We start from the raw sequence: 130,655 nt of genomic DNA, 5'->3' as shown, positions 1-130,655 counted from the left end.
AGACGCCTTCCATCCTGAGCCTGTTCCGGTTCCCGACATAGTGGATGCTGCCAGTTCCGTTCCTGTTCCCGGTATAGTGGATGCTGCCTGTCCTGTTACCAGGTCTGTTCCTGTAGCTGCGCCTCCAGACCCGCTGCCACCACTGATGGCTGCTGCTGCGCCTCCGGACCCGCATCCAGATCCGCCTCTGCCTCTGATGGCTGCTGCCCTGCCTCTAGACCCCGCCGACCCTGCCGCCACTGATCGTCGCAGCCACGCCCTTGGACCCACCAGTTCCTGTTCCTGTAGTGGAAGAAACCACTCCACAAGTCCCTGTGCCTCATGCCAGGCCATTCCCCATGCCTTGTGCCAGGACAGTCTCAGTGGTTGCTCCTCGAAGCCCTCCTGCTGCCTCCGCTCCTGGGTTCCTGCCCGTCCCACCCTGGCCTGTGTCTCCTGTTCCCTGTGGGCATCCTGTGTCTCCATTGTTGCCTGCTCCTACTGCCCCATTGTTTTTGCTCCTGTTGTGTTGTCTGTCCCTGTGCCTGTTTCTGTGCCCGTTCTGGTTTCTGTGTCTCCCTTTTGTTTCTGGCCCTGTATCCATCCGTGTGTCTGTTCCGGTGCCTGTGTCTGTTTTTGTTCCGGTTTTTGTTGCTGTTCTTTTGTCCCTATTTTGCGTTTTTCTTTTCTTCGTCCTTTGTGCCTCTGGTCATACCTCGTCGTTTGTCATCTTTTATTGTTTCTCCTCTGCCTCCCTCCTGGCACCTTTTTCGTCCTCAGTCAGTTTTTGTTGTAGGATCTATTTCTGCTCCCGCTTCCACGTCCGCTGCTGCTGTTGCTTCTTTGCCTGTCACTCCTGTTCCTTTGGTTCCTGTGTCTGCTCCTGTTCAGTCTTCTCCTGTTGCCCTGGTTTCTGTGTCTGTTCCGATACCTGCTCCTCGTCATGTCCTGTGTTCAGTTCCTGCTTCTGGCCTGTCTGCTCCTGTGTCTCGTCTGGATCCTGTCCCTGTGCCGCGTCTTGCCCGTTCTGTTGCTGTTGGTGTCTTGTCCTACTCTTGTTTTGGTTTTGGTGATTCTTGTTTTTGCGCACCCCAGTGTTGCGTGCTTTGGCGGCAGGTACTATCACGATCAGACCCTTCCATCTTCCGTGTTCCGTGTTCTCCCTGTCTTTTGTTTAGTTTCATTCCATAGTTTCGTTTTGTCCTCACCTTGTTTGATTGCTTACACCGGTCCCTTGTTTCTAGTATGAAGTTCATGTATTTTAACCATCTGGATCTCAGTATTTTGGCTGTTCATTTGAATTTAATGCGTTTAGTTCATTGATGGTTGTATGTATATTTGAATCATTTTGTTTGTTTGTTCTCCTAGCCTTAGCCCTGAGTTTTCCCTAGTCTTTTGTTATAGCCTCATTCCCCTGTTTGCTTTTGTGTACTCTTGTTTTTGTTTACTCATGTATCCCCGTGCTCTCTGTGTTGGCTCTATGACCCTGGACTATGACAATGACTCTGACAATGACTCTGATTTTAGATTTGCCCTGAATAAATTTCGCTCTTCTCCACACATGCCTCCGCCTCCTTACCGCTCGATGTTACAACTGGACACGGCAGGGGAGACTGAGTGAACAGACAGGAAGTTATAATCTACTAACTTGGAGGAAAACTGGATAAAAATCCATATACATAAATACAAAATAAATACAGTATAAAATAAGAGCAGTGCACAAAACTATATTATAATTTATATTAGTATACATTAAACTACATTACATACTACAATATATATATATATATATATATATATATATATATATATATATATATATATATATATATATAGAATAGAAAATATGATATTACTAATGTATTAACTATTAATGCACAAAAAGAGAGAAAATGAGACAAAACGTCAGAGGGGGGCAAAACAAGCCCCATCCCAGAGGTCTGAGTGACCTGAGCAGGAGAGGAGCTGGTGTGAAATGGTGAGAGATTGCAGCAGGCAAGCAGGTGGGTCAGCACCCCCACTGGCCCTTGCCCTCTATTGTCCCTATGCCATCATTTCAGCTGCAGAGCATGTGCTGTGTCACGGAACACTAATGACATCTATAATACCTGATTAATCCCTTGAGTAGCACAATGAAAAAAAAAAAAGCAACAACATTGCAATGTAAAAGAGCCAATCTATTTAAAGGTGTTTTACCCTGCTTGATACTATGCACCCTGAGATTGCAACCTCACGAGAGCCAATCACAACATGATCCATGATCACAACACACTATACAGCCACTACACTCATGTCTCTGTTCTCCCTCCCTGGAATACTGTTCACTAATTACAGATCATTAATGACAAAGATGTGATTACAATCTGCCCTTACCTACTTAAACACAGGTTTCTCCCTACAGCACTTCACATTATCCTGACTTCAGACAGATGCCCAATCTGTAGTCTTCCTACTCCAAGCCTCTTTTATAATTCATTTGATCCGAGTTTGATTTTGTTTCTTTAATGTCCTCATGTTTCTTTTATGTCTGAATAAAGTGCAGTGTATAATTTCTCACAAGACATCACACAGCTGATAATTATTAAGCACAAAGCCTACTTGCACATTACATCCATAAATAATAAAGTGTGTCTGAGTGCGAATTTGAGTTGTTGAATTATGTGAGTCTATGAAAAGAGTCTTTACCTATTAGAGAACACATAAAGCAAAGATATACAGAAGCAGAAATACATTTACGAAAATGTAAGAAATGGCTGAAATGGCTATATAGAAATTAAATTAAACTGGAATAAGTGTGGATCAATCCCTGCTATGATGCATTTTATTTATTTTTAAATTGTCTTTTTGTCTGTTGGTATTTGCCAAATGTTTTTCCATGACTGGCAGCTTTAAAGGATTTTAATTACAGCATAAATTTGTTCAAATTAATGACTGTTAAAGTCCTTTAAATCTTTGCCTATTAAGATTTCAAAGAATTTACAAGAACTTCTTACTATGTGCAATCCTAACTATAAATTAGTTTTACTAGCATATCCAAGCAATAAACAAAGATAAAAGCAAAGTCATACATGTCACCATTTGACACTTGACAACTGACCTGTGGAAACTTGTCATTAATCATTTTCCTCCATCAGTACTTGTGGTAGTCTGTATACAAACACTTTATTCTCATGCTTGAGAGAGGCGCTGAGGCCAAAAATGTTCACTTCTTCTCATGTTTGACATTCCACAGTGAAGCAAGGTTTCAAAAGGACAGATATGTTTGGCAAGAAAGGGAAAGTATAAAAACTTTTATACCCTGAAGGTTTTCTATGGTCAGTTGGCACCATAACATGTATTACAGATACACTTTAAGTTCAAACGTGGCTGAAACTGGCCGCAGAAGTTAAGACTACATTTCTGGTGTTTATGAGTAGGTATGCTCAGTATTAGAAAAACTCCATTGACAGCAGATGGTTAGAATAGTTCTACACTCTACATACTGAATGCATCTTTATGCCCCCATAGCTAGTGATTTGCACACAACAGGCCACAAGCCTCCTGTGTTCCTCTCAGCAGTCTGAGTGCATGCTCATGCCCTACACAGCTAGAACACCCAAGACACATTCCCCTGGAATAGTCTTCATTCCCCAGGCAGGAGAGTGTACTGGAACAGCCTTCATTACAGGCTTTCTTAGCTTCCAATTTCATGCCGTTTACCAGCTTCTCACTCCCTGGACTCCTCTGGAACATGGGAAAAATGTTCCTGACAAGACTGATTTGGTAAACCATAGCAATATCTTGTTCACCTCATGAAAGCCTTGCCTAAGATGAAAGTTTAGGAGTAGAAAAGAAAAAAAAAATGTGGCTGGTTACAAATAAAATGTTTTAATCCATGAGCATGTGTTAAAAAAAATGGAGTTTCCAGTGTTGCTAATTGTAATATCTAAAGCAAAGCCAGAAGGCTTCAATGACATGGTACAGATTAATTTAAAGCATAATGAAAATTGATGCCACGATACGGCCCCTCCTCCCAAACGTCTTCTCGTGCGTGTGTGTGTGTGTGTGTGTGTGTGTGTGTGTGTGTGTGTGTGTGTGTGTGTGTGTGTGTGTGTGTGTGTGTGTGTGTGTGTGTGTGTGTTCATTCGTCAGTATGGTCACGCCCTCGCTGTTCCTTGTTGTATGCGTTAGTCTGCGTGTATAAAAGTCTACCGTTTACGTGTTACTGTTGTCGATGTTTCACCTCGTTAGCTTGCGTGCTAAGTATTCCATGTTATATGTTTAAATAAACGTATGTTTCAGTTTTCGTTACAATTGAGTGAAGGAAATAAATCAGACTCGTTTTTTGCACGGGAACATAAATATCAGTAATATGATTATGGAAGAATGTCCATAAAGAGTTTGTATGGTAGGATTCCTCAGAGTCTCCAACATTAGCAATCTCAGCACTGGCCAGGTTATACAGATAGAGTCAATGGATAACTGTTCTCCTCCAGGTGTGATGAACTGTTAAACCATTATGACGAATACATGAACTGAATACTGATTCAAGTTCTTTAGCTACTTTGCAAAACTTGGGCATGAACCAAGAATGAAAAATATAAGATTTGCTCTGTCACTCTCTTCTTAACTGACCTACAACAAATACAACAGCAGTATTATTTGCAAAAGCATGGGAACATGAATGAGATATAATGGAATGGGCATGCTTCCAGCCAGCTACAGAGGCTAAATTTATGGTGGATGACCCTGCTGACCTTGTTGCCCTGGCATAAAGCAGACTCGATTGGGTGACTGTCATGTCCACAAATCGGAGCATTCCCCGTTTCCCGGGCAAGCTAGTCACGTCTGGGTTTGTAGCCCGGTCCTGTGTTATTCCTGCCTGTCTAAGTCTTTATGCTCATCGTTATATTTATCATTGTTGTTCCCCGGTGGTCTTCCCTAAGTGTACGCCCTCTTTTCCCGGTTCCCTTACTCACCTTGTTAGCCTGTTCTGTCTGTCCTTTGTTCTGCTTTTGTTTGCACATTTCTGTTATTAAATCTATTATTAATTATATTCTTAGTCACGTTCGATATGGCATAATTAATTAGTTCCATTTCACATACCATCCAGCGCGTTGGCACTTCGCAATTGTATTCCGACATCACCCCTCCCTCGTTACATGTATTACTCCCCTGAATCGCCAGGTTACAGCAGTGGACCTCCAGCACAGCAGCAACACTACTGCCTGCGTGTCTTCCGAGCTTTCTGTGGTTTACTGACACTTGTCTACCACAGTTTCTTTTTTCACTGAACCAAGTAAGGATATGGTCTGTCTAGAGGACAGAGAAGGTTAAACTGTTTTGTTTGAATTGAGCTTGAATAATGATACTTTTGAAGGAGATTAGTTCAGGTTCAAGCATTCTGTTACTTACACAGAGCTGCACCCCTTGTTTACAAAGGGGGAGTTTATAGTTACATAGTGGGACCTGTACATCAAAATTGCTTTGTGGTTAGATAGCCAAGTCAATTAGCCATAGTTTTCAACTCAATTTCAATTTTAATATATAGTGTATAGGTATGGCAGCTATAAAGTTTTAAAATTTCCTACTCTTTTTTCCCCCCTCCTTATTCACAAACACCCATGCTGTAGTTGACAGGGGAAAGAGAGTATGCCACCCCTCTCTCCCTGAGAGTATAGCTAGATTTCCTGTCCTTTTCTGTTGCCCAACCTACATAACCTTGACAATTAACCTACATAATTGGAAAAGACATTCTAACTGATATCTTTAAAAGTAAAATTACTGCAATACTATGAGTCCAGGTTTGTTTAAAACTAATGACCTAATAATAGAATTGACATAGTAACATTGCTAACAGACAATAGAACATAGGCAAGTGGCATCCTGTATTCAACTCTTTCATGTGTGTTAGTTAACATACCTTTTACTCATTTTATTTATCACAACTGTTTATTTTGCATTATACAGATAAATAAACAGGTCAGGCACAGGCTCTGTTATTGCTTCCTTTTTCTAGTTTACCATAGCATGATCTAATGATATGCTCTGTAGTTAAGGTACTTAAATAGTAATTAGAATGTTGCCAGTTCAAGTCCCACCACTGCCAGATTGCCACTGTTGGGCCCCTGAGCAAGACCCTTAACCCTCAATTGCTCAAGTTGTATTCAGTCATAATTGTAAGTCTCTTTGGATAAATGTGTCAATTAAATGCTGTAAATGTATATGTTCTACAATCTATACCCTTCTTTGAATGAATACCTACATTCAAGGGGGCTCTCTCTTGATAGATAGATAGATAGATAGATAGATAGATAGATAGATAGATAGATAGATAGATAGATAGATAGATAGATAGATAGATAGATAGATAGATAGATAGATAGATAGATAGATAGATAGATAATCAAAAGTGTAGTGAAATACAGTTTCCTGTTAAACAGGATATTTCAAACAGAGGTCTTTTATCAGCTGAGCAAGCAAAGTGCTTCTGAATTAGTAGTATGAGGAGTCAGTTTATATATGAAGTAGATATTTAAATCATTCCATGGGGTTCCAAAGTTCCAAGAGTGTAGATGATTTCTTTTTCTTTGAGTTTCCTAATTTCATTGCTGCTATAGCAAGAGCTGGCAATTTAAACAGATATGTCTTTAATACAATGTTCATTAGTATTAAAATAAATGCCTTGCCACTGCAAATGACAAATACTTAATTCTGATGCTCCAAAGGCAAGCCTTCTTTTGGTGTGAAAGACCAATATAAAGCTGATTACATCTCTTACAAGTAGTACAGTAGATAACTCCTGCAGTAATGCATGAGGAGGAATGGGTGATGACAATTGGTCTTTTTGTGCTAGTTGTTTTATTGGCTGTCACGAATTCCAGGAACCACACTCATCCCCACACTGCCACACCTATTTCTTCCCACCATCTCTGATCTGGTTGACTGAAGAAGTTGACTGCTAGCCATGAGAGAAATATAATAGGGGTTAGTCAAGAACACAAACTCACTGAGAGCTACTTCGTGGTATGCCAGCTCTGCTCTTCTTTCTTGACTTCATTATAAGCTTAAACCACATGAATATAACATGTCATCGCCTGCTGCCACATGGTGCATCATCAAGGATAAATACACAGGACAGGAATGCAGTAACAAGCAGTCACAACTGTGTATTATCTAGAAATTCCTGCGTGGCATCCTAACTGACATAAATACAATTGTTTACTGTTTATGGATTTTAAGCCTACTTGTTCTCCTCTACCAAATCCTAAACAGTGTGGTTTTTTAGAATTATATTGTACCATCTAGCTAGTTTATGTTGAGAAGTTTGCCTCTAGCAAAACAGATCTAAGACATTGCTCAAACTGATAATTTGAGTGATTTATGAAAACACACTATACATGGCAGGGCTTTACAAAATAACATCTTTAAAAAGCTTAATATTCTGTTTGCATTTTTTTATTTGTACAGAAGAGGACATGAACTTTTGCAGTATATTTCAAATCATGCCTTCCTTTTATGATGGCAAATGTCTCCAAACAGCTGTACCTTACTCTGTTTCACATTCAAGCAGGTCCACAAGCTGGCTTCATGAGTTGAACAGTCGTGTATGAGTTGACATGGACTCCAAAAATGTATTCAACTTAAAATGGACAAATTGGAAAGCTAAAGAAATTTACATCAGGGACTGGAATTAATAGGATACTAGAAAACAAAAAGTGAAATTGAAACACAAACTGGAATTTTGTGGAATAACATTTGTTAAATGTTAAATGTATATTTCAGGCCTGTGGCTACATGCAAAGCATAACATGTCACCAGAGAAACACCAAAAAAATCACTGCAAGGACACAATAACAAATCATGCCTATAACAAATCATCATCATGTATAAGGAAAGCCTCATAATATACACAACAGGTGCAAGACAATAATATCCAATGTACTATCTCTAAGCCTTCACAAGTATTCTTATTTTCAAATGTTTTGACCCAGCTGGGTTTTATCAAATTGGTCATTAAAAGCAGTGAGCACACTTTCTGTATTTTTCCTTAAAAGATCAGCTTATTGGACCTCATTGTTGCTTAACAGAATGGAACATTTAATTCCTTTTCACTGCATTGTCTAAGCCCTTTCACTGCTTACTGCTCTGCAGAACTTCAACAATAACCAGCAATGAGTTTATCCATTCCCTAACCCCACCCTAAAAAGCCACTACAACCAATGAGGAACTGCCACATGTGATGCTGAACCAATTGCATGTCGCAACTGTTAAAGATCAATAAAAGCAATATAACCATTTTGCTATTCATAAGCTAATAGCTTACAAAAGGGGAGAGGGAAAGGCATTTCGCAAACCACACTGCCATTTAGACTAGTCAAAAGTCTGGACAATGGCAGCAGGTCTTGACATAAGGATGAGAAGCCATGTGAAGCTGTTGTGTCCTTTTACGACTTCAAATGCAGAGACAGAATTCAGGAGGCAGGGGGCTGACCACATGGGACCTGATGAATGGTCTTCATTTAAGCTTTATTGCCTTTTAGTCCATACAAAGGACATTAGGAGGAAAAGCTGGGGCTGTCAATAAGTTAACTATTGGCTCATGGTTCAGATAGATCTTTCTGGCATTGCACTTGGTTATAAAAAAATGGACTCTGACATTTGTAAAGCTGCTTTGTGATAACATCTGTGGTAAAAAGCACTATATAAATAAATTAAGACTTGCCTTTGAGTGAGAAATTTGATCTTATCCAGTGAAAAGGAAATGTGACAGAAATGAATGAAAAGGTGGAATTAAAGGTTAGAATTGCAAAAACAGTTCAAACTCAGATAATGCCACTGTGAGTTCTCATAATACTGTGTCTCTGCCAGAGCAGACCTAGTCTACATATACCATTATCTCCATCCAGTGGGCTCAATAAAGCCGTCTGCCTGCCACTCTCCCCTCTCCCCTTCTCCCCTTCTCTCCTCAGCACTCAAATCCACGTTGCCCCTTGGACGCCCTACGAGTGGCGGGATTCCCTCACTGATCAAATGTGAGCACTGCAATGCTGTGTTTCAGCACCTCTATCAGTGTATGTCTCTGTTGTGACCTGCTCACTCTCATCTGCATGTGAGCATGTACATGGCTGGCATGGTTACTGTCCCACATCTGCACTGTGTGTGTGCATTCCAAATAATGAAGAGATGGATCTTTATCTCAGCTAGTTTGTTGAAGACGATGCACTTAGTGTGGATGCAGAAAGAGGTTTTTAAGCAAGGAGTGATGATGATCCCTGTAAAAGTTTTCCATTCATTAAGGCTTGGGTGATTAATGTGGCATTAGACATCAAAACTACAAAATGTAGCTGTTTCTTTTAAATTGTATTGTTTTGTCTCTGCTGATGAAAGACAGTTCAGTGGCAACTGTGTGATTCAATCAAAATGAGCTTTAGAGGAATCTGGATTTTAGGAACCCTAGCGTTTGTGCAAGTTTCTGTAATGGAAACAGCACAGGAAGAAACCATGCAATTTAAATTTCAGAAGGCCATTCACAATCACAAGTTATTATCATGTAACTGCAAGGAAAAATGCAGGCTACATCGTTAAGCCTTGCCCTGCTGGTTTTAGCATCTCATAAAATAAATTACTTTGTCTGACACATTGTCTCCAAATATTCTAAAGGTCTCTTTGAGGTTTGAAGAAACAGTTATGTGTGATAAGCATCCACATTTCAACAATAACCTCAAACAAATGGTAGAATGAAATGCCTGTTTTTCCTTTTTTTGGTAGGAGGTGGGGTGGTTTGGAATTTCCTGGCGTGTGTGGATATCACAAAAGCAACAACATCCTCTATTACTTGCAAAAAGCTGAAGGGATCCTGTTCCATATTTGTAGGAGATAAAATTCTTGGCTTTGAACCACTTGGCGACAAAGGCCAACACTACACAGAAAGAAACTAAAATTCACTCACAAAGAAATGCCATTGAAGCCACTTCAATACAAGGAAGGATGGCCAATATACTGTTGCATGGTTGTATCTGATTTTAATTGTTGGAATTTAGTAATAATAATAAAAACTATAAGCAATTATAATTAAGAACCACTCATGTCAACCAACATTAAACAGAAAAGTCTTTCCTATATATATAGTTTAATCTAGACCGCAATCTTTTTAGCCATAGCCATTTTGATGATTCACTTTAACAGGGATGTAAGTATGGACAGCATAGAAATCTTTAAGCATAAACTGTATATACTCACCATACTGACAGCTGGGTCCATTGAACCCATTTGGGCAGTCACAAAACTGCGATGACCCCTCTCTGCACCGGCCACCATTGAAACAGGCAGCGTACCTGCAAACCGCTAAAAGAAAGAGTAAATAGATGCCATGAATGAGAAAACCACCTGGCAGCTGTCATGATGTAAGTATGCGCTGTACCAAATGGTTGATTAAGCCTCTTTTTCTTAGAGCGTTATCACTGCCTTGTCTGTACCTGATACAGCTGGTCTTGTGATAGAAAACATGAGAGCTTGGTGCCAGTCTACCACAGCTTCACTCAACTCTTTGAACCATTTAGGAATGCCTCTCAGGCACTGCGCCAAGTGTCAGATCCATGAAAATCCATAACTATGGGACACTTCAGAGTTTACTTGGAGTAGGGCGTACAGGCTTCGTCAAGTTCAAAAATATAATCTACCAAAATTCATTACAGGAGAATATTTGATACTTCACAGCTTTTGTTTTTTTTTTTTATATTCTAAACGAATCAATGCAATAGCTGAACATTTGCTTCATTATTTTCACCGTGTTACTGGTAAAAAAAAAACAAAAAACCTAGCTGTTCAGCCTCTACAGGAGGAAGAATCACCCAAGTGCACAGGCAAAAAGGCTCCTGGAAGTGAAGAGAATAGAGACAGTGCATTAACCTGCAGGACAGGCTGATTTCTATATGCAAAGCATTCTGTCTTTTTCTTTATGACATAAGGTGACATAAGGAGTTGACCATTCTTTAATTTAACCAAAATCACTATGTGTAAATTATTCTAATCCATACACTGCATATTCAGTGGATAAAACTCCACTTAAGGCAGAAAACTGACAGGATTACCTAATAGGTTCACCTACTCCAATATTCTTTATTGTCTTGATTTGTGCTTATGCCAAGCAATAAGCACAGAAAAGAGCCGATTAAGGCAATTGTAAAAAGTTACCTTACAAAGACAACTGAATAGAGGTTTGAGCAAACATTCATTACTTTGGTAAAAGTGTTGAGGCCTTCCAGGCTGATAAAGCCACTAGTACCATCTTACATTTGCAGCATTTTGCAGATGACATATCCAACACATTTATCAGTATGATAGTGCTCCATTGACATGTGCTCCCTTGGGAATGATACCCATGACTTTGGTGCTCCTCGACAGCGAGGGGAGTGCAGTGACATCACGGTGGAGTCGGACAAGGGGTTCCAAAAGAATGGAAATATTGGCTAAGAGGGAGGATGTCTACCTTATGCATCTTTAGATTGTTGATGGTACTTAGTCAAGTAGTCAAACAGTCATTTAGCCAATGGGTGCACTTAGAGATAGAGCAGGTATTGTTTAAGCCTACATGGACTTTTGCTGGCCAAAAGGGCCATTTATGCACATTTTCAAAATATGTTTTCTTAGGTACTCCAATGAGAATGGCAATCCTTTAAAAGTTGTCATCCTGGACAGTATTTTTTCCTCATTTGACTTTTCACAAGTAATCCTGTTAATCCTGTGTAAAGATACTGTCACGTATGGACACCCTCCTCACGTCCCTGATGTCACAGTTTCCTAGTCTTCCTGCACTATCTGGTTCCATGCCTTAGTTTTGTTTTCTCTGCCCCTGTCTGTTCCTCTACTCCATCCCTTGTTTTAGTTTTTGCTGTTCTCATGTTCACCTGTATCTGTTTAGTGTCTGATTGTCTTGTTTATTTAAGCCCTGTGGTTTTGTCTCCTGGTTGTTGGTTATTGTGGTAAGTTATGTCCTTCTGCCAGGTTTGTGGTATACTTGTGGTACTGTTGTCATCATTACTTTGGTTTACTCCTGTTGTGTGTTACCTTACTCTCAGTGTTACCCCTTTGCCTCTGTTTGTTTTACCGTTCGTGTTTCCTAATAAACCGCCTCCTGCATTTGCATTCTACCTCTGCCTGTTCCTGGTGGGATCATGACAGCTACATTTGGCTTCCACTCTAATATCTAATAAAGCTTAGAACATGAGAGAGTTCAACTTGAGAAAATGCAAAATTTTACAAAGAGGTAATGAGAGAATCCAACACTCCCCCTTCTCCTAAAATGTCCTAATAATGTTTGCAACTTCCAAATAATGACAGTAATTACACTAATAATTTTATCCTGGCATTTTCAACAGTAAAGTGTTACGATTACACCAACACTTTTCCCAGCTGCTCCTTAACTCCATAGTGACACATCTATCATTGCATAAAAGCAGCAACCTGGAGATAACCTTTCAGTCTATGGACATGATCTGAACAGCCTCACATTTCACACCTTTTGTTGCTACTCCAAATTCTAACATCCCCTTCTAGAGCTTGTTCTTTTTTTTTTCTTCTTTTTTTTTTTCATGGAAGTTGCGTTCAGTGGGAATATCCTGGTGGAATGGGTCACTTTGAATGACACTCTTCGCCAATAGACAGTCTTTAGGTGAACCACTAGCAAGGGATTGCAGTGAAAGTCTGCTTTTACTTCCTGCATCATCCCTGTTTGGTGGCTTAGAGAAAAAAGTAATGAGCTCTAGTACTGTTAAGTACTGTTGAAGGATTTCTGCCTGGTCCACTAGATGCAAGGTTAAACTCCCCCAAAGAGATGAGCCAGGACCTGAAAAATTCTTACACCCAGGCCACAGAGGGAATGATACACCTCAGAAAATGCTATTATTGTCTAACTCTTCCTGTTTCATGAAGACAAACTCAGATGGCAGGTCTTGGTGTATTATTAGAATCTATAGCATTTCACTGCACATCTTGAACAAACCTGTACCTAATATCTAAAGAAAATGCTCCAAAGTGCATCTCACTCTACCAATTTAAAGCCTATTTCCCTCAGTTCTTCAGGATATCCTGGTCAGCTTGCAACAGAGGTTCTCATCCCTAGTCCTGGGGCTCACCACCTTGCATGGTTTCAAGCTTTACCTGCCTGCAAGATGTGATCTGGCAAATTAGCTAATTACCAAGCTAATTATCGTTAGCAATTATCATGGCTCATGGAACACTGTAGATGTTAAACTGTGCAGGGCAGTGGGCTGCCTGGACTGGAGCTGAGTAACCATGCAGAGCATGGATGCTACACAGAAAATGAAAATTAGGTACTGAAATGCACAGGCCATGCCAGGACTGGTGTGTGTCTGTATGAGTATATGTTTGCGTGAAAACAATGTTTAATTTCTTAAGTGTATTGGGTTTATTTATCTGTATCATGTTAATTGACTTCATAGACAAGAATGTCTTTTTATAGCATACATTCTCAACCCAGGTGACCACTCACACTAGTGTAAACTTGCTTGATGATAAACCACACCACAGACTTACATGGAACTGGAAATACTACTCTACATAATTGTTGAGGATCACTAGCAAAGGCAGAGCTTTATACACACAAAGAGCAAACCTGTGCAGCACTGAAAGGGGATTAGTCTGAAACGAGGCATTTTACAAGTTCCTGAATCCATGGTGGTTTTGTAAAGTTTTGACCATGCATGCATGGTCTTTGCATGGTTCAGCAACTGACTCCATAATATGACTCCATGATTCAAACATAAACCACCAAAGAAAAAAGTAGTAATTTATCTGTAATCCCTTCTTAAAATGAGTTTTCATGTTACATCATGAGTACTTGTAGATCATTTCAGGGAGATCAGTAAAACAGGCCATGTAAAACAAAATCACATCTGCCTTAACAATAAGACAGTTTACGTTTCAAATCCTCTGTGGCAGCTATATATAATATCACATAAGATAAGGACATAACACGTAATCATCATAAAACAATTTTTTTTCCCTTCTCAATTACACAATGTAGTAATCTTGTACGGTGAATTATTTACAAATTATATAAGAACAGCATTAACATAAGCCATAGCTTGATGAGAACACTGAACAGTATGGTACTTACAATACAGACATCCAGCCTCTCCACTGAGCTGTGACCATCTAACGCAACACTTGTGCACTGTCTGTTAATCCCACCGATACCGCTGTCTGTATATGGTATAGTAAACTGTCCTGTAACAAGAGATAGCGATATTTTATTATGGTCTACTAATCACATTAAACTCACATTTGTTAACTTAAAGCAGCCTCTTTAACCACTTACACACCACATGACTTACTCTGAAACATATGTCACTCAGCCATTAGTATATTGATTTAAGGCCTGTGACAATGAGGTCTAAGCATAAAGGGGACTTCACACCTACCTTGGGTCATATTTGTGAATACCCAAAAACAAACGGTGTATAATTACCCAAGCATTTTTTCCCCTTCCACCCTTTTAATGTTTTTCAATTGCACAAGACCCAGGCCTTCATCAAAACCAGGCTGACTAGCCCTCTAGATTGGAGTACTTGGAAGCTGTTGCAAGACCCTGGCTACATTAATCCATATTCATAGCTAATTAGTCCATACTCATAGCCCTGGCTACATTAGCCCATACTAATAGTACACTGTAAACTCAAGGATTACGCTTTATGGCTATGCCTAGATTAACTGGGGATGCAGCTTTCTGCAAGCGTGTGATTAGACCTTGCATCTTGGGGCTATAAAGGCTTAAAGACACTTAATATACACAAAAATATACAGAAGACTACTTTAGTGTTTTTAATTGCTGCAGGATAAAGTGTGCATGTTTGAGTGGATTATTTTAAACAATTTTGTTCAACAAACATTATAATCTCTGTAAAGCCTGCATCCACAAGTAATGTTAAGGACTGGATCTTAAATAAATGAATTCGGTTAGACAGAAAGCCATTCCGTCATTCCAGTCAAAACAAAAAGTCCATGGCAAGGAAAGTGAGTTAGTAGCTCAGTGGTTAAGGTACTTGCCTTATAATCAGAAAGTTGCTGGTTCAATTCTCACTGTTGCTCAAGTTGTATTCAGTTGTAATTATAAGTTGCTTTGGATAAATGGACAGATGTTTTTAAGACAAAAAGAAGAATCTCATTTTTCTCTTAATGGTGGTGATGAATGAGTTGCCTTTCCTTCTCTCATAGCCCATGCACCCGGTGTGTCCATGACAACCTTGCTTCCACATTTTGTCCATACAGGTGAAGGCCTGGACACAGGGCTGCATTTGGGCTACCAGTTTGACCTCCTGCTCTGTGCACACATTGGGCCTACATGGAGAGTACATGAACAGACAGCATATCAGAGAGGTTGTCTAATGAGTCACAAGTAGTAAAGACACACTTGTGCTGACCTTTCAGTCAAACAACTTCTGTCTGAGAAAGCTAATATAAGAGAATAACAAGTTCTGCAAGATTCTACCTTTTACAGGGGTTGATGGAATAGCAAAGTATTTGATTGACTGTAGGTTTTTTTTTTTTATTATATGTCGTTTTATGACTCAGTGATAGTACAATGAATGTAAGTTTTAAAAGCATTCTAAAGGAGTTTTAAAAAACCCTTAGTGCACGGACATCCTACAAATCACAATCACAATATCCTGAATCTAGTTCAGTAATGATATTTCAAGTTCACATTATTCATCTTATCATGCAAATGTCCAGGTTTATGTCTCACGTATACATAACAAAGTTCAGTTATGTTATGAAAGGCGCACCTGGGATTGTGACGAGGCCACCCGCAAGGCATATTATGGTACTTTATGTCTTCAGACATCCATTATGAATTCTTTTATTCTCTCTCTCTCTAAGCATTACGTACAAACTATTATGTATGGAAACTTTAAAATTATTTGTTAATGTAACATTAAGTGTGGTTACAACGTGTGTAGTAGGTTACAACATGTAGTCTTACTTTGTGGATAAATTACGGACTGCTCGTCAAGGTAAAACCAAATATCAGTTAGTCTCAATTTGCTTCTTCTGTGTGCAACGGGCTGGCATACTGTTAATAGAAAAGTTGCCACAAGTATGCTTGTTCTGGATATACTCTGTCTGGGGTCACAAAATATTTGGGAGTATTTGGGAGCAACATTGACTGCTTCTAACATAAGAGAACAATTGTATGGAAAAGATCGGGTTAGTGCTCATCTAGATCCTCTCTGACTTCAAACCTTAACGTGCAGTGCATTTTAAAGCTAGTTGAGGTTCAGCACAATTCCACAGTTAGAAAGCAATCAGCAAGCACACCTACAAAAACAGCTCCTGATATTTCAGGCCACATGAGGAAGGACTGGCAGACACCCTCTGTGCCAATGCAAAAGGTTTTTGACCGTGTTTTAAATGATGATGGGGAAAAATTGACTTATGCAATTTTTTTTGGTATTAAGATGATCTTTAAAAGTCTTCAGGTTACATAAAACACTTCCAGTATTTATAGAAAAGTAACCATTAATACCCTTTTCACAAAAATCACCAAAAGTTTGAAGGTTTTTTAAAGGTAAACTTTAGAAAATTACAGTTCTATGAGATTTCCAAGAGTTTTCAGCAGTTTCACTGGTTTCATTGGCAGGCAGAACAAAAATCCACTTACTAAGATCAATATTTATGAGTGTTGAATTTATTGAGCCAACAGTAACACAGGCCCAAAGCACTCAGTAAGACACCTACCTCACATACATGAATCTGGGTGGTTCATGCAGTTTTTAATTGACATTACCCCCTATGGATAAATACAAACAGGAAAGAAGATACAATTGCAAAAGAATAAAAAATAATTTATTCTTGTTTGATTTTCAGTCCGACTTGGAATGTTAGCTTCTACTTAACCATTCTAGAAGTAGGTAAATAGAAGCCTAAGGGCACAAAAATCACAAATTCATAATAATTACTTAATGTACATGCTAAATTGACCCTGTCTGAAAGCATAATGCTTATAGCTTTGAACAGCAGTGCACCATTATACACTGTTGTCTCTGACCACACTTTCAGACTGCTGCAGAAGGGGATCAATATTTCCATGTAGAACTGTTCAAACGCTGGCGCTTAGGCAAATTTAAATCTGGATTTTATTAAACCATGTTTGACTAGCATTTTTTAAAAATCTTTAGGCTATTGCCCTGCTGGTTGACTCCCCTACGGTTGAAATATTTTACCAAACAGAAAGGTTTATACTTAGCAGAACTCTATTTTCTTCAGATTGCCAGGAGGCTTGGTCACCAACACCACAAGACATAGTGATATAATGCTTAAGCACCGGTATGATGTTCTGACCGTTCCGTGCAGGAACCACGGGAGATTATTTTGGCATTCTTTGGCAAATTTGAGGTAAGCGTTCACATTTTTCAGCAGTAATATTATTGTTACCACTTTGCTAGTCTGCTAACAATTTCAGTATAAAGTAGAACAGTAGAATGTTCCCCGAGAAGAACCAAAAGCTGGACTATCATGACCTCCGTGGACCTGTGAATATCCAGGATAGGTCCACTAATTTAAGCAGCTAAGGCAGATGTGTTATTATTTGCTGAACACTAAAGCTGGATCCACACTGGACACCTCTGTTCCAAATGTTGAGCACTGGTTATATCCGAATTTATGTCCGTATCAAATCTAAAATTTTAATTAATCTAAATTAGTAGGAATGAGCCCTTTAAAACGCAGTTCAGCGGTGCTTTTGGTACGCTTTACACTGCCATCTATTAAGCGAGCTTTGGACTGCATTATTAAAACGATATTATGTAAACAACGGACTCATGAACTTCGAACTGTCAAAGACCCACATCCAAACTCAAACTGCTGGACCTTTGTGTACTGGAAACCACTGTTCCAAATGTTAATTACTTTTTATAATAAATGACTGGTGACGTCAGATTCCAAACCTCTAAAGGAGATCACTGTTTTATTCTGCGATTTTCCATAGAATTTAGATCCATCGAATCATTTCACACGGTTCCTCGGTTAATGCTGCGCTGACGTCCTTTGCGCAGTTTTATGACTCAGCAGAAACGCGACTGACTATGTTCTGTTTCATGAGAGGAGGCCTGTACTCAGTTCATCAGATACTTATCGCCGGACTAAGACTTTCACATTCGGGGAAACTTCACAGTATGTCGAATCAGACTGCACATTCCAAACTACCGTCTACACTGTTGGGATCAGTGTCGTTTGGGGGGCGAGCAGACGCGGAAATTTGCGCAAAAATGGTAAAAGCGTTCTTGGAGTGCGGCCACAATGATTTGGACACTGCATTCTTGTACACAGATGGACAAGCAGAGACAATAATCGGTGCAATGCAACTTCCCAAGACAGGTAGATATGGGGTCTCTACAAAACACTAATGATGATCCTATGTAGAAAGCTGCTCTTTATAGTTCTTGTTATCCAACATACAGTAGCCTTAGCATTGTGAACCACATGAGTCTACGTTGAGTCTACATACATACAAATATGCCCAGACATGTGCTAACAGCCCAGTAGTCATTGTTTAATTGTCATAAGTATTATGGGTGTGAGTGATTAAATGAGAAACTAAATTTAATTTTGTGATTCTTCAGTAAGCATCGCCACCAAAGCCAACCCTTGGGAAGGCAAGACACTGAAACCTGAGAGTGTCCGCTCCCAGCTGGAGACCTCACTGAAGAGACTTCGCACCCAGAGTGTGGATATCTTTTACCTGCATGCACCGGACCACGAGACCCCCATCTGGGACACACTACGGGCCTGTAATGAGCTCCACAAAGAGGTAGAGGCACAAAGACAGCTGGCATCCCCTCCCTTCCCCTTTTTTTGGGACAGGCAAAATTAGGAGCCTGCGAAATAACCCTGTTTAAAACAATTGTTTACTTTTAGTATGGGCTACCTTTCCATTTGTGTCTAGCTACACGCTGTGTGTTGGTGTACACCTTGGACATTATGTTGGCCTATAAGTGTTAATGAGTAACATCTCACTCGTTAAATCCTTTCCAACCTTCAATGGATATTTTGTTGTCAGGGAAAATTCAAGGAGTTGGGCCTATCAAACTATGCCTCCTGGGAAGTAGCTGAAGCTGTCTGCATCTGCAAACACAATAATTGGGTGCTTCCCACAGTTTACCAGGTCTGTGATGAAAGCATCACTGAGAATTCTATTATTAAAAGCCTGTATGTTTTGCCTACACATTTTTATATAGACCCTAATTCATAGTTCTGTTCTTAAAGGGCATGTACAATGCTACCACAAGACAAGTAGAGACTGAGCTGCTGCCATGCTTGCGATACTTTGGTATTCGTTTCTATGCATACAATCCCCTCGCAGGTAAAGTGCCATTCAGCACTGATTTTTGATGTGGACTTTCATGTGGCGGTTACTAAAGTGAATTGGGACCTGTCATCTATGCAGGAGGTTTGCTCACTGGGAAGTACCACTATGAAGACAAAGATGTAACCCAACCTGCAGGACGTTTCTTTGGAACTAACTGGGCTGCTGCCTACAGAGATAGGTGATGAAACCGTTTTCCTTCTAGTCAAGCATCTTACCTGCTATAAAATGTGGAATTTGACCCACAGCCTCCATTTATCACTATTCTCATTATTTTAGGTACTGGAAGGTGAGCCATTTCCAAGCCATAGATGGCATTCGTAAGGCTCTGGAGGCAGCATATAGTTCAGAGAAGCCGACTTTAACATCGGCCGCCATGCGCTGGATGTACCATCATTCTCAACTCAAGGTAGGTGCTCCTCAGTTCTGAAAGACAACATTCATCAAGGATCTCAGCTATGCTGACCTGGTATGAGCTGCCCCCACCACTTCCAACTATATTCATGTGGCTATAATGCATAACCACCTAGATTGGGTGGGGTTATTGAAACTGTGAAACACTGCTTTACACACTTTAAATTTTTTTTTTAATAAATAAATATATATATATATATAAATACAATTTATAGATATATCTATATCTATATATCTATATATATCTATATCTATATATCTATATATCTATATATATCTATATATAAAATTTATATATATATATATCTATATATCTATATCTCTATATCTATATATCTCTATATCTATATATATCTATATCTATATATCTATATCTATATATCTCTATCTCTATCTATCTATCTCTATATCTATCTCTATCTATCTATCTATATCTATCTATCTCTATCTATATCTATCTATCTCTATCTATATCTATCTATCTATATATATATATATCTATCTATATCTATCTATCTATATCTAAATGTTCTGAGAGAGGATTTTCTAATTACAGATAAAACTGAGATTCTTAATCATATTGTTACTTGAATGTTGAGCATGGTTTCACGAGGCATTGTGCATCTTGAGCATTTCCATACTTCAAAGATCATGCCAACATCTGCAGGGTGAGCTTGGTGATGGTGTCATTATTGGGATGTCCACCATGGAGCAGCTTCAGGAGAACCTGGCAGCAGCCAAAGAGGCACCTCTAAAGCAGGAAATTGTGGACGCCTTTAAGCATGGCTGGGATCTGGTAGCCCACGAGTGCCCCAATTACTTCCGCTAGATCTTAGTTGCGTTTTCTGTAGACTAGCAGCCATTATAATCTAATCAAAAAATTAATGTTTATCTATAGTAATTGTATTTTTCCCCAGAGATTTTGTACAGTTATATAATTTTGTAACATGTCAATTTATATATCTTAAAGGGCTTTTTAGTCCATCGTGGTTATTCTTTGAATGAGAACTTTTTCAGGTGTCAATTCTTTCTTTTTATGTTTATATGCACACATTTATAGAATATAAGTAAATTGGCAGAAGCAAGTCACCATACCCACCTTCAGTCAACTATGCTAGGAAACCTTAAATTAAGCACTTAAGTTTTGTAAATCTATACCAACGGTAAATGGTACACTGCATATTAATTATACAATATTTGCTAGGAAGGAAATTCAGTAAACAAGACAGAACCTATCTACATATGTGAAGTAAACAAACATCCCATAGTGGTTTAAAATACACATTTTAAAATAGTACGTTTGAAGGAACAGTGGCAAATGCAGGCTGTACAAAAGCGATGTACAAGTCCTAAACAAATTTAGTAAAGTCTGGAGAACATGCATTTCTGAAGATAAAAATGCAGAAATTTAACCTTGATTTCAAAATGTACACATTTGGAAAATAAAATGTCCAAGAAAAGTCAACTGCCTCTTCATCTTCTGCTTTATTGACTCCCTTCATCCTCATACTCCTCCTCATGACTGCCTTCATTTTTTCCTCTGAAAGGCCTCTTCATCCCCCTCCAGCAACATCTTAAAGTCCCCAGACTCAGCATTCCACATACACTTTATGGACACTTTGAATTCTGACATCTCAATCCCAAACAATTTCTGAAATGAATGAATACAAGTCCATTAAAATATCTTCTATTTGCTTAGAGCTTGTGCTAAATGCATTCTTAACACATTTATTTTTCTAAAGTGTAACAGCATAAAACTGAGGTGATTCAGGCACCTTACCAGAATGCGGGCCTGTTCAGGAGTCAGCACATCTCCCTCTTTGCACACTTCATAGTCCTGTAAAAGTGTAACTACTCCTGCAAATTTTACAAAATAACAAAAACCCCTGACATAATTAACTTAGTCTGGTTTGGAAAAGCTCCTACATAAATGCTGCATTGAGATCAGTTTTATGGATTGCCCTATACAATGTTAAAGATTTGGGTAGTTGATTTTAAAACAGCTTAAAAGCTAAATTACCTTTTTTAAGGGCTGTGGGTAGTCCTAACTGTCTGAGCTGGGGCTCCATAGAGTGTGTAAACTGTTCCAAAGGCCCTTCATCTAGGGTCACTGCCATCTCTGCAACATTACCAGCCCGTGCATAATCAGTCTCCTTGACACAGTCAAAATACCTGAAGGACACAATTCAACAATGTATTTGTTCTGGAGGACTCTGTAGTATCAAGAATCACTGTGAGGCAGCTACTAATGGTCAGCCTGCACAAATCTATCCTAAATGGCACTAAACAATTGTAGGGCTGTACAATATATTGTTTGTTCATATCATTGCAATATTACCTTTTGTGATATTTTTTTAAGTAGTTATTACAAATGGCTGGCATATGCAAATCATCTTTCAACAATTTCCAACAAATTTCCAACCAATCTTAGATGTTCCACGTGAGCATTCTGTGGGCATTTGGTTGAACTGAGATTTTCACATAATTTGTCAAAATGCAGACCCATTTTTCCACTCTGTCAAATAGTGTTCATGTGTGTTTTTAGTATATTGCATAACATTTCACAATATACTTTTTTTAATTAAAAAAAAAAAATCTCCACAGTGCAAGTCATGGCTAAGCATAGCAAGCACATAGAAGCCCTGACATGGACTCATCCACAACCTCAACTGCACATTGTGTGGCTCCATGTAGTTGTAAATCAAGTAAACACTGACTAGCTATTCAATAGTATTGGTCACTGGTCACAAAACAAAATTTTCAGCCCAATCCAGTGCAAAAACACAATGAGATAGTTTGAGGATTGGCAGTCAGATGATGTTCTGCAATACACACATTTCTAAGACCTATCCTCAACATTTTAGAATAATGGAATTAGCATTAATACTTGGAGAGAGATGGGACAAACTGGGTGAAGATACTAGCTACTGAGTGTGACACTTTTTACTGTTGCTTTTTGCTTCATTGCTTTTTATACATTCCGTTAGGTTAAAGTATGTTGGCTGACATCTATGTGAACACCTGCGTATTGATGACCCTCCATGTCTGCAGATGCAAACATAAACAAGTATAAACTTAAAACACTCCATAGACAACATTTATAAACAAACACACACAATAGCTGGTATCCCACAAAGCAGGATATCTATTTAGCTAGATATGTTACACTCAAAGTTGTGGATTGTCCAATAGGAATAGCCCTCAACACTTGACTTTGGGTTTAAGTTATCCTGCTACACTGAGGAATACTTCTTCATGGAATGCCCCCTTGGTAATCACAACACACCAAGGTAGGCATCTGTAGCACCACACTGAAGGAACAAAAACATTCAATAAGCAATGTGCAATAAAAATACACCATACTTTTAAATTATACTCTTGCACTTACTCTATTACCTCCTCCTTGGTTTTGTTTGTGAATAAGACACCCACTTCTCCCTTCAGAAACTCGCTGACCTACAAGGTAGGCAAAATTAAATTACCTGGGATCCTCCTTGCCAAGTCAAACTGTAATTTGGTAATTCGCAAATCATCAAAAACAAGAATTAGTAGTTGAATACCTTGTGCAAATTATCCTTGTACTCATCTGTTGGTCCTTTACCAAGTGCAATCATCATCACTTTGTTTTTGCCAAAAAAGAAACTTAAAAAAAACAACCCGAACTTTATTAGAAACTTCAGCAGCACTCAAGGCTTCAGTCAAGCAATAAAGGCAATAGTGCATAAACAGATTAAACGTGTGCGTGGTATCTCACCGACTGTGTTTCCAAGCTGCACGAACATCTTTGAGTTTGTTGTTCCTCGTGTTCTCCACAGAGAAGACGAACAAGTATCTGTACGTGTCTACACATTTTCTTAACTGTGGGGAGAGAATATAATTCAACACTTCCACTATTTGTGTAACAAAATATTAAAAACTGAAATAAGATAATAACCTCCTCAATCAAGTTTTGTTTTGCTTCCAACCCTTTCTTGGCTGTTTTTGTCAAGGAGACTGTCGACGGAGAAAGAAACTGTTAATAAAAAGGCTAGTATGTGATAATATGACGAACAACGACCGTGAGGCACAAGCAACATAACATGCAAACTATATACTTAATGTTAGGTAAGCATCTACAGCACGCTAACAAGTTGAAATGTGCTGTAATTTAAAACCAGTCGGTTCTAGTTGGACTGCAGCTGACACTGGACAGTCATAAACAAAACAAAAAGACAACAACCAAACATCCAACTTGCTAGCCAACATTCAGATGTCTGTGGATAGCTAGGATTAGCTAGGGTAGATTTATTTAGCAACTTTATATTACTAAATTGCAAAGTAGGCGTTATCCTACACATTACGCACATTTTCAAGACACTAACCAATGTGGGACTACATGACAGATTGTCAACAGAATGTATCAACATAAAAAGCTATGTTTAAAAAAACAAATAAAGCTTTCAACCTTTCTTATCCCGCTTGGATTTCGGCATGGTTCACACGTTGTTAGCACTTCTACTTCTGTTAATGTAGTGGTGAGTTACAAAAAAAAAATTGTGTACTGCCGCCTAGCTGTTAGCAGCATGAAGGATCGTCACACTATCAGCGGTGTCCTGAAAGTGCAACCCATTTTAACAAACCAAAAACGCACCAACAAATCAGTAAACGCATCGGCAAAACCGTACAAACACCACAGTAAATGACAAAAAATAATACAACAGCAAAAGTAAAAACACAACAAAATAAAAAACACCTCAATAAATGTCAAAATGCTACAGCAAAATCTGAAACATGACGACAAATATAAAAAAAAAATCAGAAACTCCAACATCAACTCAAAACGGAAAGGGTATGTCTTTATTGAACATCAGATGCTTGCTGTCTGGCTACAGCATATATCACTCTGAGAGACAATGGAAAGCAGAAACCAAGATACCAGCTGACTCTAGGATGGATCTGCGAATCCATCTTAGGATGTGTTCCATTCAAATGCCATTATATTCAATGGCAATAAATAGATTCCACAGGTTCCACTCAGTCTGTTGCCAGGCATTTGTGATATCCTGAATTGCCAGAACAAATAACAAACCATATTGATCAAAGTGATAGTAAATAATTAATAAGTCAGAATAAATAAATAATAACTTCCCACTTGGCAAAACTTCAAAGATTTTTTAAATAATCTGCTCCCACGTGTAAATCCACCCATGCCTGGATATGTTCCAGTACAACTTCTAAATACTAGCTTCACTAGCTTCATAGTCATTGTATAAGGAATCAAAGTATAAGAGGATTTACAGACATTGCAGAGACTGCACTGGCATCATGGTGTTAGAGAAATTAAGAAAGCTTTTTCTTTGTTTGTTATTTCAAACAAATTCAAGCTCAGTTATAATGATTCTTTTGAAAGAATATTGATTTTATATTTGTTGGTATATTTTGATGTGTTTAAAACATTAATGTAAAGTGAGTTAGTGTACTGTCCAACTGAAACACTCCATGAGGCCATCTCTCTAGGGGGAGGAGCAGGGTAGTCTGAGACTTTCAGTTGCTCAGTGGAACCATACAGCATCACACCTGCCAGTCCAGATTTAATCTTTCTTGGAGCCATTTTCATGCCCAGGAGAGTTCCTGGGTGCATTGGGATTCCTCACAGCTCACAGCATCAAGCCTGGTGTCACTGGAGACGATGGGCAGCACTCTTCAGTGGCACACTGTCCTTGAAACAGGCCATCAACATTACTGTGTAGGTGTCCAGTGTGGTGTTGAAGGGTGAAGTAGTATTGCTGTATCACTGTGATCCACCTCAGAACCTGGTTCACAGGCTCTTTGTACTGCATGAGGCAGGTTAGTGAAGCATGATTAATATTGCTGAATGAAAAGCAGATAAAAGTAAGAGTGGAAATGGTACAGTCCAGGCACTGCAGTCAACAGCTCTCTGCTTGTTCATTCTGTAGTTTCATTCTGGCTTGCTCAACCCCATCCTGCATAAGAATGGTACCGATGCCCTTGTCACTGACATCCATATCCTCAATGAACTTGCCATTCAGTCTTCTCATCCCACTGCAGCACTGCTGTGAGTCCATGTAGCATTGTGACTATATCAGCGAACCCATCTATGAAACACCCATAGTATGAATTAAAACCCATGAAGCTCCACAGTTCAGAACTGTTCTGTATTGTTGAGCAGTGTCGCACTGTGTCCACCTTTTGTGGGTTAGTTTTCACTTAGACTCTGCTCACAATATGGCCCAGAAAACACATGTGTTGCTGGAGGTGTTTGCTAACACCATAAGCAACCTCAGTGACAGAGGGTATATGCAGAGGATGTGAAAATTATGGATGCATTGAAACTCAACATCTACACTAAGACCAAAACAACTAGTAGCTATGTGTTCCGACACCCACTAAAGGTGAATGTTGTCAGTGAGGTACAATACAAAGGCTATGGCAAGAGGGAGTCAGGAGGACAGGTAAGAGGAGAGATATCATCATCATCATCATCATCATCTGTCAATTTGCCCAGATCAGATAATACTATAGCATGCTAGCTAGCTCAGTATTAGCCAGTTTTACCCTCATCTGAAAAGAGGAATAAAAATATTTTCTACTGTTTTGCTAGGAAAAATATAAACAAAGTGGAACCGTGACTTGGAAACATTCCTTGTAGCTTAAGCAGCACCTTTTCCCCTGTGATAGTCATTGAAAATGGTTTGTTAAAGTTATTTGCACTTCAAAGCCACCATACACATTTTATTTATCTGGCAAAAGTAACTGCAGTAGTGCTACATAATATTCCAGAAATATATATTTTTATTTTTTTACTTCTTTTGTGTGTGTGTTTGTGTGTGTGTGTGTGTGTGTGTGTGTGTGTGTGTGTGTGTGTGTGTGTGTGTGTGCGTGCGCATGCTTTTTACTGAAATTATTTAGTCTGCTTCATACCCTTCATGTGAACCGGTACAAATTGTTTTAGGTTTGAACAAAACAGATTAATAACACATACAATATCAAAGAAATACTTGTGTGTATATATATATATATATATATATATATATATATATATATATATATATATATATATATATATATATATATATATATAAACCAGAAATGATAAAGTCTTGGACTTTACAGTACAAGATAATGTATTCATTTATCTAGCTATTTCATGTTACAAGGTAATGTAATATATGTTATTTGCAATGAAATATGAAATATATTAAATCTGTATTATTCTCACAAGAAGATATGAATTTGATAGACTCTACAAAGCTCTTCTGTTAGGTACTCTGGACAAGAGTGTCTGCCAAATGCTCTAAATGTAAATATTTATTTTGAATAAAGAATCAGTGTATGTGGGTCTTTTAATGGAAACCTCCTCCAAAACAAGACTGTTTAATGCTTTAGACGTTATAAGAAAGTTTAGCAAATTAACTATTGTCAATAATCTATTGTCAGATAACCATATCTAGTGTCGCAGTCCATCTCATTGTTTGATCTATTTGCTGTCATTAACGTTATCGAGATAATCCACATGTCCTGAGTTGTTTTAATTGTTGTAATCACCTTTCTGCAATAAATAAATAAATAAATAATAAGGTTAGACACATGCCCCTTAATGTTTTTGTATTCTGTTAGATATCAAACGGAACACATTGAAAACATTGTGATCGCTCTTTATTTATGGGTTTATCTGTTACGAGTCAAAAATGTTATACTACGCTTCGAAGAGTAATAGAGTAGCCGAATGTTTCAACCATTCATTTTTCCTTGCTTTTATCTAACCACATCTGGAAATAGTTCATTTTAGTGATGTAGCCTAAACTACCAAATTCTGAGTGTTTATTACCAGTTTACACTCCGTGATTTACATGTAGGATAAGAAGGAGGCGCCTTTATCGCATCAGGCTAAAGCAACAACGATTGTGGCTTCAGTTTTGTGTGTGAGTATGCGCGAGAGTGCGTCTCCTGCTCGCGTGTCTGGGATGGGGGCGGAGTAGTTGATGCGGTAGCTCAGTTTAGCACCATGTAATATGATCCAGCGGTGCCGTTAGTATTGGATATAAACCAGTCCTTTGGCCACGCGGTTAAACCTGGTAGTGGCACTTCGTAAAGTCGGTTTAAACTAAGCTTAAAGTAAGCTCGATTTTGTTCTGAAGTCTATAGCATCCGCAAAAGCTAAGGTAAATGTATAACGTCTCATATTCTTGCGTAGCATTTGACAATGAGTCGCTGGCTGTACGCTGCATCGTAGCTCCTAAATAAGAAAATGAGCTGATACCAAGCTGCCTCTGGACGTTGCTACACTGTCGTATGACCAATGTTTGTGCATATTTCTACGAAGAAGATCATTTTTATTCCGAAAGAATAAAATAATATTGACAGTGATGGTGACATCACTTAAAATCGCGTTCACAGATCTAGACACTACGGAAATATTGCCTTTAGTGAGGGTTTGGTTTGCGTGAATCTGGTGCTTAGAGTAAGCCGCAGTCTCCAATTTGATATAATTGGGATAAAAGGATGAACACCTTGCTTTTTGGAGAAGCTTTGTCAGCCAGTATGATTACAACACTACCCGGCAGTGGTGCACCAACGGCCGGTTCTGCCCTGCGGAATGACTTGGGGTCAAATATTCATGTCCTGAAGACACTGAATCTGCGGTTTCGTTGCTTCCTCGCCAAAGTCCATGAACTGGAGCGCCGAAACAAACTATTAGAAAGCCAGCTACAGCAAGCTTTGGAACGATCACGGTATCAAGGTTTCTTCAGTCGTGAAGTTGCCGTCCAAACGGACTCACAGGAATCCAGACTCCCGGGCACAATCTGGAGTTTTACACACGTGCGGAGGCATGGGGGACACTTTGAAACTCTCCAAGGACCAGGAGTGTCCTGGACGCATCCGGACGGTGTTGGGGTACAGATCGATACCATCACCCCAGAAATTAGAGCGCTTTACAACGTTTTGGCCAAAGTCAAACGGGAGAGAGACGAGTACAAGAGAAAGTGAGTACTGCTACGGAATTTGTTTTAAAAATCTGTCACTAAAAATACATAAATATTATGTCAGCCTTTAACTTACGTCCCAGTGTTTCATCTGTTATGGAGTTTTTGGGCTTGCCTACATTTTAACAAATTTAATCCATCGTAGGCCTCTGGTTTAGTACTGCATTGAGCCTAAAGCCTCTACTCAACATTTCTGAGAGCACACTGATTCATTGCAGCGGAATACCTTGGCAGCGGAACAAGCACAAAAGAGACTAGATTTCTTAAACATTGACAAGAGTATAATGAAAATAAATTGGTAAATGGGAGTATTTCTTGAGTGAGGTCTCAAACAAATTAGGCACATGAAGGTTTTCAGGGCATCTTAAAAACAAGCATGTTTAATTAATGGTTTCCCGCAGCATGTCATGATACTGAGGCAGTGTATAGTCTGATAGAAAACAACAGAGTTGTTAGCTCTGTTTTATGTTTTCCGTGCACAGACTCTGTCTATATTTCATGGATGTTAGTAAAAATCAGTGACCAATGTGCGTTTAGGGAATTTTGCATTTCTTAAATGCATGGCAGTGTTTTCATTCCCATATTTGAATCCAGAAGTAAAAAGCATCTTTTGATGCAACCCTACAGAAATATTTTTATATTTTGTTAAACTTTCACTGGATTTATATATAGCCTCAATAACAACTGTAATATTTCTCCACACCAGCTCATAAGACCTCCCCACATCCACACTGCAGAGTGTGATTAATGCCACTGTTTCAAATCATCAACTAATTATGAGGCTCTTCATGAACAGGATCCAATGTACCCAAGAGAGCTGGGAAAACCTTCAGTGTACAGGGACCACCAGGAGGGGGAGTCTGGAAGTGTGTGTGTGTGTGTGTGTGTGTGTGTGTGTGTATATTATTAGTGTGAATACATCTTCAGGAGTGGCTTATGCAGAATTTGTTTTTTACTTCTAATGAGCTACAGTTCTGCCATGCATGTGTGTGAGTTTGATCAGTGGTAAAGATAGATGCTTGAAGATGTTTGGCAGGAATATAGGTCTCCAAATACAATCTTGAATTCTCAATCACTTTCTCTGTAGTTTCTGTCAACTGAAAAAGAAGATTTATTCAAATTATTTAGAGCTTCACTGTTTCTTGCCATATATGTACTTGCCATATATGTACATGTATTGTACCTTATATGTACTTATAAGTTAATGTCCACTGATGACGATTAATGTTATTTCATGGAATTAACTGTGATATTGGGGGTCATGGCAAAAATCAATCACTAGTGGAGAATCAGTTTGACAGTCATATGACTGATCAAAGAACCAGCTGATGTTCTCATTAATGCTTATTCACCCTGAACTATTTTGATACTATGGGCATTCAGTGGGCATGCATATAAATGCCAGTTTCTGTGTGAACAGAGCCATTTAAGGCCTTCTCCGAGAATGGTAGTAAATTGCTGCAGCATGAGAAACATAATGCATGAATAAAACATCTCCTTGCAGGGTGACAGTCCACAGCCTAATGATTTGCTTTCTTCAACTACTGTAACTATTGTGTGCTTGAAGTATTCCAGGGACCTTTGTAGGGCATGGATGTGCTCTGATCTGAGACCCATGGCAATGTCTGATGACGTTTTTCTGTTCTGGAGTTTATCTGTTGCTGTCCTCATGTGCCCTTATATAGTAGCATTAAGAATGGAATATCATGTGAATGTTGGGGAATGTGACTGGTGCATGCCTGTATGACCAGAGTGTGAAAATATTTCAGAAGGAGAAACAGGGAAAGTGTGTGTGTGTGTGTGTGTGTGTGTGTGTGTGTGTGCGCATTTATGCATACACATGTATTTAGCTCTTTTTGGGGATCAAACATTGCTACAATAACAGGAAACCATGAAACATTACAATATACATTTTAATATGACTGCTCTTATTTGAAAAACTACTTACTAAGGATAAAATTAAAGTTAAGTTTAGGTCTAGAAATGGCTTTATTTAGATACCATAATGTATAATTCAATGTAAACAGCCCCTAAACATACCAATACAAGGGTGGGGGGGGGAATGTTATGAGCTGCCTTTTTGGAGCTGCTACTGCCACCTCCTTGTCTTGGTATGTGCTGACTCACCAGCGAATGCACCCTTACTAACCAAAAAAGAGCACATGGTCTGAGGAAGGAGACAGAGTGAAACAGGTCTGTGTCCTTTCTTGTCCCCACTCTTTTTTTTTTTTTTTTTTTTTTTTTGTCCATGCATGCATCAAATACTGGTTAGTGCTTTCCCAGTGAGTAACTGGATTGACCATTCAGTCATTGATGGCTGCCTTGACTTGGCTTGTATGCATGCCAATATATACTTTTCCCAAGATTGATGGAATATTTATCTGTAGATAAATTCCAGTCATGGCTCTGCTGCTATCTAATGCTTCCCTGTATCCAAGCTAGCGGGTGACCTATTTATAGCACTGTGTTTGTAGTTGCTTTTGGAAAGGCTTGAGATTTATCTTGGGGGGGGGGGTGTTGGGGATGTGGACACTTTTGTCTCCAAAGCAACACAAAACATTGAGTAAAGTGAATGAGTGTTCCAGATAAATGTCTGTCACGTTATTCTAGTGAATCACATTACTGCACTGGTGAGATGAAAACAGGTATGCCTTAGAATAGTCAAATAAGTTGGTAGAAGCTATCTGTTTTGTTTTTTTCTGCAGTAATTAAGTGATGGTGACTCAAATTAGGAGGGAGGAAGGACAAAATGTTGTATGTACCTAATTTTAGCATGTTTAATAGTTATGTTGTAGCTGGAAAATGACTGCCTCAGTTTATTTTTATTAAAAGTCCTAAGTCCATAATTGTGAGAGGTGCTTGTATAACTTTAGTTTAAAATACTTTTTTAAAACTTTTAAAAAACATTAGCTGCATTAATAGAAGGAATTCCAAAATATCTTTGAATACCAGCTGTTCTAATGATGCTTAAATAAAGATTACACTATTCAACTGTGTATTAATTGTATATATCTTAATTAAATGAACATGCTTTATGAATAGGCAACTTTTGATAGAAAGCCAGACATGGAGTCATTCTTTCAAATACTTTCTCCCAAATTTGAGCAAACTAAAAATTATCTCCATTTTTCTTTTCCTTTCCATTAATTTTTTTCTTCTTTTTCAGTGAATCTTCCTCCATCACCTCTCTCCTTGCTGGGTGGTGGTCAGGTTTCTGCCTGGAGCTCACTTTTTTACCTGGCTATTGGCATGTATTTTGCTCCAGTGACTGATTAAAAAAATTAAGGGGTAGAAGGGAAATGGCAATTAATTTATGAAATTGTGCATGTGCACGGAGACACACACACACACAAATTCTTACATACCTTAAAAGACAATCCTAAATCACCTTAACACACCAGATATGATGATTAATTCTGTTTTGGGTTATTCTGTTATAATACAAACATCTTATTTCTTCTGACAAAAATAAAAGCAAAAGGTGAGCTTAGTCATTTTAATGCTTACTTTTCCAGACATGTCTTTTTGAGATTTATGTTTCATGTGTTTCTGCTTAAGTGAGAAGTACTGTTACATTTTGGGTCATCTCAATATATAATTGATAGAATTTAAGATGATTTGGGCCTGTGATGGTTGGCAAACCTAATCGTCACCTAGTTAAACCCCCTTAATATATCTTGGCACAAAATGAGTATAGAAATAAAGAGCATAATAGTAAATGCATTCAAAGTAGCAATATTAATTCAGAATTAATTCTTTGATTTTGTTTGTCTTTTTTTTTTGCTCCTGCGGTTTCAAATTTTCCAGTGTAACAGTCGTGTTGTACTTTGACATTTGGAAAGGCGGTTTTATCGTGCCAATGGTAGATAATTAAATTTTATTAGTGCATAGACTCAAGTGAAGTGATATATTACCACCTGATTACAAGAAAGGCAAGTCGGTAACAGTCAGAACCAACCTATGTGCACTGAAAAAAACAATGCCAGAATCCAGGCAGTATAATTGCTCTGACTCTAGCATGTTCTTTTACTCTAGAAACCTCGCACCAAACTCTGCCATGTCTTAATAGATAATTTCAGAAGCAACGTCACCAGGAACGGAAGTGGAGTCCAGTTTCTTTAACAGCTATAACGTTTAATAAAATATAATGTCAATTTATTGTAAGTATGTGTCGAAAGATTATTTCACATTTAGATTCCTTCGAAATGAGTATTGTAATAATTACGGGATCTACTCTAAGTCCGTATTCGAATCAGCTTAAGTTGCAGGATCATACGAGTTATGAGCATACCTTTCCAAAGGGAGCAGTTCTCTCAGAGACTCGCCAAATATTTCTAGACTGGGATGATAATTTGTCCAAATGATCACCAGTTCAGTGCCTAGGTGTCTTTACTTACTTGATCGAGAAGCCTAGCATATACTCTAAAGAGAAACTGTGTGTCTACAAATCATCCGATATGTACAACCATGGGATCATGTACAAAATGTCGAATACGACTTCCAGAATTGTGTGTCTTGAAGTAACATGTTCTACACAGGCAATGACACAAGACCACAATGTATTAAGGCTGGGTGATCATAGTTTATTCTTGTATTGACTGATTTCTGTGTTCCTTACCCGAGCTGGGGTACATTCCGAGTACATATTCACATATACTGTCAGTGGCTTGAGTCATGTGTGGCTCTAAAGGCACACTGGTACACATAGCAAATAAACAGAGCTAAAAAGCCAAATATCAATGAGTAATACTGCTCGTTATTTTGCATCCATAAACGCTACCTTATAGACAGTATAGCTAACAAGTCTCATAATAGCAGTTAGATGCTAATATGCTAACGCCAACTAGCAAAATTCTTAACTTCGAACTAACTGAACATCGACTGTGGTCATAGTATGTTGAAAAATAAAATCAAGAATTACGTATTAGCTAAACGTACCCTTGGGTACACACACAAAATCAAAAGGAAGAAAAGACACCAGAGGTAGCAAGGGGTTCAGACTGTGGCCGGTTAAGATCCTGCTACCTAACTACATAACCTAACCAGGTCAAAATGTTTATAAATATATATATTAATCATCACTAAAGGGCATGGACACAGGATAAATAACACTTCTGTTGCAGTCGTTGATGTTAATGACTGCGGGGGTGATGCTTTTATTTTGTAATGCAGATTAGATCATTTGGATGATGTCGTAAAATGATCGCTCTTAGAAAAATATTATTCATCTTCCTTCTGTTACCTTAAAAAAAGCACTTCCGTTGCCAACATAGTCATGCTGTCCTCTTTTTGTTTGCAAACTTTGAAACTGTCAGTGGCTTAGTCACTACAGCTATGAAAAGGTCAGGTGGAGTTACAGGCCCAGACATAGGGTATTATAAATCATTTTGCAATTTACTGATTGGGTCCATCATCTGTTCTGTTGCATTCAAGCCTGATCCAGAGGCTGCTATTGCTGCTCTACTGAATTAAATCAAATTCAAATCAAATGTATTTATATATTGCTTTTTACAGCAGATATTGTCACAAAGCAGCTTTGCAAATGTCCAAGTCCAAGCCCCCAGTGAGCAAGGCAAGGGTGACCGTGGCAAGGAAAAACTCCATAGAGCATGAAGAAGAAACCTTGAGAGGAACCAAGACTCAAAGGAGGGCCCATTGTCCTCTGGCGAACAACGCTCACCACAATAGAAACAATTTTTAAGAGAAACCTAATAATAAAATGGAAAAAAAGCAATATAATGTCTAGTCCAGTTTTTAGAAGTCCTAGTCTTTTTTCGATGGTGTGCGCGTGTCCAAAACCCATCCCGCAAGAGAATGTCCACCAAGGCTAAGGGAGAAGTAGTTGGCTAGGGTGGAGGTGTGTTGGGCTACTGCAGGGGACATCAGGGGGTGATGGGAGTGACCAAGGCAGCTGAGACGTGTTGAGGCTCAGTAACATCATGACATCAGGGGTAGGTCTACCTTGGCAGAGAGAGAGAATAGATTATTAGGCATGTCCAGGTACGAGGGTGTATAAATTGGGGAACTATAATGTGCAAAGATGTACTCGGGCAGATCTAGCTATGGCAACACAGCTAAAAGGATAGAGCCAAAAGGAAACATGGGCATCAGTGCACCCTGGAACAACAGCATGCTACTGCTCTCAGTCAACAAACTTGAGTGACAAAAAGGTGAAGTGACAGCATCATAACCTCAGTTTGCCATAACTCTCAGTGCCCATGGACTTGCAGATCTACACCTTTACCTAAGATGGGAAGTAGTTAATAAAATGGCTGACTGTACAGACAGGTTTCAGCCTAGCCTTAAATACTGAGACTGTGTCTGAATCTTGAACATTTACTGGAATGTTATTCCATAGTGTGGGAGCTTTATAGGAAAAGGCTCTGCCCCCAGCAGTAGATTTTCTTATTCTTGGTACTAGTAAAGAGCCTGCACCCCTTTGATCCAAGCAGGTGTGGTGGGTCATAATGCACTAGGATTTCTTTAAGGTACTGTAGGGCAAGACCATTCAGTTCTTTGTAGGTCATTAGAAGCATTTTAGAATTAAATATGAAATTTTACTCGGAAGTAAAAATAAAGTAGCTAAGATAGGAGTGATGTGATCAAATTTTCTAGTTCTAGTAAGAACTCTAGCTGCTGCATTTTGTACTAGCTGGAGATGGTTTAGGCACTTAATGGTACAGCCAGATAGTAAGGCATTGATGATGATTATCCGTTCAGTCGGACCCGACTTTCGAACACTCTGAGATATCATTTTTCCAAATTTTCCTATCTTTAACAGCTTCTTTCAGTTCTTTCATTTGCATATTCATGTCAGCCTTGATTGTATCTAGCCAATGTGTTCTTTGGCGTCCTCTTCTTCTGGACCCACTAACAATGCAGAGCATTAATGATGTTTCCAGGGAATTGGTTCGCATGACATATCCTAAATAAGAGAGCCACTGCTTGGTGAGTTTGCCCTCTAATGATGTTCTTGGTTTGACACACTCTAGAACCATCCTGTTTGTAACCATATCCATCCACGAGATGCACAGCATTTGCCTCCAACACCATAGCTCAAAAGCATCAATTTTCCTTCTGTCTGCCTTTTTCAGGGTCCAGCTTTCACATGCATACATGGAAATCGGAAATATGATTGCATTGACCATGCGGGTTTTTGTTGCAATGGTAATATCTTTACTCTTACATATCTTTGCCATCCCTTGCATTGCACTGCAGCCAAGTATGATTCTTCATTTGATTTCTGGCCCTGATTCGCCACTGCAGTTGATCTTGGATCCTAGGAAGATGAAGTCTTGAACTGATTCAATTTCTTCATTGTCAATTTTTATGTTAACTCTACCATTGCCTGTTGTCATCATTACTTTTGTTTTCTTGATATTCAGGTACAATCCCATGCGTTCAACTCTTCTTTGACACGTTGGATCAAATATTTTAGGTCTTTTATGCTTTCTGCAAGCAAAGTTGTCATCAGCGTATCGAAGATTATTGATATTTCTCCCACCAATTTTCACTCTAATTGACGATTCATCCAAATTGCATCTCCTCATAATCTTTTCGGCATACAGACTGAACAGGACTGGCGATAGAATGCAGCCTTGTCGCACGCCTTTCTTGATCTCAAACCAGTCAGTGTTGCCAAAAGCTGTTCTGACTGTAGCTTCTTGTCTTGTATAGAGCAACTGAATTAATTTTACTAAATGTCCTGGGATGCCCATTTCCTTCAGACATTTCCACAGCTTGACGTGTTCAACACAGTCAAACGTTTTACTGTAGTCAATAAAAGACATGTACACATCCTTTTGATATTCACGGGTCTTCTCCATAATCCAGCGCAGTTTGCAATTTGATCTCTAGTTCCGTGTCCATTGCAAAATCTATCCTGGACGTCTGGGAGCTGCCTTTCAATTAATCTAGCCATGCGTTTCTGAATAATCTTCAGTAGAATTTTACTTGCATGTGATATAAGTGTGATGGTCCAATAATTGCCACATTCTTACGTTTCACCTTTTTTGTGTAATTAGACAAAAAACGATCTTGTCCAGTCTTTGGGCCGTGGTTTAGTCTTCCAGATCTGTTGGCAGAGTATTGTTAACACTTGGCACTGGCTTGAGTAATTCAGATGGTATGTTATCAGTGCCTGGTGCCTTCATGTTTGATAGTTGTTTCAGAGCCCAGGTTACTTCTTCCTCCAAAATATCTGGCTCTTGCTTGATTGTGTCTTCCTGAACAGCTTCTTGATTTGCTTGATTGCCCGCATACAACTCTGTTGTATATTCTTTCCACCTTTGCTTTGTTTCATCTTCATTCTGCAGTACTTTGCCATTCAAATTTTTGATGGTTGCTGCTTTGCGAGGTGCACAGGGTGCACAGGGTAAGGCATTACAGTAGTCCAATCTTGAATTAATAAATGCATGGACTAGCTTTTCTACATCATATGAGGAGAGCATGTTCCTAATCTTTGAAATGAGATCCATGATGACTCCAAGATCTTTAACTGCTAGAGAAGATGTGATTGGGTGATCATTGAGATTCATTGAGTAATTAGAGAGTGAGGACCTAGCTGTCTATAAGCCTAATAGAAGCACCTGTGTTTTGTCAGGATTAAATGAGAGAAAGTTCCTCAGCATCCAGTGTCTGATGTCCTTTACGCATTCATCAACAATGTCCTCTGGTTTGGCTGAGACAGAGGTAGCATGTATAAGGAAAAAAGCAAAGGCCCTAGGACAGATCCTTGTGGGACACCATAGCTAACCTTGTTGGCTAGATAAGATTTAAACCAAGAAAGGGCTTTTCCCCAAATCCCAACAACATTTTCAAGTCTATCTCATAAAGTGTTGTGATATATAGTGTCAAATGCTGCACTCAGATCAAGCAATATAAGCAAAGAGATGTAACCCTGGTCAGAAGCCAACAACAGATCATTAACTACTTTAATTAGTGCTTTTTCCATACTATGACTTCATGTATCTGGTTCTGTTTCAGATATGATCTTAGCTACATCTTTTTCTAGGATCTTGGAAATAAATGGAAGGTTTGAGATCAGCCTGTAGTTTGACAGCTGACATGGGTAGAGGTTAGTTTTTTTGATAAGTGGTCTGATTACTGTTAATTTGAATGATTTAGGAATGTAGCCAATGTTCAATGAGGAGTTTATTAAATTTAGTAAAGGTTCGATTACCTCCAGTAGGATTTCCTTAAGAAAGTGTGTGGGCAGTGAATCTAGTAAGCAAGTAGAGAATTTTGAGTGCGAGATCAGGGATGTAAGTTCTGGCTCTTGGATAAATGTAAAGGATTCTAGTCATTTTTGGCTTGCTTATTCTGATCTCTAAGTAGCTGCCTGATGTCATGTTAATACTCTTAATGTTATCTCTAATGTGCTTAATTTTCTCATTAAATAAATTAATTAACTCATTACTACGGTGTGATGTTGTAATCTGAGCATTGGTGTCAGTTTTATTTCTAGTTAGATGTGCAATTGTACTAAAAACAAATCAGCAAGCAGTAGGAGGCCAGACAGAGCCAGCCAGGGTCTTCATCAGCAGGGAGCCTGAAGCTGCAATGTGTGTCAGCACAGCATGCTGCTTTGCTACCTTACCCACCTATTTTCTCTTTCCTGTGCACATCAGGAATGTAGTAGCCTGAATCTACCTCTACAGATTCAGTTGGTAGTTGGTACACTACACAAATAACAGGCATGCAAACCCACACCCACAATCCTGTCCACCCCTGGGGTGTATGCAGTCATGCTTTACATCTCTCAGGAGGATTATGCCCTGGAAGAGGTTGCACCCATCTCCTATACCTTTACAAACAGACGCGGCAGGATACAGTCCAAAACCATTTTGTGAAATGTACAGTTGGTAGTGGCATATTTTTAAAGGTTGCTATTATGGAATTGTTTTAATTGCCACACAAGTTTATTCTCAGCCCTGTGTAACATGCCTAAAATGACCACCAGCTGAGCTCATTTTATTCATCCATTTTATATTCATAGTGTTAATACACCTGTTAATGACTCTTCATTTACATTTTCAGTGACAGTGTCCTTAATTAACAGCAATGGAGCTAAAGTTTGCTTTCTTGTCATTACATTTCAAGCTTTGTGCAGTTAGTGTTTTAGTCAAAGAAAAGTGGTGTTGTAAATTTTAAAAGTATTCAGCATGTTGGTCTTCACAACTTTAAGTGAAAGAGAGATCAAAACATGCCAGAATAATTTCAATCTGAGTTCAATACCAATATGTTAGTGTGATATATTGTACATGGCTGTATATTCATACTGGAAGACGAATGAAGTCTTTCTTGTGAAAGCAGTCAGGCATATGAATGAATATTGCTAGTGGAGTAGATTTCTAGTCTTCTCACATGTTGGGGAACATTGAAAGGACTTTAACAGTCTCATTTGCACTGATTCAGAACCATTATAGAGAAGACTTTAATTGTAAACTCTCAGGCTTTATGATGAGACATTCAAGAGGAAAAAGATCAGACCATTATCTTTTCCCAGCATAAGTGTCAAGATAGCAATGAGACCATTTTACAGTGGGAGTGAATGAGAGGCAGTGAGGGAGAAACAGATGTGGTGGGAAAGAAAGAGCAAGACAGTGAGAGAGAGAGATGCAAGGAGAGGATAGAAAGGGATGATGCTATGATTTGGTCTAACACTGATTAAGAGGCACTCTGCCCAGCCAAGCTGGCTGACATCCACTGTGGTAGTTTGCTGGGTATTTTCATGATGGTAGCAGGGCTTGTCTCTCAACTCTTTGGGTGCACCCAAACCAAACTATAGTGAGCCATCAACAGTGTTGTGTGTGTGTTTTTTTTTTTTTGTTTTTTTTTTGTTTTTTTTTTTTGCTTTTTACATGTGCATTACTGCTCATTTCATACCATATATTGTTCCTTGGTTGCAGTACATATTATAACAACAGTTATGTTTGTAGCTAATTTCAAATGAGTAATTAGTTCTGAATGTTGGTTCAGTTTGTCTAATAACACCACACCTCTTGTCCAACCCATGTCAGGCCCAAGCAAGCAAAAGTGTTTGTGGTTTAACAGTTGAAAAATTACTTTTAAATATCTATCATCTTTTTACAGGTCAATACATGCCCAATGTGATATAATACATGCTATAGGAGCAAGACAACTAGGAATGTTTAGTTTTTTGGAACAAATTTTACTGCACAACATTTTTAACAAAAGTGTCAACAGTAGACTATGGCATTTGTGATGCTAGAAAAGCTCAGAAGGAAAAAAAAAGAAAAAGAACAATGCCTAAGTTCTAGAGGCCTTCAAGCTACTCTGCTACACAGTGTCTAAATATTAGTTAGGTATTTGCTAGTTATAACCACAGCCAAAAATAAATGTTTAAAATGAAGTCCCTTGCATCTTTCATTTGCATTTCAGAAATCTGAAGGTAGTCCCTCATATAAAAGTCCCTAACATTACCATTAGGAGAATAAGATGCATGTTTTTCCTTAAAGTTTGGCTGATCTAGTCATGTTACATGTTGACATATTGAAAGCAAATTCTTGCTAGTCCTAAACATAAAAATCAGAAGTAACACAAATTCTATTCAAACGATACCTGTAATAGCTATCACTATTAATGTCACAAACATCCCTCTAACATCCCATTAATGCCACAAACATCCCACATTACAAGCCTGCAAGTTAGAATATTAGTCTAAGCTCTGTCTGAAACAAAGCCAATAGCTAACATCATATTATGAAAATGATCATTCCTAAATGTAATCCATATGTATATCTGCTTAACTTCAGGATAAAGGAGAACAATAATCACTCTTCATAAGCAATAAGGTGTTTAATGCTGTCTTTATTACAAACCACTTTGTATGTACCATTAAAGTAACAAGATGGCAGCTGGCAGGTGTGGCACATCCAAGCTTATGGCTAGTTCTTATATTTTGTCTCTGGTTATAGAAAGTCACAGAATACGTTTAATTAATGACTGCAACACCCTTTTCAAAGATTTCTGACCAGCAGTTAATTTACAGTTACTCTGGTTTAAGAAAATCTCAGTCTACTGATGCAACTTTACTCTTTTAACTGAATTGTTAGGTGTGAGAGAAAGGGAATTTGTGAATTATGGTAATGCTAGATTTTGATACTGTTGACCATAATATTGTGTTGGCCATGTTTAAAAACTATAGGTTTTATGATATTGCTGTCAAACGGGTTGCTTCATGTTTGAAAGGAGGGAAACCACATGTGGATGTAGAATATACTCTTTGCATAAATCTCTTAGTTGTGGGGTTCCCAAAGGAAGTATTTTAGGGCATTTAGGTAGATATCTTCTATATGCAGATGATTCTTCAACATTATTTCCCCATAAAAATATAGTTAGATGTATGATGAGTGAAAAACTTTTGAAAGTTAGTAGGTGGATGTCTGACAATAGTTGTCACTTAATTTGGGGAAAACAGAATCTATTTGGTTTGTGTAGTATTTTTCACATTTTCAGCACTATTTTACTAATAGTACATTGTAATCTGTGTGAGTTATGGTGAGTGAGTAACCAAGCGTTTCCTTTGATACAACCTACAAAGAACCACAGGCAATCTTTGCATAAAAAACATTACCTAATATCAATAGCACTTAAAGGAGGCTTTTGAAGACCCTAGTCAAATATAAACATTCTTCATTGCCATATGGATTTCTTGAAGTTCATGAATCTTATTTTTGTGTTTTATTGTATTATTTAAATATACAACCTACTCGCCATAGAATTAGATTTTGCTATTGGGGTTCAACGTGCTTTGCTGGTTATCATCCCTCTTTTGATGATGGTTTAGGGACTGCACGGAAGAGGTATGGAGAAACAAGCTGTAACAAAACAGCTTGGGCGTTCCTATAGGAACACTCATTGCTGGGTTTGTGTTGATCTTCCCTTCAATATAGTTCATAACGTGTCCTCTGGTCCATTCCCATGAATGCATGAGTTGTAACAAGCCTTGCAGTGTTCCCTTCAAATCCCTTATGCAATTTACACACAATATGAAGATTTAAATCATTATCTCCACTCTTGGTTTATGATTAATATATATACTGCCCCAAGCAACATCATTGTGTTTCCAAACTTGAAATTGAGTTTGGCAGCTTTTTGGGTCATGATTACAGGCTATTAAATGTTTTTCCCTGTAAGATGTCTTTCACAAAATGGTTTTGGACTGTGTCCTGCCACGTCTGTTTGTAAAGATATAGAGATGGGTGCAACCTCTTCCAGGGCATAATCCTCCTGAGACATGTAAAGCATGACTGCAAACAGCCCAGGGGTGGACAGGATGGTGGGTGTGGGTTTGCATGCCTGTTATTCGATGCCGTAATGAGTCTGTGTAAAGCAAATGGGGTGTAGACGTGGTGTTGTTAATGAGACTAAAGGATGGATTGCTGACATCTGTGTCTAGGGTAGAATTAGGCTCTTTTTAGCTGTAATGTCTGCACCTCACACAGTCCTCCCAACTCCCAACAATCAACTCTTCTCAGGGCAGAGATATTTGTATGTCATTTACATCATGTTGGAACAATGTGCACCAGAACTCGGTGTTGAAAACAATGGAAACATCAATGGATTGCCACCTACAGATTTTAAAATTAAAGTACATGGACAATAATATAATGTTAATAACATTTCTTACAACTGTCACAACGAACATGCGTATGTTCTTTGTGTATATGATATATATGTGAATGTGTATTTGTATTTGTATTTGAACATGTATTTGCTTTTGATGACATCTGTGACAAAGATGATCCTTTCCTTGGCCAGTACTGTTTTAAGATATGCTCCACCAGGATATTTCCATGGAAGCCTGGTCCTTATAAATTAAGAAGAAATTTCTTCTTGGAACACATACTCGATCTCCTTTTTGTCTTCTATGAAATGGATCTGCTTAACATGCATTAACCTCTTTTATGCGTTGGGTTCACTTTACTGTCACTGTTGTTCCAGAATTAAACTATTTGTACTCTGTCCAGAGAATACCACCAGTCTTGAATAGCTGTGGTTTTGTGTGCTAACCTGCAGATACATGAAAGAGAAGGTCTCCAGATGAATAACAATAACATTGCATCTTCAATATGACAAGGATTTTTTTTTCTACTGTAGAGGGGCAAATTCATCAAAGCCACAAAGGGATTGGAGGATTCCTATATCTTTACTGGATTGTTTTTGATTCAGTGTTGCAGCAGAGATAGATTGTTTGTTTGTTTGTTTGTTTGTTTTATTTTTGAGGCTGATCAACAATTTTCAGTGTGCAAGGTAAGTGTTTCTGATAAAGCAAGTGGTACATCATTCCAGGCCAGATTCTTCACAAATTCATTCAATCAGTTGTCCTAGCTAGAGCATTGTCGACAATAATAAACCTACAGAAGTTTAAAAAATAAGAAGTGTGGCAGAGAAAAATAAGAAAAGTAAAGCTTCATAATGGCTGCTTGATTGATTATTCAATTAAATTAAATTCAAAATATATTTATACAGTGCTTTTTACAACAGAGGTCGTCACAAAGCAGCTTTAAAAATGTCTAAGTCCAAGCCCCCAGTGAGCAAGCCAATGGTTACAGTGACGAGCAAAAACTCAGGAAGAAACCTTGAGAGGAACCAAGACCTTATATGGTTATGGTTTCATTTTCCAGCAATCAGGGCCTGTAAGTAATATGCTGGTATACAACTCTGCAAGTGTCTGACGTGATGGATCATTTGTTGTTTGGACTATTTATGTTTCATTTTATATATGCAAAACGTAGGCAAAAAAAAGGCTTCCCTCCATTTGTGTCAAGCCAATCACTTGATTCCTACATCTTTAAGTCATCCCATCCAAATGGTTCTGCAGCTGTGAACATATTTTGAGATACCTTGCTAACCCTGTTGAGAAAATTGCTGTGTTTGTAAGCATTCTTTGCTGAACCACCTTTGCATGAAAATGCAATTGGAATGGTTACTTTCTGTACTTAGAACCAGCTCTACAGTGGAAAAGAGGGTTTTGATAATGATAATGTCTGTCATGTCTTTTCATTGTGTCTACCAGTAAAACTCCTGAAATAAGTCATTTTTGTTATATATAGCTTTCTACATAATTTTACTTTCCACACTTTTTAACAGCTTTTTTTTTTTACACCCAAACCTTATGAAGCTGTCCACTGTGCTCTCGGTGGTAACAGTATTATTGATTGGCTAGATTTTGAGGAGCTGCTTATTTTCTTCAGCTCTATTTGAGGAGTAAGATAGAAGATGGCCTAAATTATTTCTCCATTTATTGCAAAGTTCCTTTGGGGACAGTGACGATTCTGGGAATTTATAATTGGGGTAAGCGTTGGGTGGCAAAAGCAAATTTACGGAGTCAATGTCCATAAAGCAAAAAATATGTAATTTTCAAAATCAAACAAAAACAAAAATTTTTTTCACCCTGTGTTAATTCCCTTTTTAGAAAAGAAAAGACAAACCCCCATTTTCAGAATTGCAGTAAAAGAATGGGTCAATAGTATTGAGACAAATCAGAATATAATCACTGGGAGACATAACATGTTCACTTTGTCGCTTCATAAGACTGAATAGAGTTTCATGTCTGCTATGAGTACAAGTCGACTTTGTAGTCATTAGTGTAGAATTTAAATTTGGTCTCATTATTAATAGAAGATAAAGTATAGAGTATGCATTTAGTTTGCATTTTAGTTTAGTATGCAAAACACTTAGTTTTGCCTGCACCATTGCTGCATTTATTGGGGGAAATGGCAAAATTGAGAATGAAACAAGTGATTATCTACTTTAAGTGAAGGCAGTTGGACTTGACAGTAATCCATCCAAATTACCAAAGAACCACTAGTCCATGGACATAAACATGTGGCCAGGAATTGGGTTTTCTGACATTTATATGTAGCCTACCTGATTTCAATGCCAGGAAAATTAGCCTTCACTAAATAAATCCGGAAAGCATACGAAAACCTTGACCCTTTGTCATACTTCAAGGCGGGATTTGTTGTTGAAATTAACAATTACACCAATGGGTATTCTGATCGTTTGTGGATTTATACTAAGATATATATTAGTATTACAATTTTTATTTGAAAACTGTAAACTAGTTAGGCCTACTTTGTTTGTAGCTAAAACTGCCACTCAGTAATGTTATATATTCGTGCAGGTAAAATAACCTCTTCTGAAGTTACCAATAAATCTGTCATTAAATATTATGATGACCGCAAGAATTGATATAAGTATAGCTAACTTCCAAATCTACAAAGTTATCTGGCTAACTGTCAAAACTGGATTTGTCTTGGCTAGCTTGACTGTCTTCTCTTTTCTTTAGCTTTTGGCAATCTGTAAAAAGATCAAAATTCTTGTTGAATCTATTTGTGCAGTCAATTGCACAACAGCTTTATGATTTTAGACGTTTTTTTGTATTTTTTGTATTTTTGTGGCATTGCCACAGAGTCTTTCAGCCCCTCAGTGGGTGTAACCACAGTGAGTCCCACCAACTGTGTTCTGAGTTCTTTCTAGCACTCTGATGCCCTTTATTGTGGCAGCGGGCCACTGGCCAGAAAGAGGGCAGGGAGGGCACAACAAGGACTTCCGAGATGCCTTGCACGTCCTCACAGCATGTAAACTAGTTTCTTTATGTTTATTGTTCTTTAAAAGAGTGGTTGAGTGGTGATTTGTGCATTTAAATTGCCTTGGATTTTCCCACTTAGTTTATTGGCATTTTTAGAGTGTTACCCTCTGCAGGTGTGTTTGCCATTTTCGTTATTCCTTCCCAATTTTCTCTGCTAATTCCAAAAATGTTAAAGTGCTTAATCAAACAAATAGGTTTTCAGCCTAACCTTAAATATAGAGACTATTTCTGAGTTCCAAACATTGGCAGTTATTCCACATTTTAGTAATTTAATAGATTAATGTTGAAATCTGAAGGTTGTCATGGTGTGGTCATGTATGACAAGTTGTCCTTGATGATTACATGAGTTTTAGAAGGCATGTGTTTATTTTACTGAAGAAAAGACTAAAAGCAAAAACTCATAGAGCAAACCATTAAAAACTTAAAGGGCCATTTTCAGGCAAAATACTCAGTATCTAGTTTATGGGTCAGAGCGCAACATTGTTTTCAGAGATCAGTAACTCAATAAAATATATCACCACATCAGTAGTGGAATTGTGAGCTGACAAAGGAATAACTATATAGATCACAGAATATAGAGGAGGAAAACACAAAAGAAGAAAGACTCTGCTAAGTCCTGACCTTGTTCAGCACATGCACAAAGACCAGAAGCATAGAGGGAACAGTGAGCCCACATACCTAGTGCTCATTAACACACAGCATGTGTTGCTTTCTTGCTGGCAGAATGGATTCCTTCAGTTTGCATTTATTATACCTAATCAATACATAGCTTGAAAAAACCTTCAGTTTGTGAGCAGGATGAATGTATACAGGGTTTTACTACTATGGTGTGGAAAATAAGGATGGAAAGTAAGCAGAATTAAACCCCAGCAATGCACTCATTACGTTGTGAAGGACAATGTGATCCGTGTAAAATATAGCTGTATTCATGGCCTGATATAAAATTGACTAGGGACAATGGTGAAGTGTACCAGAGGATGAAAGATGGGTTGGGACAGGGGTTCAAAACCTGAGAATAAATTATGTGAAAGATTTGTGTGTATACTGTAGGCGCATGTGTTTGTAAATGCCTGTTTGCAACTGGGTAAGGAGGTTTGTGTGTATTAGTCAATTTTGGTGGGGGTGTAACAGAGAGAGAGAGAGAGAAGGATTTTATGATGTGATTGTAGTTCTGTATGTTGAAACGGGGTGTAATGTTGAGCGGTAAGGAGGCAGACGCATGTGCGGAGAAGAGTGAGATTTATTAAGGGCAAATCCAAAGTCAGAGTCGTTAAGGTAGTCCAGGGTCATAGAGCCAACATAGAGAGTCCAAGAATACATGACAAAACAAAAACACACGACGGCAAACAGGGAAAGTAGGCTATAACAAAGACTAGGAAAAACGAAGGCTAGGATACACGGAGTACAAACTTGCGGGTATACAGAGACGGGCTTTCAAAAACATTCAAACATTAAACCAATCAAACACAATGAAACTAACACAAACGCAATGATTCTAATATTCAAACACATAAATGCACAGATTCAAATAAACAATGAACAGCCCAGACACAGGGAACATGACAGGGTTTAAATACATTAACTTAACAAGGCTAGAAACAAGGGACAGGTGTGGAAATTCAAACGAAGGACAGAGAAAATGAAACTACGGCGTGGTACTAAAATGCACAAGACAGGGAAAACATGGAAGCTGGGAGGGACTAACCGTGACACAGGGGACCTGGGGAGGAGAGTGTGTTCTACTGTATGTACCACATTGATCATGGTCATATCCAATACTAATCAAGAAGGAACTGCTGATTTCCCTACATTATGCATGTTATTTCTGCACACACAGCTTTTTCTTGAATATAGAAATGTGTATATTTTGGTAACTGGCAAATGCAGTAGATATAGGAAAAGAGGAAGAAGAAGAAGCATCTTTAGAGAATGATTTAAAAAAAATCATATTACTGTCAAGACTCGTCTGATGTTGTGAATGTAGATAACGGGGGTTTGAAAAAAATTGTATCTTATACAAGCATTACTTAGAATCTGAATTACCATTTTGAGATTTTAACAAGGCCAACATGGTTGTAAAATAGTACACAATATTATTTGGTAACCTCTTTATTTAAAAATATATATATTGTATTTACCATTGAGCATTGAAAAACCTATATAATCTCCAGTAAATAAAAATAATTTGATTATACATAAATGTGCTGTAGATGCCATAGATTTTCTCTCTGTGTATAAATGTATAATAATAATAATATATTTAAACAAACAGAAATATATGCATGAATTAATAGTAGCTCCATCCCCACAGCCAACAGTCCATCGTAAGTAGCCAGATGTCTTTGGAATCTCTTGGTCACACTATAAGATTATGATGGGTTGTGTCCTTGTAAGGTGACTTTGTCTATATCTGTGACTCTGTGAAAACCAGTCTAGCCTTATAAGCAGTGTGATAGCTGAGCACTGAATATTTTTCCCAGGCACTTGCTTCTGGTTTTGGATTCATTGTCATTCCAGATGCTTGCTGGATTAGATGAGGTGAAACACTTGGTGAGCTGTTCTCTGTAAACTAGGGCCACTATCATGAAAAACACAATTTCCCTCAATTTATTTTTATTCAAATAAATAAATTTTAAATAATATGTAAATATTGTTTCAAAACCCACCATTCTTGCTCTCAGATCATACAGTCCATATGTGAAATCTAAGATGTAAAAACATTTTGAAATCACTGTTTCTCTGATGTAATATGAACAAACTCATTTACATATCTTCTATTCAGCCAGCAGCCATGTTAACCCCACCCACTTATATTACAATTCTAAGAAGTCTTTTATCTCTGAGTGCTTTTTGAAAAAAGTACAGTACAGGACAGCTGATCAGAACAGAGCTCATTTTTCTTATTTCAATCTTAAAGGTGCAGTAATAGAAATAGCTTTTTAATTCTAAGGGATGACGTTGGAAAACTGTAATGTAAAAGTAAATTATGACTGAGTTTGGTACCTAAAGTTACACAGACATTGAAAGTGGACATCAAAGAAAATTATAAAATAAGACATACATGTCCTAATAATATAAAATATGACAAATTATAAACTAAAGCAAATGTAAAAGAAAACATAAATATTCTATGAGCCCTTAAAGACTAACGTGACATCAGGGTGAAGACTTGTTGTATGGTTTTACATATCTATGTCTAAGTATGTAAACATGTTGTATAAGAAGGAGATATTAAAGATATACATCACCTAAACATTCTGTTGCTAATTGGGTTAAATTAAAGCATGCAAGGTCTAGCAATATTAGAATGTTTAGGTGTGGTGCTGCTGTAACTTTAACCTGAAACAATTTATTATTTTTATTTGAACAAGCTATGGCAGCTTATGTCAGACACTATTAGCATCAAAATGTTAGCACTTATGACATAATTTCCCATGTCACTCTTAATATTCAATGTCATTGCATTGCACAATCCAAAGAAAGTGATACACTCATAGACTGTGATGTAATTGGCTGATCTCTGGAGGGGAAGTAATGCAGCAATAAAACCCCAGTGACCTCAGGAGCTCAGTACACTGCAGAAATGTGTTTTGAACATGGGCAGAGCAGCAGAGCCAGCACTTTAGTCATTTTCCAGTAGCAGGTCAGAGAACAGACTACTCAGTTACAGCCCCATATGCCCTTAGTAACTTGCCTATGAATGAAATCTCAATTTAACTTACAGCATATAGACCTTGTATGTAAGTGGTACAAAAAAAGTCAACTGGAGAGCAAAATGAACATTTTGTGATTGATTATGTGATTGATGTCTGGTTATAGTTGCCATTATAAACAAAAGAAACTCTGCTCCCATGCAACTGTATTGTTCAAGTGGGCCTCTGAATATTTGAGTGTTGTTGAGGGGAGGGAAACTCAGTAGCCAACTCTGTAGCTTGGTCCAGTCAAAATAGTAAACTGATGGTATTTACTTTGGCCCGGTAACAGTCCAGTGGATGTTTTGAGGAACAAGCCAAAATCTAGACCCTGACTATTACTGCTCACCAAGAAGAGTGAGTGCTATGTTGAGCTAGATGGGCAGCCACAATCTCACAGAGCTATTGTGATGTAATTTGCTTGGGTTTCCATAGAAAACCTGGGAACTGTCCCTCTAATATTATTTAATTTTCAATGTGTTAGAGACACAATATTGCTTATTCACCCAATTGACATTACATCCACTAGTTTGACTAATCATTTGTTAACTATCATCAATTTTTCAATGTCTCACTTTATATCATCTTGAAACTGGTGACCATTTCACTTGTTCAAGTTATACTAATACTACATAGTAAGATTTTTAGTTTTGCTCTTTGCATAATATAGAAACATTACAATTGTTTTCCAAATTTTCCCAATATTTCTTGACATCCTTGTTTATTGCTAAATATTAAAGCCAAATGTGAAGTACTATGGATTTATAACTAAACCAACAGAGCTTGTATAATGTCATTCTTTGTATAATGCTTGTATAATGCTGTTCTTTTTATAAATTCCTTTATAAACCCTATGACCCACCACTGCTAGTTCCTGGCCTGCCCTTCTGTGCCTGTATTAGGTTACAAATCTGCCCTGTCCCAGACACCCTGTGGGTTGACGCACAGGCTGCCTATGCCTTGTGAATCTCAGCTGAAGCCATTGATATGTGAAAGATTTCAGAGACGTGTTTGAAACTGAAAGGGAATTTGTGGTTCACACCCAACTGTTGACAGATGCTTTAACGATGACTGTGTTATTAGACATGCACACACACATGTATCTCTCCATCATGTTTAATTAAAGGTTTAGGTTTAGTTTTTTGAGTTCTTTGTCACACACACACACACGCACACATCTGTTTTCTCTAGTCTGTGCACACATTCCCTTGAGGTGTGTCTCCTATGTTGCAGGTGGGAAGAAGAGATGTCCAGACGAGAGCAGATGGAGTCAATGGTGGAGACACTCCAGGAGGTGAGCTAACTTTCTGACACCATAACACACACACACACACACACATGCACATGCACACATACACAAAGCAGTCCCAGTGAAGGGCAATCTATTTAAAATTTGTCTTTAAAATCATTCTTGCTTAGGTTCAGGAACATACTAATATTATAGTGTGTATAGGCATAAAAAGTGTTGTGACACATCCTTTAACACAAGTTAACACAAGTTGTCTGTAGTCTTAATGCAGAACCACAAAGACCAGCACCACAATACCCCCCTCACCCTGTCTAAACTGTCCTGTTCAGAAAGGCTGGTTTGAGTGACTGGTCCTTTACACAATAATGAGCCACTGCCCAACCCACTCCACTCTTTTGTGGACTGCGCTGAAATGAGTATGTGCCCAAAACATGCCTATTTGCCGAATTACAGATGGGCATAAAACACATTTTCCACTAGTACAACATGCTGATGTTGCTAACCACTGATTACCGGAGTGGAACACAACCATAAATTTGACTGCAAACCAGCTACATGGGGTACAGTAGGTGGAACAGGCGGTGGGGTGAAATGGCCTCAGTGACAAGTTATAAACTTCTTGTGAATCTCTATAAAATCAGCAACAAACTAGAACAAGATATTCACGTGTTGATGAGATTAAGTTCATTTTACAGACATTCAACTAGCATATGTATAGCCTTAACATTTGTGAATCCTGAGGAAAGAAACTTCAAAAACTTTCTAGAAAATTACATCTATTACCTGAGCTGTTAGTGTTAGCTAGTGCTAAATGGCCAAAGAAACACAGTATAATTATTTTTTAAATATTTACCTGCTTCTCCTTCATATTAATCTCTCTTTTATTGACAGTTTCATTGCCAGTCCTTTGTTGTACTGATCCAGGTTGGAAAGGCAGTCAGACACAAAGTAGTTAGTATGCTTGCGGGATTTTGCAGAATGTAGCTGAGATATTGGCATCAAAAACAAACTTTAGCCACTCAGCTTTTCTGTCCTCTGATGTTGGGGGCCGATATAGCGATCTGTGCAGCCAACAACAGATCAGTCCCTGTGCTTAGCTATTGGCTTCAATATAATGCTAGCAGTCCTTTGCAAAGGTAGTTCAGAGGTTGTGGAGATACTCAGATGTGGGGAAGTATAATTCTAATGACTCCCCTAGTGACACAGAAAGGGGAGCCAAGTCTGAATGGTTTGTTGAATCCCATGTTTTCTGACATACGCAACCCATAAGAAACTGACCAAGTTGTCTAATTTAACAGATTGTCGGTTGGTAAGTACTCCAGATACCCAAATATATGTGGACAAGCTCTGAAAAAGTAATTTTTTTCATAAAATGTCCCCTTTAAGAAAATATTCTATACTAGGATATTCAAATACATACCAGTGTAATGATAACTGACCTAGGACAAATTGTGTCAAACGATTACAGATAAGCAAATACAGAACCTATAACTTTTTCCATAATAATAGACTATGACATAACAAATATTCTGTAGACTTTCTATTCTCTCTTAGTCTACATTTATTAAGAGCAGAGCACAGATCTAATGAAACTTGACTAAATCAGTGTTGGATAGTCCGTTCTGAGGCTGTGATCTAATCTTAGTATGTAAATGATGGATTGGCACCCATCTGCCAGTGAATTAATTCAAACCACAGTGAAGATAACAGTAATATTATTAGTAATAATTTCTGTTTTACTTATTTTAAAGTGTTCAGTGTTCCAGATATTTGTGCTGTTCTATATCTTTCTTTTATCTAATTAAATTACATGGGTTCAACCTGAAATGAAGATGAAAATTTATAATAGATGTCAAAGGTAGAGAACTTGTGAAAAGGTGGGACACAAGTGTAATTTTCAAACTAAGGATTTAATGAAGCAAAGGAAAACTGCTCAAACAGAAAATGAACCAAACCCAATGTAACAATAACCAACGCAGTGGTTACAACAGAAAAGAGATTCATAAAAGGAAAAAAAAACTATAAATTTAATTACACACAAGTGGCAGGACAACTGAAAAGGGAACACGTGACACCTATGCACAGGCATGGTACAGAAATCAAAATGCAATGCAAAGTGGAACTAAACACACAACATAAATAAAAACCACATGCTGGCCACCACTGCTGGAGGTATCTGACAAAGCAGTAAAAAAATGTATCAGAATTACTCTGTTAAATGTTTCACTCTCCACCACACAATCACAAACAAGCTGAAAAAATAAATATCCCAATAAACCATTACAGGCCTGAATCATGGCCACTGCCCTGTATTTGAGTGGCCCAAATCAAAACATCACTTGGTTTAGTGCTGATGATAGAAAATGGGGGTACCTTGATGATACCTGACAGCACATTCAATTGTTGTTAGTCACTTACACCAACCATTACCATCAACAATACTTAACACAGTACCGCAAGACTAGAAAACATTGAGGAATACTTGGTAGCTGAAAGTGCGGTCTTGCTTGCATATCAACATTAGCAATGTCAGAGAAACATCTGGTTTATCCTCCATAGCCCTACATTGAAAGCAGTAAACTTTGTGAGGAGATCTTGTTCAGAAACTCAGGCAACTTGTAAACTTTGTGCACACTTACTGAGTAAGCAGGCTAGATTTAGACTACAATTGCTCATGGCCACAACCAGTGAAGTACAAGAATAAGGCAGGTATTCTGGATACCTCTCATTTGAGTGCTTCCACTTTATAGCTTGTAAAATTGGGGTATAATAGTATATTTTCTTTCAACCTGAGCTTTTTATTTAGATACTATGTACAATGCATTTTAAAGCACATGGTGACACATCTCTAGAGACAGCTCCAGATCTCCTCCTAGATACACTTTCTGAACACAGCCAGGTCTCATCAGGTGCCCAATCAGGCTTGTGCTTGTTTGTCCTCAGAGCACTCAGGACTCGGTAGCCATTCAGGAAGAGCTAAAGAACAAAATGGAGAGGTTAAAGGCTGAGCTGGTGGTCTACAAAAGCCTCGTCTCTGATGTAAGTAGCCTGTCTCACCTATGTAACCTATTACTGTCTGCTCTGTCTGGCACTTTAACTTCAGTGTTACAGCACAAGTTTGAAACATGGGAGGACAGGAAGATTCACATGACTAAACAGATCTGTGGACCAGATGTTCTGTGTGAACTCTTAATGGTGTACAAAGCAAAGGCCCCCTATTGTTGAATTAATACCCGTGTCATTAAAAGCAATTTCACTGATACTTTCAATGGCTGGAACATAACAAAACTTGAGAGTGCGTGTGTGTCAATTTAACATTTATTTATAAAATTTAACACTCGCAGACGCACAGTAGTAAATCAGATCCATTTACTTCATTGGGCCTTTTTTAAGATCAGTTGCAGATACAGCAATCAAATTCTGCCTGATCCTGTCTTTCATGACACAGAGGAGACAGGTCCACTTTTATTTGGTTATTATATACACAGCTAATCCTTAAAATATTAAAATTAAAAATATTCTTTCAAATTTTCAGTCAGTGAAATGGTCTTTACATGGCTGGAGAATGGCTTCATAGAGTTATGAGTTATTATTGATGTTTATCATAAAGGGTGGCCGTCGTCTCAGCTCTTGTTCTAGAGCTGCAGAAAACCAGAGGCAGTTCCTCAACCTTAAAGTAAGGGTTCAACCTATGTCTGCTCTTTTCTGCCACAACTAACTTGCCTGGTGTGAAACTCATCATTGCAACAATGACGTTGCAATAGAACAGAGAGCAAACATCTGTTCATGATTTGTATGTAAGGGTTAAGAAATAAAACTCATAAAATTCATCTTATTACCATGTAGCTGTGAAATTATAAGTAGATTTGATTGCGTTTTAGATGATTGAGTGGCAGATTGTATTAGGCTAGATTAATAGAGGAATTTTAAGAATGTGAGTGAGGACTGGAACGATTTGCTGATGTTTGGGGTTATGACATTTATCTACTTGCATGGAGCCCTGCCAGAATTCTAACATTCACACTGAGAGTGAGAGTAATGTTATGGTTTATTTCTAAGATAAGAGTATTTGTCCTGTATTGTGCAGTATGTCTTTGGTTAGCTTTTTTTCTTTCACAGTAATGTAGAATCTCTCCTTGTTTTATAGCAAATGTCGGAGCTGGATTCAAAGATCCAGGAGAAGGCCATGAAAGTGGATATGGACATCTGCAGGAGGATCGACATCACAGCAAAACTCTGTGATGTGGCACAGCAGCGAAACTCAGAAGACATGTCCAAAATGTTCAGTGTTAGTCCGTCCAGGGCCCCACCGGTGTGTGTCATACACACAGGTTTCCATATGCATCACACACAGAACAGTTGATGGCCAGAAATGATGTCACTGCACAGCAAAGAGCATGCAAAGGCAGGACACAGTCAACACAGCTTATTTGTCAGACAACTGTACATACATGCAACACATACCCATACCCACATACACACACAAAAAACACAGATTTGGACAGAACACAGACAAAAAGAAGACTGCTAATACAGCATTATTTTTCCTTTCCAGAAAAGGTTAACACATTTCATGTATATAGCTGATTCAGACACTTTACCATACATAACTTTCGGACTTTCATATGTACATCCAGCAACAGCATATAGTACTTCAGAAAACTGTTTATGCTGCATACAGTCAACACTTACCTCATTGTTTATTGATTTGCTGTTCATTTAAAATGCTGCATTGCCAGAACTAAGACATGTTATTTCAAGGAAATGTAATATTACTGGATACATGTATATAGTTTATTATTACTGGTTGTGAGTTGCAATATAAAAGCTATGTGAAATGGCTGGTTTTATGCACTGCCTGATGCTTTTTCTGCATGTGTGTGGTCGTAGGGGACTGTGGTCTGCAGGAGAAAGGAGAATAAGGCTGTGTCAGATGAAGAGAACTCCGAGATGGATGCCGATCCTAGCACCTCGGAGGATGAAGTGCCCGGAGTACTCAACATTACGGATGAGATGAAGCGTATGCTCAATCAAATGTAAGTGGCAACTGTCTCTGCAATTTGGAATTGTCATCCCTGACCTTGAGTGGTTCTACTTGTGACATGCTGTGGGACAGTGCTTTGTAAAAAGGCTTGTAATTGGTCAGTGTCAGAATGTCCTCTGACCCCACCAAGTGGAGATTAAAAGAAAAAAAAGCTTCTTAAGACAAGGACAGAAGGACATTTTAACAAAGATATAGTTCTTATGTTCTACATTTATATAGGTAGGTGGAAAGACAATACACGAGTTGCAATGTTTTTTTCAGCATGTTTTGTTTGTCCACTTGGCTGAATCTTTTCTTATCTTTTCTCTCCTGTGGCAGCCGTCGCTTTTTGTCTTCATGTCCTTTTCTTCTTTCGCCCTTTTTCCTGTCTCTTCCCTTGTCTCACCTTTCCCATCGCAGACATTGCTCAGATAACTCATTTGTTACTAGGCGGGAGACATTTGACATCGATGATGACTGTGACAGCCTGATGTGGGAAGAGAATGAGGAGACGTTGCTGCTGTGGGAAGACTTCACCAATTACAATGTGCCCTTTGCCGTCAGTGCCACGGGTAGCACTCCAGACTGTGGTGGGGCTAGTCAGGAAGCTGTGAGTTCACTTCCTTCTCTCAGAACCTGACCTTACAGAATGCCTAGGGGCCAAAATTCATGCTACTGAACATTTAATGTGCAAAGTACATATTTATGTGCAACTTTTTTCCCCTGTAATCTAAATAGACGTAGGTCAGATTAAAAAAAAAAACATTTCAGTTTTAAAACAAAGTTATTAGGATGGAGTATATGGTGACTCTCATGGTTTGTTCTCTGCCAGGGTTCACAGGATGGCAGCCTAGGCAGCCTTATTGATGAGACTGAGTCTCTCTTCAAAACCAGAGAGGAGGAGTACCAGGCAACTATTGGACAGATTGAGGTCACTGAGTCTTGTATATTCTTCATTGAGCACAGGGTTTCTGTTTGGTGGTCTGGTGAATAAAGTTGTTATTTTTATCATTACTTTCTTCTGTTCTTTCTACTTATGGCTTTCCTAAGGAAATAATTACTGTTCCTGCCTGTAACATCTACCGATCATATTTACTAAAATGGGGGACTGATTTGTGCATTAGATTAATTTACCTAGTCTCCTTCAAACAGCTGGCACCCCTTCCTGATATCTTGATTTATTTCCTCCTTTCCTCTCTCTCCCTCTCTCTCTGTCCTCATCCATTGTTGTTCTATACACGCATTTTCAGATGGAGCTAGCCACAGCGAAGAGTGACATGAACAGGCACCTGCATGAGTACATGGAGATGTGTAGCATGAAGAGAGGCCTGGACGTGCAGATGGAGACATGCAGGAGAATGATTAAGGGGGGCAGGTACACTTTCATCCTGCATGCACAGTTCCCCATCTCATAGCGTGTGAGCACACTGAAAGTACAGAAATCCTGTGTGATGGCAGTATGATGAAAGCATACATTTTTTATGTTGCTGAAATGTAGCAAACAAAAGCTAGAAAAAAACAGTAATTGTTTTGCAAATTACTTTGCATTGTTTTCCATTGTTTTCAATCAGGGTTATACATGATGGTTGTTTCTGTTGTTGGGAAACCCTAAAAAACTGGGCTACATTTCATCCTGGTTCAGTGTCACACTGACCATGCCCTTTGTTTGTTTTGTTTGTTTGTTTGTTTGTTTTGGGATTTTTGTTGTTCACAGGAACTCTCCATCCTTCAGCTCTGTGGCAAGCAGTGACTCAGGGAACACTGACGAGATTCACGACGAGTTGGACAAGGACGGAGACACAGAGAGGCCAGCCAGCTGATACCTGCCCAGCCTGGTCCACACTTCCTTTGCTGAGCTCCTATCAGCTCCAAAACCTCTCAACATTAGGCCAGAGGTACTGAGCAGTACCAGTCCAAAGGATCTCTGATGAACAGGTCCCATTTTGAGAATTCTGTAGGTGCTTTAAGTCTTGGTTTCTTTGGGGTTGTTGCACGGGTGGGGGGGGTTGAAGAGGAGGTTAAAGGTAAAGAGAGGTACTCCCTTGCTACAGGAGCACTTTTAAAAATGTTACAGTTTCACTGCTGTGCTCTCTTCTTTTGTCTGCTGTAGCTCCACCCAGAGCTTATAGGGTAACCTGTCAATCAGGTCAACCTAAACAATCACAATCATCATTCACCACAGTGTCACAGAGTAGAAAAGCCAAATCTATGAAGCCAAGTTCACAGTCTTGCTAGCAAGAGACCACAGTATTTTACAGTGGTGAAATAGAAAAAGAGCCATCTCGCATGTGTGTACCTTTGAACATTCATTAAGAAAACTGTATATAGCAGTCAAAGGGTTGTGCAACAGATTTATAGGCCATTTTTGCAGACTCTCTTCACTAATGGAAACCCAGTGGTGTGTGTGGAATGCAGCACAGCTCCAGCTGAATAGTGCTATCTTCCAGTTCTATGCAATCAGTTCGCCTTATTTCAGGATGTGTGTTCGTTGTCTGACATCACTAGCCTTGATTCCTGGGGCAGACATTCCTCTTCGTCACACACAGCACTCTTCTCTTCCGCTGAGTAGAAGGAAGTAGGTGGCCTGCACTGTTTACAAGCTCGAAGGGGGAAGATGTGGAGATTTAAGTGCCCATCTTTGGGGCTCTCTGCGAATACATGCTGACTATGCTGTTATCTGTGTTCAACATCAACATTTATTCCAATTCTACAAAGCTATGTGCCTGAAATTGTGAGGGGCTTTGTTTTGATGACCTTTTCTGTATTTGCATTGCATTTAGAAATAAATGTACTCTGTGTGAATGTGCTGATATAATTCATGTTTTGTGGGGGATTGTTGTTTTTTTTGTTTGGGTTTTTTTTGGTATTATTTTAATGATTATTTGGGGACTCAGCTTTTTTTCAGATTTAAGGTAGAAGTTCTGATTGTACAATGGACAGTTTCATTAGCGCATATTACACTACTCCCAATTACCAGGATACACAAATGTAAATGTATTATCTCAATTATAATGATTTCACTGCTTTCATTTATTGTCAGACCAGCACACCACAAAGCAGTCAATTATGCCAGCATGATGATGTCAACAACAGCCAAATGTTTCTCATTTGGCCAGCAGAGAGCAATGTTCTATAAAGATTCGCTATTCAAACCCTGTCAGACAACTTGCTGAAGGAAGCCATTCCATCAATGGCCTTTGTGTTTCTATTACTCTGTGCAATTGTTTGCTTTAAAATGTTGGCAAATTAATGTACAGTCATAAATGTTTACAACTATTATTTAAATGTTAAGAATAATTTTTGTTAAAGATTCATTTTGTGTGTGATTTTATTTGATATATGATTTAAACACTTTGTTACCAACAAAAGCCCTCTTTCAAAGAAGAAAAAAACATTTAAATCATTACATGAATTTGTGAAAAAGATGCACAAAGCTGCTAAATACGCTAATATAATAATAACTCATAATAAATTCACTGGGAAATGATGATGATGATGATGATGATGATGATAATATTAATTAGCCACTTTGATTATATTGTATGATTTTTTTTGAAAATCATGTTTGAAATTTCCTAAAGTATCAAATAGATCAAAGCTTGCTTGAGAATTTTTTAAAACTTTCCTTTTATATTATGGTCAGGCTGACCAATTATTGATGCTCTTCTTTGGAAAATTAAACCTGCATTAACAGAAATCTTGCATTTTAGCCTAAACATTGTCCTCTTTTTATTGTCTAATACAAACAGAATGAGTATACTGTGTTTCAGACTTCCTTGTTAATCACTTCCTTTTTAATCACAAAGAAACAGCATAATGGGTTTACTTCAATTACTAGTTGTAAAACAGACGCTCATTTTCAACCAGACTTAGTGACATGGTAGAGGTAATCATACTACTGAATGGCCATGAGTGCATAAAGTGCATTTATTAATCTATATGGATAGGCTACTAATGTGGCTGAAATTGTAGCATAAATGTGGAGATCAGAAGTTTAAGGAAGTAAAATAAAAAGCAGAAAAAGTAAAGCCAGAAGCATCATTGTAAGTTTAAAAAAGTCCACAAAACCTTGGCATCCTTTTCTTCACCTTTACTTTGCCTCCTCAGGATTGCCATTAACCTCAAGTACTATCATTTCAAACTCAGAGCATATCAGAATACCTCAGTTACTGAATATGTGGTCATGTAGATGCATCATCTACAAAGAGCTTTTCCAAAGTATGTAATCAAGCTGTCTAATCAAAATTAAACCTTTTTGTTTATGCTTTTCTCTTTTTTGTTAAGAGTGTGCAAGATTGGTTCTTCTATAATTGCTTTACTTTAATATAAGTATCATGCAGTATATTGTTTGTTCACTGCATTATATATTATGTTCTTGGGTCTGTAAAACTTTTAGGAGAATGTGACTGTTTAGGGCAAATATTAAGTCAGGGGTCTACATATTTTACTTCCTAGCTCTTTGGTTAGAGTGCTTAATGTGCCTGATCTGGCAGATTAAGAAGTTTAAAAAATGCTACAATACAAACACTGTTATGTAGATAGGGATTCATATACCATATATTACTTTTAACATTTGCACTCAGCTATACTTTTCAGTGGATGGCTTATGTCTTAAAATATATGTAATGTTTGGAAAGCTCATACATAGAAATGTCCTTTTATGTATTTTTTTCTTTTTCTTTTAAAGTCTTGGAATACACATATATTTGAAAGTGTGCTTTTGGGGTCATTGATTAAATATTTGCATTTGGTGGTGGGATGTGTATACAGGTGTTTCCAAATGATGAATGTGATTGGTGCTGGGGTTATAAAAAAAAATAAAATAAAAAACGTATTTCTCACCTCTGTTTTTTGGCTTGTCAAAGAGCACTGAATATTGTTTGTAAGAACTGGACATCATATGACACACAACACATGCTAACTGATTTTATTTTCTGCATGCTACCTTTGTTCTAAACAATGGAATTATGTACACTCACTAATCACTTTTTTTCTCTTCTTTTTTTTCTTCTTTTTTTAGAAATGCCTACCAGGCTCACTGGCTACTATTTTATTCTCATGACTTCCAAAGGGTCTGCTTGTGGCGGAATTACCTGAACATGGATGTGTTAACATAAACAAAAGAGGAATGATTTTGATCACAGATTTTTATTTAAATTTAATTAGCCTCTGTTACATATCGGATGACAGGTGTGTTGAATTGGGTCTGTTTTAAAAAATTTTATTTGAATTACTGATCTTAAATTTCTGGGGGATGGCACATTACACCAAAAAGTGATAGCAGCATGGCTGAACCATGAGTGGACTGCTACAGCTCAACTATCTGGTAAATATTTTTAATGAAAAGCACTACCCAGATAGCAAGATCCTTTGAAAGGCTTTCTGGTACATGCGCTGCTTGAGCAGATGGGCCATGTTTACTAAACGCACCTGTATAGGTTTGGAACAGTCTGTAACTGACAGCGGCAAATCTTAGAGCTTACATGAACAGCCCGGCAAACAATCCCCTTTGGGGCCCATTTTGGGTTTCCTTTGGGCAGTAAGGGCTAGAGCTTGCCCACAGACAATCTCATGATGCCCACATTAGTTTAGCCTACTTCTGGCCCTTAGAGGTCCAGACTGGGCAATGCACCATATGTCTTCCCCCCAGTCAACGCCATAGTGGCCCAGAGTAGTTTAGCCCACTCAGGGCCTGTGTCAATTAGCCCACTTCTGGCCCTTACAGGTTTAGGGTGGGCAGGGCTCCATAGGTCATCTCCACAATCATCTTCACAGTCAGGACAGCATAGTACAAATAATACTGGATTACTGTAAAGAGAGAGAAACATCAGCTTTAATGTTTAATCAGCTTTAAGTTTATATTATAGCAAAATACTTGATTGGTACACTGTATTGTGTCTTGGCAGGCTCTTTTCAAGGGTCAACTCTCAAATACGGCCATTGGGGTGGATTGTTTTCTTGGTACTTGCCACAACTAGCAATTTAATATTAAAAAGGTATGAGTTTACAGCAGGTAAGGTATCCATGCTAAATTTGTTTCAAATAATCATATGCACAGGGCTGTGTGCACTTCACATGTATATGAGGAATGCATGTATTTAAAGAGGGTGCCTGACAGTTTAGGGGAAAATGTTGGCAAAAAGTATTTTCTACCTCTATTTGTGGCAAAAAAAATATGTAAATGATCTTTCTGCTGTCCTGATGCATGGCAGTTAAAAAACTAGCAGTTGGTGGACACTGGTTCTCATGTAGAATATGGAGAAGGGAGTTAATTTTTTATTCTTTGGCATCTCTATTGATATTTTATGTGTCGCTACAATGTTGTGATGTTAAAGGAGCAAGGGGATAACCCCATGAACATGCTGAGGAATTTGATGCCATGATATGTAGAGGTACACACATGAGCATAGCTTACTTTCAAGAATCATGTCTTTGTGTAATTATGTAGTATCTCAGTAATTCTCATTATTTCATTTTTTAAACTTCCAGTTTGTGGTTAAAATATGGTTTTGATTTAAAACAAAATAAAGGCAAAACTTGACATTATTATTTATGCTGTAAGTTTTGTATTTATTATGTTTAAAAAACAGGCAATTGAGTTAATTTGCGGTATGTTATTGCATAACTTATTTCATCAGGCACATAACAGGCCCTTAAAGTGCAGCAAGAAGAAAACCCGCAATCAGTTTTGAGAAGATTGCCAGCACTTTCTTGTCTGTTCATCATTGATGCATTTTCCTACATAGGATATGACCAGTGCAATCACTTGTGCATTTCAATTTTGTATATTTATTTTTAAAATTTCTGTGCATTTTTACTATTGGATTAATCATTACCGTACCTAGCAAATTAGATTCTCTGTCCACACACTTTCTTAAAGAAATTCTACCTTAAGTAATTTAACTTTTACTCAATTTAAGAAACTCCTCCTTAAACATTATGTACCTAAATCATTTAGACCACTTATCAAAACTCTAACCTCGACCCATGTCAGCTGTCAAGGCACAGGCCGATCTCATACCATTTTTTCCAAGATCCTAGAAAAAGCTGTAGAGAAGCAGCTAAGTTCATACCTAAATCAGAACCAGATACATGAAGTTTTTCAGTCATGGTTTAGGCCTAATTGTAGAACCGAGACAATGAAGATTAAAGTAGTTAATGATCTGTTGTTAGCTTCTGATCAGGGTTATGTGTCTTTGCTTATATTGCTTGATCTCAGTGCAGCATTTGACAGTTAATAGATTTTTTTTTTATTTAGCCCTTACCAGTTTGTCAACATAAACGGAGACTTTTCAGCATACAGCAAGGTTAGTTATGGTGTGCCACAAGAATATGTTCTAGGACCCCTGCTTTAAAAAATTATAATTTTTTAAATAAATAAATAATTATATATATAATATGCTCACTCCAGGAGGTGCTCAGTTATATGTCTCAGCCAAACCAGAGGACAAATATCAACTTAGTATTATTAAGGAATGCGTAAAGGACATCAGATGCTGGATATTGAGAAAGTTTGTCTCACTTAATCCTGACAAGACAGAAGCACTTCTATTGGGCCCACAGAGAGTTAGGACTTTGCTCTTTAAGTACATAGTAAAACTTGATGGTCTCCAAATCACACCTTCTTTAATAGTTAAAAAGCTTGGTGTGATCATGGATCCCAGTCTCTTGTTTGAAGCTCATGTAAATAATATTTCTAGGATAACCTGTCAGGAACATTTCAAAGATTAGGAACAAACTATCTTCACAGAAAAGTTAGTATTTATCACTTCCAGATTGGACTACTGTTATGCATTACTGTCAGGCTTAAACAAGCTCCAGATGGTTCAAAATGCAGCAGCCAGAGTTCTTAGAAGAAATGAAATGTTTGATCACATTACTCCCATCATAGCTACACTACATTGGCTCCCATTAAAATTTGATTATAAAATTATTCTAATGACCTACAAAGCACTGAATACTCTTGCCCCAAAGTACTTTCAATGTTCGAGATTCAGACACAGTCTCAATATTTAAGGCTGAAAACCTATTTGTGTAGTCAGGCATTATATTAAATTCTTCCCTTCCATAAACACTGTGTGCACAATTATTAGGTTAGAGAGTATTTTTGACCATATCATCATTTTTATGCATATTTGCATAAAATAAACTCTGTAAACTTGAATGCTTATTGGAGTTAAGCATATCAGGTGATGTGTATCTGTGTAATGAGGAAGGGTGTGTCCTAAAGAGCTCAACACCCTACATCAAGGTGTGCATATGTATTAGGCAGCTTTGAAAAGTAAAAAATTGTAGGTTTTATGGATTGATGGCTATGGGCAGCTTTGGATGGTGATACCAGGGAGTTCTCGAAGGAAACTGTGAGGTCATGGTAAGGGTTGGGAGTACCTGGGATATACAGAAGCTCGGTTTTACTTGAGTTGAGCTCCAAGTGGTGGGCTGTCATCCATAACATAATGTCAGTCAAGCAGGTCTGGAGAACTGCGTGTCAGAGGGTGGAAATGAAAGAAATAATTGAGTGTCCTCAGCATAGCAGTGGCAGGAGAAACCATGAGAAGATTTTGCATCACCAAAAGAACGAGTATACAACAAGTATACAAAGAGAAGAGTCTACACGGTCCAGTGGAGAGTCTACACGGTTTGGATGTGGATCCTCTCCATGTCACCTGATAGGACTGTCCCTCCATATAGGATTTAAACCATCTCCGTTCAGAGCCAGTCACACCAAGACTGGACAGAACAGCGAGAAGAATGTTGTGGTTCACTGTGTCAAAGGCTGCTGAAAGGTCTAGAAGAATCAAAACAGATGACGTTTGTTCGTCACTGCTATGAGGGCTGTTTCTGTATAATGTGCCGGTTTGTAGCCAGACTGGCTGGGATCATGCAGCTGGTTCTGGGTGAGGAAAAGAGACAATTGATTGTAAACTGCTCGTTCGTGGGCTTTTGAGAGGAAAGAGAGAAGTGATACCGGTCTGTAGTTGGTAACGTTGGAGCCGTCGAGTGTGGCTTTCATGAGGATTGGTATCACCCTGGCGGTTTTGAATGCAGTATCCAGAAGGAAGGCACGTATCCAGAAGAGATGAAAGGAAGCAGATCTCTTGAGATTGTCTGGAACAGAGTAGAAGGACTTGGGTCCAGTGGACATGTAGTCGGATTACTGGAAGTCAGGAGTTGAAGAATTTCGTCTGAGGAGAAAGGAGAAAAAGAAGTCAGAGAATTGAATGTTGGGGAATGCACACTGGTTGGAAGAGTGGGAACAGAGGAAAATGACTGGTGGATTGGTGCAACCTTCTCTTCAAAGAAGGTGATGAAATCCTCAGGAGTAAGAGATGAGGAAGGAGGGGGAGGATTGAGGAGAAAAGAAAAAATAGTGAAGAGCTTGCTTGGATCAGATGCTGATGAATCGAATTTTTCTCTGTAGTTGTAGTAGTCACTTGATCTCTATGTATTATTTATTATCTATATGCCTATTGCATTTCCTTGTTCTTACCATACTAAGATGACTTGCATTAGATGCTATTTACAGATGCTAATTAATTGTTGGCCTTATTTGCTTGTATATGTGCTGATGTGTTATCCAAATTTATTTTTTAAAAATAATGATTTGTTTATTTTTTGTACCTATAATAGCAGCGCACATTTTAAATTGGAAAAAAAAAAAAAAAAAAAACCTTCAGCTTACATGTAACCATTGTCACTGAAAATCTACTGTAACACATTAAGTGCTTGTTACTTTAAGAGTTTATAAATGTGGCTAAAGAAATTTGAAAAAATGACATACAGCAGGCTTTGATTATTTCAAGGTCTGTAAGTTAGGTTCACACAGTATTATAAATTATAACACTTGTTGTGTTATAATGGTCATCTTTTATCTTGCTAAATGGTAGGCTTCTGCTAACTAGCTAAGTTTCTAATGCCCCCTGTATTTTTACATATGTATTATTCCAAGTTCTGCCCAACTGCAATAAAATGGAATGTCTGTTCATGGGACAGCACGCATCTTGGAAACTTCCAGACACTAATGGTTTCTAACATTTCAAGCACACCAGTGTTTACAGCTGCTGAGATCTGTCTGCAGATCGTAAGACAGGGTCAGAATGTATAAGAGCGGAACTGGTCTAGCAATTCACCATTCAGAAAAGAGTGGGTGAGCTGACCAAACATAGCTGACTGCGCTCATTATGAGGAGGAGCTTAGACACCAGAGCATTTCAGACAGAGGGTGAAAAGAGATATATAGTATGAGAAAATAATGTCTTTTTGGACATGTTAATCTATTTTAATATACCCCAAAAATAAAGTCATGAACTTTGAAAATAAGCACAGTAGCTCCCCTTTAATACATGTGTTTAGATGTTTGATATGTTAAAATGTAAGCTTGGGTTTTTATGTATATATTGTTTATTATTCTCAATATAATCAAAATAATGTAACATCCCTTCATGACACATGACAATTCAATTCATGATTCACTTTAGAACAGGCACAGTGGAGCGTTGATTTACTCTATGTTACTGGATAAACAATTGGAGAAGTAAAAAAGATTTCTTAAATAAAAAAGGACTTAGCTGGGGCATTTGTTGTCCAGGAAGAAGGGTCAGAGACAGAACTGGGTGAGAGGGTTCTATTTATTTCTGAATAAAGAACACAAACAAAACCAAACTATGCTCTCATGTATAACTTATAGAGCATGTAGCTGCTTTAGAAGTAATCTTGCTGATTGCCCAGGGAACAAACTCTTTCAGGAAACAACCAGTCTATAGTATTTAAACAGGCTACACATGATTAGGCAAAGGTGTACTGAATTTCAATTAGCCACTGAATTACCTTGACATTCCTGTTGACGCCCTGTGTTGCCAGACACTCGATGAGGTCTCCACAGCCACAGCAGCATACTTTATCTTATTTAATATTATATGGTAAATCAAAACACACCATCTCATCTTTTGTAAATCTGTCCCTTTATTAAGTCTTACACAAATGCCTTCTGAGCATTTTTCTTTATTTTTTCTTATGAAAGTTTCTAACATGGACTATAACATGGATATAAAGTGTAGTCATAATCTAAAATTGCTAAAAATTGCATGTCGTGGTTTTTTTTTTATAATTACATTTTTTATTTTATGTCTTGCATCCTTTCATTTTATATTTCCTTGCATTATGCCTTTTGTCTTTTCTTCATATTGGTTATTTTTTTCTCTGTTCTTTCATCTGACCTTGGACTGCACATTTTGGTTGGCATAAAAAAAAGAAAACAAATCTTCCTCTCTTCTCTGTTATTGATTCCTCCGAGAGCATTTAGAGAATTAATACGTCCTTAAAGATCGGTTTCCAGGTCGGTGCTGGAGCAGGCAGAACAGTGGAATCGAGTAAGCAGCAATTAGGGATATGAAATTCACCCCAAAATCTATTAAATTTGAAACCATCGGTCCGTGGTTTCGAGATTTAAACCTGTGCATGTGGTATACGCATCATGACGTGAGTCAGGCCATGAACTCTCGTGTTAGAAATTGCTTCCATATAATTGGCTGACAAAGGACATCTCCTATGCTGAGTGGCCATTCGGAGACTCGCCCCCAGGCACGTTCCATTTAGTCCGAACATGGGGATGAGAGACCTATCATAGTACAAGGATATTTTTAGTATATCTGGTAATAATAACCTAAAGTTGTTTTAATTTAATAGATAAACTTAGTATTTTGTTGTATTTTTTAAAATGTCGATGAATAAATGCATTGTTAAATAATCAAGACACTAGGAAGTTATTCCACCCCCTCAACACGCAACGGTGCTTTCGTATTTCCGTGGATTGATGTAGCTGCGAGGTTTGACAGTTAATCGACGACCCTTAAAAATATTCACCTTGATAAAGGTCTTTTTCTAATAAGCATTTGCTTATTTATTCTTCTTCTTAATCTTTGTGGCTTTCCCTATCGAGACATGTTGCGACTGAAGTCGGCGCTCTGTCAATCTTGGAGGAGGTATGTAAGTCTCACATGGTCGCACATACGACTGCTTTACTTGTAGTCAGTTGGCCTATGAATATTTAGGAATCTCTAACACTCGTAAACAAACGTTTCTTTCTAGCAACAGAAAACTGAATGTCTGCTCCGCCTGCTGATTGCATATTGCCATTCGTGCATTTTATTGTAGGTGTTGTAGCGTCTTCGAATGCTGAGCACTAAGCATACGTTACTGGAGCTAACAAGCAATTAGGATCCTGGTCAGAATAACTAGAAATTAATTTGGAGGTTGCCAAGATAACTGCAGAGTTAACAAACCTGACTGTTTAAGACTAGTTTCGTCCGTGTTTTGAGAATGGACAAAGAAGAGTTTTAAAATTAGAAATTAAATTTCAGTATAACTTTGTGAAATTACTAGTTTTGCAGAATACTGTACTCTTAAATATGTCTAAATTGCTGTTTCAAACACTGGGGCATGATATCACATTTAAGTAATATGAATTTTGCCCCACCACTTTTGGAGGTGGGACAAATGCATTCTGACGTAAGCATCTATATCTTGGAATGGAAGAGAGCTAATGTCTCAAAAGAACATTTGGTACCACTGGTAAAACCTGACAGAAATGGTATGACATTAAATAATTTCTGGTCCTTGTGTCATAACAAATAGAAAAATAGTGGGTTTTTTTTTTACATGTATGTTTGGTTGGTTGTTTACAAAACCTACAGTGAAACTTTCCCTTTTGGGAAACATGGAATATTTCAAATAAACTATAAGTCAAAGGCCATAAAAGAAATAAACTAACCCTTGTTGAAGCTGCCCCCCCAGGTTTAGTTTATTTCATTTATGGCCTTTGATCTATGGGATTGTGCCATATGAGTTTTAAAGTTCTTTCAAAATCCTGGGAGACATGGTGTTTAATATTATGGGTGAAAGTAACAAATGGTAAAATGCTGTAATTTAAGTAAAACAAGTGATAGCTTGCAAATATATATTCTATTCAGAGCACAGCTTTTAAATGTGAGTGCAATAATAAGGAATCTGATTTTTATTTTATTTATTTTTAAACCTTTTTTTTTTTTTTTTTGCTGTCATGTAAAATACAAATGTGCCCTCTCAAATGTACCCTACTGTTGCTGGAATTTGTGCTGCTATTCAGTGTTCAAATATATTTTAATCTTGTACAAATTTGCTATTCTTTTATTTGTGGAGTTGTGAAACATTTTGTCCTTTTTAGTCTTGGATTTTCATGGTAACACTACTGATAAAAGTCACCAATCAAATGTTTTGATCAAATAAATTTGTTTCTGACTCTCCCTAGCATTCCCAATGGTTTTCACAGCCAAGGTGAACACACCTAGAGTCTGTAGCATAGATCCACAAAGTCACAGGCTTAATAATGGTCCGTAAAGATTATTAATGACTTTATTCCTTCAAAATTTGATGTCTAAGCGAAGAATACATTTTGAAAGGGTTGTTGAATAAACTCCAGTAAGTTCATAAAGTCCATAAAGTCCAGTAAGGCATTCTGTCTCTGGTCTTGACTGACAATTTCAACTTCATTTGCACACATGAATTCTTATTATTGATGCATTTGCAGAAAAAAAAATTGAGATGGTGAATGCTCTCAAGGAGATTGTACTTTGGTGGAAAATGAGTAGCTAGATGAAAAATAATAGTAGGGCATAAATTAAATGCTTTGGTTGTCTGAAATTATTGAAATATAGCTCGCTAGATGTCCTTGAGTACAGCAGGCTAATTCAGATGAACTACTCTAAGTTAGCTTTAGATGGGTAACTTCGGTAGTTCTGTCTATTTATTTATTTTTATATATATAATATTATATATATATATATATATATATAGCTCGTCACACTTCCCGTGGGTGGTCACAATAAAATTATGTATAACATCTAAATTTGTTGGAGGCACTTTTCTATCCAAATCCTCCACCACTGGGAATCCTTGGGCAAGACTCTTAATGCTATAATTTCTCTACCTTTTGAAACACAAGAAGAGCACAAATATAGATGGATAGATAACTGCACAGATTTGAGGTCTGTGTGAAATGTTGAACCAGGACAATTAGATGGTAAGTGTGCTACTGGACACTTACTAGGCAGGACAACATGGATCTAATGGAATACTGTTATTAAAACCCTTAGCATGTTCTGATTGGCTTTTTGCCCTTTTTTGTTTGGTGAGAATGCAAAAGCAAGATCAGAATATGTTTCGTAAACACAGAGGCTAAATCTGAGTGAGTTCAAAGATTCCCCAAACAAAAGAACAGCAAACGTGTCTAAGAGCAAATGTATCTGAAAACATGCCGGCGGCAGTTTTATAGTAGAGCAGGAAAAATCCAAGCGAGAGCAGGGTACATTTGAGTGTGCACGTATGCACTTTGCGTTAAGGCAATGGAACTTTAGTTTCTGGTTTCCTATGCTATATTAGAATCATGAGTTCTGGTAGAAAATTTTGGAAACATGGTATGATATCCTACCCAGTTTCAGAACGTTTCCCTGTGGAGCTATGGAGGTTAGGAATGAACCAGTTTTGGAGTTCCAAGAGAGGAGTAAAGAGAGAGCTGAGCTTGAAAAGGTACACACACACACTCACACACACCCACACACACCCACCCCTAAACAAAAACACAAGCATGTTTGATTCTTCCTGTGGAATGTAGCCACTGCAGTGCATTTTAACTAAGGTCTGCACTGATTTGCCAGGCCCTACAAGACTTGAAGGGAAAGACAGAGGAAATTCCATGTGTAATTGGAGACGAATATGTGTGGACCAAAGATATTCAATATCAGATGTCTGTGAGTACATAACCAGTCCATCTGAACCCAGTTGTCTGTGACCTGTCAGCCTTGCTTGTCAGTATAAAAGCTCTAACACAGTTGTTATTCTGTCGTGTGTGTAATGCAAATACGTGAGAGTGTAAAACAGAAGACACTTAATATTTGTGTTATCAGTGTCCTGATAGAACGGTGTATTATCCTTCCTATAGCCTTTCAACCACTCCCACAAGGTGGCCAAATTCTGTTATGCTGATAAGGTAAGGAAACTAACTTGCACTTCATTGCCCAAACTGATTAAATGTGACCAGACTGAAACTATTGCATGCTGAAAAAGAAATAAAAACACTACCCGGCAACTTTTTTGTTTGCTCAATCTTTATTTTTGCAGGATCTCCTAAACAAAGCCATTCTGGCGTCTTTGGCAGCAAGACGAGAATGGGACCTTAAGCCAGTGACAGACCGAGCACAGATCTTCTTCAAGGCTGCTGAAATGATCAGTGGGCCCAAGAGAGCAGAGGTTCTTGCTAAAACGATGATTGGCCAGGTAACATTTCATGTGGCAACTTAAACTTGCACAGCCTCAGTGTGATTTAAGCAGAAAAAAGTAAATTGAATTGTTTAGTCTGAATTATGCAGCATTATAGTGCACTTTCTTAACTTCCAATGTCTTCACTAATCTCTGTACCCTCTCCTACAGGGTAAGACCGTGATACAGGCTGAAATTGATGCCGCAGCCGAACTCATTGACTTTTTCAGGTTCAACGCCAAGCATGCAATTGACCTACAGCAGCAGCAGCCTCTGGACAGCGATGGTAGCACCAACACCATGCTTTATCGTGGGCTAGAGGTGGGCTCCCTCTTCAGTAGAGTCCTGCAGGGGTGACTCCCCAGGTCTGCCACATTCATCCTTAAGATTACCTTGGGTCCTCCATTATCCCGTCTCCTTATCTAGTCCATTTTTTTTTTAAGTTTTCCCACCTCTCTAATGTAGCTCAACCTTTTTTCCCAGAATTATAAAATATATTCTGATGCTATAGTCTGTGGCATAGTTTGTATTGAAAGTGACAAACAAAATGTTTTACTATTTTGTTATTGTTAGCAAGACAGTCTTCCATTATAATTGTTTGTCTTATATTTATCTTAGCCTATACAAGCAGTGGGATAAACCACCTTTTATTTAAGCATTAAACACAATTTAGTTTATCCACAATAGTATACCATATTATGTACAAATGAAAAATTTGTATAGTTCCATGTTTATTCTTAAGTAAGCATGTGATCATAAACAGTTCTGGAAGCCCTGTCTTATTTCCACAAATTTTTGGAATCTCCAGCATTGGTGGGAGGGGGTTACATTAATGGTAAAAGCCATCAGCTCCACATGGCTACATAGAGGCCTCATAAATCCACATGCAGAATAGGCAACATGTATCCAGCAGTCCTTTCTGTTTTGATCTGCATTTTTATCTTATTCCCTTGCAGGGCTTTGTAGCTGCTATTTCACCGTTCAATTTTACTGCAATCGGTGGAAACCTGGCAGGCACGCCAGCAATGATGGTAAGCGTATTATGTTTAAACTGAAAGCAGGAAATCAATTTCCATTCCTCTGGCTTATATCCTTAACTCAGTAAAGGACACGAGTACATACTCATTGGCTAAATATGTTATCAGGGTAATGTGGTGCTATGGAAACCCAGTGACACTGCCATGTCTGCTAGCTACGCAGTCTACAAGATTCTGCGGGAGTCTGGCCTGCCGTCCAACATCATCCAGTTTGTTCCAGCTAATGGGCCTGTTTTCGGGGACACTATCACTGCTTCAGAGCACTTGGCCGGAATCAACTTCACCGGCAGTGTGCCGTATGACTTTCATTTTCCTTTGATGTTCTGGATTAACCTGCCACTCATTGAGCACCAGCTATTAATATCACTTTAAGATTTAATTATGGCTGGCATTGGTGTTTCTCTCTGAAACAACTCTTAAGGACAAATTAGTAGGAGGCGGTGTTGTTTGCGGTTGGGAGGGAACAGAACATATAAGATGTATTGAACAACAGTTTAAAATACTATGGCTTTGTTTTGTTTTTTATCTCCAGAACATTTAAACATTTGTGGAAACAGGTGGCGCAGAATCTGGATAACTACAAAAATTTCCCTCGTGTGGCAGGAGGTCAGTGATTTTACATTACCTCCCAACAAATCTTTTCCTTAATCTTTTCCAACCTGCACCTTACCCTCATTGATTTATTGTCCCTCTTAAATCCATTTAACCTTTGCCCAAAATTAACCACATGTTCACAATTCTGGTCAGTTTTGCTTGAGGGCTAAACGTATTCTTTTTGTTTGTCTATCAGAGTGTGGTGGCAAGAACTTCCACTTTGTGCACAGGTCAGCGGATGTCCACAGTGTGGTAATGGGCACCATCCGCTCAGCATTCGAGTATGGAGGCCAGAAGTGCTCAGCTTGCTCCCGAATGTATGTGCCTGACTCCCTTTGGCCGTGCATTAAACAAGAGCTTCTGGCTGTGCACAAACAAATCATAGTGGGAGACGTGAGTGCAGCTACTTTACTTGCTGCCAGAAATGACTTCTTTTTTTTATTTAAGCGGCCATTTACTGCAGCTGAGTTCAACATTGTTTGGTAGCTTTTCCAGTATTACTGAGTACTGTAGTAATGTTAGGATTGGTTTGTGTTGTAATTATGCTGAAATGACCACAAAGAGAGACTATTTGGCCTTGCATGTTCTATATCATAAATACATTTTTCTTTAACTTTACAGCCAGTTGAGAATTTTGGAATTTTCTTCTCAGCAGTAATTGATGACAAAGTAAGCGAAAACTGCCTGCTAATTCTTTTAATAGGCTATAATCATAGTTAAATAATTGTATAACAGTGGCTCTCTTCTCCAGTACCTATGATTTATAAATCTATTTATTCTTTCTATTCTTTTAGTCCTTTTCCAGAATCAAGGGCTGGCTTGACCATGCCCAGACCTCTCCTAATCTAACAGTGATTGCTGGTGGAAATTGTGATGACAAAAAGGGATACTATGTGGAGCCTACAATTATTGAAACTAAAGACCCACAGGATAAAATAATGACTGAGGTACAGTTATCCTGGCATTATTCTCATATGTAAATGTGTATTTTATTTAACATTTTTTGTTTGAGCTTCTGGTGTCAGGCATGCTCTCAAACAGGATCAGAGAAGTGTATGGTTGAACTTTGAATTGAGATTATTCACTTGTGCAGTTAAGCGTAAAATGCAGCTCAATGGGAAAGCTCGGCTTGTACAAACAAACCATTCTCCCTTGCTTCTAACATTTGTACAGCACTGTTTTTTGCAGATGATTTTGCTAGTGACCAAAGGTTTTGAGAATATTTACATATACAGTTCAACTAACAGATCTGAGCTTTGTAATTGTTTTCAAAGAACATGCGTCATGAAATGAGGCAATAGTATGGGATGATAATAGTAGCGATGATAATTCTGAACACTATATCAGAATGAGTGATTTCTTTTTGTTTCGCTGGTAAGAGCTATGCTTTCATTGTTTTTGGTCTAGTTCATGTGTGTTAGTGACTGTTAAAATCCAAGTGCAAGCGCAAAATAACATTGTAAGAACATATTGTACAAAAGAACTTTTTTTTTTTTACATGAGAAATGTAACCATTTTAGGAGATCTTCGGGCCAGTTTTGACCATTTATGTCTACCCTGAGAATGATTACAAGAAAGTATTGGACTTAATTGACAACACATCTCCATATGCTCTCACAGGGGCTGTCTTTGCCCAGGATAAGTAAGAACCACACATTTTCCAGATGCGTGGTTGGTTTACCTTGGCTGTTTTACTGCTACCAACTACCAACTGTTTTACCTTTCCTGATTTGAATGTTTGTGAATCATTATACTTATTCCTAATGGTGGCACTTGTTTCAGGGCTGTTTTGGATGAGGCTGCAAAAACACTGAGAAATGCAGCAGGAAATTATTATGTAAATGACAAATCAACAGGCTCCATTGTGGCCCAGCAGCCTTTTGGGGGCTCCCGGGCATCAGGTAAATATGACCATGTCCACAGTACCTTAGAATCCACTGACATATTTTCTTAAGTTTTGAATTTCTCCTCACTAACATTGATATCTCTTCAGGTACTAATGACAAGCCTGGTGGACCACACTATGTCCTCAGATGGACCTCGCCACAGGTTGTCAAGGAGACCCATGTTCCACTCAGAGATTGGAAATATAACTATATGGGTTGAGTGAACGCTCTTGTTATATTCACAGCATAACCCATGATCCATAACTCTGTTCTAATGATGGCTTCCCCTCCCCCCAATTTCTCAATCAAGACCAATGAAGACACCAAAGTGCTTATTTATTTTACTTGAGTTAGCATTTATCCTTTCCCAAGTTGCTTTTTGAAAAAGGCTAGTTCTCTTGGAACATTACAAAACAGATGGCAAATCGAACTGACCCCTTATAGTGCTGCCCATGTCCAGGGTGTAGCCATGGAAATGTGAGCGACTAGGAAAACTTGAAGGAACTACTACAGTGGCTCTTGTAGTTCACTGAATTCACTGCATATGTGATTGTGTTTGGAAGATTTTAAGAACCTTGACTTGGCAGACTTTCATTGCCTGCAGTGGCTTCATAGTCTATAATAATATACCATGCTTCCCAAAACAACAAATTTTACAATTGAGCCCTTGCAACATAAAAATGTATATCAACCATTTCTCCTTTTGTGAAATCAGTTTTTAGTTTTTGATTTTGTACAACTTTAACATTAAAATGATAAATATACTTTAGACTTGCCTTACTTTATTCATGTGGGCATTGAAAAAAATAAAACTTGCAATTATGCTTCATATTGTTGTTATTTTGTAGAAGGGTTGGTGGGGGGAGAAAATGGACATGGTTGGGTTTTTTTGTTTTGTTGCAAAGACTCAGTTAGTTATTTTAATTATATTTATTTTAGTTCTATTACAGTATTTTTAATGTTATCTGCAATAATGAAATCACAAATATATAAATAACTACCAAAGCCTGATCTTGGTAGTGTTCCGATTTAATGTTTTTCTTGGTTTTCCTGTTTTTTTTTTAAATGAGCTGTGTCCCTTTTTAATGGGGGGGGGGGGGGGGGACCTGATTTGGAAAAAAACGAAGTACAAGTCAAGGTTCTCTTATACCTAATTAAACCACTGGTCTACCATCTTTTTCAACTTGTGTGCGGTGGAGGCTGGTTGGCAGTCAGTTTTTGGGTTTTTTTTGGGGGGGGGGGGGGTTGTTTGTTTTTTGTCAATATTTGCAGTTAAAAAATTATGTATAGAAGAAATGTGGGTTTAAACCACAACACACATTTAACCAAACAGAATTTTAAATGTGACAAATTTGTACTGCTGTAATAATTATCTGCCAAAAATAAAAGAGCCTATTTTTGTTGACTGGTATGGCATATCTCATGTACAAGTAGCTGGTTTTTAGGTTTAGTGTAAATTATCATCTTTTCCATCATATAAAAGTCAGCCATCATGGCTGAATGTATTCAAACATGGTCTTTTAGAAGGAAAGAACCTGAGGCTGAACCATCTAATTAAGCAGCCAGCCTGTCTCGGACTCAGACCCTATAGAATTAAGTTAGCTGCAGAGCCATTGAGAGAGTGAATAGTATCAACTCTGTTCTCTCTGATGGGCCATTTGTCATTGTACAGTGTTGCAATTTTGCATTTTTCTGAGATGCTGGCAAACCTGATAACTTTGTGGAAGATGTAGCCTGCAAGATGGAACAGAATACGTTTCTCAGTGTTTATGAAGTCATGTGCATCTTTGTTCACCACTGTCAGCTGTTTGACCTACTGATGTGCTGTCTTTTGCTTTTTTTTGGTGGCTATCTAATTTCTCCAATAGATCCAATTGACTGTCTACTGGCTGAGAGGTGGTATCGGCTCTCCCTGTCGCTCCTCACTACTAGCTGACAGGGTGGTATCAGCTCCATCTCTCTTGCCTCACTAGCCATGTTCTTCACTCTCACTTTCCCTTCTATTAGTCTCTGCATCTCTCGTTCTTTGAAACTTGTGTGTGAAAGATACTTATTTTAAGTGTCATAATTAGAATATAAATATAATATAATTATTAAGAATTCATACTTATACCTGTGTCATCTCAACATCTATAGCATTAATCAGCAGCTATGGAGTCTATATTTACAGGTGCAGAGGTGTGTTGTGGTGCAGTGGTCCTCTTTTTTGAACATGGCCAATACCCAAAGATGGTGGGAACAGCATCAGCCTACTCTTAGCCTCATCTCGTTTAGTTTATCGCTCAGTTTTGCCTATTAACATAAATAGACCATAGTGGGTGAATACACACTAATAGAGAACACTTTTTATACTTAAGTTTATTACATGTCTAAAAGGCAACCAAGAACATGATACTTTATATGAGTTCATGTCACATCAGTAACTGATGCCACTTGAAATAATTGGTTAAACTTGGTTATACTTGGTTAAACATCAACAGCAAAAGCTAAGCTTCATGTTTGAGGTTATTAGAGATTTCCTCAAATAAATTTCAAAATGTTAATCAAGTGCATTAACACTTTAATCAGCAGATAAATATGATCAAGGATCTGCATTAAAAGACATGATGCATCTCAATCTGTTCCATTGCAAGTCACATGTTGCCCCTTAGTGGCCTCCGATGGTTTGTACCTGTTTCATTACTTGAACATCTGTTACTCTTGCCACAATTCACAGGCTTTGATCCCAAGCAGCTCATATCAGTGTAGATTTGCGACCAATATTTTTAGTTCAGCTCACATTTCAATCATTCCCAAAGTTCTGTTGGAATGAGTACACACTTACCCAGCAGAGAGCGTTAAAATACGCTGTTTTATTACCTGACATCCTGTGGACAATGGATCCTGCAGTAATATATTCTTGATTCATTCACAATTAACTACATGAAGATGTCCAGGAGCTATATTCCAAGTCACACTTTCAAATATGATCATAATTTTACGAAAATATTTCAGTTATCTTAAATCATCTTAAATCAAACAAATAATGATCAGTAACCTTCTGTCACTGTCTCTTATACAGTAAGGTCAAAGCTGCAGGCCAGTAGGCCTGTTGGTCACATCCCCAGTAGTAACACTTTATCAGCACATTATTGGCACAGTTTGTACAGGTTCCCCTTATAAGCCTTAACGGTTAAAATTGATGTGCCTGAGAGAATATATCCTTCAGTAAACCCCACCATTACACTATATTAGCTCATGACATTCATTAACGTTATTCCTTGAATTATTCAAATGTCTATAATAGCTGTGCCTCATAAGTTTGGCTTGTGTGAGAAAAAAGCCACAAGTCCAATTTCATAAATTCCATCTCTTAAAAAATACAACTGAAAATATGCAAATTCACAAACAAAGACTTAAATGCCTGAGCCATGCGATGTGTTGTATTTGGGCACCAGTTTCTCGTGGAATGTGTAGTTATGGAAATTGTGTAGAGTGGAACAAATGCAAATCTCTTTAAATCCAATCAGCTTCAAACTAAGTAGTCTTGTGTTTTCTTTGTTGTTTTGTAAATCTATTCAAATAGATATCAAGATGAAAGTCTTATTACTTTTCCAAGTAGTTTTTTTTTTGTCTCAAAGTACATATTTTGACAATTCTATCAACATGATAGATTAATACACCTACCTGTAAGTTATACAAATAGGCATAGTTATACAAGTTATACAAGTTATACAAATGGGCATATCTATAAGACCCATATATATATATATATATATATATATATATATATATATATATATATATATATATATATATATATATATATATATATATATATAGATCATTTATAGGCCTCTTGTGTAGAACATGAATGTTCCTTTGTACAATTAGTATAAATGTAAATGGGGAATAGTTAGAAGAGCATTTTTACATTTATACTAATTGTACAAAGGAACATTCATGTTCTACACAAGAGACCTATAAATTATCTCTTTCGTAAACATGTATGTCCTTAAAGCGTTCACGTCACCGTGGTCTCTAAAGTGGCTGCGCACCACTCTTTGAGTTGTACATTTAAGAATAGTAGGCACATGTTTTACTGCCCTCGCACAGTCTCCCCATGTCTGCTTTGGGTTGTTGCGTTATAAATTCGTTTCGAACTGTGATAAAATGCAGTCTTTTCTCAACACCTAGCGAATCCTTCCGCGTAGCTCTATACCAGTGTACCCATGTAGTGCTCGCGAGAACGGGATGCTTTTCAGGCAGATCACAGCCATGTCCAGAATGTCAGCCTTTCCGAAGTTGGAGCTGATCTGTTTAGGTCTCAGCATGCCCTTGAGAAGCAGCTTTAGTTGCTCGATGCTGCTGTCTCTCAACCTTTTCTCCTGATTGAAAAATATGATACTTAGCTTTAATGAGATAATTCTAGCAGAACCAAAATATGTTGTCAAGTCTAAAAACGTTTAACATATCCATTTCTATAGCTGAAATACTTTCTTTCAGTCGTTTTAAACTCGCGAGGTGCCATTGTTTTAGCCGATGATGTCTCCTGACAAGTAGGTCGTGTGCTTCACGTGCTAAACTTGGCTCTTTTATAGGCCGTGTTTTAGCGAGTTTCCTCATTTTAATGTTGTCAGGACTTTCTCACACCCGGGGGCTTATCCTTGGCTAAGGGGTGACAATATCTCAATAAGATCCGCACTGCTGCGTGACTTGCAGAAGACAAATGAGGTCAGAGAGCGAACAGGTGGAGTACTAAATAACTACTACGTCCTTGTTAGCAGACTATTCTGGGCCAAATAATCCAACTTCTGGGCCAAATACGGTATATTACTGCCACTTTCGGACCAATTATGATAATGGAAAGTGAACTGTGGGTCAAAACTACTGCAGTTATAGAAGCCAAATGTAAGGTCATTTTAACTCTATAGCCAACATGCAATGTAAGTCATTTCGATTTTGGGCGAAAAACGTATTCAACCGGAGACAGACTCGGCGAATTTTCTTTTCCTAACCATCGACTAAGTAATATTAAGTATTTAACATTTTTACAAGATAAAAAAATAAGTTCGGAATTTCCCGTTTTATTTTCCGTAAAGTGAACTGTAAACTCAGAATTGCGAACATAAGACTACAGCACGTGTACAATGCGCTATTTTACTACATGATTGGGAATGCATGCTTACAACTCAGATGTCAGAAGTATATTATTGGGATATTTCGCTGGTATGTATCGCTTCTTAGCATCGGAAAACATATTATATCACAATGCCCTACATCAAATTTTTAATTATATGGCGTAGGTGTCTGGATTTCTGTTACGTAATCCCTGCGATAACAAATATAGTCATATTTTGCCTATGGTAATTAAAATGCACTTAATTACTATGTGCATCATTATCCCCTGTATCATTAGAGCATCTGTACGCTTCACTGAGAAACCAGGACTAATGTTTTGATAAGTTCGGCACGCTTCTATGGGCCTTCTGTTGAAGCGGTGCTGTGGGAAAGTTAGGATGAAGTTGGCTCCATGCTTAGTCTTTGAAGTTGACGCAAGACAGCTCAAAAGCGCAGCTGACTCCCGTGCGCGGGAAACTGCAGTCAGCGAAGGCGAACGATAGACAAAAATGTATATTGTTTTCTCCTATTTAAGAAGGAACAAAAGAAAAACCTAAATAAAATTAACAAATCTGAATAGCCTACTAGGTTTACAGTATGACCCCCAGATTATTCGCATTCATTGTAATCAGACTGATATTTTTAAATGGACTATTGAATCATTTCTAATATAGGTACATATCAGAAATTATTCAATAGTCTAACTTAAAAATAATAGACTGTTACACTCAGAAGTCAATGCAAGGGTCAGAGGTGACAACATGTCAGCAAGATAGCAGTCTGTATAGCAGTATGTGTTTTTTTTACCTTTATTCTAGCCTTTATAGCAAAAGAAAATTTGATCTTGCCCTTACATTTTAAGAACAATGTAATACCAAAAACTGAACAACCCTCTTACTGCATTGTCAAATAAAACAGTATACATGTGTGCATGTGGGTGGGACTGCACTGCAATGGAGGTTAACCCCAAGCTCCTTTCCCACACTTACTCCCAGCTCCCGCCAAAAGTAGCTTGTTTAGGCACAATGCGCTGCTACCTCCCTGTGATACAGCCTTTTACCGCTTGCCCCTTGCTTGACACTCTCAGCCACACACAGAGAACGAGAGAGGCAGATGCTGGGCGTAATGCTCAGCATGATCTGTCCCCAGCACTCCGTCAGTGCAGGACCTGGGAAACCCTTGACCTCCCCTCACTGAAGTTGAATCTCGACTTTAATGGGAGTGATGCTTAATGGCATTCAGGGGTCACATGACCCAGCATTCAGACAAACCTTGAAAAGCCACTTTGAGTGCAAAATCATGGTATTGTTGAACACCTTCTGCCCCATTAGGAAGCAGTCCCTATGTGTCGGCACTTGCCAACATGTTTGTGGTCATTAATTTAAAAAAAATGAAGGAAATAAATAAACCTGAAGAATCTTCTACAAAAATGTTAAATTTTGAGCATTGTGCTCAGTCTACAATAGATTACTTTATATTTAAAATTTTACACTTCTTTAGTTAACTCTATTGTTCTGAACCCTAAATAGCATTCAACAGGTGAAAACACGTTATTGGCATGACAGTGATGGTGCATTTAAATAAATGCTCAGTGACCTGCTTAGGCAGGTGCATCATGCGTGAGTGCATACATGCCTCCAGGCGTGTGTTTGGTTATGTGCTGCTACACTTTGATGGGATCTGTCAACAGGAGTCTACCTGTAGGCCTTGCTAAGGTGTGCAGGAGTGAGGGGGCTTTGTGTGTGTAAGCAGAGGTCCAGATGGTCTATTGAGGCTGAGGAATAATAAAGCACACTGGATCAGTGGCATCAGGGTGGGGCTAGCCACTGAATGGGGCCAAAGTGTGGGAAACAGGCACAGGTTGAAGCTCTCACACATTCCTTGCTGGAGACGGTTTCTTTGGCCATGCTTAGATACTTGGGCAACTGGGCACACAGCCATAGACATTGTGTGTGTGTGTGTGTGTGTGTGTGTGTGTGTGTGTGTGTGTGTGTGTGTGTGTGTGTGTGTGTGTGTGTGTGTGTGTGTGTGTGTGTATGTGCATGGTGTATTATGAGGCCATGGCTTTTCTTTTCTGAATGAAGGTCCAGTGTGGAATGAGCCCATTCTTTCAGTGGCGTCATCTGTCATTATGACTCACTGCTTAGAAATGTGTAGCTTAAGGACAGAAAGCAAGACCACAAAACAAGTGAGGATTTCCTTCTAAAGTTAAACTGAACATATGGTGCTTCTAGACTTCAGCAGAATGATTGTGCCCACAATACTATTTACTAAGTCTTTCTGTTTAAATGTCTGTGTCCCCTTAGGAAATGATTGTGTATAAATAAATTATGATTACAATTAACATGAAAATGAATGTGTATGTCATATTATATAACATATGGAGGTTTTCGAATGCCTTCCATAATGGTGACAACTTGCGACTTGATGAAAACAAGTTCATGTTCACCTCATGTCTTCCTCAAAGTGCCTTTGCAGCAGATGGTGAAGACCATGTCCATTTAGCAAAAGAGTGGGAGGGGGCACTGTATCGGGGGTTAGTAGATTTTGCAGCAGGGAGCAGGTGATGTGGGAGAACATGCACGCGTCCCACGGACCAGCGGAGCCTCTGATCTGAGCAGCAAGTTCAAAGGGCATTTGTGGAGGCAAAGAGGAGGGGCCTGGATTCTATTGACTCGAGGACACGTGAGCAGGATCTTGCCTGGGTTTCCCACACTATCTGTCCATTTATTACCCTCCTTTCTCCAACAGAGAGAGACTGCAATGAACAATTGAAGTGTGCCATCCTTGAGGGCTTGGGATAATTGTGCTTAATTGACATTCACAGTGAATGCATTCCTTCCAGAGCGAGAGACAGAGAGAGAGAGAGAGAGAGAGAGAGAGAGAGAGAGAGAGAGAGAGAGAGACTTTCTTTTTAATGAACTAAATTAAATCAAATTTTTAATGTGTAAATTGTCTTTATAAGCTGCTAAATAAGATGTTGATTATCAAAAAAAAAAAATCAAAACCTACAAACAAATAAACAAAAAAACCCAGAAATGTATCATTCACCTTCCTCTCTATGCTAAAAAATGTTAAAAACGTGTTTGTGTCAGATAAGGAATATGATGGTTTATCTTTATGTCAGTAGCTTTTGACCTCCATCTGCAGATAGTTTATCAGACAGAGGGTAGGTTCCCAGATAATAAAATTCTAACAACTTGGCTTGTGTTCAGTTTGTGTCACTGATATCTGGAAGACCATCTCCTCCGTTGGGCCTATGAGGTCAGTTAACCATGAAATAATTGATGCTTCTTCTATTGTTGAGGACGCTTCACCCACAGGCCGCTGAGTGTGGGAAACCTAATCCTGCTTGGGCCTCATGCCTTTGTAATGCTAATGAACTGCTATAAATAGGGGAGAGAGAACCTCACTCCAGAACAAATCAGACTCACTCTGCTCAGTGAGGCACACTCTCTTCTTCTGAAACAATGGCTCCTACCTACCTGCCTACTACTGACTACTCAAAGCTCTCCAACAAGGAAAAACATAAAGTAAATATCTCTATTGCTTTATCTTCAATGACTGTATTTCATTGCTTTCTTTTTCCTTTGAATATTTGCATTTTTTAAAAAAAGACTTGCTAATGAAATTTCTTTGTTATTTAACAGTTAAGAAAACCTGTTGTGGAGAAAATGCGTAGAGATCGCATCAACAACTGCATCGAACAGCTCAAGGTGATGCTGGAGAAGGAATTCCACCAGCAAGACCCCAACACCAAGCTGGAGAAAGCCGACATTCTGGAGATGACTGTTGTTTTCCTGAAGCAGCAGCTGCAGCCCCAGATCTTAGCACCTCAGAAAGCGCACTGTGATGGCTACTCTCAGTGCTGGAAGGAGACCATGAACTTCCTGTCTTCCAACTCCAAGCTGGACATGACACTTCAGCATCTTAACTGCTGTCAAGAAGTCCAGAAAACAAAAAAAGACCTCCACGTGTCTCCACCTGCCTCACAAGCCAGCCGGATTTCAGTCAAGCAAGATACTAGTGTCCACAGAGCTGTCTGGAGGCCTTGGTAGAGACACTGAGCACAGCGGCTTTCTCATGTTAACCAGATGGTAGTTTTACCATCTTTTATGTAGGAGATATGTTATTTCCAAGGACTTTCGATATGGAATGTGAAAGAAATGCTTTTCTGTTCAAGAAGAACGTAAAGGGGAAAATATTCAAATTGAAAACTATTTTAGAGCATTTGGAAAATGAGCTTTGTAAGTTTCTGTTGTGTCAAATAGCTTTTTTTTTTTTTTCTTTTTTTTTGCTTTATCAAGTAAGATTTTTTATCTTTTGTAAGTTTTCCTGAATTCTGCTTAGAACCTAAGCATATTAATGTGTTGTTGGATTGTTTTAATGTAATCCTTGGTATTGGCCTTTTGTAAGGGCAATTGAGAAATTATCATCTCTGTATTTTCATGTGCCATAAATATAGTAGACACTGTGTGTCTCTTGTTTTTAAATAAAGATCATTGCTAAAATGAATGAAGTGACTTCCCCTTTAAATGTAGTCAGTGTGTCATAATAAACACTGATATTTTTTTTTTACCAAGTTCCTTTCATATATTGGGATTATAGCCCTTCTAAACTGAAATGAAGGCTGTTAGCATTAAATGAACTTATAATTAGGGACAATCAATATTAATGCAAAATTGCACACACTTGATAAATGATGCAATCGGACCTTTCAGGAAATAAACTATAAAGTCACGCATGCTTTCATTTTTAATGAAACAGCAGAAACAGCATAAAGAAAATGACAATGTTTAGTTTTACTTGGGACATAATGTGCAATTAATATTTTTTGTTGTTATTTTGTTTGTTTGCTTAGAGTCCCAATAATTCTTCACATTGCAGATATTTGATATTCAGTAATGACTATTCTCTTAATGTTTTATGTAATTAAATTGCTCTTGGATGGGCTTTTTGTCATTTTCCCCTTTGCACTAATATAAGCCATAACTATTGTTTAGTTATAAGTCTATTCTGCACCTATAAACATGATTTGATAATAAAGCCTGTGGAAACAGATGACGTGCCGTTTACAATACATTCATCTGCGTCTAACAGTATGGGTCTGAGGAGCTTGTGGCTTTCCCACACTCATCATCCAATCAGAGCCCTGTTTGTAACACTTCATAACATCAATGGCCTGAGCCCAGGGGCAAGGCCAAGCTGGTGGAGAGAAGGAGGGGTGCTTCAGAAAGGGGAGTGTGTCTCTCAGCAGGGGAGAGTGTGAGTATACTAAGATCTGACTTTGTGTGTGTGTGTGTGTATTCTCTTCAAAATCCACTACTTCATGTCTTGTAAGATCTTCTCATAGACTTGTGACACAGTGTGTCTTCCCACAGTGTGAAATGTGCCAGTAGTTTCAGCAACTTGATCAAAAAGTACCATCTTTCAAATTAGCATCTTTCAGATACACTCTCACAAACTCACCATACATGGCATTTGTTTTTTAGATTTTCATTAGGCGCAAGTGTTTCAATACAGATCATAAAAATAAATATTATATAAACTTCAGCATTAACCTATTATTCAACAAGTGGATTTTAACAAGTAAGTAGCCATCTCCCTGGGGACGACTGTGAATGTGGAGCCAAGGGGTCGGAATTCACACAACCATGCCTAATGGATAATTTAGCGCGGCACACTTCTTTTGTGTCTTGGCTGAAATGAGAGACCCTGTCACGATTGTGGGAAATCCTGAGAGAAGACAGCCCCACACATGTGATGAGCAACATGGGCTTGCCTCCCTTAAGCTCAGCAGCTGTCTGATGAAACCAGAACTGAAAGCACACAGTGCCTATTATCAGGGGTTTGGTTTTGGTGTATAAACAGGGAAACTTACCTTACATCCCCCCTCCCTCTGGTTCTTTTAAAGTCATGCATGCTTATAGTTTTTTTCAAATGTACTCGTGTACTTGTGCAACATTCCTGCTTGAATAGATATGCTTAGAAGAGAAATTATGAGGAAACTTTATTAAAAGGATTATATTACTATTATTGGTCATTTTTGTTTAGCCTTTTAGGACCTTTTATAATTATACATATTATACATACATACATACATACATACATATATATATATATATATATATATATATATATATATATATATATATATATATATATATATATATGGACCTGTCAAAAGTGCATAGAGGGAAATACAGGGAGCAATTAAAAGTTATGCATGTGACTGAATATTCTCATGAAAAACATGATTTTAATTAATTACAAAAGATTTTATGGATCTTGTCTATAGTTTGGCAAGTGGGTCGCCTGATAATAATACCTGGAACTTACTGCTGTAAGCCAGAAATATCATTGTTCTTGCCCACTGTACACTAGTAAACAATAAATAATGAATACCTTCTAACCACTTTAACTGCATGTGATTTATATAATATTCACCACAGCCAAAAGTATAGTTTGTCAAAGGGTATGTAATGTCTAATCAAAGAATATGAAAATCAGATTTTACATGCAGTGATTTTATTTTTATTCAAGAGTCAGCATGTTAAAATAACAAATACTCATCCCTTTATAAAAGGTAACAAAATAGGTTAATTACAAATATCTGATTAAGACAAAGTGCTTCACAGGTAATTCCACTGGAATCAATAACAGAGCACATGACCTTTAGCTCTCCACTATGAAGCTGAATTCCAGCTAATAATTGCATGTCCATAGGTTCCACTATAAAATCATATTTTATCCCCTTCTGGTTAACATGAGAAAGCCGTTGTGCTCAATGTCTCTACCACGGCCTCCAGACAGCTCTGTGGACACTGGTCTCTTGCTTGACTAACATCTGGCTGGCCTGTGAAGCAGGTGAAGACACGTGGAGGACTTTTGCTGCTCTCTGGACTGCTTGACAATGGTTAAGATGCTGCAGTGTCATGTCCAGCTTGGAGTTGGAAGACAAGAAGTTCATGGTCTCCCTCCAGCACTGAGAGTAGCCATTACAGTGGGCTTTCTGAGGTGCTAAGATCTGGGGCTGCAGCTGCTGCTTCAGGAAAACAACAGTCATCTCCAGAATGTCGGCTTTCTCCAGTTTGGTGTTGGGGTCTTGCTGGTGGAATTCCTTCTCCAGCATCACCTTGAGCTGCTCAATGCAGTTGTTGATGCGATCTCTACGCATTTTCTCCACAACAGGTTTTCTTAACTGTTAAATAACAGAAATTTCATTAGCAAGTCTTTTTTTTTTAAATGCAAATATTCAAAGGAAAAAGAAAGCAATGAAATACAGTCATTGAAGATAAAGCACTAGAGATATTTACTTTATGTTTTTCCTTGTTGGAGAGCTTTGAGTAGTCAGTAGTAGGCAGGTAGGTAGGAGCCATCGTTTCAGAAGAAGAAAGTATGCTTCACTGAGCAGAGTGAGTCTTATTTGTTCTGGATTGAAGATCTCTCTCCCCTATTTATAGCAGTATATTAGCATTACAAAGGCATGAGGCCCAAGCAGGATTAGGTTTCCCACACTCAGCATCCTGTGGGTGAGGTGTCTTTACAAATCAAACCAAACCATTCCCCCTTTACTTGTAACTCAATACATAGTTATTTATATGGTGCCAAACAATTTGTCATATTATAATGTGTTAGTTTCCATTAATCTTATGATTTTGATTTAAAAAAAATCAAACTATTAACAAATTATGGTTCATGCAGGGAAACATACTTCATCAGTCATTTCCAGTATGATTACAAATTCACTGATGCTGTAATGTTTTGTCTTAATTTTATGAAAACAGAGGTTTGCTCTTGTGAAATGTACTCAGGGGTTTCCTGTTGTAAAGTGTAAAATGTAAAAACAAAAGATATGGCACATATATATAACATCGTGTTAGGGACCTCATAAATACCTATGGGGCACAATATGTTCTATGGATTAACCTGATGGAAAATGAAAAGTATGTATATATATGTATGTATGTATATATATATGTGTGTGTGTGTGTGTGTGTGTGTGTGTGTGTGTGTGTGTGTGTGTGTGTGTGTGTGTGTGTGTGTGTGCATCTATTGTACACAAGGCAGGAGAGACCTAGAAAGACTCTTGGGGTTGAAAAACTGAGAGGTTAGTTTTCAAGGCTCTAGAAACAACACTACCACTTGCAAGATGAAAGAGGGTCTCTGAAGCGTGGCTAGGAGATTTTATTGTCTCACTCCAACGTGGCGGATTTGTCAGCGCAACAGGACGCCTAAACAGGTGTTAGGCACACGTTTAGTGGCCCGTGTCTCTGTTGTCCCACAGCAGGAGAGGAAGTACAGGCACATGTTTGAAGACAATGGGAGCATCAAAAAGTACAGACTGCTGTTTTTGTTACCCTTTAATTATCTTCCAGCGTGGGAAGATATTTGTCTCGTTTTCGCGTTTAACGGCGAAAAATAAAGTAAGTAAATCGATAAACCTTTTCCTCACTTTGGTTACGATGTCAAAGTTTCCCTTTCTCTGCAGTTTCGCGAGGTTGTGGACAAAATCCGGAGAGACATAATCAACAGAATCATTGAACCGCAGAGGACTATTTTCTATCAAACCATACAAATGTATGGACAGGCTATTAAACTCAATAAAGCTGACGTTAAAGAGACGGTGGTTACATTTCTCAAACATTTTCTTCAAGTTATGCACAGCGTTTCTGTTTCTCCACGCGCACCTCTACACAAAAGACAGAAGCAATTCAACGTTTCTATATTCTTCAGGACAAGCAGCTTGCAGGTGTGCTTAGCACTGCCGCAGTCTTGTCAAAGATCAGGAAAACAATCTGTTTTGAGGGCCAAAATTGAATTTTGGAGACATAAATGAAGAGGAATTTTTATCACAATTTGCATATATTAGAACATTCGCGTTAGCATGTTAGTTCTAATTCTTCTACAGTGTACAGCAAACCATAAGTTATGAGGCAATAAGTTCCGTTTTTGATTTCGCATATTTAATGTTATTATTTCATTTTGTAAAGGCGTGCTTTATGATTCAAAATCCAATATTAGATTTCCGCATTCATCATATTTCCATTTTGAAAACTAATGTCACTTTAAAACATTATCTGCATTTAAGCTTAGTAGCCTGTGTGATTTGAGCAGTTTTGTCCTTACATGAAAACATAATACCTAATACCTTAATCCTTAATACTTTACTGATAAAAGGTTTGTGGCTTTGTTCTAATTGCTGTAGTTTATGCAACTTCGAGTAACGTTCAAATGAGTGGAGATACATTATTTATTGTGCCTCAAATGTGAGACAATAACAGATGTTGATGTCTATATAACATCCATACAAACAATGCAGAACACATTAAGACACTGATGTAATGTAATTAATAACAATTCTTCACAAGTAAGATTATACCTTTAGAGTACTTATATCATAAAAGGTTAACATAATTTTGTTTAGAAACTATTCATTTTGAGTGGACACAAACTCAAATTAACATAACACATATATAACATTTGAAAACTGAGTTAATTTATACCTGTACCTTCCAATTTATACCTCAACATCACAGTACGGCCCCTCCCCCCGAACGTCTCCTCGTGTGTGTGTTCGTCAATGTGGCCAGGCCCTCCCTCTGTCTCACACCTGCTCCTCATTGTGCCATTAGTATACGTGTCTATCGTTTACGTGTCTGTGTTGTCGATGTTTGAAAACAATAGCTTGCGTGCTACGTCGTGTGTGTGTGTGTGTGTGTGTGTGTATGTAAGTAAATAAACATATGTTTCTGTTCAATATGACTTGTCCTCGCATCCTACTCCTCCCGTCACAGAAACATCAGCCGCCGAAGGATGCCTGGGACAAAAAGCAAAAAAAGGAAGGGTAAGAAGACGCAAACTCCCTTCCACAACCATCGCAGGGAAGCTCTCTAAATTTCTGGGCACACTCCTGACTCCCACAGCAGGGGATAGTGTTGGAGGGGGGGCCTGAGTGTGGTCCAGTTGCCGACTCAGTAGAGTCATACGAACCCATGTCAGGCTTCCGGGACTGGTACAATGATGTCCAGTACTCTGAGTCGGACTCCGTAGGGTCCTGCTACCCTTCAATTGTCCTGGCCTCACTCCATATCCCCACAACAGGGGAGGAGGCCACTGGACGATTTTGGCAGAGACCTGGTTATGGACCGGGGTCGGACTCTGTGGAGTTATACAGACCCCAACCAGACTACGAGAATCGGCACCCGGAAGTGGACTCCGCAGGGTCCAACGACTACATGGACTACTATAAGGGTTATGCAGACAGTGGAGAGATGGAGGAGCACAGTCACGTTATTCTGCGATCGGGCTTTAAGTCCGATCATGAGGAGGACCCATCAATGGAGATGGAGGAGGTCCTCCATAGGGAACCTCCCTCTTATAGCGACACTGCAGAATCTGAGACTGATGAGCCTCCAGCACCTAAGACTCCACCTGAGGATCCGCCAAGGGCGTGCTGCTCCGGAGCAAGCAAGCTGCCCCGGGTGACTTGCAAGGAGGCAGCGTCATCATCAGACACTCCTCCCCCTAAGACGAATAGCCCCAGAGCACATGCGCCTAAGCCTCGTAGAGGAAAAAAGGCAGTGGCACCAGTGCCTGCCCCAGAAATGAACAAAACAGCTGCTGTGCTTCCCGACACGCATGCGCAAAAGCCAGAACAGGCGCTGATACCCAAGCCGGCAAAGGACAATTTGCTGGTTTGAGGAGATCAGTGGTGGGGAAAAATATTTCCTTCCGTTTTCATCTGATGATGTCTGCAGGTTCTGGAAATAGTTTAGCAGTTTTAGCTGTGACTGTGACTTTAATTCTTCTTTAACTGGACAGGAACTGGACAACCTCATGGACACATTTAGAGAAGCCTTGACTGACAGCTTCTGAACTTGAAGGGAATGCAAACTGATTTTGTTGTCATCTCAAGTAGTTGACGGTCATCTCCAGGACATCTGCTTTCTTTAGCTTGGAGTCAGGGTGGACCTGAGCTGCTCAGTGGAGCAGTTGATACGATTCCTGCACATCATTGCCACCACTGGCTTCCTTAACTGTAAAGAAATATGACAAAATGATAAGTGAACTGGACAGTCAGTGATTTATAAAGTATGTCAGTGAAAGGCATATTTCTCATTCAACAGATTCTAAATTTACCATGTTAAGTGGTAGATGCACCTTTGACATGATCATTGCTGTAGTGATTGTTGGTGCCATGACAGCTGTAGATCTCTCTGTGTAGAGTGAGTCTGTGCTGCACTGGCTGCAACTTCTTTATTTATACCAACAAATCTCCATTTGAATGTATCAGTCTTTGGCTTGTTGACATTTCTCACACTTTGTAGCCAATGAGAGCATTTGGGCACACAATGAGGAATAGGGAGCTGCCACATGCTCAGTGTTTTGCTGGGGGCAAAGTCCATGTCTCAGGGAGCAGGTGGAAAGATTTAATTATGGAAAATGGAAGACAACATTGTGTCAATCTGGGAAAGTTATGGCACTGTAAAGACAGCAGATCTCCTGTTTGATGGAGGGATCAATGTCACTGACAGAGTATGTGCATCACTGACACTACGTTTTTGGTTTTAGCAGTGTGCTTCAAAGTTCAGGTCTGTGCTTTAAAGTTCAGGTCTATCCTGCAGTTTAGTTTGATGTAAAAAAATTATTCTAAGGAATAAAAATAAAAATTGCATAAACGTTAACATAATTTAATAGAATCAAATTGTTTTCACTGCTATCTTTAACAGCAATGTAGTTAAATGTACCAAATTATTCTACAAAGCACATAATGTGACTTTAGCATTTACCATTTATCATTTTTCATTTTAGATTGTGAAGTACCACTTGCATTTCTGTGGGGATATACATTATCTGTCTAAATTTAGTGTTATAACAAAAGCATTATTAACTGATCCCAAGCTTCTATTATATTTATATATTTCTGTTAAGGGTCTCTTAGACCTCGCCTCAACAACAACAACACACACACACACACACACAAACAGTTGTACAGCAGTGGTAAGATGAGAATGCCCCAGATACACACTCCTCTTTATAGTGGGTGGGAGTCACAAAGACACATGACTTCCCACACTTTTGCATTCATTTAAATCACCCACATAATAGAAGTGTGTCCACACTCAAAGGAATGACTACCGGAGAGAAACACCGTAATCATATTCTCTTTATTTAAATTTTAAAAAATCATATAAAGAAATTATTGTACAAAGGATGTACAGTATGTAAATTGTGAAATGTGCCATCTCACAATGTTTAATAGTGTTAATGGTGCCTTTTGTTTATATTATACATAAACTATCAACCTTAAAACTATATAAAACTATGTTAATCTGTAAATATGTATTCTCTTGCATCCCAAATTCTCATGCCCTTACTGATTTTTCCTATGTGGAATACCATTGATCTTACATTTTGATGGCAGGTAAGAAAACATCCCACCTGTCCAGTGAAGCATTCCATTAGAGTGCCACTGAGTATAGAGAACTATGAGCCATTATCTCATGCTCTAGGCCTCTGATTGGTCAGACTTGGAGACAGCTAGATATAAGTAGGGGCTGTGTATCAGAAGGTATCATTTAAACTTAAGCCACTAGAGCCAGGCCTACAGGAGTAGAGTGAGAACAACTTGAATTCAACAATTTGACTTCAAGTTGCAAAATTTAAGGCCACTGCTATCTTTAACTAAACTATTTTTTACTTGAAAACTAAAATCTTAACATAAGCATCAAACATGCCTGCCTACATGCACATCAGTCCTCAAGACAGCATTCACTGTGCCAGGTACTTTCAAAAGGATTAAGTTCTTTCATTTGGAAAATGATCATTAATTTTCATGATGGTGCTTTGTATATTTGCATTTATGAGCAAGACCTTAATGTTTTTCCATTTGTTTACAGATGTAAACTCCATAACTTGGTGAGGAAGTGTTTTATCAAAGTGGAAAAACTGAAGTTGTATCTTGAAGAACACATTTACAACGGGAACCCCAACTCAGACCTTCTGGAGAAGATGGTTTCCTTCTTCACTGTGAAGGAGGCCTTCCCCACTGGCTACTCTAGATGCACTCAAGACATCCTGCAGCTTGTCCCTTCCTCAACAGAGGATGTGAAGCCGTTGACCTGGCAGCAGACACTTGAAATAAACTTTCTGAACTACCTCAACGTCACATGAAAATGGAACCTTGCTGGCACTTTTACTCTGGACATTCCAAGAGCTTTGATTTGTTTATCATAATTTTTGAAGGGTCTGCAGCATCTTGTCCATGGAACTGCTTTATAAAAATGCCTTCCATGGATTTATTCAGGCTTGTGAAAGCCGAATAGCAAATCTGAGAATGCAGTTTAGGCATCCTCTTGCATTTTTAAGATATAGTTTTTAAAATCTCATTGAGAGATGTTATTCAGTTAATGATGATTGGAAATTAGAGCATAACATCTGCCGGACATGATGGCTCACTCTAAAAACATGCTTAACTAACTTTAAAAGCTACATTGTATCATATTCTATCACTCCTGATTTTGTTGATTTTTTGTTTCAAATCATTTGGCTGTAATGATTTCCTTATGAAAAAAAAAATGTATGTGTCTACATAAATGATCTGCTGATGAAGGGTAATGAAATGACAACTACAAATGCACTGCTGCATGGAGCAGGACAGAATATTCTGACAAGTGTTTAACTCCTTGTGGAATCACTCCTAGGCGGAGAGGTAAGTTTAGTCAAAGATCTAGCTAGACAGACAGATAGATAGATCAATAGATAGAAAGAGAGAGAGATCACTCTATTTATCCCAGAGGGAAAGTCAAGTGTTACAGCAGTGCAATAGAGAAAGACGGGAGCAAAGTTACCTAACATAATTACAAATATATATAAATGGAGTAGAAGTATTATTCAGTACAATTGTAATATTCAGATCATTAGATATCAGTGCTCACAGGATCCAGCAGAATGCAAGAAAGTATAGTGGTGTGCAGTTGTGTTTCATGGTTTTTGCAGTTAGTTGAATGATCCACCCACAAAATCCAACTGACACATAACCATCATTTCTCACAAGTTATTAATTTATGAGATGTATAAATGTATTTATGAGATGTGACCTCTTTGTACCAGTTACTGTGATGATGAAATGCAATTAACCAAACTTTATTTAATCAGTGGCCACTGTCTGGATAGGCTAAAGTTCACACTTAATTAGTACTGTGTATGGTATGTTGTAAATTCTGCATTTCTAAGCATATAAATGTATTTAGCCAAAAACTGCATGCACTTCTTTAAGTAATGTACAAAGTGTCAAATGTGAAATATTTGTGCTTACAGCACAATTACAGAAGATGATGGTTATCTGAGTCTATGTTTTACCGTAAGCTTTACCCTAGAGTGTATGTTGACCAGCTGTATGTAGGTGATATTAGCATTTAAGAAGGCACACTTCTATTGTTCATTCACAGCCCTTTCACAATGGGCAGAGTGTGGGAAAGCTCAGGAGAGCAGATTCACAGTTGAAGCAGTTTTCAGAGTAGACTCACTTGCTGCCAGCTTGTCCCTGCTTTTATGTAAATTTTAAGGGACATTTTTAAAGAAAATGTTAATCAGGTAGTGCTAAATTATGTTTTTCACTAAAGTATAATAAATAATATATTTTTATCATAATGTAATTTTTAAATTGGTGTTTTATGTGTACACAAAATCAAACATAATACAATTGTTGTTAAATTAAATGATACATTGAGGCCCTTGAAAAAACATATAGCTATACTATATACATGTGAAGTATAATACATAACAACATAGAAATAATACTTAAATTAATAGAGATATACTGGTAGAACATCAGCCAATAAGGATCTTTCCATCCAGATGGTGAGTCAAGTCAAATTTATTTATATAGCACTTTTTACAAGTTGTCACAAAGCTGCTTTACAAATGTATGGGACCAGGTCCATAACGAAAAAGCCAGAGGTGACAATGGCAAGGAAAATTTCCTGGGCAGAATTACGGAAGATTGTCTTGAGGACCAAGACTCAAGAAGGAACTCATCCTCCTTGGTTGGCCCAACTAATAAACAGTCCAAGCTTTATTATATTATATTAATCCATGTAGAGTGAGCAAGATGTTCCTGCATCAATGGATAGATGCATATGCATTATCTACTGCTGGCACTGGGAAATTTTCTGCTGTCATCTTAAATACTTTGTCACCAATGAGTAGGTCTTAGTTGGTATCTCTGCAGGAATACACAAAACAGAAAGATGTCATTAGATTTGTAAAGATGAACAAGGCATGAACAGTCCATATTCATTAGATGTGCCAGTGGTCATCATGCATCTCGGGCAGTTTTACTTGTAGCAGTATAACTAAAAGGGAGAGCCAAAAGGTGACCACAGTCCTGAGGGCTCTCTGAAATATTGCATTCACCCACATCATCATCACAAACCCGAGTGCATGCATGAAATAGCTAGACAACAGTATAAACATCTCAGATTACCAGAAAACTCTACAACTGAGGGCCTTAGGTTCTGCACCTTTATATACTGGAAGTTAATGAAAACCTTGAAAAATAAGTAAGTCTTTACCCTGGATTTAAAAATTGAGGCTGTGTCTGAGTCCTGAATTAAAGCTGGAAGGCAGTTCCATAACTGAAGGGCTTAATAGGATAAGGCTCTTCCTCCAATTGTAATCTTACTAAGTCTACTAATTTTACTAGGTGTTTTGAGAATACAGTAGGCAAGGCTCAGATACTGTGGGACAGGCCATTTAGCGCTTCATATGTCAGTAAGAGAATTTTAAAGTCAATTTGAAATTTAATTTGGAGCTAGTGCTGAATTGAAAGAACAGGACTATTGTGGTCAAACCTTCTAGTCCTTAGTACTGTATTCTGTACAAGTTTATTTACTAGCTTTTTAAAGCAATTATAATAACCCACTCTTGATTAAATAAAAGTGTGAACCAATTTCTCTGCATTTGATGAAGAAAGTATTTGGCTCAGTTTAGGAATATTGCATAAATGTAACAAGGCAGTTTTAGTAACATTACATATGTGTGTAAGATGAGAGATCAGGGTCAAAATTAACACCTACATTTAAAAAAAAAGTTTTGGATGTTACTGAAAAGCCATTAAAATATTAGAATTTTAGACCTGTTGCCTCCTGCAGTCATAGGTCCAAGCAGTAGCACCTCGGTCTTATTAGACTTCAGAAGGAGAAGGTGAGTTGCCAGGTTTTTTTTATTTCCTTTTATTTCCTTATGTAGTTCTCATTTTTGTAAAGTGTGTGGGCATCATCAGCATTACCAGATATATAACTTCTGTAACAAATTGTCACAGTCACAATGGAAGCTAATGCCATAATTAAAAATAATTGTGCCTAATGGTAGAATATAAAATTAGAATGATAAGGGCCAATATTGGCCCTTGTGGAACATCATGTTTTACTTTTGTAAGCTTAGAGCATTAATTTTGTACAAGGACAAATCGACAGCAATCCATCAAATAATATTTAAACCAGGATAATGCTTGTACTCTAATGCCGCAGAGTGTTTCCAGCCTATCCACTAAGATGTTGTTATCTATGCTATTGAATATGGCACTATTATGAAAATACTGTTTTTTCAAGTATTTTGGCAATAAATGGCAGGTTCAAATTTGGCCTGTACTTGGCAAGCTCATGTCGTAATTAGTGATTTAATCCATACCAGTTTTAATGATTTGGGAATATAACTCAGGCCAAAAGCAGAGTTATTTATGGAGTTAATTAAGCATATGTTCTATACTAATGAGCAGCAGTTATTTGAGTGAATGATTTGGGACTGGATCAAATATACATGAGGAGGATTTAGAAAATGTATTGAAGAAATTAGCTTCTTAAGACAAAATGTATTCTAATTGTTTATGTGAGCTAACCAGGCAGCTACCAACATGCATTTGCAGATTAACAAAGTTTGAAGCACATTAATTTTTTTCCTAATATTTTTCATTAAAAAATGTCAAATGTACTTTACTGCTACATTCCTGTAGGAGAAGGAATTTAAGGTGGATTCCTAGTTAGTTTTGGTATCTTATTAAATAGGAATCTTTGATTGTTATTTTTTTCTATTAGAGATTCTTTCTTCTATTTGTTATGATGCTGTCTAGGCTGGGAGGCTGTAACATAGGGTTTGAGTGTAATGGCAGTAATAATGAATAATGGAATGCAAACCAGACAAACAGGTTAATGGCACAGGTCAAGTGCCATTTATTTTGGTGTTCTGATACAAGAAACTGGTTCAGTAACATTTAAACTATGTTCTTTTTTGAGTGCCCTGTCTTGAAAAAATATTCAAGCAAATGTTGTGATAAGCCACTTACTTCCTTCATGTAAAAACCAGCACACAGTTGCTACTAAAAATTAAAGTGTGTGTAAAACATCTTCATCTTCATGTTGAATTCTTATGTTCTGGGGGGAAATGGATAAAGTAGATTTGACAGATTAAATTTGTTAGATCTTTTTCTAATACAAAATAAGCAAGCAGTGGATCCTAACACAAATTTTATAAAATGTATATGAATTTTAGCCATACATATATAACAAAAGGGTTATATAGAAATTATTTACCTGATTTTATAAGTTAATTATAACTCAGGTAGCAGTGCAAAAGTACTGTAAAGTAATCTGATGAACATTCTAGCTCAGTTTACACTTTAACTTTTATTGACCATTTTAAATGTCTTCCTCATCAGTACGGAGAAGGATGGAATTCCAATCCATTATCTAATGAAAAACACATTTGTATTATCCCTTAATTGAAAGCAGTGAATGACCAGAAACAGCAGAGCACCCACTCATAGACCCCTCAAGGACAACTGAACTCAGCTAAAGGACCAGATCTAATATTTGATGCTCTCACTTATGTTGTGTTGCTAAGGTACCAGGATTCAGGATGAGGGACTCACTCTCTAATATTATAAAATTATGTATCATTCAGTACCATTCAGTATTACAAATCAAATAATATTATTTCATTTTAAGTATTGAATATAGCAAAAATTAAATCCTTATAGACCCTACATTGTGAGTTTTTCAATATTTGAGATGCATGAAGATGATCTAGAATTCTAATTATTTTTAGAGGTGTAGGAATGGATTTTAACTTTTGCAGAAAATATTTAAAATATTACTGAGGGGTTTATACAGAGGCCAGATCTTAGTGTTTCCTTTATGCATAATCACTGACTTTTCAACAAACTCATGAAGAAGCCTAGCAGGAACCGCTCACCCATAGACTTATCATTTGAATGGGCACACTTCTATTGTCTATTGCTTGCTCTCAATGGGCAAAGTGTGGATAGCAGCAAAGGAAATTTTTCTTTCCAGCTGGTACAATAAAACACAGGCTTTAGCCATCACTAATGGTGCATTCAAGTCAGGATCGTTTGTACTCCATTGATCACAACATGAATGACTCAATGTGGGAAACTCAAATGTTTTTTTCACTCATATTAACGGACAAAGACAAGATACTAGACACATCTACTACATCTGGGCTGATGGTTAAGGAACTCCTACCTTTGAAATACCTTTAGTTTATAGCATACAACTTGTACAATATGTTACTTGTATTAATGACGATGCTGAGGTGCTCCTGTAGCTAACCTTGTAGACTGGATAGAGCAAGGTACTAGTAACACCAAAATCAATGGTTGGTCCCCAGGGAGAACACATCCTAATAAGTATTTAACTGATAAATATTTAAGTTGCTATGAATATGAGAGACTACCAAATGCTGTATATGTATAATACAGTAAACTTAATATTAGGGGTCCTTAAAGTCTGGAGGAAAACATTTAAACTCTTTTTTTGTGAAAATATTATATTGTTATAAATAATGGAATACTATTACGAACAATTGCCTTTTTGAGTGTACTGGCTTCTTGTATATTTAGATTTACATCCCACTTCACAATTTTGATTTCCAAGTTTGTCAGCTTTTTTTTCTTGTTATGTAAGGTCCATGCATGTGTATAGTGATGATAAGCATGGTGTCTGTCAGTGAAACTGATCCCAACCTCTGGGAGGTTGTTTTTTATTTTTACAGGATCACAACATTCCCAGGTTTACATGGTGTTCTGTTCCCTTGTTCATAACCCCCATCTCTCTACCTGCTCCCTTGAGACATGGAGCTTTCCCCCAGCAAATAGAACATTGAGGATGTGGCAGATCCACATTACTCATTGTGTGCCCAAGCACTCTCATTGGATGCAAAGTGTGAGAAACTCCAAAAAGCCAAAGACCCACACATTCGAATGAAGATTTGTGAGTTCAGACTGACTCTGCAGTCATCGCACCAGCAACTGCAACGACTGCAGCAATCGTCATTTCAAACATGTAGCTACCACTGAACAAGGTAAGATATATATATATATATATATATATATATATATATATAAAATCCTTGCTTCATTCACTTTTGTTTAATAGTTTGATTATCTTTAGGGACCAATATCTTATTTTTTGTCATTATCATTTCTAGTTAAGGAAGCCAGTGGCGGAGCAAATGCTCAGAGATTGTATCAACTGCTGCATTGAGCAGCTCAGGTCCCTCCTGACTCCAGAGTTTAACCAGCAGTTCAACTCAAAGCTGGAGAAGGCAGATGTGCTAGAGATGACAGTGACAGTCAGCAAAATCAGATGTCAGCAAAATCAACCTGTGGTCTTCATTAGCTCATCACCTATCAATCAAGGTTTCTCCAGACACATCCATGACATACATTTCCTATCAAAAGATAAAGTGAAGACACAGTCCCAAAGAAAATTTTAGAACCACTTCCAAAACTTGCAGCCATCAGATGAGAACAAGATGGAGCACAATTTCCCTCAGCAAAACTGCACAGACAAATATACCATCAGTAAAAAGGAGAACTCTGCCAAGAGCACCCTCTGGAGGCCTTGGTAGTCCTAAAGGCTCGAGGCTCAAACATACCTCTGGTAGACATTATTGACCACATTGTTCTGACATTAGTTATAATTATAATTTTTCTGTTTGGTAAAATTTACTCATATCCAAGATATAGCTTATGAAAAGCTGTTCTGTTATGTATGTGACATTAAGTAAATGCAAAATATTCATTTATTTTTTAAATATAATATTTTCAAAGCTATGTCAGTAAATTTAACGTAATGAAAGATAAACTTTCTGAAAATCCAAACTGAAGATAATACAATATGCTGTTCAAGCTATGTCTAAGTTTTGTTAGCCAACAGTTTAGTTCTTCTCTGCAGTACAGACATTTCACTTTTTATGTGTTTTTTAAAGTGTAATATCATATTGATTTTCTGAAACTTGTTTCACTTTATGGGAAAATTCTGTTTCCTTCTGTGAAGGCTTTCAGCATTCTGGCAATGAAAAAAAATTTAATTGAATGTATTTTAATCAAGGTAAAGCGAAATAAAACAATCAAAAAAGTTGTCATTTGTAGTTAATTCAATTTGATCCACAAGTCATTTACAGATAATCCATGCTTGTGTTGCTCACATTATTACATAGTATATAATTACTGAGATTTAGATAATCTCTGTCACTCTGTCACTCAGTCTAGGGCATACAAATATAATTAATACCTGGTCTAAATGATATATACCATATGATTATATACCAGAGTTAAAGACATTGGGTTGAAATATATGTATGTGTAGTACAGCCTGTTTGGGTTTACTTTCAGAGAACCACAAATATTTCTATTCCACCACATCTCAGAGTTTTCAAATACTAAAGTCCTGGGGGGAGGGTAGATAATACTAATGAAACTAGGCTGCGATTCCTTCTTCCAAACATTTCCCACACTCCACTGCATTCAGTGATGCTTGAATGAACAATAGAAGTGTGTTTATTCAAATGCTAATGATTTCTTTAATGCTCTCCTCAAGGCAAATTCCCTTTGAGAGGGTTTAGTGAAAGTTTATCATCTAATGAAAAGAGAAACAAAAAGTTTAAATACTAAATGATAATATTCAGACATTTATATAATGTACATTTTAATGATACTGCAAATGCCTTATCTTTACCATGCATTAGCTTTTATTGCTATATTCAGTAAAGCTGCTTAGCACGCACACACACACACACACACTATATATACACACACACACACACACGTGTGTGTGTGTGTGTGTGTGTGTGTGTGTGCTATATTCACTCACCCATCAAAATCATTGAATTCAGGTGTTTCAATCACTTCCATGGCCATAGGTGTATAAAATCAAGCACCTAGGCATGCAGACTGCTTCTACAATCATTTGTGAAACAATGAGTTGCTCAGGAGCTCAGTGAATTCCAGCATGGTACCGTGATAGGATGTCGCCTGTGCAACAAGTCCAGTCATTAAATTTCCTTGCTACTAAATATTCCACAGTCAACTGTCAGTGGTATTATAACAAAGTGGAAGTGATTGGAAATGGCAGCAACTCAGTCACAAAGTGGTAGGCCATGTAAAATGACAGAGCGGGGTCAGTGGATGCTGAGGTGCATAGTGCGCAGAGGTCGCCAACTTTCTGCAGAGTCAGTTGCTTCAGACCTCCATGTGGCCTTCAGATTAGCTCAAAAACAGTGCATAGAGAGCTTCATGGAATGGGTTTCCATGGCCGAACAGCTGCATCCAAACCTTACATCTCCAAGCACAATGCAAAGCATCAGCTGCAGTGGTGTAAAGCACATGACCACTGGACACTAGAGCAGTGGAGACATGTTGTCTGGAGTGACGAATCACACTTCTCCATCTGGCAATCCGGTGGATGAGTCTGGGTTTGGAGGTTGCCAGGAGATACTTGTCTGACTGCATTGTGCCAAGTGTAAAGTTTGGTGGAGGGGGGATTATTGTGTGGGGTTGTTTTTCAGGAGTTAGGCTCAGCCCCTTGTTCCAGTGAAAGGAACTGTTAATGCTTCAACATACCAAGAAATTTTATGCTCCTAACTTTGTGGGAACAGTTTTGGGATGACCCCTTCCTGTTCCAACATGACTGCACACCAGTGCACAAAGCAAGGTCCATAAGGACATAGATGAGCAAGTTTGCTGTGAAAGAACTTGACTGTCCTGCACAGAGTCCTTATCTCAACCCGATAGAACACCTTTGGAATGAATTAGAGCGGAGATTGCGAGCCAGGCCTTCTCATCCAACATCAGTGTCTGACCTCACAAATGTACTTCAGGAAGAATGGTCAAAAGATTCCCATAAACACACTCCTAAACCTTGTGGAAAGCCTTCCCAGAAGAGTTGAAGCTGTTATAGCTGCAAAGGGTGGGCCGACATCATACTAAACCCAATGGATTAAGATTGGGATGTCAAATTCATATGCGTGCAAAGGTAGACGAGCGAATACTTTTGGCAATATAGTGTATATATTTATAAATGTATGTATGTGTACGTGTAGTAAAATACACCAAGGTTTCAAGAGAAATTGAACATTTTAGACAGAGATGTGATTAAGATTTGAGTAAAAGAGATGCAGAGCTGAGAGGTAAGGTCAATTTCATAAATTTCACAGTTGCTTCCAAACATTTAAAACAGGAACAAATAAATACCCTGTTCTCTACACCATAGCACTGCACTGCAGAGCACATTTAGAATAATGCAGCACTAAATATTAGGGGACATAAGCTACTAGTAGCTTCTAGTTTGACAAGCATGCAATACTATAGTATGACCAACCATCAGTGTCTTTGAGTGGCCTTCCAAGGCTAAATGTGTGATTACAGATATCATGCTCCATGTTTAGGCATGGAGAACACTTCTTGCAATGTAGATAAATGTACAATTTTGTTTCGTAGTGTATGTTCAGCAAGTTAAATACCCAAAAGTTGAGTGTTCATAAAAAAAAATAATACAGCTTTTAATACATTCTTTAATTTAGCAAGGGATTTATGGTGTCAATGTTTTTGTATTTGTGTTTAGAATTTTCAGGTAAAATAGGTAATACCAAAATAAACATACCCTACATGTAAATAAATACATCTCTAAGAAATTATTTGTACCATTTATTCAAAGTAACACTACCAGAAAGCTTGGGAGAAGTATTTTAAATACAGTACGTCTGTCACAGAGAATATCCATTACTACAGTTAATAGATTATTGTAAGGTTTGTAATCAAACATACTTCCCTTCTCTGCATGTCCTGACCTGCAACTCCCAACATTGAAACATATCTTAAATGTATACCTAATCTTTCAAACATAACTGCACCATGAAATGTACACCACAGCACTATGTGAGCACACAAAAAAGTAAATGTTTCATCGCTGTCCATATAAGTAATAATGAAATTGCAGTCAGTTGACAAAGGTGGTATTTCTGTTTTTGTGTAGTTCCTGGGCAGACAAAACTTGAAAGTGCCATTAAAAATTAATTACAAAGATCTTGATGATTAGTAGTATTACTTGTTACTGCATAATGTTTTATTACTGCATAATGCCTGTTATCTGGGTTCATGGTAAAATCACCAAGGTTGGAATATTTCTGCTGAATTCACCATGTCACTTCACTGAGATCTACGATGGGATATTCAAACCTGGTGATAGTCCCTGAGTATTTCATTTAAAAAATAACTTTTTAGGTTATTTACACATTACTATAAATGATATATTCTGTTTGTAAATTACAGTTTTAGGACAACTTTTTGGTGCTACTGCTGCCTGAGTTTTGCTGACGGATAATGAAATCCATGATGAGTTGGGCAGCTTTCCGCGGGCGTTCCATCACCACGGAATGGCCACAGTTGTCAAGGAGATCGACCTGGCATCCAGGCAGGGCGTCAGCCAGCACAGAAGCACCAGACACATCCAATACCTACATCCACACAATGATGTCACATTTTTAACAGTATTCTACAAGAATTTTAAGACCTTTATGAACAGGCATGGTAATGTTTGATGTGTATGTATTTTGTAGAGACTGAACAGATTACAGGATTTTATCATAGTTTCCCCCTTTGTAATTGCAGTTCACATGGGACTTGTGCCATGTGTTTTTTGTTTTGGTAATTACCCTCAACTATTTCTAATTTTCTCTTAATTAACTAGTGTATTTATGTTTGTGTTTGCCAGTGGTGCATCGTTTTACTTCATGTTGTAGTCTTCTAGTTATTTGTGCTCTTCCCATGTTTTGTGTTTACTTACTTGTTTAAAGACCCTGGACATTTCTTACAACTATAGTATGGGATTACCTTAAATAAATACCACTCTTGTATGCACTTGACTCCTGTATCTCTGTTATAGCTCAACTGTAGCTGAATGTTATAGATTTATAGTATCAGTTATTTATATATAATCTACTTAAAAAGACTACCCTACTACCACCACCACCACCACCTATACTGACCATAAAGATGCATTTTCTTCCAAGTAGTTAGCACATTGTAACACAATGAAAATAACATGCGCATGGCAAAATGCTACAAAGAAATGACTAAAGGAGTTCTAAACCTTGAGTTGAACAGCAAGCCAGGCTTAATGTCTTTAAATGGCTAGCACAAACTAGCACAAGCTTTGGAGTTCATGATATTATCAGGATATTACGGTACCAAGCTTACCTTGTCTTGCTTTCCCCAAATGACTTGAAGTGGTGCTGAGATGAGGTGCATGTTCTCATGCAGGCTGTGCCTAGATTTTTCTCCCACTAGCTCCATAAACACTTAAAGAAGATGGAGTGAGTCAGAAAAACATTGAAAAGCTGAGAGGTTATAAATTTTTCCTGCTACTTGTATATAGCACCAATGGATTGAGACAAACTAACCCTCTCGGTAGAAGTCATTGTGTGCAATTCGGACATCGACCAATCCTTGAAGAATCTATTCCAACGTGAAGTGAGAAGAAGTTATAATACTTCATATTGGTGTAATAGTTACAATAATCATAGCATAATGACAAACATGGTCACTACTCTATTTAGCTCTAGTCTGCTGTTCTCCAGCCAGGTCTGTCAATATTCATATTCAGTTTGTTTGAATCCTATTTTTTGGTCTCCTTTATGAACTTGGGCACCCTGAAAGACACTGATGATGCAGTGACTGTGCCAGATATGAATGAGAGATTTTTCATGAGCAGTTAAGATGTTCTGCTAGGAGAAGGAATGAGACAGAGTGTTTTAGGCATGTTCAAAAATGGGACAGAACCAGTGTAAATGATGTTCATTTTTACATTCTCATAGAAGATTTGACCCCATAGTAGTGAGAAAGGCTTTATTTCAATCACATTTGATCCTTATCCATACAAAAAGGATCCTTGAGACAATATCCTTTTTTATATAGGCGTCCTGGCCGTAATTGTTAATATGATGACCTGGAATGTCCCTGAGCTAAAATGAGAGTCACTTAGATTTGAATTTTTATTCCTTTTCCAGGTTATCATAAACTGTGAGGTGGATACCTGCTGAGGGATCTTAAAGCGGACGAAGGAACACAGTTTCAACATCTCCTCCATCTCTTCTGGTGTGGTTGGAATGAGAGGAATGCTGTGGACATCCTTGGTCTTCTCAATGTCTCTCAAACGTTTCACAAATGTACTGTCTTCAGGGTACTTCAAACCTACACAGCAGAAAGCGAAGGCAGATTTCAATGTTAAAGGAACTCAAAATCCAGTCATAGCAATAATAGTACTAAGGTGCTATATTGACCTGCAGGACAGATGAGTGTGAGGCTGGAGAGGTCCTTGGGGTAACGAGCAGCATAAACACCAGCTACATTGCCTCCCATTGATGTGCCCACAAGATGAAAAGGCTTCTTATTCAGCTGCATACTTTCCACAAACTCAAAAGAGTGCAAAATATCACAAAATATGTCAAATAACACTGAATTTCACTGTGAATATTCACAGTCTGCTTTAAATCATAGGTTTTCAAACCACATAGATTTGAGCAAATAGCACAATCTAATACGGCCCAAGATGAAGCTACAAGTTTTGATTATACTGTCAATGGTGGCATTCTCGATGAATTATCTCTCCAACCCAGGAAATTTGAGTGACATTGTGAGTTTTGCTCTGGCAACAAAAGTGCTTACAGAAATCTACAATTAATTATTGTCAAAAAAATGACAACAGCAAAACAGTGATATTACAAGAATGAGGTGGAGGCAGTGTTCTATTACAGCACTTTCGGGGATGGATAATTGTAAGCAAGTTCTCAACATCTTGCAGCATGATTGTGACATTCTGACCAAGCATTTAGATTCCGTATGGGACCTACTGCCTTCTAAGCGGACATTTCACACAAACTCTTAAATGGTGCTATACCTTCCTTGAGCATTGGACAGGTTAAAGCCAGACTCCACAGAGTTAATGCAAGGAAGGCATCTGGACCAGACTGTATTCCATTTTGTGTTTTAAAGATTTTTCATGAAGAACTGGTACCCGTGTTGTGTGATGTTTTTAATACATGTATCCAACACAATTTCCCAAAGCCATAGAAATAAGATTTGGTGAAAGCTGTTACCAAAAAAGCAAAGCCTAGTTGACTATCAGCAAATATCATTAGTCAGCTGTTTTGGCAAAGTGTATGAAGTATATACTATGGTACTGAAGTTATATTCTCTTGATTATATGGCATCCTAATTATTTATATATATATATATATATATATATATATATATATATATATATATAAACACCATGTCAAATTTACAGACTATAATAATAATAATAATAATAATAATAATAATAACAGCAATAAATGTCAAATGTGAAACTGGGACAGTGTTCTATAATTGCAGACCTTCTGAAGTCCAAAAATAGTGAATGGTAGGTACCTGATGTATCCTTTTTACTTGGCCCTCAATGGAGTAGTCCATTGCACTGGTGCGTGTGGTACCTTCATGGCCAGGCATGTCAACACAGACCAGATGTATGTTTGTTGGGAGGAACTATAAATGCAAGAATATGTCTTGTGAATCAAAAATGTTAGATATAATTAGATATAAATGTAATATGTTCTAGTGTTTACATGTGCAGACATATTTAATTGGAATAGTTGTGTAATATGCATACATAGAACTAGACTGCAACAAATAATGCATACTGCAAGTAGCATTAGTGCTCCAAATAGTGCAAATCTGCCTAAAAACCTGAAAAAAATGAAGACAAAGACATGAGAAGACATAAGAAAACATGAGGAACAGAAACCTGTCAACACAGGCTATGATACAAATAATAATAATATTGAGTTTGTTAAGGGTTTGAATAAAAAACAAGCTCTCCACAAAGGTTCAAATGAGCTTGGAAGTCACCATTTTGATAAATGTACATCACCATGCATTTATATCAAGTCAGAGGGCAGCAAGGAGATAAATGAAGTACTTTTCATTGGTACAGTTTTTCTTTTGATATGTTTATGAAAGGTTTAAACTCCCTCTCAATATTCAAATTGTATGAGCCCTTTTATTTTGATTGGATTGTTTATATGTAGCCTTTTTATTTGGGTTGGGATTTTAAACCTATTATAATTAGAATATAATTATAAATATAAATATATAAATATCAATATAAATGCATCGAATGTTACATGCACTCATTTTAACTCTCATATTGTCACGTCTGGTCAGCTCTGCAGCAGGAGGGACACACCCACTCCTGTTAGGGATCACAGCACCTACCCACACTGCTCCCAATCACCTGCTTATTGATTATCCTCACCTGTTCCCTATTATCAGTTTCACCTATTTAAACCCACAGGTCCCAGAAGACAGCGTTGCACATTAGCTGGCCACAGACCGGAGAAATCTAGACACTTCACCCTGCTGCCTTCTAGGAGAGAGCTTGTTTTTGTTTCATCAGTGCTTATCTATATTATTTTCCTGTGGATAATAAAAAGCACTTCTGTGTAACCCTGCCTCTCACTTCCTCTGTGCTGTCACCGTTATACATATGTTGCAAAAAGCAGAGGATTTTTTACTAGACACACTACTATAACATTATTAATATTTTTGAGAACATCATAGATGAGGCTCTATTTTATAACAAATAGATACATTGCATATATGCTTGGTAAATACATTTATGAATGCTTTTGTAAACAAATACAACAGGTTCTTGTTGGACAATATGGGTAATTTGAGGTTCAAGACATGTGGATGAAATCCATTTTTAAACATTTTCAGTGGATTGCAGGATATATGTGCTTCTCCAGCAATCTGGGAGCTTTTCAATGTAATGTTTTTGTTTTTTTTTCTTTTGGTGATAATGGCACAGTTTGTATATATCACTGCTACACACCTTTTATGAACTCTTTACTTCAGCATCTTGGAATATTATGACTTAGATCCAACCCATGGGGTAAGAAAACTGGAAAAACATCCATACACCCAATTATTGATAATCGTCCAATTGTCCGTGAAACCATAACCTGCACCAGACTACATCTGACGAAGACCACAGCTGACCAAGAAAAAACTGGTTACATCTGCAGGCTCACAACCTATAAACCTAAGCCATCACTCCCTGGATTTCTCCTTACCAGCATGTGTATCAGTGAACAACAATTCAGCTGTCATTGCTACTATATCAGAGACTATGTTAAATCCTGATATTCCAGATTCTATTGTAACTTTTCCTGGATACATTTTACATAGGCACAATTGTGAGGGCAGTGGGGGAAGAGGAGTCACACAGTATTCTTGTAATACCATTTTACAGAAAAGACTAACACACTTATGGGTATGATTGCTACCAAAGTGTCTTCTCCATTGGCTAAGTTTTATTGCTGCTGTGCTATATGTTTCACCCCATTCTTCTGCGACAGCAAAATCAGAGACACAGACTCTTGGACCGTTGTCATGGAAATATTGAATGCAAGTACCAGAATGCTGCGATTGTCATTCTTGGGGACACAAATCTGAAATAATCTGTCTCAGACATGGATTGAAACAAGTTGTGGCTTGTGCAACAAGAAGCACCAGTCAACTTCGTGTCATTTTTACCAACATTCCTTCTGTGATTGAGCCACCTGTGCTTTTGCCCCAATTAGCACTTCACCATGAAACATCATGTGGAATGTTGGTCAATGGCCCTCCAAACCCACTCAGTACATCACTTGCCAAAAACTTACACCTGAGGCAATAAGGAATTTGAACCATCTTATGAACACTGCTGACTTTCCTCCTAATTATGAGGTTACTGACCCAGAGGTTGCGTTTATGGCCTTTACCTCCACGATTGGGACCATTCTGGATAAAGCTGTTCCTAAAGATAGTAAAGATAGATAGCTAAAGATAGTATCAATTACAAATAAAGACATGCCTTGGATGAAAAATTAAACATCTGATACAAGATCGACATTGTGAGTTTTGCTCTGGCAACAAAAGTGCTTACAGAAACCTACAATTAATTATTGTCAAAAAAATGACAACAGCAAAACAATGATATTACAAGAATGAGGTGGAGGCAGTGTTCTATTACAGCACTTTCGGGGATGGATAATTGTAAGCAAGTTCTCAACATCTTGCAGCATGATTGTGACATTCTGACCAAGCATTTAGATTCCGTATGGGACCTACTGCCTTCTAAGCGGACATTTCACACAAACTCTTAAATGGTGCTATACCTTCCTTGAGCATTGGACAGGTTAAAGCCAGACTCCACAGAGTTAATGCAAGGAAGGCATCTGGACCAGACTGTATTCCATTTTCTGTTTTAAAGACTTTTCATGAAGAACTGGTACCCGTGTTGTGTGATGTTTTTAATACATGTATCCAACACAATTTCCCAAAGCCATAGAAATAAGATTTGGTCAAAGCTGTGACCAAAAAAGCAAAGCCCAGTTGACTATCAGCAAATATCATTAGTCAGCTGTGTTGGCAAAGTGTATGAAGGGATCCTAAGGGATGCCTTTCTGGAGGACACAATTTCCAAAATTGGTATTCTCAGCATGGTATTTATTATGACAGACCAACCATCACTGCTCTGATTCAGATTCTGCAATTCTGGCATGAAGCACTCAATAACATTCCCAGGATGGATGTTCATGCTGTGTTTGTTTATTTCTCACATGCTTTTGAAACAATAAAACACCGTTGCTGTATACATTTGCTGATATGTCCATCAGACCTCCACTCTGGCTCACTCTGAAGAGCTATTTGAGTGACAGAGTGCAAAGAGTGCAGTGGGGTTCCTGTGTATCTGAGCCCTGTGCAATACCAGCTGGTGTCCAACAAGGGTTATCACCAATGCTCTTAGTCATTTATCGACAGCAGTGGATTCACATCTGGCTTCTTCTGTTTTCCCTGCGAAATATGCAGATGACCATACAATCACAGGGCTCTCTACCAGGCCTAACTCAGAAAGCCTTGCATTCTTTAGCTGAATGGAGCAGGAGTTTTCACTGATAATGACTGGAACAAAAAACAGGGATATGATAATGAGTGCCAGGAGAGAAAACAATGTTAACTCTCTTCCATTCCCAATAATTTCTTGGCATCTGCACATTAAATCTGCTTGAATATTAAAAAGCATCTCCACCTTTAATCTGCTTGGAGTTCAGATGTCATCTGATTTATCTTGGGATGCTCACATTGACATTTTGCTGGCAAAGACAAGACTAAGGGTCCATTACCTCAATGTTGCCAAAACATCCAATCCTTGAATATGCTTGCCCAGTTTGGGGTGGGCTAACAAAAAACACTCAGAGGAGTTGGAGAGGGTTCAAAAACGATGCTGCAGGCTTGTCAGTACACCATCATTGTTTCTTCCACTGCTGAGTGAAAGGCATGATAAGGCCACTCTGTGCACCATCACTAACACACTCAAGTATAGTTGATCTACTCTGTATGGCTTCCTACCTGCAGTCTCAACATCCACCTATCCACACCAGGGAAATGTAGTACCCATGAGTAGAATCAAAAGACATTCCTCTATTGTTTGTGCTCTTAAATTGCTTTTTAAATTATTTATTTATTTTATGGTTCATGTTCTTCAGTGTTTCTGTTTATGATGTTAAACTGTTTATGCTGGTGTATCCTGCCTTGTTAAACTTTAATAAATAAATGTAAATAAATGTACCAGTAGTCCAGACAAGTACAGTGTTATGCCTGAGACTGGCGTACATAAAGGATTTATCAGTGAGATTTATAAGTTTTTTCCATATAAAGTGTGGGCAGGCACAACTCAAGTGTATGATCAGGATTACAGATGAGCTGAAGCCCTTACCTTGAGCACACCCAACCACATGTCTTTGTGAGCAGAGAAGCCATGAAGCATGAGCATAGATGGCCGGCTCCCTGGCTTTCCTCGATGCATGTAACAGAAGTGATAACCATCACATTCCGCATAGTCCACTTGCAGGCCCAGTCTCCTCCTCCAGTACCTACCAAACAGGAACAGCAGGAAGAATTCAGATGAGACAAAACACAGATCAGCAAGTCCTACCTGGTGTACATCAATTTATTCTGCAAGAAAGATATTCATATCAAGCTAAAATAGGCATATAGCTGAAATATTTGGTACATATCCCTCAGTGAATAGACACACACATAACTGCTGTATTGCAGGAGTGTAAAATCTGTGTTCCACTGTGCTTCAAGTATGAGTAAAAATGTGCCCAAAAATATGCTCTCTGTGTACTTATTCACTCTACATTAATTATTGTCTAGAGGTTGAAGTGGGGTGTTACACAATTTTGTACACTTTAAGGAATCCATACATTTTGCCAGTCAGGCAGTCACCCCTGATCTCCAGAGCCCTATAGCAAATTATACTGACACTGCCACACATGCTTTGGCTCTGAGTAACTCCACTGTATGATGTCTCCTGATATGTTCAAACCATTAGACAAACAAATATTACAAACAACAAAGTTTTAGAATAAACTTCAAAAATTCTGACAGGACTTTGTTTCCAAATAACTGGACCACCTTTCACCTACTGAGGTGAGGCCAAACTGAGACAGAACAACTTGCATAATCTTTGTGAAATTGATAAAAGAGATAGCATTGAAACAAAAGGTCCTTTTTGCATAATACAATCACAAAGAAGTGAAGTTTGAACCCTACCACCTGTCTCTTTACAGTTTAACAGTTAAAATCTATATGAATCGTGAATGAGTATGAACATGAAATGTGAAGTGTCATAATAAAAGTGGTGAATGATCAAAACTAAAAAGATAAGCAAAAGCCTCAAGCCTATTGCCAGGATAGAGATCAAATGGCACACTATATGTAAGTGGAGCAAACTCAATGAGCTCATTTATCCTTTAGTACACTGAGGGTTTTTAAGATTGTTATGCAGTGCAAAATTATGACTCGAGGTGGATATCAAATTAGATTCTGGCACCGGACAAACATTCAGTGTGTCAATAAAATATTTCCAAAAAGAAGAACACCACCCTGACACTCTTTTTGAATGTGCATCTGGTATGAACCCCAAACCAACACAGACATCAAGGGGTAAAGAAAGGCGTCCATCGTACTCACCAGTGGTATAACTTTATAAGAACGGCCGGCCACAGCAGAAAAGATGCCACGAACGACAGAATGGGTATCGCGAGCATGCCTCCAGCAATAAACAATACATTAACCACGTCCAGACCCATTGCCCCAGCTCACCTGTGAAATTAAATAAGCCCCATTAGTGCTGCCGCTGCTTTCAATGGAAAGTAGCCTAAACTGACATGTCAATTCATTACGTTACGCACTAATTGCCATATTTCTGACATAATCGCGTCGATTTGTATGCTACCTAGTGTCAGATGGTGTTTTCCTTGTTTCTCTCATACTCTCTGCGTTCACACACACTGTATTTTAATACTGCCGAATGTTCTGTTCTATGGAAAGTAACAAGTGTAGAAGCGGTTAGATTTGTCGCTTGCGGTTTTTTTTGGGGGGGGTGAGGAAAAAGGTCATTAAAGGGGTCTGAAAAGTCAGTAAATTGACAACTTTGCAGTAGCTGTGTAGATTTGAATTCCACTGAAATGTTTTATGCCAGTTCCAAATGTTTAATAATGAGGGATTTACAAACAACAAACAGAAGACAGGATTTACAAACAGAAGACGAGAAAAATTACTCAATCAGTACCATGTTTTTTTTTAACTTTTCTATTTGAAAGCTAGATAACTGCAGTATCGTTGGACGTTGACACAAAGTTTTAAAAAAGCAACCTCTTTCGCTTCCGTAAGTCAAAAACAATAGGACGGTCCTAAAAGTTGTTTTCCAACGTCTAGTAATGCTGGCGATCTCTCCTGAAATTATTTCAAGGCTACGCCACTGATTTAAATGAGCTAAACTACTGCACAATTCCACAGTTCCAAGTTCCTTTTTTGTCACACCTAAGTAATAGAATTAGCTACAATGAGTCCTTCAAGAGCGGAATCCCTTAGGCATTGCATAAGGGAAACTACGGAATAGTACCATGCAGGGGACCCAAATGTAAAGCAGAAGCATTCGGTATTTTATTTTATCAAAGAAGTGGTGACAGAAAGAAAATGCTGCATGATTTCACGTGGTGCTAAAATACCGACGGCTTCGCTTTTATTATACTGTCACAAATATATTGCCTCACCATTCACAGCAAGCCATACATAAGCATAACACCGACTGTACAGGAAAAACAGCATAAGGAGGCCCTGACTGCGTTGTACTACACTACCAAAGAAATTGAAAAAAGTATCGTGACATAAAAAAAAATCATCTGTATATTATCATGAAGTTGTGCACTGCAAGAATATTTATTAAAATACGGACAAGGTTACGTACAACCTGTTACTATCTGGGCTTTGATTACCTGGGCTATCTTAAAGGCATGTCACTTCTAGACGTACATTAATTTGATCAAACAAGGGCACATTATACCAGATTAAGGCTCGCAAAAAATAGCACGTGTTAAAACGCACGCAGTTTAGAATGCTCTTTTGCAATGCAGCAAAACCAAATTCGAAGGCGTATGTGTATTGTACAAGCGAGTATGTTTGAGCAGGTGAGAAAGACTCGCGGATTAATTCGTAACGTAGGCTTGAGCCTTTAGCAGCGGCCATCTGTGGACTGCATGTATGGGAAATTCATTCCGGTACGAGTGAGGAACTCTCTCAGTTCAGATTTGGCTCCGCCTCTCTGTAATTCAATCAAATTTCGACGTCTCACATTAATTTCGAGTTTTAATTCCCAGGTGTAAAAAGCAACTTTTACTGGCGTTAGAAACAGGTTTACCAGCCTTTCTTTCCATGAACTGTACCTTTAATCGTCACCCGCCAGTTAAGCTTTGGCCGCACACCGAACGTTGCCAGAAGGATCCTCCTAGAACTCAGACCACCAGCATTGTGATCTTTGCCTTACAGAGGTAATGGCATTGATCCTGAGCTTGACCCATGAGCGATGTCTACAGCGTATGTCGGGACAAATGTTTCTCTAAATTTAAAGGGGAACATAGAGGTCCTTTTTATGCCGACAAAAATCTCTCGAAGGAAAACAGCTGGCAGGTGCACAGTAGACTTTTTGATATACGGTGATTTAAATACCGAGTTTATTGTGTTTTAATTTCAAGATTGTTTAAATATTTGAAAACAAAAATGATTATTGCGTTATAAGGTTCCAGAACAGATTACCCTTTCTGTTTAAAAGCAAATGTAGGAAAGTCAAAGCAAGGCAAGCTTGTTTATATAGTACATTTCGTGCACAAAGCTATTTCAAAAGGCTTGGAAAACTACAACAATTGCTTAAAATAAAGACATATAAAGTTTTAAAATGAAACTTAGAAACTTGCTTTTGAGCAACAACCTATGTACAGTTAAGATAGAGGCTTAGAATGACAGAAATGTTAGCCAGGGCAGGCCTCTGAGTAGCAATGAAACACAGAATCACTCTAGTTTATTGTGTAGTAGCATGAGTATTTTATAGGCAGTGTGTGTGTGTGTGTGTGTGTGTGTGTGAGAGAGAGAGAGACAAGAAGTGTGTCTATGTAACAAATGTAAAAACAACATAACACTGGAATCATTGTTAACATAGTCTAATTAATACAGTTCTCATTTACAGCAGTTGTACTGAGAAAATAACATTTTCATATAATCAAAACAAAAACAGAATGTTCAGAAACTGGACAGTATTAGTGGACTGTATAAGGTCATGATCATGTATGATCATGAAACAGCAGTGGAAGATTACAACAGCATATAAAAGAAGTCCTGTGCAGGCATGGGTTTCTGCAGCAAGAGAGAGGAACTGTAACAGGATTAAATATTTTATTCTGACAATAATAACACAGTTCCCTGACACAGTGGACAGATGAGTAAGCAACAGTGCTGAGGGAGTGCATGATCACAAATAGTTAAGGGAACTTCCTGGTTGTTCTTCATACAGAGTAGTCTACAGCCCAGTGATGAGCCCTTCTCTGTTTTTGCTTCTAAGCTTCGGAGGAGTCCTGAGCCTCAAAATATGCTCCTTCAACATACAGTCCTTTGGAGAAAGCAAAGTCTCCAAACCAGTAGTACTGAACATAATACTTGAGGTAAGGTTTGCCTCAGATTTCATGAGTATTTGATTATTTATCATTAAAAAAATGCAATCATGTAAATGGATGTGTTTATATGCATGTTTCATAAATTACAGAATTAATGTGATCTCATGCTTTATGTGAATGTAAACATATGCTACAAAAATGTTACTGTTACAGTTAATTTTTTATGTATATCTATCAGACTTTTTGATAATTTGGTTTTAACTTGTCTAACTTTCCAAATTCATCCTGCAAGCATATTCAAGCTTCATGGTTATTGTATGCCATGTATCAAGCAAAAGCTACAGAAAAAGTATGTTTCTTATTTCTAAGGTTTCTTTCATTGTTTCACTTCCCATAGTATCATGTTAGAGATTTAGCACTTCATCCTAGTAGTGCATAGGGAGATATCTTTGCTATATATGCTATTTTTTACAAGATTTTGTATGTTTTTCGAAGAGTTTCTAGTATCACTACATGCATTTTAGCCTTGAAATGTTGTCTGTTTATAATACATTTTAACACCGCAGAGTATTACCCGCTGTGACCTCATGCTTGTCATGGAAATCAAAGATGCAAAAGGAACAGCATTCCCTCAGCTAATGACGCATCTCAACAAGTATGTATGAATTCTGCTACTTGTAAAGAGGCACAAGCACAGTGTTACTGACTACACATTTTCACACAGCCGGTACAGAGGACGGAGACCTGAGTATGGCCATGTCATCAGTCAAAGACTTGGTCGAAAGTCCTACAAGGAACAGTATGCCTTTATTTACAGGTGCATTATATTTAGATTCGTACATAAAAATAATTTATTGGAAAGATGGCTCCAGAGTTATTTTCCTTACAGCAACAGCATTTTTCTTTGTCTTCTCAGGCAGAAGTTGGTGTCTTTAAAGTCTGTTTATCAGTACCCTGACATCCAATCTGAGGATACTGATGCATTTGCCCGTGAACCCTTTGTTGTGTGGTTTTCATCACCAACAACAGGCAAGACACAGACTGCTTCTAAAACAAAGTATTAGGAATTATGCATTATCACCATAGAAAATAATAAACACATCCCACTCCCATTACAGAAATCAAAGATTTTGTCATCATACCTATCCATACAACTCCAGATGCAGCAGTTAAAGAAATAGATGAGCTGTATGATGTGTACCAAGATGTTGCACAAAAATGGCAATCAAAGGTAAGAAACAGTGGCTCCTAAAGTTCTTATGATTTTTCTTATGCTATGCTTTGATATCTATAAAATATAAATACATTGTGCCCCACATTGGTATCTCTTAATACTTAAATATTATCTTCATTTAACATTCAGATACAAATTTGTAGTGTGATTATGCATCGGCACTTTTCAAAACAAAGGATCTAATATGATCTTTGAAGAGCACACCAGCCCAGTTGAACCACAAGACCCATTTCTATAAATAAGTGAAACTGATGCCTTCACAGTACATTCTCTGTACCTGCTTTCAGAACATGCATGCACACACAGCTCGTCAGTACTTCAGTAGTTTGATGCTACCGTTCATGTTACACATCTAGCCTCCTGCCTTGCATCTCTCAACAGAATTTCATCATCATGGGGGATTTCAATGCTGCCTGCGGCTATGTCCCCAAGAAAGACTGGCCAAACATTCGCCTTCGCTCCACTGCAAGCTTCTTTTGGATAACAGGTGATGACCTGGATACTTCAGTGAAGGAGTCAACAAAATGCGCTTATGATAGGTCAGAAAATTTGTTAGAACATCCTTTTTGTTTTTACTCCTGTTCCCAGTTTTTACATTAAAACAGGCTATACTGTATTGTATTAAAGTCAGTTGATTTAAAGATCGAGTTTATATCTTAATTTAATATTAGGATTATTTCTAGCATTTCAAGATGGGGAAAACAAAAATCTCAACACTAGCTAGTCAAGCTAGCCAAATTGATAGACTGAAACTGTAGCCAAATGAATAAAAATTGCACCAAGCCAATCCCTGATTTAATGACATTATATAAAAATAATTCAAATGGCATTGTGTGAGGCAGCACCACCATTGGAGGGCTGAATGATAACTGTCTTGGTCTGACATCAGCTGGCTCCTCTGTCTGCAGGGTTGTCCTCCATGGGGAGAAAATCATCCAGGCTATCAGGCCAGAGTCAGTGGAAGTATACAACTTCAAACAGGCATTTGGACTTACTGAACAGCAGGTACAAAGCACTTCAGCAATGTTCAGAGCCCTTTTCAAATTGCATCTCAAACATTGACCCCTAATAATGCATGTTATTTTACTTTATGTTCGCCTCTGATCCTAGGCCTTGACTGTGAGTGACCATTTTCCTCTGTGCATCACTGTGAATGCAGTTCAGAGAAGTGGCTGATTATTAACTTGAGACTTTTTGGTGCTTGTATGTTTAACTCTGATGCAAGTTAAAGTTTGAAAAACACCAGCTATTCCTACATTATTTAGTAACTGTGATTAGAATTAGAATCAGAGTATTCAGCCCACTGAGTAATTAAGGGTTTACTCTGAAGCTGATCAGTGCGTTTTCCAAGAAAAGCAATGGCTTTTATTACAAGGGTGATGACAAGTTAACCGTGCTTGTTAATTATAAACCAGCACATTCAAGGTTGGTATTACTGGTTGCTAAGACATAGTATGTGTTAACTTTGTAAACTATTTCTTTTACTTCTTGAATACAAATCAATACAATTAAAGAAAATTTGAAAGACTGCTCATGTAATACTTGTAATACTAAAAACATGGCTTATACCAGACAGTATTTTCTTGCAACTTATTTTATGACATATTACAAAGTCACAAAAATTTAAGCAAAACTAGGTATCTTAAAAGCACAACAATTCAGCATATAATAGTAGCTTTATGCAAATTGGAGGTCATTTCTCAAAAGGTTGTCTCTCCATGGAAACTTGGCTTAGGTGAGCAGTTGCAGAGTTAATGTTAAAAATATAATTCCTGGCATAGAAAGTGATTTTAACAACATCTAAGTTATTTTCAAAGTCACCTCTGAACACATATTTAATAAGTTCATCCAAAAAATAAACAAATTTAGCAGTACTCATCAGGCTAGAATATCTACCAATTGTGTCATCTTTAGAACTCATGGCAAACCATATTTACCAGATCATGAACCACTAAATAATCAAACTCATTAGTCACCAACCCTGAGGAGTAGCAAGTAGCAATAAACTAAACAAATTTCTTACCTAATCTCCAACCATTTTCCCATGAGGTTAGTAATGCATAGTCAAACTTTTCCTCTGGCCCCTTCAGGTAGAAGATGCATCCTCTGCCCTCTTTGGAGAAGCTGTTGTAGAGGGTCTCCTGTCTTGTGGACTGACTGGGTGCATGAGGGGCACCTCGCTCAGAGAGCATTTTGCTGGGGCTAGGGCCTCCCCTTCCTTCTCTGGATGTGGTACCACAGGAGGTAGAATGATTTGAGCAGGAGCTGCAGGGTTAGAGGCCCATGGCCCTGGCCTTATGTGCCATGAATCTAGCTAGGTAGTCTTTACCATATTTAATTTTCTAAGTCAGCCGTGTGTAAGCCTCCTTTATGATTAGCTCCCGGTAGCAGTTCTGGTTCTGTGGTTAAGTCACACATGCTTGGGCCACAGCATTTTACATGGACACAGAGTTAATCTGCAGTGCACCAGAGGCCCGAGGTTCCTGCACTGACCAGACAAAACAGGAGTACTGCCACAGGAACCAAAGAGGAGTTTGTCGTCATTTGCACTCAGCCAATCACACAAAATGGTGTGCTGACAATGAAAAAAAGACCCAGGTTTACCCCCACTGCAGCAAAAGAATAACAACCCATTTTGTATCCATTTCACTTTCAGGGGGAAAAAGAATACAAAGAAAGAAATGGAATACAAATGAAAATGTTTGGTGTAATGTAAAAGACAAATCAGCATGTAGGATGCATGCCTACTAGCAAACCATTCATAATTAAGGAAACGTCTGTACCATTCATAATTAAGGAAATTTTACTTTACAAGGTAACAGCATTACATCGAAATATTCATAGTATGAAATGGACATATTGAACTTTTGGCAAATGCAGTTCACATATTAGTCCAGTAGATGGCAGTGGAGCTCTGTCAATCAAGTCATTGCATAATAATTCCAACTTTATTCCTTAAATAAAAAGCAGCTCATGCTTCTAAAAGCAGACAGCATGAATGGAAACCCTTTATATATTAAAAAAAAAAAAAAAAAATTACAGGAAATGAAAGCCACTGCAGATTAAAATAGAGTAAAATTTATCCAGGAAGCTCATTACCAGAAATTCAAAGAAAATTTATTTCTATAGCACTTTTTACAACCGATGTCACAAAGCAGCTTTACAAAATATCCAGTTCCAAGCCCCCCCGTGAGCAAGACAAGGGTGACAGTGGCAAGGAAAACTCCTTAGAGCATGAGGAAGAAACCTTGAGAGGAAAATATTCGAAGGGATGGGGTGGCATTCTACTCTGGCTGAAACTGCCATATCCAATACAAAATGTTCCATTCAAGTCAGTCTCAACTTTAAATCCATCTGTACAGATGATACTGCAGCAAAATAGGCTCATTACGTGCTGACATGGCACAAGTTAAACAAAGACTTCTATACTTGGCCTTGCACAGTATGGCACAACTATATAGCAAGCTAAGTGACTGGTCACAATCACATCACTTACCCTGCCCTGTGTTCCTTCTGACTAAACAGTAAAGCTGAAGATTAATGACAATTATCTTTGTAGATTTGAAGATGCATGCATGCTGATCTGAAAATTTGCTGTTACTGCAATCTGGAACACATTCCCTTAGAAGTCTGAAAATGTCAGTGTCACTTTATTTACAGCAACAGGGAACCTACATTTAATCACATGGGAATGATGAGGCACAGTCACCCAAGTATTGTTCACTGGTAGCCTATGAATACAGGACCAGTGTTTAACACCATAGACCAATTAATCTCAAATCTTCAAATCCCTGCTATATGAGAGTAAATATATTAGGTCAATTTTGCAAGACAGTGTAATTTCATCTGTTTATTCCAGTTTTTCAATTACCAAATGTACATATCTCTAACTGCATTTCACATTAAGGCACCCAGGGCTAATACAAAAGGCAAATAGTAGCAACCCCTCCTGCTTTTAAAATATTTTACCAAAACAAGACAAACATGAATGCCAGTATACATAATCTGCCGCTAACTGCTTTGAAGCATAGAGATGAAACAGTACTCGGATACAACAAAAGCAAGATTCAAATAAAAATACATTGACATAAATGCTAGACAAATTGATTCAATAAAGAAATAGCATTTAATAAACATTGCAACGCATGAATCATTAAGAGTTAGCATAGAGTGAGCTCCAGTATCATACCAAAATCCTGTCTCCCCACCACATTACAAGAAACCTCATCAGATTAACAAGCAGTTCACTTGTTTGTCTATTAATTTTGCCATATGCTTCCAAACATTTGGGACAGGTCATGTCCAATCACCAGCAGAGTCAACAGCAGATACAACAGGTGAAAATCCTAAGGGTTTCAAAAGATAATCTGAGTAACTGAATGCCTGCTACTGCAGAACCCCATTTGAGTCATGAGCATGTAAACATGCAGTAGTCCAGGTTGAGCAGCAGTTCAGAGCATCAGAAACAACAGCAACTGTGTGCATTAAAACAGGCTGAAAACAGGCATCAAAACAGGCAACAGTATCAGTAGTAAAGGTTATCTAAAAGGAATGCAGCATTCCCATCTTCAACTGACACTCATCTCGGATAAAATCTTTTGTGCCCCCTTGAGCTCAGAACCAGAGAGAAAAACATCAGACTTCTTAGAGAATGGTGAGAAACAACCAACAAAAAGGATTTTCCATTTTGAGCACAAGTCAGCACAATTCCATGCATATAAAATACAAACTAAGTGCAAACTTGGTCATTAACCATATTGGGATTAATAAAGTATTAGAATGATTTGGCTTCTTGTATTCCTTCCATCTCCCAAAAGTCTCTCCCTGAAAGTTGGTCTTTTCACTTTAAGGACTTAAGGAACAGTGACATGGAAGGGTGACCCTGGGATGTGGTCCTCACCCCACTTCACCACCAGTGTGTAGCTGCCATGCTCCTTCAGGACATAGCTGACGTTGTACTGCATGTTGCCCATGTGCTTCACCATGATCTCCTCACAAGGGGCGTGTGGTCCATGAACTCCCACCAGAAGCATGTTCTTCCCTAATGGAGGGCACATGCAGGTGGAAATATTGTCGTTAGGTACCATCTTAATGGAATCTTGAAATTAATCATTTCCATGTAGTTGCTTGTAAATATGCAAGTGAAATGCATTCACAGTGAAAAGAAAAAGGCACAGCATACAGAAGACACAAAAGACCACACAGAGGCTTTTGGGCACTGTTCTGTTTATTTGCCAAGCACAAAGGTGTGTGCATTTGGCAGGAAGCTCTCAGTAACAACCTACTGAGCTAATGTGAAGTTTTTGCTCACCTGCTTTGCTAGAGTCGACAGAAAAACTTGCTTTCTGGCCTACATAGGCCTTGTTAAGGCCTGGGCCTCGACTGGTCACCCTGCTGGCATCAGAAGCAGGCTTGGGGAGGGCAATATAGGAGCTTGTGCAGCTGGCTCTGGCCACAGGATCAACCATCAGAGTAGATGTCTCATTGTTGTTAGTCATGTTCACAAGCTGTGGACCTGAACACAGGTATAGAGCCATTCACTATGTACACATCACAGGTACTAGATGACTGCCAACACAAGAACAAATCACAGTTTGCTACCAGAAAATACTGCAATGCAGCTAATTTTACTCAGATAATGACACCAAAGGGAAACTGCCATTTGTCCAAACTGAACATGTTCACACCTGTGACTTTGGCTTTGAAGGGACTGCCAGTAATGTGGTTGGGGCCCCCATATTTGATGATGATCAAGTAGTTCCCAGGGGCCATGGGGGTATACTGCACGTTAAAGCCCTCGGTGCACTCCTGGCAGTCCATCTTCACCTTTGAGGACCCCTCAATGCTCACAGCCAGAGTGCCTGGTCCTGCTTTGGTTGTATTGATGATAAACTCTGCCTGGTTGCCTGAACAAAGAAAATAAAGGCAGCAATCAGACAACAGACTGTAATGAAGGCAGCTACCCTACCCAGAACTCAAACCCAGGTCTGACAGGAGGTAGAGGCAGTGCCCATTTAACCTTCCTACGTGATGGTCTCCGTCATACCATCCTGCCCTTTGGAGGTTGACTGTCTCAGTCACACTGCCTTCACCTCCAGGTAGTGCCCCTGTGCATGACACTGTCCATGTGTCCCTCTGCACACAAATGTCGCTTTCATCAGGGCCATGCCCATTCCCCTCATCAATGGTCCTCACACTCAGCTACACCAACCCTTCACAGCAGGGGTGGGTTCATCAACTTGGTGTCAGAAGTGTGATAACTGTGAATGTGCCCAATGCGTATCGAAGGCTGAAGGCAGCCACCCTAACCAGGACTCAAACTCAGGTCTGACAGGAGGTAAACGTGAATTCTGACCACCAGAATAAAAGAGCCAGCTCTCTGGCTTAGCAGCCAGAGAACCCATTTAACCTTCCTAAGTGACTGTCTCCCTGCCCCCGAGTTCATCAATTTAACCATCATTAAGCTTCACAAGAGAGCTACTGTCTCATTTAATGCTTAATTGTAGAAATGAGGACATTGAACCTAACCTCAGAAAAGATGGCCTAATTGCTGCAGGTTTCTCAGTTAGTGGGTGGCTTTACCTTTGACCACACTTAAATTAGGCAAGTTACCAAAAAAAAAAAAAAAGACATTTACTTTGGATGGGCTCCATGGCAAAGATTTAAATCATCCTTGCGAAACCTGGTCCATCTACAAAAGCATCTTTGTGAACAACATACAGAAGCACATCTGGTGTGTGTGTGTACACATTTTATACATACACACGCTCCTTGGATTATGGTGGAGCTACAGTCAAATAAATCCATCGCAAGGAGACCAACACACACCATGGAGTTTTATAATATGCTACTGTACATCATGGCCTAGCCTAGCTTAAAAGCCTGTTTTATAGTAGTGTTGAATATCAATGTGAGGCAGCAATATGAATAATTGGCAAGATTTTAAATTTATTTATATTTATATTTATATATATATATATATATATATATATATATATATATATATATATATATTATATATATATATATATATATATATATATATATATTATATATATATATATATATATATATATATATATATATATATATATATATATATATATATATATAAATTAAAATCTTGCCAATTATTTATATTATTCAAGAAAATAAGCACATAAGACAGTCCATCACATCTCTATCACACACACAATGTGGGGCATGGGTTTACTCTGTGGTTACCTGTGGTTCCTCTCTCCAAACCGGTGCCATAGGCTGTGACAAGTCCGACATCTCCACACTGTCCTGGTTCCCCTACTCTCACCTGGAATGGGCTACCAGGGATGTGGGAATCGTTGAACTTTACATCAATGGTGTGGATGCCATTTTCACATGGGATGAAGCGAATCGCATATTTGCCTAGAGAAAAAATGAACACGTATCGGGGCAAAATGTAGAAGTGTTGAAACACTACCTGCCAACAAGTATGAACAAAGTAATAGAACGGTCACTATGTAGCTCAAACTAAACATTTTCTGCAAAAATATTCCACTCGGGTGCATTTCTTTTTAACCATTCCCAAATCACTGGACAACAAATTTTTACAAAAGGCATGCTTCTGAGATACTTAAAATTGGCTAATTTTAAGTTGAAGGTGCTGAGCACAAATTTAACAACAGTAAGCTTACTTGGTTACCATTTCTTAGAAATTCTGTTTTTTATGCATTAGAAAAACTATGAAATGGCACATACTGTAACAGAAGTCCTGTCTATTTGTGACTTTGCTTTGCCTGTCGTTTGTGGACCTACTCAGGATCATCTCTGACTAGCGTCCAACAGTAATCAGCCAACAGAAGTGGACCACTTTCCCTGGTATCTTTTCTCAAATGCCAAAATGAAAGCATTCTCCATGCTCGTCGCTTACCATGCTGCAGTTTTCAGGGAAAAATTCCGAATGGGAATGAAGGAAATGGATTTTTAAGGACATTGTCGATCCAAGTTTGTGATACACTGACAACATGTCTTTAACCAATTCCTTATAGTTTCCAGCCCTGAGATTCTCAAGCCTTTTTCTTGTCACCCTCAAGTAGGTAGTCGAACTTCTCGTTTGAGTTGACGGATCTGAGGACCCACAAAAATTCCCTCTTTAATTTTTGCTTTGCTGAGCTGATGGAATTTCTCAGACAGGTATTTAAACGCTGATCCATTCCGATCCATGGCTTTTACCAAGTTCTTCATCAAACCGAGTTTGATGTGTTGGGGTGGTAGAAGTATTTTGTCCGGTTCTGCCAGTGCTGAATGCTGCACATTCTTCTCTCCAATCTTCAGAGACTTCCTCAGGGGCCAGTCTTTCTTCACATAGTGCAAAGAACGTGCTCTGCTGTCACATTCACATAGGAAACAGCAGTACTTTGTATGTCCCAGCTGCAGACCCATCAACAGAGCAACTACCTTAAGGTCAGAACAGATATGCCAGCCATACTTTCTGTATTCAAGAATAAGTCCTTCTTCCATGCGGAACAGGTCGGCTAGCAGAAGGTATAATTGGATACACTATTGCCCCCTTCTTCTTTGTAATGCCTACAGAAACAGGGGGCACCATGCAGAAGTAGCAGTCAGTTATGTGATTGCTGGGATCCCTCCCAACCATTGGAACGGCAAAGGGCATTGACCTTCTTTTTCCATTCATCTACTGTGACAGATTTGTTGCACACGTATGACCTGTGTGGGGCCCAGGACTTGTCTTGATCACTGATCTTGCATTGGAAATACAGATATGCCTTCTTCACTTTTGCATTTAAAGCAATGTCCTTCTGATTTGCAAAAGTCACTTCCCCACAAATGTAACAAAAATTGTCCGCAATATTGATAGTTACGAGGCATTGATACTTGTTGATTGACACCATCACTTCAGTAGTGTTTATAATGCAGCTGGAATTACATTTAACCTAACGCAGCTGAATTTACATCCAACATGACGTTTAGCACAAGTAACAGAAATAAATCGCTCGTCCTATGGTGTGTTGCTTTATATACATCTCCCTATTGCATAATCTTACCTCAGCGATTGTGTAATCTTACGTCAGCCAGTGATGCAATAGACCCTCCTGGGTATGATCATCAAGATCTGATACAATATTTCTCAGAATTTTAAAAACTTTAATATTTCATCTTATAGCTGGACCTAATACAATGTCTCTTATGGATCACATGCAGTTATCGTTAAAATGAGAGCCAATAAATTTTCACGGTTATATCCGCGTTTAACTCAGAAGCATTTTGTTGTTGTCCAGTGTAATTTAACTAGACTGACGAATTCAATCCAAGCAAAGTTGTCATATTTTAACAGACAATGTATTTTTTGTAAATGATCTTGCCATTTTGTTTACTGGTGCCATGGTCCCCACACAGTGGATTCTGGAGACTCACCTTGTTCCAACTCTGAAACAACACACTCCTCGAGGGTTCCAGATGGACTGTGCACTTTGGCAGCAATAGTGCCCTGAGCACCATTCAGGCATACGGCAAATGAAGCAGGTTGGTTCACCTTGAGGCCTGATTCCTGAAGCAGCAAATACATAGTTCAATCATAACCCTCCCACTCAAGTGTTCACCAAGAGCAGTGCATTCGGGAAAACTGAGTCTTGATAAGTGCCTGAGCACACAAAAAGGGAGGGGTGTCACATCTACACTTGAGTCTTCAGCTAATGCTGCTCAAGGTTTTATAGCACAATATGTGCCATTCTTTGAAAGCTGGAAAACAACTTTATAAAAAGGTATCATCCATTTTATCAAATGAAGAAAAAATGGAAATTTTTTACCTCAACTCATAACAAACCAGCTAAAAGGTCAAGAGAGGGGTCACCAGAGACAAATTTAACTACACAAGAATTTCTATAGGTTTGTGGTGTCTTACACTGCCACCCTCTGCTTTAGCTAGCTCTTCTGTGAATGTTAAATTTGCCTGTTAAAAGCCTTTAAATGAAAATACAAGATCAACACCAGAAGGCCCACCCAAGTTGATTGATGTCCAGCAGCTATTCAAAGTAGAGTGCAACCAAAAATCATATTCTGACTACTGCTCCAAAACAGTCTGAGATAAATTTAATGTCCAAGCCTTTTACTTTTTCCACATATGCATATGAATTGGTCCTTGATGTGGAATAGTATAATTCATGTGGAGTAGCTCTCACTTGGCTGAGACTGGGCTTCGATGCCAGCATTAGAAATGCCATGAATTCCTACCCTTTCAAGCAAATTGTGAAGTGGGAAAGGAGGACATATTTAGCCCATTACAACACTCCACCCAAGCCAGGAACTATGTATGAATATTATAATGTCTACTAAAGTGAATATATTACTTTTCAAATAAACTTAAACTTGCTCCAAGTAACATTTTAATCAAAGTCTACCAAGAATATTCAAATATTTATTCAACATATCTTTTATGGTTAAGCCCAGTTCTTTGATAGCTGCTGACATGCCCATGGGCGGAGACGTTTCCTCATGTCTCACCTGAAGGCTGGTAACAGTAAGACGGTGGGCATCATCTGCGGGGGTCCGCGCAGGCACCAGGTAGGGGCTGTCTGGGATGTGCTCATCATTGAACTTCACGGACACCTCGTAGTCACCTGCAATCATGAAATGTGTGAGTTCTGTAAGGTTAGCCCCATGTCCTGGTTTTCTAGAACCGTGTTTTAGTCATACCAGGTTCCTGAATCACATAGGAGACGCCACAGGTGCCGTCCTTTCTGTCCTCGAAGGAGATTTCTGCACGACTGGGGCCCTCCATAGCGATGGACAGACCTCCAGCACCTGCTTCACGTGTCCAGATACTAAACTCAGCTGGAAAGTTTAATTAAAAAATAAAACAAAACACACATGGTGTTTAGGGGGTATTGTGGCTCAAGTTTCAAAAAGGTGCTACTTTTAATGGTGTGCTGAATCATAAGAATCAAAGTAATTAGATACTCAACATCACAGTCTTTGTAACTAAGAGGAGATGTTTATTTGAGGCATTTTTGTACCTGGAATGCCTGTCTCTGCTCTTTCCAAGCCTGGACCACCTGCTCTTACTTTGTGGGCTCCCCCTTCTCCCAGTGGCCCCACAGTGAACTGGAAGGGACTTCCTGGAACATGCTGTCCACGGTACCTCACGCTAACTGTATGCACACCCATCTCATGTGGCACAAAGCGGACGCAGTACGTGTGGCTGCCCACTGAGATGATCTCCGCTGGCTCGGTGGTACCTGCCGGGCTAGTGACCTGTGCAGACACGTCGTGGACATCGATCTCTGGACAATGGAAATGGAGGGGGGTTTAGCATGAATGACTTCATCACCAAGAGGAAACAGAGAACAAAGGGAGACTGAAGAAAACTCCCAAGAATGCTGAAGCATGTGGTCCAGGGAAATGATCAGCTCTGCTGCACAACACCCCTGCAAGTGAAGGAAGAGGAGAGACCTTACCCAGCAGCTCAGATATCTATATTCTTTATGGGAGGAGGGATGTCTGGGGATTTTCCAAAACTCAACAGATGCAATGAATGATGGCCTAGTGAGCAACTAGCACAAAGCACACTAGAACGTTAGCACTAAGCTCAGCACTTCAATGGAGGTTCAAGGATAAAGCCACAGAAGCATCAGGGAAGTGAATTAGCTGCACAGACACAAACACACTGCAGGGAAGAGCAAGCATTTTTCTGCCAACCTCACCGTCCGCATGCCCAGTGCTTTAAAACGCACCCTCCAGCCCCAAGGGCCTCGCCAGGGATGCCGTGCCCATCTGGGTGATCTGCACGGTCCCAACAGCGAAGGTCCGGACCTTCAGGGGCTGGCGAGGGACTGAGGCCCGGAGCCAGAGAGAACAGCAAGAGCGGTAGACTCTGCACGAGAGTAGCTCCCGTGCCAGAGCCAGGAGAAACCAGGTCACTGATGGGACACCAGCAGAGACAGAAAGAGAAGGGAAGAAGTGAGCGAAGGCAAGTTGAGAAATGATTAGAGAGAAAACAGCAAAATGCGGATAAAGATTTAAGAAAAACATGGGCTTTGAGAAACGATCATTTTAGTAGCAAAAATGTTCATTTAAAAATAGTGCATTACCTTTGCATCTGTCTGGATTCAAGAAAACTTTTACTGTGAAGTATTTTACAGTATTTTTACATCAACCATCTACTTCTTTAGACTTGGTTAAGTGATCAACTCGTATACATCAACAAACTCCTTAAATGTTTAGGAAAACTGGGTTTTAGATTTTGTAGGTGTAGCTCTCCGTTCCATAGAGAAAGCAAAGTGGGCGAGTGGCACTCGCTGGGTGAGATCAGGCATGAGATCATAATAGGAAGCAATGCTCTGTGTGGTCTTCATTCCATTACAATAATCTTTCATTACTCATGGCTAAGCTTCCATTAGATTACAACTCTCCTTACCCAATACTGATACTTAAAAGATGGCTCACACATGGCCTCAGAATGATTCAGAATCCAGTCCCATTGACCTGACATATGGTCATATACTACATCAGCCATACTTGACATGGAACATGTGTGGAGTGTGTTCATTGAACTCATCTGTTCCTCTAAACCTCTGGGGCAGGTACATTAGCCTACTCTAGTGTGACACTGGAATTACAGCACAGATGCAGTTAGACCAGCTATACTGCCCACAATATTCAAGAGATTGTGGATGTGCTCATGTTACATACGCCTTTACTTGTACTATGTGTAAGAACAAAAAGATTGAGAGCCCCACCTTGGAAAGATATGAGTAAGCAAATAAATCGTGCCCTTATTTGACTTGCCTCATCAGAATGTATGCAACACAGAATGCCTAACACCTTGATTTCAGATGTATAATGCATTAAGCCAGGTCTTGCTGTCAAGTCTTATCCAACACACAGATAGAAAAAAAGTAAATTTACTTTCAATGTAAAATAAACCCCAAACCTGAATATCATGAACGCGCTTCAGTTTGAAGGAGGGGGAAAAAAAAAAAGAAAGACATGATGATTCTGAAATGAAGGGTTTGGGACATTGGACAAGGCAAGTTTATGTCTATAGCACCTGTCATACAAAATGACAATTTAAAAGTGCTTCACATAATATAAAAGGCTCATTATACCCCGAGATCCATCACTTCGGAAAGGTCTTTACCATGAATTAAAAATGTATTAAACATTGTTTTCAATATTTCAATTGTAATGTGTTTAAGGAAACAGAATAAGAGAAATTAAATGAATAAATTAAAATAAGATTAAAATGAATAAATTAAGAAGAAAAAAAAATTGTAGTTCGTAAAAGTGCAGTGCCACAGGGTGTAAACTGAGCCAAAAGTCTGCCCAATAGTGATGTTTGGGCTCTGATATCCTCCAGAAACTGGTTCTATTTAAAAACAACATAGTAGCTAAATGCTGCCTCTCCATGTGTAGTTTTTACCTTATGCAAGACTAACTGATTAGTTCCTTATGACCTAGGAGTTCTGCCCGGCCAATAACGCTGCAGCATATCAGATAGGTACACTGGTTTTACACCATTAAGTGATTTATAGACCAGTAATAATACCTTAGTCAAATCTGTGGTATACTGGTAGCCAGTGTAAGGCCCATAACTCTGCAACATATCAGATAGACATGCTGGTCCTACACCGTTAAGTGATTTATAGACCAGTAATAATTCCTTAGTCAAATCTGTGGTATACTAGGAGCTAGTGCAAGTACTTAAGAATGGGATTGATGTGTTCTCTTTTGCTCTAGCAGCTGTATTTTTAATCAACTTAATCTGTTCTATTGTCTTTTTTGGAAGTCCTGTTAGGAGGCCATCACATAACCCTGCTAAAAACAAAAGCATGGACAAGCTTCTCTAGATCTCGTTTAGTCAAGATATATCGGATTTTATTGATGTTCTTATAATAAAATGCTGACTTGGTTACAGATTTTATGTGACTTCTAAACTGAGATCAGAGTCTATTAGTATGCATAGGTTATGAGATAGCTTTTTAGATTTTAGGGTTTTCCTAGTCCAAGTAGGCAGCTATTCTGCACCTTTTATTGCCATTACCAAATATTATAATCTCTGTTTTATCTTTTTACAATTGCAGAAAGTTTCGGCCACTCCAGTTAGTGACATGCTGAAAGCATTTGCAGAGAGACTTGGAGACCCTAGTTGTCTGGGGAAAGGGCTAAGTAAATCGGAGTGCCTTCAGTATAGCTATGCTATGACAGCCCAGAGTCTTGTATGGAGGAAATGAAAGGGACAGTGAGACATCCATCCATCCAGCAACCTTTTATTCCCTTTATTCTACTATTCCTCTTTTAGAAAAAATGCATGGTAGCTTGGTTTACAAGCAAATCAAAATGTAAAGAATTCACTTAAACATGTACCTACATTACATAACACAAATACCAAAAATTCCATCCAGATACAGCTCCTCCCCTTTGCTGAAGACCTTAATTTTCACATCAGTATTTCTAGCACTGATCTACTGCTGCAAGTGTGAGGATTGTGATTTATACTGAAACATCTAATTCTGTGGAAAGGCTCAGGAAAATGAGGAAAGGCACCAACAAAAACCACCACCTTTAACCATTTTATGTCTATGTACATCTATGTACTGCATAGCTTAAAGCATCACATCAATGAACCTGGGAACTAATATTCACAATGCCTCTCTTTGTACCTGCTCATTTCTCACCAATCAATCATGTGTGTTCATGTCATTATTCCCCTGCCTCCAGAAGTGCAAAAAAGGTAAAAACCCACAAAGCTTTAATTAAAAAAACCACATTGCTCAAGCTTTACTTACCTGGGATCTTTA

General features: G+C 38.3%; 9 protein-coding genes and 2 pseudogenes across 21 annotated transcripts in view; 6 read left to right on the top strand and 5 right to left on the bottom strand.

Annotated features, from left to right (window-relative positions):
• Window positions 1–18,036: 18,036 nt before the first annotated feature.
• Window positions 18,037–21,221, top strand: akr7a3 (aldo-keto reductase family 7, member A3 (aflatoxin aldehyde reductase)). Of its 2 annotated transcripts, XM_027002037.2 has the most exons (8): window positions 18,043–18,150; window positions 18,307–18,354; window positions 18,600–18,787; window positions 19,037–19,141; window positions 19,243–19,339; window positions 19,424–19,523; window positions 19,622–19,751; window positions 20,424–21,221. In XM_027002037.2, exons 1-8 carry the CDS (start codon window positions 18,063–18,065, stop codon window positions 20,583–20,585), a joined length of 918 nt encoding a protein of 305 aa, XP_026857838.2. In that variant the 5' UTR covers window positions 18,043–18,062; the 3' UTR covers window positions 20,586–21,221. The 2 variants fall into 2 exon arrangements, with proteins under 2 accessions (XP_026857837.2, XP_026857838.2); XM_027002036.2 differs by having other exon boundaries at window positions 18,037–18,354.
• mrto4 (MRT4 homolog, ribosome maturation factor) lies at window positions 21,024–24,275 on the bottom strand. 2 transcript variants are annotated; one of them, XM_027002040.2, is made up of 8 exons: window positions 24,201–24,275; window positions 23,691–23,749; window positions 23,511–23,614; window positions 23,317–23,398; window positions 23,145–23,212; window positions 21,777–21,928; window positions 21,537–21,613; window positions 21,024–21,407 (listed from the first exon to the last, which is right to left on the bottom strand). In XM_027002040.2, exons 1-8 carry the CDS (start codon window positions 24,226–24,228, stop codon window positions 21,285–21,287), a joined length of 693 nt encoding a protein of 230 aa, XP_026857841.2. In that variant the 5' UTR covers window positions 24,229–24,275; the 3' UTR covers window positions 21,024–21,284. The 2 variants fall into 2 exon arrangements, with proteins under 2 accessions (XP_026857841.2, XP_026857839.2); XM_027002038.2 differs by lacking the exon at window positions 24,201–24,275 and adding an exon at window positions 24,118–24,183 and having other exon boundaries at window positions 23,691–23,768.
• A 3,523-nt stretch (window positions 24,276–27,798) lies between these two features.
• On the top strand, window positions 27,799–60,463 carry iffo2b (intermediate filament family orphan 2b). 5 transcript variants are annotated; one of them, XR_003410103.2, is made up of 11 exons: window positions 27,799–28,740; window positions 50,287–50,347; window positions 53,246–53,341; window positions 53,913–53,978; window positions 54,450–54,614; window positions 55,193–55,338; window positions 55,746–55,935; window positions 56,158–56,256; window positions 56,576–56,700; window positions 57,040–57,220; window positions 60,346–60,463. XR_003410103.2 is itself a non-coding variant. In XM_027001920.2 (10 exons), exons 1-10 carry the CDS (start codon window positions 28,259–28,261, stop codon window positions 57,143–57,145), a joined length of 1,506 nt encoding a protein of 501 aa, XP_026857721.2. In that variant the 5' UTR covers window positions 27,799–28,258; the 3' UTR covers window positions 57,146–60,147. The 5 variants fall into 5 exon arrangements, 4 of the variants coding, with proteins under 4 accessions (XP_026857721.2, XP_026857720.2, XP_026857723.2 ...); XM_027001920.2 differs by lacking the exon at window positions 60,346–60,463 and having other exon boundaries at window positions 55,776–55,935; window positions 57,040–60,147; XM_027001919.2 differs by lacking the exon at window positions 60,346–60,463 and having other exon boundaries at window positions 57,040–60,147.
• Window positions 60,464–67,107: 6,644 nt separating this feature from the next.
• On the top strand, window positions 67,108–74,961 carry aldh4a1 (aldehyde dehydrogenase 4 family, member A1). Its single transcript, XM_027002046.2, has 15 exons — window positions 67,108–67,305; window positions 69,793–69,886; window positions 70,015–70,107; window positions 70,299–70,346; window positions 70,478–70,633; window positions 70,787–70,936; window positions 71,572–71,646; window positions 71,761–71,948; window positions 72,185–72,258; window positions 72,443–72,639; window positions 72,868–72,915; window positions 73,041–73,193; window positions 73,767–73,888; window positions 74,029–74,147; window positions 74,240–74,961. The coding sequence occupies exons 1-15, from the start codon at window positions 67,265–67,267 to the stop codon at window positions 74,350–74,352; spliced, it is 1,671 nt and encodes a 556-aa protein (XP_026857847.2). The 5' UTR covers window positions 67,108–67,264; the 3' UTR covers window positions 74,353–74,961.
• Window positions 74,962–82,675: 7,714 nt separating this feature from the next.
• On the top strand, window positions 82,676–83,930 carry LOC113572447 (transcription factor HES-5-like). The gene is made up of 2 exons (XM_027002035.2): window positions 82,676–82,765; window positions 82,883–83,930. The coding sequence occupies exons 1-2, from the start codon at window positions 82,703–82,705 to the stop codon at window positions 83,288–83,290; spliced, it is 471 nt and encodes a 156-aa protein (XP_026857836.2). The 5' UTR covers window positions 82,676–82,702; the 3' UTR covers window positions 83,291–83,930.
• Window positions 83,931–85,807: 1,877 nt separating this feature from the next.
• LOC113572445 (transcription factor HES-5-like) lies at window positions 85,808–86,611 on the bottom strand. Its single transcript, XM_027002030.2, has 2 exons — window positions 86,549–86,611; window positions 85,808–86,433 (listed from the first exon to the last, which is right to left on the bottom strand). The coding sequence occupies exons 1-2, from the start codon at window positions 86,609–86,611 to the stop codon at window positions 86,026–86,028; spliced, it is 471 nt and encodes a 156-aa protein (XP_026857831.1). The 3' UTR covers window positions 85,808–86,025.
• Window positions 86,612–89,743: 3,132 nt separating this feature from the next.
• LOC113572432 lies at window positions 89,744–90,610 on the bottom strand (annotated as a pseudogene).
• Window positions 90,611–98,419: 7,809 nt separating this feature from the next.
• LOC113572457 lies at window positions 98,420–99,164 on the top strand (annotated as a pseudogene).
• A 2,999-nt stretch (window positions 99,165–102,163) lies between these two features.
• On the bottom strand, window positions 102,164–113,563 carry abhd6a (abhydrolase domain containing 6, acylglycerol lipase a). 2 transcript variants are annotated; one of them, XM_027002021.2, is made up of 9 exons: window positions 111,920–111,995; window positions 111,655–111,786; window positions 110,393–110,549; window positions 106,003–106,116; window positions 104,874–105,006; window positions 104,627–104,784; window positions 103,995–104,049; window positions 103,792–103,892; window positions 102,164–103,049 (listed from the first exon to the last, which is right to left on the bottom strand). In XM_027002021.2, the coding sequence occupies exons 2-9, from the start codon at window positions 111,771–111,773 to the stop codon at window positions 102,867–102,869; spliced, it is 1,020 nt and encodes a 339-aa protein (XP_026857822.2). In that variant the 5' UTR covers window positions 111,774–111,786; window positions 111,920–111,995; the 3' UTR covers window positions 102,164–102,866. The 2 variants fall into 2 exon arrangements, with proteins under 2 accessions (XP_026857822.2, XP_026857821.2); XM_027002020.2 differs by lacking the exon at window positions 111,920–111,995 and adding an exon at window positions 113,409–113,563 and having other exon boundaries at window positions 102,165–103,049.
• Window positions 113,564–114,465: 902 nt separating this feature from the next.
• Window positions 114,466–117,391, top strand: LOC113572443 (deoxyribonuclease gamma-like). 3 transcript variants are annotated; one of them, XM_027002025.2, is made up of 9 exons: window positions 114,466–114,677; window positions 114,922–114,978; window positions 115,196–115,284; window positions 115,354–115,446; window positions 115,546–115,658; window positions 115,748–115,860; window positions 116,245–116,350; window positions 116,772–116,868; window positions 116,974–117,391. In XM_027002025.2, exons 1-9 carry the CDS (start codon window positions 114,549–114,551, stop codon window positions 116,978–116,980), a joined length of 804 nt encoding a protein of 267 aa, XP_026857826.2. In that variant the 5' UTR covers window positions 114,466–114,548; the 3' UTR covers window positions 116,981–117,391. The 3 variants fall into 3 exon arrangements, with proteins under 3 accessions (XP_026857826.2, XP_026857824.2, XP_026857825.2); XM_027002023.2 differs by having other exon boundaries at window positions 114,468–114,677; window positions 116,245–116,402; XM_027002024.2 differs by lacking the exon at window positions 114,922–114,978 and having other exon boundaries at window positions 114,468–114,677; window positions 116,245–116,402.
• A 1,653-nt stretch (window positions 117,392–119,044) lies between these two features.
• The window catches only part of LOC113572410 (filamin-B), a 55,284-nt gene continuing 43,673 nt past the window's right edge, over window positions 119,045–130,655 (bottom strand). For 2 of the 4 annotated variants that reach the window (XM_027001936.2, XM_027001937.2), the window contains 9 exons: window positions 130,644–130,655; window positions 126,873–127,139; window positions 126,553–126,690; window positions 126,361–126,476; window positions 125,275–125,407; window positions 123,088–123,264; window positions 121,551–121,769; window positions 121,175–121,378; window positions 119,045–120,904 (listed from right to left, as the gene is read on the bottom strand). The exon at window positions 130,644–130,655 is cut by the window's right edge and continues 111 nt beyond it. In XM_027001936.2, coding sequence (XP_026857737.2) covers window positions 120,717–120,904; window positions 121,175–121,378; window positions 121,551–121,769; window positions 123,088–123,264; window positions 125,275–125,407; window positions 126,361–126,476; window positions 126,553–126,690; window positions 126,873–127,139; window positions 130,644–130,655 — 1,454 coding nt within the window. In that variant the 3' untranslated portion in view covers window positions 119,045–120,716. Of the gene's footprint in view, window positions 120,905–121,174; window positions 121,379–121,550; window positions 121,770–123,087; window positions 123,265–125,274; window positions 125,408–126,360; window positions 126,477–126,552; window positions 126,691–126,872; window positions 127,284–127,559; window positions 127,776–130,643 lie in introns of those variants that run through there. The other 2 variants (XM_035520182.1, XM_035520183.1) reach the window with 2 other exon arrangements.

This window comes from Electrophorus electricus, chromosome 20 (genome assembly GCF_013358815.1).
Source record: "Electrophorus electricus isolate fEleEle1 chromosome 20, fEleEle1.pri, whole genome shotgun sequence".
In the NCBI taxonomy this organism is placed as follows: Eukaryota; Metazoa; Chordata; class Actinopteri; order Gymnotiformes; family Gymnotidae; genus Electrophorus; species Electrophorus electricus.
This window is presented reverse-complemented; position numbering and strand designations above follow the sequence as displayed.

What these genes read in the sequence shown, in the direction of transcription:
- mrto4 (XM_027002038.2), bottom strand. Translation starts at nt 24,162, where the DNA reads ATGTTGATACATTCTGTTGACAATCTGTCATGTAGTCCCACATTG. An exon ending in TGTCATGTAGTCCCACATTG is followed by an intron (nt 23,769 to 24,117) that starts GTTAGTGTCTTG and finishes TTTTATTAACAG; the next exon opens with TTTCTTTCTCCGTCGACAGT. An exon ending in ACCAAGGAGGAGGTAATAGA is followed by an intron (nt 21,929 to 23,144) that starts GTAAGTGCAAGA and finishes TGTGTCCTTCAG; the next exon opens with GTATTTTGACTGTGTCAAGG.
- iffo2b (XM_027001919.2), top strand. Translation starts at nt 28,259, where the DNA reads ATGAACACCTTGCTTTTTGGAGAAGCTTTGTCAGCCAGTATGATTACA. An exon ending in GGCAGTTCCTCAACCTTAAA is followed by an intron (nt 53,979 to 54,449) that starts GTAAGGGTTCAA and finishes CTTGTTTTATAG; the next exon opens with CAAATGTCGGAGCTGGATTC. An exon ending in AGAATGATTAAGGGGGGCAG is followed by an intron (nt 56,701 to 57,039) that starts GTACACTTTCAT and finishes TGTTGTTCACAG; the next exon opens with GAACTCTCCATCCTTCAGCT.
- abhd6a (XM_027002020.2), bottom strand. Translation starts at nt 111,773, where the DNA reads ATGGGTCTGGACGTGGTTAATGTATTGTTTATTGCTGGAGGCATGCTC. An exon ending in AAGTAAAAAGGATACATCAG is followed by an intron (nt 105,007 to 106,002) that starts GTACCTACCATT and finishes CACTCTTTTGAG; the next exon opens with TTTGTGGAAAGTATGCAGCT. An exon ending in CAATGACTTCTACCGAGAGG is followed by an intron (nt 103,893 to 103,994) that starts GTTAGTTTGTCT and finishes ATCTTCTTTAAG; the next exon opens with TGTTTATGGAGCTAGTGGGA.
- LOC113572447 (XM_027002035.2), top strand. Translation starts at nt 82,703, where the DNA reads ATGGCTCCTACCTACCTGCCTACTACTGACTACTCAAAGCTCTCCAAC. An exon ending in CCAACAAGGAAAAACATAAA is followed by an intron (nt 82,766 to 82,882) that starts GTAAATATCTCT and finishes GTTATTTAACAG; the next exon opens with TTAAGAAAACCTGTTGTGGA.
- LOC113572445 (XM_027002030.2), bottom strand. Translation starts at nt 86,611, where the DNA reads ATGGCTCCTACCTACCTGCCTACTACTGACTACTCAAAGCTCTCCAAC. An exon ending in CCAACAAGGAAAAACATAAA is followed by an intron (nt 86,434 to 86,548) that starts GTAAATATCTCT and finishes GTTATTTAACAG; the next exon opens with TTAAGAAAACCTGTTGTGGA.
- akr7a3 (XM_027002036.2), top strand. Translation starts at nt 18,063, where the DNA reads ATGTTCTGTTTCATGAGAGGAGGCCTGTACTCAGTTCATCAGATACTT. An exon ending in AATGCAACTTCCCAAGACAG is followed by an intron (nt 18,355 to 18,599) that starts GTAGATATGGGG and finishes GTGATTCTTCAG; the next exon opens with TAAGCATCGCCACCAAAGCC. An exon ending in ACCATCATTCTCAACTCAAG is followed by an intron (nt 19,752 to 20,423) that starts GTAGGTGCTCCT and finishes CAACATCTGCAG; the next exon opens with GGTGAGCTTGGTGATGGTGT.
- aldh4a1 (XM_027002046.2), top strand. Translation starts at nt 67,265, where the DNA reads ATGTTGCGACTGAAGTCGGCGCTCTGTCAATCTTGGAGGAG. An exon ending in AATTCTGTTATGCTGATAAG is followed by an intron (nt 70,347 to 70,477) that starts GTAAGGAAACTA and finishes TTATTTTTGCAG; the next exon opens with GATCTCCTAAACAAAGCCAT. An exon ending in GCTGTCTTTGCCCAGGATAA is followed by an intron (nt 73,889 to 74,028) that starts GTAAGAACCACA and finishes CACTTGTTTCAG; the next exon opens with GGCTGTTTTGGATGAGGCTG.
- LOC113572443 (XM_027002023.2), top strand. Translation starts at nt 114,549, where the DNA reads ATGAGCCCTTCTCTGTTTTTGCTTCTAAGCTTCGGAGGAGTCCTGAGC. An exon ending in GTTTTCATCACCAACAACAG is followed by an intron (nt 115,659 to 115,747) that starts GCAAGACACAGA and finishes CTCCCATTACAG; the next exon opens with AAATCAAAGATTTTGTCATC. An exon ending in TTGGACTTACTGAACAGCAG is followed by an intron (nt 116,869 to 116,973) that starts GTACAAAGCACT and finishes CTCTGATCCTAG; the next exon opens with GCCTTGACTGTGAGTGACCA.